This window comes from Fistularia commersonii, chromosome 20 (assembly GCF_037954325.1).
Source record: "Fistularia commersonii isolate RoL2024-O1a breed Wild chromosome 20, RoL_Fcom_v1.0, whole genome shotgun sequence".
Taxonomy (NCBI): domain Eukaryota; kingdom Metazoa; phylum Chordata; class Actinopteri; order Syngnathiformes; family Fistulariidae; genus Fistularia; species Fistularia commersonii.
In genome coordinates this window covers 10476228-10594995 of record NC_141303.1, presented here as the reverse complement: position 1 = coordinate 10594995, position 118768 = coordinate 10476228, and the positions used below count along the sequence as shown (strand labels likewise).

General features: G+C 39.5%; 8 protein-coding genes and 1 long non-coding RNA gene across 18 annotated transcripts; 5 read left to right on the top strand and 4 right to left on the bottom strand.

Annotated features, from left to right (window-relative positions):
- Positions 1–12109: 12109 nt before the first annotated feature.
- On the bottom strand, positions 12110–17128 carry LOC147222908 (cysteine-rich venom protein-like). The gene is made up of 8 exons (XM_086167603.1): positions 17001–17128; positions 16868–16871; positions 16659–16759; positions 16344–16434; positions 15490–15632; positions 15243–15337; positions 14400–14482; positions 12110–13132 (listed from the first exon to the last, which is right to left on the bottom strand). The coding sequence occupies exons 1-8, from the start codon at positions 17094–17096 to the stop codon at positions 13005–13007; spliced, it is 741 nt and encodes a 246-aa protein (XP_086023729.1). The 5' UTR covers positions 17097–17128; the 3' UTR covers positions 12110–13004.
- A 3792-nt stretch (positions 17129–20920) lies between these two features.
- LOC147222907 (macoilin) lies at positions 20921–31492 on the top strand. Its single transcript, XM_086167035.1, has 11 exons — positions 20921–21115; positions 22259–22400; positions 22510–22636; positions 22819–22942; positions 23172–23350; positions 24229–24694; positions 24807–24965; positions 25643–25813; positions 27313–27442; positions 28201–28375; positions 29406–31492. Exons 1-11 carry the CDS (start codon positions 21039–21041, stop codon positions 29594–29596), a joined length of 1941 nt encoding a protein of 646 aa, XP_086023161.1. The 5' UTR covers positions 20921–21038; the 3' UTR covers positions 29597–31492.
- Positions 31493–32046: 554 nt separating this feature from the next.
- Positions 32047–41102, bottom strand: nrbp1 (nuclear receptor binding protein 1). Of its 3 annotated transcripts, none has more exons than XM_086167036.1 (18): positions 40527–41102; positions 40004–40256; positions 39799–39921; positions 38673–38774; positions 38499–38588; positions 38314–38354; positions 37984–38078; positions 37395–37478; positions 37248–37306; positions 36276–36374; positions 36064–36196; positions 35846–35936; positions 35658–35708; positions 35159–35294; positions 34685–34738; positions 34505–34568; positions 33766–33839; positions 32047–33682 (listed from the first exon to the last, which is right to left on the bottom strand). In XM_086167036.1, exons 2-18 carry the CDS (start codon positions 40232–40234, stop codon positions 33587–33589), a joined length of 1623 nt encoding a protein of 540 aa, XP_086023162.1. In that variant the 5' UTR covers positions 40235–40256; positions 40527–41102; the 3' UTR covers positions 32047–33586. The 3 variants fall into 3 exon arrangements, with proteins under 3 accessions (XP_086023162.1, XP_086023165.1, XP_086023163.1); XM_086167039.1 differs by having other exon boundaries at positions 33766–33821; XM_086167037.1 differs by having other exon boundaries at positions 40004–40253.
- Positions 41103–42458: 1356 nt separating this feature from the next.
- capn3b (calpain 3b) lies at positions 42459–55390 on the top strand. Of its 4 annotated transcripts, XM_086167576.1 has the most exons (23): positions 42459–42996; positions 45704–45773; positions 46782–46900; positions 47139–47272; positions 47639–47807; positions 48375–48458; positions 48555–48646; positions 48893–48970; positions 49672–49832; positions 50573–50745; positions 50825–50836; positions 51143–51351; positions 51473–51509; positions 52325–52348; positions 52551–52637; positions 53108–53185; positions 53275–53332; positions 53401–53465; positions 53713–53781; positions 53870–53948; positions 54313–54429; positions 54627–54685; positions 55255–55390. In XM_086167576.1, the coding sequence occupies exons 1-23, from the start codon at positions 42634–42636 to the stop codon at positions 55279–55281; spliced, it is 2364 nt and encodes a 787-aa protein (XP_086023702.1). In that variant the 5' UTR covers positions 42459–42633; the 3' UTR covers positions 55282–55390. The 4 variants fall into 4 exon arrangements, with proteins under 4 accessions (XP_086023702.1, XP_086023704.1, XP_086023700.1 ...); XM_086167578.1 differs by lacking the exon at positions 52325–52348; XM_086167574.1 differs by lacking the exon at positions 55255–55390 and having other exon boundaries at positions 54627–54927.
- On the bottom strand, positions 48986–70380 carry znf106b (zinc finger protein 106b). Of its 4 annotated transcripts, none has more exons than XM_086167571.1 (23): positions 70279–70380; positions 69839–69966; positions 68698–68759; positions 67910–68113; positions 66563–67774; positions 65327–65666; positions 65159–65216; positions 63466–63620; positions 63304–63364; positions 63079–63201; positions 62527–62935; positions 62016–62056; positions 61780–61919; positions 61426–61560; positions 60905–61021; positions 60448–60639; positions 59779–59841; positions 59524–59643; positions 57175–57246; positions 56995–57066; positions 56715–56861; positions 56384–56455; positions 48986–49878 (listed from the first exon to the last, which is right to left on the bottom strand). In XM_086167571.1, exons 2-22 carry the CDS (start codon positions 69926–69928, stop codon positions 56399–56401), a joined length of 3870 nt encoding a protein of 1289 aa, XP_086023697.1. In that variant the 5' UTR covers positions 69929–69966; positions 70279–70380; the 3' UTR covers positions 48986–49878; positions 56384–56398. The 4 variants fall into 4 exon arrangements, with proteins under 4 accessions (XP_086023697.1, XP_086023699.1, XP_086023696.1 ...); XM_086167573.1 differs by having other exon boundaries at positions 56411–56455; XM_086167570.1 differs by lacking the exon at positions 48986–49878 and having other exon boundaries at positions 55240–56455.
- Positions 70381–70546: 166 nt separating this feature from the next.
- Positions 70547–72744, top strand: churc1 (churchill domain containing 1). The gene is made up of 4 exons (XM_086167569.1): positions 70547–70723; positions 70942–71077; positions 71361–71431; positions 71532–72744. Exons 1-4 carry the CDS (start codon positions 70685–70687, stop codon positions 71622–71624), a joined length of 339 nt encoding a protein of 112 aa, XP_086023695.1. The 5' UTR covers positions 70547–70684; the 3' UTR covers positions 71625–72744.
- ttbk2b (tau tubulin kinase 2b) lies at positions 72742–80090 on the bottom strand. The gene is made up of 15 exons (XM_086167568.1): positions 79779–80090; positions 79261–79383; positions 79012–79159; positions 78464–78537; positions 78245–78385; positions 78048–78152; positions 77310–77375; positions 77132–77224; positions 76916–77041; positions 76672–76829; positions 76286–76475; positions 75749–75963; positions 75197–75662; positions 74400–75100; positions 72742–73811 (listed from the first exon to the last, which is right to left on the bottom strand). Exons 2-15 carry the CDS (start codon positions 79327–79329, stop codon positions 73466–73468), a joined length of 2898 nt encoding a protein of 965 aa, XP_086023694.1. The 5' UTR covers positions 79330–79383; positions 79779–80090; the 3' UTR covers positions 72742–73465.
- On the top strand, positions 73623–77298 carry LOC147222902 (uncharacterized). Its single transcript, XR_015107714.1, has 2 exons — positions 73623–73748; positions 77154–77298. It is a non-coding gene; the product is annotated as an uncharacterized LOC147222902 (long non-coding RNA).
- Positions 80091–87175: 7085 nt separating the features above from the next.
- mideasa (mitotic deacetylase associated SANT domain protein a) lies at positions 87176–97579 on the top strand. 2 transcript variants are annotated; one of them, XM_086166784.1, is made up of 12 exons: positions 87176–88755; positions 89820–90035; positions 91551–91893; positions 92264–92330; positions 92437–92564; positions 92663–92766; positions 92926–93001; positions 93164–93252; positions 94126–94269; positions 94476–94595; positions 94824–94993; positions 96594–97579. In XM_086166784.1, the coding sequence occupies exons 1-12, from the start codon at positions 87316–87318 to the stop codon at positions 96850–96852; spliced, it is 3156 nt and encodes a 1051-aa protein (XP_086022910.1). In that variant the 5' UTR covers positions 87176–87315; the 3' UTR covers positions 96853–97579. The 2 variants fall into 2 exon arrangements, with proteins under 2 accessions (XP_086022910.1, XP_086022909.1); XM_086166783.1 differs by having other exon boundaries at positions 92437–92579.
- The last annotated feature ends 21189 nt before the right edge of the window (positions 97580–118768 follow it).

Below are 118768 nucleotides of genomic sequence, written 5' to 3'. Positions count from 1 at the left end.
AAGAGGACAAATATGAACCCTTTAATGACAGAAATTATTTATCAGCTGCTGAGGTGTGGTTCACTGACAGATGATTTACTTTTGTAGAGACATTTCTCCTTGTGCATGTTTTTCTCACGCAAAGGTCAACTCCACATTCTCTGTTACCGTGTGTGTTAATGTGGAGGTTCTCAGTCATCCAGATCATGGTTAATTCCTGTCGAGTCTTCTTGTTGTAGCAACTGGACTTGAATTTCTTCCCTCGAAGGCGTGTCACCTCTCATCCGAGAGGCTTCTTCTGTTCAGTGCGTGTTAACCCTTAACTCCTTATCGCTCCCACTGGGGAGCTGCGTGGCTTCGTTGGGAGTCTTCTGGATCAACATCACATTCCTTTGTGTTATGGAACCCTTCGTATGGAGATACGTATGGGCCTGATTAGAAACAGAGGCCAGTTGTTGTAACAAACATGATACAGATTTTTTTCACCTTATTAATCTGAGCTGCAAAGCAATACGTCTTTTGTTTGATAGGTTGTAACATCATGCACGGCTCTACAGAAATATGCACAAGCTCTGGGGAATATCTGCTGTAATCCATTCAGATTTATGAGGTTAAATGAGTAAATGGAGCACAATTTCTTGAGTGAGTGCTGAAGCGGCATGGAAATGAGTCGGTGGCGATACTTTGAAGCCCTCTACGAAACTGGTTTCTTCAGAGATGTACACAGTTTGACTTTTGAGCATCACTGAAAGTTTTTAAAAGCTCAGAGTAAAGCCTCAGCTCTGTCCTTCCCGGGGAACTCAAATGTTCACCATACAGAGAAAATTTCCCTTTATCGTTTGGGGTATACTACTAAAGTCAGTAGTATAAAAGCGAAGGTAATTTGGATCATATACCCAATCAAAACACTCACAGGTGAATGGATGCCCTTCATCAAAAAAGGGCTTGCTTTGTGAGAAGGAAAAGACCAGAAATGGCATGAGAGTTTATTGGCTCTTATGCGATGGTAAGGTTCAGTTCTTGAGCCACTTGTACCTTCCAGTCTCAGGTACAGTATGTTTCCCTGCTTATCCTCTTTGGAAGGTTGAAAAGTTTTTTTTCGGCAGGTAGAAGAAGAGCGTTGAAGACAAGCCAATTGTTTAAGCGAGTGGTACCAGATCACCCATGGCCCAGGACACTTGCCAGCTGCTGGAGAACAATGAGTATCTTTCCAGGTATGGCAGCCTCAGAGAAGCCCCATGTTGCAACTGCCAAAGCTCCCCAGAGTTATTAGTTCTTTACAGATTAATAACCATGATCTTTAAAAACGCTTTATTTACACTATTTGAGTGGGAGGCCAATTGTGGTGATGATAAAATTGATACATCTATTCAGTCTGTGATGCTCAGGCTTATTCTGTTGGCCCTTAGACCCCAAGACTGCCCTTGACTTGAAGTGGAACTCTTTTCTTGAGCACATTTACTATCCCAACAGACACGATTCATCCCTAAAACCAAGTCAAGCTGCCCTTGATTCATTCCTCCTTGGAGACTCAGAGAGGGTCAGTTATTCAAAGCTTTGAGCTTTTGTATTCTTCTGTCAGGCCACGACAAGGCATTTGTGAGGATATCTCAAACATAAATATCGAGAGACATGGGTTGACATTCAACAAGCTCCAATTCCTCAAATACGAAATTGTTTTTTTGTATTTGTCTCAATACCCGAGGAGTCCAAACTGCTTTTACTTTGTTTTTCTTTGAAGAAAAAGGGGTTTCAAAAATATATGGGTGACAGAAGGTTAATGAGAAGATCTTCAGTCATATAAACTTCTCCAAGGCGAACAATGATCAACTTTTTTTACAGGGCAGATATACATGTTGAGAAAGAGAAATAACAAGGCAAGCGTTATACAAATTACAGCACTTTAATGAGCGCAGTGGAGCACTGACATGATCATCGTGTTTTTGTATTTTATGTCACTCGACAGCTGTCTTCCCAGGAAAAAAAACAGAAAATCAGCAGAAAGACTTTCAAGTTGAAAAGACAAAAGCTAATTTATTACTACATCTCATTCAAAAAGTCTGTTTTGGCAAAAATCAGAACTGGTCAGACCTTAGCAATTCCAGCAGATGTTTAATTAGATGTCAAGCTATAATATTGTGGTTATAAAACAGCTTCTTCAGAACATTGAGTCATGACAGCAAGGGTTATCAGAGAGATGTTTGCTCACATTTACCGTATTCCACTTTTCATATGGAGAAATATCCAGCCCCAGAAACACATTGAATTTGGACAATATTGCAATGTAATGAGAAGGTTATCACAATATCTCAAGTTGCACTCTTTGAATCTACAGGTGCAGTTTTGGTGTAAAAAGATAATAGGGTTAGGGAATAAAAGAAAAAGTATTGATGGAATATAGAGGAAACAACGCAGATTTATTTTTCTTAACACATGAAGGTATCTTGTGAAAAATGTGGATGAGACTGGCTATTTGAAAAGCAGCCAACTGTTTGTTTTTGAGGCACAAGCACTCTAGAATGTGTGTTTTAATTAATTTTACACATGTTTTAAAAGAGCTGAGATGAGTTCTAACCGTTCTTCAACCTCAACTTTGCAAAACTTTAACCAGCTGTTTTTGAAATAGCAAAAAACCCCTTACATCATTTGACAGTTTGATCGAATGGGAGGAAGATGTGAGGAATTCCCTTTATCATGAAATAGAGAAGCCTCTTGGGGTGATGTCTGTTCACTTTCAACATGGAATTATGATCATTGCTTTCTGAGGTATCTTCTTGCGAGTCACAGAGCAGACACGACCTTATTCCCAACCGCATTTTCTTGTAAGCTTCTTGTTCAAATGACAAGGCTAAAGGGTTAAATGCTACCCACGCAACAATGGCGGTGTGAACTGGAATGCACTGGATGATTGCAAATAGACCCTCTTCCTTTCTGTTCTAGCTACATACTCACCACACGCCCCTTAACATAAACCACTCCATACTTCCTGTGGTGGGACCAGAGGGGAACTTGGCCTGAAAAACTTTCTCAGAGGAAAATGTATGCAAATGGACAATCAGGATGCAAACGGCCAGTTACCAAGCACAAGCTTAAACTCACTGCATGTCTCAACTGCTGTATATATCCATATTCCCATAGCTTATAGTTTGCATGTTTTTGTTGTTGTTTTTTTTGTTTTTTTGTGTGTGTTGGGGGGAGGGCGTCTGCCATGATGTCAGAATCACAATATGAAACACAGTGATCCTGGTGGAAATTGTGTAATACAATCATTTGGAAGCACATTTACCCACTTTAACTGAAATTCTGTATTTACAGATCAGAGTCCATCACAGCTGCTCGATCCCTTCTGTGTGTTCATCTCTGTCAGCTGTGCTCCCTTTTGCTGAACACATTTCAGGACTGTAGCCGCTGTGTTACAGGGACCTTGGAGAGAACACCGTAGGATAAATAATCTTCAGCTATTTATTCGGACGTTTAGGGTTGACTGACAGACCATGGTGACACTCCGTTCTGCTGATGTGGTGTAGTGGGCCACACCATCTAAAACTGCTTATTCAGCTCTAGGCCAGCTGATGGCGCTAAGGAAATTGCAGCCTTAACAGAATTGATAGTGGGAGATTGTATACCGAAGTGCCCCTAGCATTGAGTTGAACAGCACAGCCAGACAGTACAGTTAACACAACTCAAATGAGCACAGGTTGGCCTGCAGGCGCTTTCCTTAGTTGGTAAAAAACCTACAGCAGGTTGTGGACCACAGGTCAAGGACCGGTGATTTTATGAGCGTTGGTCAACTAATGAGTGGTACTGCAGTCCGACTGCGCTGAATTTAGACAGAAATTGGCTTTCACATAGGTGGGACGACAAGCTTGCCTTGGATGTAGTCAAACCTAAGGTTTCAAAAATCTCAAACTTTGATAGGTGATAGGTCTGTGTAAATAGCAGACAAGACTTTGAGTAAGGAATATATTCCGAGACAAGGTCCTGACGACAGAAATAGCATTCTGTCGGTCACATGTTTAAGCTCCGTAACATGAACATTCTCTCCTCCCACAACTGCCATGTGCCTTAAAGACTTTGCACGCATCTGCAGATGCTGGTCAGCCGCAATGTTTGAAGATGGCTGAGAGCATTTGAATTTTCAACAGGTGTACAGAGGATTTAGTGCCTTGGTTGAAAGGTAGTGCAGATAGAGGAACATACTATACCAAGGATACGAACACTGTGGGACCACACCATATGCGCAAAACACGTTACTGAGAAATAGTAGCAATGCATTTTTTCCCCATGCATAGCAAGAAAGGACACAGAGATGGAGTTGTGGTTACTAAATCAAATCCTGAGTACTTAAAGATGACCAAAATTAAATATCCTCTTTGTTTTCTTGAGAAGAAGTATATACAGAAGTTGAGAATTAATCAAGTTCAAAGGAATGTACTTTAAGGTGATTAGATTACATAATTCTTTGATGACATTAGTTATTTCCTAAGTGTTATGCCTCCAAATATTTCTAGCCCATGCCCTCTGTTTACAGCAGCAGAGCAGCCTACGTAAGGAAGTATCTGTGTGTAACAGGACAGCTGTAAAGAGGTTGAGGAGGGAAGGGGTCTGTTTGGCTAATCTGTGGTGCCGTGGGACTTCTTTTATTTGCTCACCGAAAGAGATAAGACTTTGCTTTACTTTTTAGTTTCCTCAATTACAAAGATAAAACAAGAAAGTTTTGGTTTCAGGTCACTGCAAGTACTAAATGTATGATAACATTCCACTATATTCTAATTCTGACATTTTTCTCGATTTGAATGGCAGAGAATATGACAGAGAACACATTTAAAGCAGAGTTTACAGCTGCTGTTTTAGGGTCAGAGGATAGACTTTAACTCTTGATGTAATTTCCTTATCGCATTTTACATTTAAATGTCAAAGCCAAACTAATTACATTCAGAGCGAAGAAACAGCATAAATGTTGCATTCATGGACATCTGGTTTTTTTTGTTTGTTTGTTTCTTTCATATCCAAAAAAAAACAGGGAGGAATTGCTTTCATATGATTGTTGGATGACAGCCTTTGATACCAGCACTTCACCTTCCTCTGCAGCACATCCTGATGTCATGCTGCCATTTAACAGAGCCTCCCTGCACTGACATGTAATTTCTTTATCTAGTATAGGCTTCTTTAAATGACGACTAATTGAGTGCCTTGGCCGCACCCTTTCCTCATGCGGCTCCATGCAGCAATCAATCTGCCGCGTTATCACCATATCTTAATAAAAACTAAAATGATTGGACCACAACCCAGGACTTCCCATTGAAATGGGAACACCAAGCAGAAAGGGGGTGGGGAGATAAAAGCTACCAAAAAAAAAACATCCTGGCTCAAACAACATGGTGTTTCAATGCACAGGATGTAGAGAGATTGTAAGTCTAGGCTGATCAGTCAACAAAAAAACAGGAGGAAAAGATAGAAAATGATTTGTCACGCAAACATCAAGAAAATTAGGGGGCAAAAATGTTTTTGCATTTTATTAATGACTGCAGGGAATTTGAATATTCTAAAAAGCTGCTGAAAATAATAATAACATAATATTTTGACTCAGTTTGTTAACTGGTATGCATATGCTACAATTTAAACATTCCTTACATGGTAGTTAATGAATTAGGGGCCAACAACCTGAGGGCCGTACAGCTGGAGAGCAGAGGCCCATCATATAGAGCACCGCATGCTTTTTCTCTCCCCTAAAAACATTTCTCATGACAGGTTTATGCCGTCTTACATTTCTGGAGGACATGGTTATTTTCGACTGTAGCACGCCATGGTAGGATCATGCAACTGTATATGATAATATTTGCGTTTTTCCTGGAAGGTTGTGTGTGAGTGAATGCTTTGAGTATGGATTTCTTTGGAGTGTATGGTTTTAGAAAAGACATATTATAAATTCAGTCCTCCGAATGTTCAGTAATGATATGTATGTGGCCTTTTGAGTGCAGTATAAACACATCCAGAACCATGTATAAACCTACAATTATTTAAAAAATAGTTTACATCAAGGTCTAAATCATTTTAGGTTGCTACTCCAAACATAACTGTTGCAGATCATGTTACATCAAGCGCAAGAAAAGAAAATGCACGCACATTGCTTCCTAGTTAGGGATGGTGGCTGGATCAAAATAAAATCAACTGAGTAGAGTTTTGAAAAATCTGCACACCAAATGTGCTCCAAAAAGAAAAGATGATTTATTTTACATATAACAAAACAAGTTATTCTCGAATGCGTGACGTTTCAAGCAAATATTAGGCTCTTCGTCGAATGCTTACCATAGATATGTGTTGTGTCTACACATATCTCCGGTAAGCATTGCTCGAAACGTCAAGCATGCAAGATTTTTTTTTCTGTAAATCATATTTTCTTTTTGAAGCATTTTTGGTGTGCACATGTTTTCAAAACTGCTAGCTCATGTTACAACCACCATCCCTGCATGAGAATTATGGAAAAATATCTATTTGTAGTTGTCTTCTCATATTTAGTAATTTTTCACATTTCCCAATTCGTAGTTAGTCCTTAAAACAGAAGGATACAAACAAGAATGAATGAGAATTTATTTTTAAATGCCAAGTTAGATGTCCAATAGGACACATTATATCAGTGAACATTCAAACTGTATGAGCCTAAAATACCATATATTGATCTTCCTCTTCTCCTTTCGGCTTTTCCCATCAGGGGTCACCACAGCAAATTAATTGTATGTAATGCCATCTGGGGACTAATTGAGCAAATGGCCATCAATTTTTAACCAAGCAATTAACATTTCAGAAACCTCAGTAAACATCTTTCTAGGAAGACCCACACTTTAAGGTTGTCTTCATAAATTCTGTACCTGACCGGTAAGACCACAGCTGGAATAATGAACCACAAGTGAGTGACCCTTGCATGACCAGGCCATTCTTGACTGTAGCTTATGGATTTGGTTCCTGCATCTGGCTGACACTGCTAATGACTAACAGACTTACCAGGATGAGAGAAAGGAATGTTGGGCCTTTCTTGTGTGTGAATGTCAAGCCTAGCAAACATCTGTGTATGATTACTGTGGCAGTAGCGATAAGCAGATGTTAAGACCCATTGGGCTTATTTATTATTTGGGGTGAAAGTAGCCGATGAAGTGCAGTGAGAGCAACGCTCCAGAGACACTCTTTTGTTGAATATTTGTAAGGTCATTAGGCCTTTCTCCTGGTATGAGATATACATTTCATGACTTTTCCCAGACATCTATTTTGAGGAATTGCATGGGGAAATAAATCTTCAGAGGTATACAATTTTCAGGATGGCATAAATGTTTTGACAACACACATATGCTACTCTAGAATATTAGAAAAAACTGTTTGCACAGAATTGGTTCACACTTCCAACATGACAAGACACTAAGCCTTAAATAGAATAGAATACAATACAATAGAATAGAATAGAATAGAACCGCCTCATGGTAGGGAAAGTTCAATTTGCGCTGCAGAAAGTGGACAGTGCAGTTGAGATAGTAGATACATCTTATAAGTTAAAAACAATAGTTTACATGAGTTTACTATTACAAGTAGTGGGCCATATGAAAGAAGACAATGGTATTTTTGAACAAATGCTGTTAATGTTGGGATCCAGGGTCATGTGTCTGTGTGCAGCACCGTCTTTCACCGGTGAGGCTGATTGAACAAGAGGCCTCGTCAGGCTGAGCTTAAGAGGAGCTCACTGCCAGTCCTTTGGAGCCAGATTGTTGTCTTGAGTGGGTACCGCCACATGGACTCCTCTCCTGGAATCCTGTTGTCCCTCCCTGGCGGACCAAACTCTCCACCATGCCATTCATCCCCAAAGTAAGATCCGTTTTCGTTCCCGAGTCCTGAATTTGCCGCCCGTCCATGACCGGCCTAATTCCCTTGTTGGTGTATCCTATCTGCCTGTCCCTTACCAGGCTTCCTAGTTCCAGAGGGTCGAAGCCTCTCCATCGCCCTCTTCCAGAGGGTCCTGCACAGCCCTCCATCCATCCCCCTTGTAAAATAAAACCCCTTAAAACACTTTACTCCATTCGGTACAATAGTATATGGCAATCCAATGCAAGTGTCCTCCCAAACTTTCTAATTTTACAAACCATATGTTCAAAGCCAATTTTCAGACATATCGCTAAATACAATGCAGTCCACAACCACCCACTCACTAAAGCCTTGATAATAACCATGTAATGAGTGAGTGATATCTTCAATACATCCCCAAGACACTCAGAATTGTTTGGATTTTCTTTTTTTTTTTAGATTAGTAGGTTTTCAACAATTCTCATGAAACATAATTACCTTGAAATACAGTTGATGATGTGATATCATTTAGTTTGTAACTTGAAATCCCTAGCAAATTATGTAACACGACAAACAGTCTAAATATCATCAAAATATCAATGGACTAATAATGATTGAATACAGTTTTTTTTTCTCAATACCTGTCCATCAACCAATGTCAAATGATATATTGGATTACATTTCAATTAAATTCTGATGCTGCTAACATTAAATATATCAGTTTATACCATCCATTAGAATATAACCAATCCAATCAATATGATCTACAGGGAAACAATGTGACAGATAAAAATGCATCATTGTTGCTTGCTAATATCAAAATGATATACTGCCACATTACACTTATTAGTCATTAGACATAACACATATTTACAATGAAAATGTTTATTGACTGGACTGCATTTTAACATGTATAGATGTATGGTAACTGGATACAGCTTCAAAACTGTTAGAAACTCTATCAAATGAGTTTTTGGTTTTCAAATTCTGGAATCTAATCTCATCGCGTGTGTGTGTGTATATATATGTATATGTGTGTGTGTGTGTGTGTGTGTGTGTGTGTGTGTGTGTGTGTGTGTGTGTGTGTGTGTGTGTGTGTGTGTGTGTGTGTGTGTGTGTGAATGTTTTGCCATACATTGTGTTTGGGATACGCCTGCACCACTTTAAGTATTTCCTCTGCATTAGTTGGGACCCCTCTCAAAATGTTTGTTTTATGTACATTTGCTGGAGGCCTTTTTTGGAGAGAATAGCCGTCAAAGAGGGCAGCAACTTACAGAAAAAACAACTCTAATTGGTGATGTGAAAGAAAGAGGCCACAGGTTGAACTTTTAACCATTATGCTTCCCCATAAAACAACAGTTGTAGTGACGCTATGGAGGACTTTTGGGAGCACTTGGCACAAAACAACCCCATACTGCTCTTCCAGCGCATAGATTATGACATTCCACAGGAAAATATGGAAGTATGTGGCTCCTATAGAATTCGCAACCATACACAGATTAGAAGTACAGTTTTCGCTATGCAGGGATTCTTTGGGAACTTTAGCGGTAAAAGCGATCCGTTACAGCTTAGACATATCACTGAGCACTTCTGTTGTCAGTAGGCTTTGCTTGTGTGATGAAAGCCTGTTTGCAAGATTGTTGTATGGCATCAGAAAGCACTCAGTGAAGGGAAGGAAGCTGTGCAGCCATCACCCTCTTCTTTCATCACAGGCATGTTAGAATATATCTATAACACTCACGCAGGTAATGCAGCATGCATTAGGACAAAGTTCCAACATGGACATGTTCAAAATTATAAACATTGAAAGAAAAATATGAAAGAGACTGTGAACACTGTGGTTGTAGGTTTCTTTGTTTATGGATCATAAAAAATGCATATCAGGTGATCATAACTTTGTATCTCATAGTGGGGACTCAGTTGTTGTTAATTTAATATAAGCATCTGAAGTAGAAGATGACTAACTTCCTTGTTCTGGAACCAGCACTGTCAGACAATAAACTTCAGAAAATTAAGGAGGGGAAATCCTAATTACGTTCTAATCTCAATTCATTTACTGCATGTTGCAGCTACATCACATTTAGGATAAAATGAAGACTTAGACTCATACATTGGGACAAGAAACTGAGGAAACAACATTTAGTTTCATGCTTTAAACTTTGATAACTTTGTGAAAGTGAACTGCATACTTTGTATATTAAAAAAAAGTCAGCAATGTTGATCATTTAATGAAAACAACTAGAAATATCCTCTTCAATCTTGTTTGTCCATCACACATTGTGTGCTGCATCAAGATAAGAATACAGGAGCAATATGTTTGACCACTCCCCATTTCATGACCATTTGTTGCCATCCTCAAACACATGGAGTACTCGAATAAATTAGCTCAGCACAAAGTTTTCCTGGATTCACACAATGCAAGAGCCAAACCCATAATGATTGTAGAAAATATAATATGATTTGGGTAAATGGCTATGCAATTATTATTATTTTGGGAAAAGACCAAGAATGCTAAAAACAGTAAAATGACAATAAAAACAAGCACTAATAAGGATGTTTTAACTCTTATTGGCTCCTTCAGACCTGTGCTGTTTAGTTTCACCCATATTTCCCTGTCTTAATGAACTCCATTGCTTGATAAGGAGCTGACCATTAAATGTAAAGTTTCATGAAAATGCATTTTGCATGGCACAAAAACTCCATGCTACAATCCTAAGTGAGAAATGCTGCATCTAGTGTGAATACACATGTAGTTATCTTTAGCACAACTAGCTGTATCACAAACATAGCACTCTGACTCATGATTTGAGCTATGGAAACTGTATATATGTATGCGATGGCTACTTTGGCTAGATAATACAGTTTTATACATTAACTTGTCAGAATATTCAGAATATTGTTAAATCTTCATTCTTCACTGCTATTTGAATTGAGAGTCAAATAAAGACAATGAATGGAATAGTAAAGGATTCGCGTATAACTTCAAAAACTCGCCTTCGAATAAGAACACAATCATTTTATTGAAAACATGGTGACATAACACCATTCAGAGCACATGATACCACATAATGTGTTGTAGCTGATGAACAAGCAGCCAAGACTTCTCTCTTGAAGCTGGCTGGTTGAGATAAAACTCACATTATTGACCTTCCCATAGGCTACTTTGGTTAGTGTTATAAGCCACCTCTGAATTTAACAGCTCATAAAGTTCTCATTTGACAGTTTGTTTTGATTTACAGTAATTATTAAATTGTTTTATTTAGAGAAAAAATATGACTGTAGAATAAGGCAAAACAAGCAACAATATGAAATATCTGACTTTTGCAAGTTTAACACATTCTCGGTACACACAGTAAAAGCCTCACAGACAAACATAAACATGATAATCACTCAAAAGGCCGGTTGAAATGTAGCTCCAGTATAATTTCCACAAGGAACAAGGTCCCGCATCCTGTTTCTTATCTGAGGGGATGACGATGTAGGGAGATAACGGCGCAGACTACATGAGCATGTCTTCAGTCTGCACGGGCTGATGTAACTATCTGTTTTGTTTTTTTTTACAGTAAAAATGTGCCTCTGTCTTTCTGCCTAATCGCTTCCGTTTTTTCTTTGTCTGTTGTGTTTTTAACACTCTTGACCCCTTCTGGTCTAATTCCATTTGTGCAGCAGAAAATAGAGGAAATTTTCCATTTCAATTAATTACTTCAACGCAAAATGTGGGTCCAAGTTAACAAGATTTATTTGATTGGATAACAGAAAGCATTTTAATGGACCATTTTAATAGACCAATAAACTAGACCAAGTAGAAGCAAGTAGAAGAAAAAAGAATTAAAAAAAGAGAGCACAAAACTATGGAAGCATCATTTTCTAGAACTATTGATTTGTTCTGAAACTAGTCTTTGTTAGAGGGTTATATTACACAGTACTACTCAGGAAGACAAACGGTACACCGACTCAGGAAGATATTCTGGCCTTGGGACCAACTGTTGAGGCTGTTGAGATTGATAAGCCCCACAGGATGACATGGCTGAGTTTGTCAGGCTCCACCAAGCTGGATGGGAGGAGCTCTGCTATCACTGGCAAGCAGTACTGGCTGGAAGAAAACCTGTCTCGATGGCTTTTGAAGACCATTGTCTGCTAAATTCTTCTCTCATCAGTTACCTGGTTTGACCTTGTTGGATTTGCATGAACAGAGAAGAAAAAAGAGGCTGCGTTTGATATTTCTTGAACAATCATGATTATAAGACGTGTAAAGCTGTTTTTGCATGCGTACCAAATTAATGAAATTCAGCACACTTGCTTGTTCAGATTACAAGCACTTTATTATCTCATGCACAGGAAGATAATTCTAACACACTGGCAGTTAAAATAATATTAACAGCAATAAACAGCAAGAGGAAATCTTAATCATGATCTGGGCAAATAATTGTATTGGCTATAATTAAAACAAACTCGACTGGAAAAGCAAGGTAAAATCATATGTAAATAATCACTTATCAGTCTCCTATAATATATTTGTGTTTCTCAATTGCAGATTTAGATAAAAAAATAGCCTTCTTTGAACAAAGTAACCAACTTAGCTTGGCATACATAATCATTTTTAGTTTTGGGACATTAATTTGCCAATAAAACTTATATTTTTCTCCACATAAAATCTAATGAGTCATATTGAACTAGTGTGCTGTTCCTTGAGGGAAGGCAATTTTTAAGGCAAGTGATATCACAGCAGCCTTTCATCCTCACCCACCACCCACGGCCAGCAGGTGTCAGCTCAAACGGTGGCTCTTGCTACACTCAAGTTTGGGTGAAAGACTGTTTTCCGGGCAACATCTGCCAAATCCAGCCTCTTAAAGGGTATCCTTCCTCTAAGCGACTTTATATCTTACATACTGTATTGTCAAAGTGCTGGCCTCTCTGCAGGTTGTATTGACTAGAGTACAGCGTGCCAAAATAAATTTCCTCTTTAATCTTGGCTGATTAGTTGACAGGTCAAACAACTGGAAAGATAACAGCAGAAGGAAGCACTTCTTTATTTCCTAACTGCACAAAGGGTTAGGTTTGTAGGTGATTGTTTATGATATGGTTATGTATATGTTTGGGAAATGCACAGCATGGATACAGAGCTTAATAATCAGTTTGTTTTTTGTTCTTTGCGTGATTGTTTTTATTTTAAATCTGTAGTCTGACTCTGAGCTCCTTTAGATAATCTCAGAGGTGCACTTGCAGGAGGCCGGACACCAGGAAGCCACGTCCTTGTTGTTGCATCCCCACTGTTCCTTCAGCTGGGGGCAGTTATTGTACTGATCAGTGTAGGGACACGGGTTGGCTAAGAAACAAAAAGATGGAGGTTTCAGATAAAAGCAAATTAAGAAACCTGTTCATTCACCATAATTTCATTGCATACCTTGAATGAATTTCAGCTCCTACAAAGGTTTTATTTGAAATAATTCTGGCTCAGTTGTTAACTTACTCTTCAACTGAAACAACAAACCTAATTGTGGGCAGCTATTAAATTCAGCCAAGTGTTTTCACAATTAAGTTGTTATTTGAGTCTTGCTTATCATAAAAAAAAATACCACTTTGTTATTTACATATGACCTATTGCACTCTGTTAACAGTAGAATCTTTGAGTGCTAGGACTTTTTTCCAAGGTAAAATAAAACATCTAGGTACATCACATTAAGCCTAGAGGAAAGAACACATAGAGTTATGTTTCAGGGGGGTGTATTGATTTCAACTGCGAAAAAGTGGGTGACAGAGTATATGCACCAGAATAACTTTGCCCTGTCTTTCTAGCCAAGTTACATATATTCTTCTTGTCTCACATGATGTCCTTTATATAAGAGTCTTGCTCTTCCATTCCTTCCCAGATGGTTTTAAGGGAGGCCTGTCTCTTGGTTCAAAAACAATTCTTTCAAGTGAAAGGAATAATCCCCATCTATCCATCCGTTATCTACTGCTTTCCTGCACTTGGGGTCACAGGGAAGCCAGAGCCTATCGCAGCTGTCAAACAAATCTTAGCAATTTTTCAAATTTTATTCCAATTGATCAACTGCATATTTTTTGATTGTGAGATGAAACTGGAGAAAGTCCCATGCAGACACGACGGAGAACATCCAAACTCAACATAGAAAGGCTCCCTGTACATAAATTTTTGTCAGGGGACAAAGCCTTTCTTTAGCAATTGATTAACACTAGAGGGAAGCTAATATCAAAAATATTAAGAGCTAGATGCAAAAAACATTGTAAACTCATCTGTTAAAATCCTATTAATTAGCTGATTAAAGTACAAATATAGAAAAAACAGACTTAAATGCAATGTTTTTGTATTCTATGTTAATGTATGATTTTAAGTTTGAAACATGGCAACTCTTCTGATAGACACTTGACTAACTATTTTAATCTGATGTGTCACCTGGGCCCCTACAATGTTACCCATGGTCTGCAACATTGATTTATTCTTTTCGCCTGTTTACCACAACTTTATTTTAGTAATATTAGCACTGTCCATGTTGCAGAAGCTCAGTGATATTCCTTTAAATAATAAAAGATTTTACTGGAAACCTTCCTCCAGCACTGTTTCTGATACTTACTGCACAGTTTGTTCTCGCAGGCATTGGGGCAGTCACCACAGGAGGGTCCGGATGTGTAAGGGCGGGCGTACTGGTAGTTTCCACTAAAATATAGGCCAGGGCATCAAATATTAATTGAACAAAGACTCAAACTGGCTTTTAGCCCAAACAGAAACACTCTGGATAACAAAGCATAAATGACTAATTGGTATTCTAAGAATTACTTGCATTGCAGTAACCCATGAATACAATTTTGTGAGAAAAACATTTATGTATTTTATAATCATTTATAATTTATTACTCATATAACATCAAATTTTCCAAAATATACTTTATCATCTAATCATACAGGCCTAGAGATCAGTCAGGATCAGATTATTCCTCTATAAAGTGGGTGAAAGTCTGGGTAGCCATCCCTGGAGTCTACAATGTCAACAGTATTTTTCATACTTAATATGAAAATATTTGTATGTTATTTCTTACACAGTTGGGGTTGAATCTACAGTGTGATTTCTGAGTCATGCCAGTTTGTCAAAACTCAGTGCTAGCAAGGAATTGTGATGATGTGTTTTAGAGAAAAGATTTACACCACTTGGGTGTGAAGAGAAACACCCAGTCAGGAGTGCATCATGTTGTGACCTGTCTTTGCAGACACTGTTGTAATGTTTGAAAATCCAGCAATGTCAAGAGGCAGCATCCGATGCAGGATGTACTGCCTGTTGAATTGTACTGGATAGACATTTGACCTTTTGCGTCTAAAATGGCTCATAATTTCAGTATTTTTAATATGATTATTTTCACAATGCAAAACTTGAGAGGGAAAGTTGAAATTTCATGCACAAAGTGAAAAATTTTTGAGCTTACGGTGGGCAGTAGTGGCAGACATAGAAGTACTTGTACTTGGAGTTGGGACAGTAAGCCATGGCACAGCCGATCTGGTTGGACCTGTACCATACAAGCTGAACAGGAGCAAGACGACAGAGTTGAAATCATAGCTGGTATCAAATTCAATACTGTTTTTATACCCAATTTCATTATTACTTTCTTGTTTACCTTTTTTGCATTGAAGAAGAAGTCATTAGTACTACAGTGTTCTGAAGTAAAACTATACCTGTGTGAAATGTCCAACCACTCCTCCATTGACTGAACCCACTCCATAGCGCCAGTCCTTCACCTCGTCATACCAGGACTGAATAGCGTTGCTCCAAGTATTCTGGAAGCTAGACATGTAAAGATTCTCGCCACAGTCACTCGCTGTAGTAAAATACAAGGAGAAACCAAGACCTGAGTTTAGATTCTGTACAGCACTGTATCCTCATGAAAAATAGCAAATTGAGTTGAATCCCTCATACCACTACCTCTCACCCCTCAGGATATATGACCACTTCCTCAAATAGATAAAATCTGTCCTTTTCTCCTTATTCTATAAAGAAAATAATCATATTTGAAGGATGCATAAAATTCGATTTTTGTGGCCCACATTTTCTGTAAAAAAAGGGTTTAGAATGATGAAGGCTCAAGTTATATTAAATACCAAGTTATTTGGGTTATGCATCTTTGATATGACAAAGGCTTCTATGGGAAGTACAACTGGTCAATTCATGCTCAATGGAGAGTTACCGTAATCGTTTTCTTCTCTAACATTTCCCTTCCTACCTTTGCATTTAACTGATATGTTTGATGCATTTTTATTAGTCTTCTTCTCCTTTCGTCTTTTCCCTTCAGGGGTCGCCAGCTTCTCCATCCAACCCTATTCTCTGTATCCTCCACTCTCACACCAACTACCATCATATCCTCAGTCTGTACATAGTTAAATAATAGAAATCATTTTTTTGTTAAGTTCATCCTCACCAGACTATGCTCATGGGAAGAAAAAAAAAGATGAAATCTGTAAAACAAAATGGATTATCTGCCTGCATTTCCACTGTTTTAGTTGTGAGAAGACAGAGAAAAAGTCAAACTAACTGCTGATCTTCCTGGAGCTGGGTGGGCTGTGGTTCATGGAGCAGGTGTTGGCCCACCTCTGAGCATTGGCTGCCGCCTCTCTGTTCCAGCTCTGCAGGGACCAGAGGATAGAATGTCTGTTAGATCAGCTCATGTAAATCATATTATACACCATATAATTTGTGCACTGGAAGATAATCTATCTTATTGATATGTTGCGTGACAATGCATGTGAATTACAAATTATGGAATAATGAAGAAAATTGATGCCTAGAACTAAAGCTTTCACCGATGCCCAATGATGTCAGTGATCCTCATCTTTAAGAGGAATTTTACCATTTTTAACATGTTGCTGGCAGTTGGTCGAACAGAGCTCCTCAGGGTATTATGCTTGTTCACGATCTCGCTTTGATCAGCAAATGAAGCCAGGATGCTTTCTAAAAAAAGACAAAAAGCAGTTAAGTAAATTAATTAATAACTAAAGACATGATCATGATTGAAGTTCATATGGGCCTAGTGAAAATGACAGATATTTGCAAACTCACCATCCTGGTGAGTTCAGAATGGTTCAATGATCAGAATGGAGAGAGGAAGCAAAATGCAATTATGAAGACATTTGTAAGATATGAATCATAAATATGTCACTTTTGGTCCACAGAGACATTTCATTCTACTTACTTCCTTTGGTTCGGCATCCTCAGCAAAAATGGTGGGCACCTGTAAGGCAGCAAAGATGCCAAAGGCACAAAGGACGGTTAAATTGTATTTAGCCATACTTTTAACCTGGGAATGTAAAGCCCCGAGTCCCACTGGCTAGAACTTATATATGCGGGACCACATGGCCACGTGAGATTAACATACTGTCGAATCTCAAGGTCACTCCAGATTTTCAAAGAGCAACCGCTACAAAGATAGCATTTTGCTCCTTTTGCACTTGCGAAATGTTCTTGATAATCTATGGAAGGTCGTAGTTCCATGTTAATAGAAAAGGGGACGAAGCATGCCATTTTTTCATTTATTTGTTGAGGAAAATACTTCACTCTTAAAAATTAAGCTTTCTTGGCTTTCAGAAGAGGATGGCAATCAGATTTGAGTGGCGGGGTTCTAAGTCTATTAAAAGAATAGAATTTTAAGTCTTCACACAGTCTGATCTAACTGACACAGAAATGTAAGATGTAAGTTTCATGGCTTATGCCAAAAAACATTTTGGAAGTCCTTAGAAAAAGAGTTTTTGATGCTCATCAGATTGAGGAGAGTTGGACAACACTTTTTAAAGGAGTTTGGGATCAGTGAAGTGTCATGTGTCAGACCATGTGCAAATAAAAAAAAAAACATTGGCTTCTTATGTTGCTCTGCCCAGGAGCTGTCAACCAACCAATATCACACCAAGAAAAACAAATCCATGACCTTGCTGACACTTGGTTCCAAAAATCATCTTACAAGTTGCATTGTAATTCAAACTATTGCTGAAATTCTCTGTTGGGTATTGAAAAATATCTTCTGCTAAGACATTCAAGGAAAAAATTATTGCTGGGACAAAGTTGTATTTTGGTGCTTTTACACTTATTCTGCTTTTTAGTTCTGCCACTTAGTACTCCTAGTACTGAGAACATCTGAATGAGATCTTGAAACATGATCTGTTGTTGATTTTTGTTGTTTTCTTAATTTGTTTAGTTTTCTTTGACTTTCAAAAGACATGTTTATGTTAAAACTCCATGTTTGGTCCTATGACTGTCAGCTGGATACATTTGGAGACATTTGATGGAAGCAAGGGCAACAGTTGTCCAGTTCAGATATGATCTAGGAATTCATGGCAGAATGAGAGGAATGAAGTATGACAACAACAATATGGCCCCCCTTTCTATACATACTTGGGCTTTTATTGCATCTTGCTGCTCAAATCCTTCAACAATTAAATAGTAAAAGTGTCGTTGTTCAAGTAAGACTGAGGAGCAGATTTATCCTGACAAAGGTATGGTGAGCATCCCTGTGTGAAAGTAATTCTATTGGTGAAAAACGGGCAAAAGATCCTTGAAATTCCTGCATGGCATGTTCTACCACCCTACACACTGACTGGTTGTTTCAAGGAAAAGTATTCAATCCATTTACTTCCCATTCCCATTCATCTGAATCTCATCTCAGAAAATTGGTTTAGTGTGTCCATGTTATTTGATTAATTGGGTTCCACTGATCTTGCTGTAGGACCTGGATGTAAGAACATCATATTTGTGTTGATTGAGAGGATTATTGTAAGTTTTCCCCTATTTTGATCATCACCCCTTGTGATTAGGCGGGGCTTTTCAATGTTTAATGTTCTCTTTCTGGGTGCAAGGTTATTAATATAGGCTTTGAGTGTGTGTGCTTGTGTGTGTGTGTGTGTGTGTGTGTGTGTGTGTGTGTGTGTGTGTGTATGTGTCCGTGCGTGCATGCGTGCGTGCGTGTGTGTGTGTCTGTATGTGTGTGTTTGTGAAAATGAACATACCAACTTTATCAGACCTCGATAATATCTAGAGCAAATAACATTAAAAAGTTAAGCTAATATTGGAAGCCCAGATAAGATACGTCCTTGACAGCTTGTGGAAAGTTTTGTTATGTTGGAGGGGTCAAACACTCCTTTGAGGAGCATTATTTTGAGGAGCACTATTTCAAAGTGGACTATAGAACAAAAAGACCATGGAGTAAACATCTGATAATGGCCAGCAATGCTCACCATGAGCATGTATATGTGTTGAGTGCAATCCTTGGGTAACTTTGCATCACGGGGAGAAAAAAGATCCTCATCATCTGCTGGCAAGCAGGCAAGCAGGAACTTTACATAACACACTTGACAACCCAAAGGAAAAGCTGATCAGATTATGGAATTGATGGAACTGAGGATGCAGTACAGGACTGTCTCAGAATATTGTGATGAAGTGCTATGTCTTCTGTAATGCAATTAAAAAAACAAAAATTACTTGTTCATGATATTCTAATATTTTGAGATAGGATTTTTGAGTTTTCTTAAGATGTAAGCCATAATCAGCAATATTAAAATAACTGAAGGCTTGCAAAATTTCAGTTGATTTGTAATGAATCCAGAATGTATGACATGTTTCTTTTTGTAATTGCATTACAGAAGATAAAGAGCTTTATCACAATATTCTAATTTTCTGAGACAGTCCTGAATGTGTAATTTATAATGAATGTCATTGGCAGATAAGCTGTTGAAACATTGAGCTGCCAAACATGATGCAAAGGTGCAAAGACTTGTCAACATCCTTGTCGAGTGCACCTTTTGGTGTGACTCTTATTTGTTATAGCTAAAGCAGAATGAAAAGTGTTATGTTCTGTTCTACAAATTGTGACTCACCTGAAAAATGAAAAACAGAATGCCAATTAAATCAATTGGAAGGTTCGTCTCTAAGAAGATTGCAAGATTTTAGGTAATGCTGATTCTGACACAGGATGCTGAAAGAACCAAACATTAAATTTGGTTATAATGTTGGACACAAATACTGAAGATTTTCAAATATCAATGACAAGATGAATGAAGAGAATATACATGACTGACACAAAATTCCCTACCATAATTAGTCAAATTACACTGTAATTAAGCTCACTTTATCATAGAGAGGACTCATGAAACACCTTCAAAAATAAAAACACCTTCAAAAAGTGACGAAGAACAAATCTGGAAATAAGTATTAATTGTAGAACAGAACAGATGCTTGACGTCAATGCACACCTTGATCACTGGAAATCAAACATCCTATCAACTAAGGTAACAACTTGGGACTAAAACAAAACAAAACACAGCAAAATAAAGTAAAACTCAAAAAAGACCATTTTGAAGATCTGAAATGATCTTCGTCCCAGACTCAATTGAGTCTGGCTGTGTTAAATAGAGAACGTCCTTATAAATATGACCTGGGTCAAGGACTAGATTTCATCTGTTTCTGGGACGTTAGCCCCATAAACTTCAATCTCAAAACTCAGCAGGGTTTCAGCTCAGCCATATGATATCATAATGTCATTTTGAACTTGTGTGTGACAATATTAATATTTGCACTCAATGCACTGAATGTTTGTGAGGAGACTTTTTTTATTTGAACAGCCTTTTTTAACAACTGTATTAACAGTGCAGATCTTGAAAATAAAAGACCCAACCGGTCAGCTTTTAAATCGCTTGTTCCTTTATTTTTCCCCTCTATTGCTACAGAAGAATTTAAAAAAAGCAAAATTAACTAGCATCATTACAGACTATACGTTGGGAAAAAATGTCCAGATGTGTGAATGGGAGAGTGAATGGTTGTTTGTCTAAGTGGCCCTTTGAGCGGTCGGCTCTCGTCCAACAATGACAGCTGGCTCCAGCATCCCCGCTTCCCTGATTGCAGGATAAGAGCTAGATGGATGTATGTATGTATGTATGGATGGATGGGTGGATGGATGAATGTATGGATGGATGGATGACAACAGGCTACTGAACGGTCTCTGTTTAAATTAAACACAGAAACAGGCCTGTATTTGAAACAGTGTATTATTGCAGCCGTCCACTTGTAGCCGCGCCACCTGGTGCGCATGCGCAGAACCACTGGTACCCTATTTGTGCCATCGTCACAAGCTGAATAGAACATCCTTTTTTCCTCAAGGACCTTCTATTTGTTTACTGCTGCCCGTATTTTGTTTGCCGCGTCGCTGCGGTGAGAAATAACAGCACGGGGGAGAAGAAGCCATAAGATGAAGAAACGTTATGTGGACGCGAGCAGGCTTCGGAAAATGAAAAAGCTGAAAATCACGGAGAAGCTGTCTGAAAGGTAGCTAGCAACGCGCGCCGCGTCGCCTGGCGGGGGCTGCTTTTGTTGTGGTGCCCGTCTTTGTGTGACTTCCAGCCGTCGTCAATCTCCGTTCACCTGTCGTGTCACCTCCCCCAGCGTGACTCATTTCATACCAGCCCGGAGCTTCAGCACGGTTCGGATACCGACGTATGCGCGTACGGGTAACGGAGTGAGTCACTCCTGCCTAATGTTTACAGAGTCAGAGAGCAGCCAGCTGCGCGGGGCACCGTGGGCCTGCGTCTCGCCACGGTGCTCCACACGCATTAACTGTCCTTTGTGTCCCCACGGCCAAATATAGTGCGCGATTTAAAAAAATAAAAATGTTTGAAATGTATGCCAATAACCAGCTTCCATCACGTGTTGTGCAGCCAAAGCGTCATTTTAACGAGTCTAGACAGTCCGGACGTCACTTGCCACAGAGGAGAGAAATTACTTTTTTTCTGTGCGCATTGTCTCGTTTAAAACGGTAAAGTATCGATAATAAGCAGAATGTGTTCCCCCTATTGATCTTACCCTCAAATGATCTCGTCTTTAAATCTCTCTAAACGACCGGTTTCAATAAAAAAAATAAAAAAATCAAGACAGCTGTTACATTGACACACCAAAAAAGAAATGCAGCATTTTGATGAAAATTTTACGAAGAGCAAGGAATAAATGAAACAAAAGCTATCCGGATTAAAATTCACTTTGTCAGGAACGGTAGAGCGGGCGATTAAACTACGTGTGGGATGATGCTGTGGTGCAGCCTCTGCGCTCCAGATGAAATATTGCCATGGTTACCAAACAAAGACGGGGATGTGATAGCAGCCTATGGTCGTGCAGAACAAAGGAGAGAACCACTTCTCCTGTTTGGCTCACGGTCGCCTAATAAAAGTACGAGGGGAAGAGTCGTTGTTCTTGGCAAAAGCGTTTTTAAAATGCTGCAGCTCCATTGTAAATTTCCCATCTCCAGTTATTTATTGTCTTGCGTGTGTATTGCCTTGTTTTACAGGATGCGCTTGATCGGAGAGCAGGGAAAGAAAGAATACATTAGTGTAGATAAGATGCATTTTTGTGCTAATCTGTTATTTATCGAGGCAATAATGACCCACTGTCTATAAATGCCATTATTTCTCTGTGCAGTGCGTACACTTTTCTCAAGTTCATGGTGATGTGGATGCTGGTGTTGCTGGCAGACTTTATCTTGGAATTTCGGTTGGAATATCTGTGGCCATGCTGGCTCTTCTTTGGGAGTGTGTACACGACTTTTCACTGTCACGGGCTGGTAAGAACTCCAAATACTGCAGATCATTAGTAATCAGAATCTGAGCACACAGGTTTTGTTTGCTTTTGCACATACGATCTAATGTGTGCTCCTCATATTGTTTTTGCAGGTTATCTGTGTTGTCTTTGTTTGTGCTGCCTTCACACTTGACATCTTCTGTTTAATTTTTGTTCCTTTGCACTGGCTGTTTTTTGTGGCAAGCACCTATGTCTTATTCAACTATATATGGCACACAGGTGAGCATACATATAATTTCTTTTTTGACTTAATGTTCTTACACAAAGGGACAGCTACTCCAAGTCATGTAATTTGTCGCCCTTTTTCAGAAAAACAGCATACATTGATAGCATGTGACAAAATATTTCTGCATTTGAGCCTTCTGACCCTCCATATTTGATTAATTCATGTTTCTCCACAGAGAAGGGCATCTGTATATCCACAGTGTCTCTGTGGATCCTGCTTGTGTACACCGAGGCTTCACTTCGAATCAAAGACCTTAAAACCTCTCATGCCAACCTGTCTCATCTTTTTGCTGCACACTGGTAGGTTGAGTCAAAAGAAAGTACACCGACATCTTTTATTCTCACAGCTTGGGCTGAAAAAAAGTGCAAACTTACTTTGGCCAATGTGCTTTGTTTGGTCTGTATGCCATGTACACTTTGGTTTTCACCTCACCTCTAACAAATAATGGTAGATGCGTGGTCATTTTGCTATGCCTATATCTTTACAAGAGGCAACTTTGTCTTTTTTCTTTGCATATCTCGAATTCAGCATTGGATATCCTGTTGTATATCTTGGTTTTGATGCCACCTGCTACTTCACCAACATCTTTAAGCTGCGCATACAGAAAGCAGTGCAGAGTGAGAATGACTTCCACATGCACCTCCTGCAGCATTCTCTTCCTCCAGGCCTGCAGGTTTACCCCAAGACGGGCATGGACAGCAGCAGTCGTAAGTCTATGCTCCTGTGCCATTGACAGGCAGCTGGTATTGTCATACCCTGCTTTTTCCTCTTTATTTGTCTTAACTGTCAAGGTCTTTTGTTGTGTTTGCAATATCAAATCTGAGTTCCTGATGTGACACAGATGTTGTTTCTTATTTTGGCATCTCAAGTCAGATTCAACATTTCTGCAGTTTCATCCAAGCAAACTGCAGACACAAGATGATCAATTCAGTTCATTGGAATAATGTATTTTTTGTACGTTCAATTGGGTTGTTGGCATGTGACATTAACTGTGGTGAAAGAAGAGGGATGAGATGTAAACATGTCTGGATGGAATGAATGGAATGGGAAAATAATATCCTTCCATTCAGGAAAAACATGTTTTATCCTAATATCAGCATAGAACGTTAGACTCGTTCCCAACACAAATCAATGATTTAGAACACACTTTTTGTCGACAAAGTTTTAAGCTGTTTGTGGAGTTTCAAAGTGATTTCTTAATTTATTTTGTGTAATTTCTAGGTCAGTTTTAGGTAATTTCTTACAGTTTGGTTATGGTTCAGTAAGATTCATAATTGAACACTAAATGAATGAAATCCCTTACATGACCCCAAAGTCTTATGTAGAAATAAGGTGAAATTGCTCAAACAGTAGGGAAATCTGTGTTTCTAAAAGATTCAGTGACACTGTACACCAGTAAGCTCGACATGTAATTCTTGCCTTTATTCATACCTGGGAGTATGAAGTCATTTACCTGTGCATGCTAAATAAATGCAGCAACTTTGACATACACTGTCTCACCAAACATTTTCAAGTTATGTTCGCCAAATTCGAATAGTAACACATTGATAGCTTTAACCTATTTGTCTGCCTCCAATCCCTGCAGACTCAAAATGGAAGCTGAAGTCTGAATCAAGTCAGTATCAGTGCCACAACGGAGCAGTTATCGCTCAAGACGAGTCACAGACTGTGGACTGCCTCCAGATTCTCAGCGAGGAGAGAGCATCAGAGAAGGGAGCACATGAGGGGAAGTCAGCTGATGTGAGCCGACAGTCTACGGCACTCAAACCTAGTTTGAGTGAGTCCAGAGAGCTCCCCCATAGCGGGGCAGTAGGATTAGAAGTCCGTACAACTCCAGAAAACCTACCTCAAGAGGAGCATGGCAGCAAAGCCACGCGGGCAGCAAAGAACTCTCCAAAAGCCCGCCGTGGCACAACAAACACTCCCTCACCCCCTGCTGGCAGAACTGAGAAGAAACAGAGGTCCAGCTCAAAAACAGTCAGTCCTATTCGAGATTCAGTGGACAAAAGCTCTGCCTCTGCTCAGAATAACCACACTGAACAGATGAACAAGTAAGTTGCAGCCTAGTTTGATTTAAAACTGCAGTTAGGTGTATGTTGGGCAGTCAGTGCTGAGAGTCGCTGTTTTCTCTCTGTGCAACTCACCATCTTCTTTATTCTTCAGGCTGGAACAGGAGGTGAGGAGGCTGAAGACTGAGCTGCAGGTGAGCCGACAGAGCGAGCAAGAGCTGCGGAGCCACATCTGCAATTTGACTAACAGCGAGAGAAGCCTGAGGCCCGAAGTCTCCCTGCTCAGACAGTCCAACATGCTGCTACAGAGCAAGTAAGAGCTCATCTTTGACTCATCTGTAGGGTCTTTCTCTGGCTACATCAGTCTAAACTTTAAAAGTGAAAGTACTGAAAAATAAGAAAAAAACATGCCTATATGAATGCTTTCCAGAAGATCTTTTAGTCCTCAAAAAAGTCAGATGAATCTCCATGCAGGACAAATTTCCTATCAAATTGAATCTTGCAGCTCTTATTCATAGTGCAGCTTGTTGAATCCTGTCAAAATCTTTCAATCATTTATCTCAAGTACTGTCCAGTACGTGAACGCAGCACAGGCTAGAGGTAGTTTCTCACACAGACGGCTGCAATCATGCAGAAGCTCAAAAGCTTCTGAATAGCGCTATTCGCCACAAATGCTCCATGATGTTGCCTGGGAGGTTGTTTGGAATCTGCCTGTTTGGATATGAGTTTGAGCATTACTATCCTACCAAATAATGTCTTGTTTTTATTTCAACATAGTTTTAGGAGTTTAGAGGACATGTCTCATGCAGTTTGAACATGAAAATCTGTTTTAATCAGGATCACCAAACGTCAAATCGCATTTTCCTCCAGTGACTTAAAATATGCAAGAATGACTTAAGACATTTAACATTATCTTACATGTGCTGATGTCAAATAAGTTTGGTCTCTTACTTTGTCCACATAATTCAGTCGGCACTGTCTTTCCTTCAGGATTTTGTGTCTGACCAAAACCAAGCAAAGGGACAAGCAGACCAGTGCCGTGCTGGAGAAGAAGACCAGAGCAGAGACTGAAGCAAGACTTTTGGCTGAGAAGCAGCTAGCTGAGCTTCAGGCTCAGAAACTGGACGAGGCAACCAGCTGTGCACGCATTCTGACAAACAGGTAAATCACTCATGTAACACGTTCAGACTCTTAGAGGAAGCTTAGATTTTGAAGTGGATACTGCTGTGAGAAGGGACTACAAAAAGCAAGGTTTTAAGCATGATTTTTCTTAATGGTTGTGTTTTCCAGTATCTAATGTTGTAACAATATTTTACCATATCCCTATATAGAATTCTAGATCAGGGGTTCTCAAACATTTCTAGATGTGGCTCCCATCATAAATGTGTAAATGTGTCCCCTCCCCTCATAAATGATGCTCAAACACAACTATTACCCCAATAACCTTACTATATATCCTTAGCCTCTGTTACAATTGTGATAACCATCTAATGTGGAACTGTTTCCCGTAAAATGTTTGGGTTTTCCAAAAATGTTGAAAGGGCTCAGAACACCTAAGCAGGGAGGCATCAAGGAGTTATTCTGACAGAAGCCTTTGCCATCACATCTGCCTCCTCTCGATGCACAGGGGCAGTGGCTCTACTCTGAGCTCCTCCCAGAAGACCAAGTTTCTCATCCTGTCTCTAAGCGAGGGCCCAGACACCCTCGCTGTGGGGGAAACTCATTTCATCCACTTGTATCTATGATCTGGTTCTTTCGGTCACTACCCACAGCTGATGACCATAGGGGAGGATGGGAACATAGATCAACCGGTAAATCGAGAGCTTCTCCTTTCGCGATGAACCGATCTGCCTGCAGATCTGCCCGTCAATCCCCCGCTCTGTTTTATCATCCCAGACCCAGAGAGGGTGCTCAATTTTTTTCTGTCTGATGGCCACGGCCTCAGATCGGGAGGTGATGATTTTCATCCAAGCCGCTTCACAAACAACTGCAAACCACTCCAGTGAGAGCTGGACATCAAGGTCGGATGAAGCCAGCAGAACCACATATGCAAGAAGCAGAGATCCAATCCGGATATCTAAATCTAAATCCCCTTAATGCCTTTACTGCGCCTGAAAATTCTGTCAATAAGGGTTAAGAACAGAATTGTTGACAAAGGGCAGTCCAACCCATCCGACCTAATGCAGGCACTGCAGACCAATCTCTGAGACCAATGTGAGGTCGTACCGGGGTCGAACAGCCCGTTCTCCCAGAGTTCCCCCAACAGGACTCCCAGAGGAACATGGTTGAATGCCCGCTCCAAATCTACAATACACACTTAAACTGGTTGGGTTAACTCCCATGCACCTTCTTGCACCCCCCTAGGGGGTAGGGCTGGTCCACTTTTCCATGACTGGGAAGAGAATTTGAGAATCCCTTTTCTAGCATAGTGTTGGCATCAGGAGACAGATATTTCAAATTTATGACATAGGGTTTTGTGAAGTCTTAGTCAAGTATTACTAAACAAGATGTCACAGGTTTGCAAACCTACATACCTTCTTCATATCTTCACATATGGCACATAAAAATTGAGTCACATTAAACTGCAGATGAACTGTTATATTCCTGTCTGTGTAAACTGGTTTTCTCTTCAAGTGAACCCTGTTCTCCATCTCCTACAGCAGGCAGGAACACAGTGAAACCCAAATGTTAAGGAAAAGAGTTAAAGATCTAGAGACAGAGTACAAACAACTACAGCTGGAGTGTCAAGTGAAAGAGAGTCGAGTGGTAGATCTAGAGAGTGATGTTGAGGTATTTTTCTTGAATCTATTTGGGAATGAGCTTGTGAGTTTCTGCCTGTGAGTCTCAAGTGGTCCAGTTCTTGGTTGTCCATAGTCTGGTGGTGTAGCTTTTCCTGTTTAGAGTTCTAATTTTATATCTGTATTTTTTTTTTTTTTTGTATAATTTTGTTTTTTGACAATCTGAATGGCTGTGATTGAGGATATCTTTTACTTTGGCCTGCAGTGAACATATTGTCATCATATCAGTCCTCTTCTTTGTGTTGTTGTTTGTGTTTCTTTTGCCTGACATTAGGTGTGCACATTGTTGTACCTGTGTGGTCTTTGGTTTCATTTTAGTTGTATACTGTCCATGAAGCATATGAAGCATGCCCACACAGAAGCCAGGTCTTTCAGAAAAACATCCCGCTGCTTTATTTTGTGTACAGGTGACCTTCCACAACTTGTTGAACTGTGCACTCGGCAATAGAAACCTCCCATCGGAATATTTCAGAAATAATAATGTGCAGCTTCCATGTTTTTTGAATGGCTGGCCACTTCACCATTTGCCTGTGACAACTGTTTTCTCTACCGTGCTTTTGTTTCCTAAGTGAATGAACCTTTCAAATCAAAGCATGGCAAAAAAAATAAGTGGAGCTCTGACTGCATTTTAAAAAAAAAACAAAAGATCTTAGGAAATCAAAAGCACTTACTCTCCAGGGTTATTGCTGTACAAAGTACAGTTTCTGTTTCAGTGTCTTACTTGTGCTCTCACTGTCTATTCCTCTCCAGGCCTTGGGAAAGTACCGCTGTGTGGAGAAAGAAACAGATATGCTGCTCTCCACTCTGTCAGCTATGCAGGAGAAAGCTCAGCATCTGGAGTACAACCTGAGTGCAGAGACTCGCATCAAGCTGGACCTGTTCTCTGCTCTGGGAGACGCACGTAGACAGCTGGAAATTGCTCAAGGTCTGTCTTACTCACTGTCCTCCGCATCTTCATTCAAACTACATCACGGTCATTCAACTGAGTGTCTTCGGTGAAGGAAACAATTTAATTTTGTTCATGTCTGTGTCGCTTATAACGTTGTGTTTGGAAAAAAAACTCACAAAAAATGATTCTGGTGAAGCATTGATGAGTAGAATTAGAAATTCGGTGTGACAGCACCTCCTAATGGTCATCAGGAGTTAATGTTTTAAAACGTTCATATAAAATTACATAGAATATATACATATATATATATATATATATATATATATATGATTGAGAGCTTATCTTTTCATGATATTTAATTTCCCTTTTCTATACTTAGCTAATATAATGTGTGATTCTTATACCTTATATATCATATCCAAACAGAATGGCTGCATTGCATGTTAGGAAGCATTTCAGTTACAAGTACTGTATGTCAGTGCTCTAGCTGAATGTTTGTATTAAGGAATTTTGGTGCTTGATTACAATAATCATCAGAATCCTTTATTTGGCAGAAGTGTCATAACATGAGTATGAATGAGATCACAGTCCAGATGGAGATTAGTTACTTGGAAATGGGCTGGGCAGTATATCACTTTTACTATTTCCAGTTATGCATTGGTTTGTGACCATTTTTAACAGAAATGTTTTTTCCCAATATGCTTTTATAATTCAGGTTTCTTTCAAAATTCTTCCTTTTTCCCAAACAAACAACATGAGTGAACTAGCACTTGTAATAGAAAATCACAGAAAAAAAACAAAGAAATCCAAAAAACCAAGACATCACCTAATTTACCTGTGAGTTTCAGTCATATGATGTATTTCATCTCTGAAAAAAGCGCCTCTGGTGGTGATTTATTTTTACTTTTTTAGCTTTTTAGTTGGAGGACGTTATTACATCACTGTCAGTTTCATAACAGATAATTCACAATCATCAAATGATGTCTCTGCAAGCTTTATTTTCCGCACTGTATAGGAGACTGTTGTAATTCTACTTTCCTCACATGCACCCTTGTTGTTCTGACAGATAAGCTGATGAAGCAGGACAGAGAGATCAGTGGAATGAAGCAGAAGATCGCCGAGGTGATGGCTGTCAGCCCCGGGGTGTCCTATGTGGCTCCACGGCCCCCTGTTCCCCAGTATCTCACCAAGCTGCTCAACTCTGAGCGCTACATGCTGAATCCACGAGCGCTGATGTACCAGTGCTTGAAGAAATGAAGGGGTACAGACACCTCGTTGTCAAGGCGGAGAGCAGGGGTTGCAGCCGATCATGTGACAGAGCTGAGTGCCAACTCTGCTTCCAGCCATGAGTGGAACAGAACAGAATCAACCACCGCAAGCCTTTTTTGCTGCACTGTTGGTGCTAAAGAAGTGTTCTGTAAATTTCCTGTTTCCTTCCACATGAAAGGTTCATGAGAACAGTTTCACTCCAAGATAAGAGTATCTTCTGAAGACAAGTATTTATTTTTATTTTATGTAAGAGGCACCCGTCTGTAAAGTATGAACAAGCTCGCTGCAATCCAATGGAAAAAAAAAGCTGTTCCGTATTTTACACACACAAGATTTTTCCAAGTGAAAACATGAAAAACAGAATTCCACTGCAGAAAAAAAAGTTTATAACAGCAGGCAGTCTCAGTCTAGTGCTGATTTAGAACATTGATCATTTTTGAGAATTAATTCTGTTCGGGAGTTTTGAATTTCTAAAAAACCTCCTGCTGTTTCCAGCTTTGTTTATCTTAGCACCACAAAAATAAGCCATTTAATATTGTGTTACACTAACTTGTAACCTACAGAGTACTATTAAGAATTTTACTATTTTCTCTGATGGTTTTTTTCTGATCGGCTGTGGAATTGACAGAAATATTTGATTGGAGAAAAAAGAACACTGATGCTTTATTGTAATGGAACTGTATCTCTTCATAGTCAGGCTGTTTTTCATCAGAACCCCAAAAACCAAAGTAGTGAAATGGAATCTGGCCATCATTGGCTTTTTACTGACGTGTGTGATTTTTCCCTCTGTGACATTTCAGAATATTATTCACAGATTTCATGATCCAACAGGTTTATCTGAAGCGATAAGACTGTTATTATAATATTAATATAATATTAGAATATTGGCACAAAATATGGCATAATTATCTCATTAGTTGTATTTATTGACAACCATTTATTGGTGTAAAAAAAAGGCTAAATGATTAGGTCAAATCAAAATTCTATTTAGAATTTAAAAATATAAATAGCGTTATTTACTGGCAACAATTCAACAGTTTAAATTTAAGACAAGTGTGCAACAATATAATCTTGTCTTTGTAAATAGCTGATTAAAATGTTTGGAGAGTTGGCCACATAGAACAGGAACCTCGTGGGTTCAGAAATTCCTCCTAATCCAGAATATTACGGTATTTTGGAAAGAGAATCTGCAGACATCATCACAGTCTGAGGACCGTGAATAAGCTGATAAGCTTTACTTCACGAAAGGCAGTTGTTTGTAATTATTGCCACTATTGATGAACAAGTACTTTGTGCTGTCTGTTCCACTTTTAGACTAAAGAACTAGACGGACCGCTACCGTTTGGCTGGCGGGCCTGAAACAGTTCAAATGAGTTGTGAATAGAAAGAATGGTGTTGACCAACCATGATCATGAATTTAATTACTGTGCCTATATACATTACTTTCAGACCGGAAAGTAAAACAGATTTAATGTGAAAGAGTACTTTTTTTGTAGTTCGTTTTTTGTTTTTATTTCACAATGTACAGAATTGAAAATGTCCACGCAGCTGCAAACACTCCTGATATGGATGTCGCCATTTTGGTAGCTTTTTATTTAAAGTGTGTTTCTAGGCTGTTTTATATCGAAACTATTTTTTAGTCTCGCTGTACTTTTATTATACTTCTGTAATTTTGTACGGCAGTGTGTTAGTCAGCATGAAATCGTATTCAATTGTTATTTGAGCACATATTGTGACTTTGTATGTACAGGAATATCCTTGTACAAGGGCTACAGTTTCATAAGACTTTGAACAAAACAGAATTGATAATACAAACAATGATGCTGAGGTTGAAGATCACACCTCTGACCTAAAAAGGATGAGGTTTTGTATAAATTATTGAATTTAGTTTTGTGTTTGTGTATTATTTCAGTCAATGACCACGGTTTTGTCATTAATTCTTCATAAAAACAAAACTCGTACCAACAGCTTTTAAATCCTTTTTCCTGGAGTGACTGAAACCCCTTTCTTGCCTTTGACGAATCAAACTTATCCCTTGTTCATTTACAACAGATAAATTCCACCCCCGCCGAAAAAAGGACGACATCATAGTTGTTTCTTATGAAGCGTTCTTGAGACATGTGAATTCATAGCTTAAATTGCCAAGGTATAAAAAGATATGTCACACTAGTTTGAAATATTTTGCTTTTCTTTGGGGAATTAGAGAGAACACCTGCTTTTACTAAAATACTTTGTCTTCTGTCAAAACAGCAAAACCTGATTCTTGGAATCATCTATTCAAGCTGTAATAAAGGCTCATTCTGATCAGTGTGAGCCTGAACAACAGCACTAGACGATTCTCAAACATTAGATTAACTCAAAGTTTGGACATATATCAAATATAAAATAACCTCCACATTCAACCATGAACACAAATAATCCCAGGTAACCGGAGGAGCTGATAGTGATTTTTTTTATTATTTCAGGAAGTGAAAAAAGGGGTAAATGCATTGCAGAAACAGAACAGTGTCTAGCATACAGTGTACAGATTACAAGCATGCCAGGCAGCTCATACTCGTATCTCCCAGTATCTACACAGACGGTAGTCACAGCGTAGACAAGACACGCTCTTCAACAACACATCACCTGATCATTTAAGCTCCTCCTGTCAGTATGGATAAGTTGGAGGCCATGAGACATTTCCAGCAAGAGTTAAATGATATAAAAGTGTACAGTAGTGCAAACTAGCTGAGAAATGTCAAATATATTAACAGACGAGTTTCGTTTAAGCCAATAACCTAATATCTAAGTGACAGGAGCGTGTTTTTAGCTCTGGTATGACGCAGAAACACTTTCAGCCATGAAAGAAACCAATTACTCACAGCCACAAAAGTCTAGAAATTTCACAGGCCTAAGCTCCCGGAAAGTCACTGCATGATAGATTACATCTGGTCAAAATGAGAACTGATTCCAGTCCGAAGAGATAAACAGAGGGTCACATGCACTCACCAAATCTGTTGATGGAAAAGAAAATGAGAAAAACAAGACGAAGTATCTTTTAAACCAGAGTCTCCTGTGAAATACCGTGTGAAAACGCCTTTTCACTGAACTAGCCTTAATCACTAAGGGCTGTAGTGGGCTACTGTTGAGATCAGCCTACAGTAGGAACTGGACAACAGCCAAGTGATGACACCCCTTTTCATAGAAAATTACAGCATGACTTAAAGAAAAAGAGCAAGTAAAAGCATACATTCAACCAACCACCGGCCTTAGTGCTGGAAGTGAAGTACATTACACTCAAGAAAAGATACACAAATAAATAGTTTCATATCTTATCTGTAGCTGTTACTCTTTATCTTGTGCTGCAGCCTTATGACTAATCTGTATAGCTACAGAGATTTTGAGAAAAAGTGACATTGCATCTGTTGCATTACCAGCCTGATTTGTCCAAAAGTCTGAAAACAGATACAAGATAGGAAGAGGCCTCTCGTAAAGCTCGAGAGAAATTGGACAGGACCAGACAACCAGACTCGACAACAATATGATACAGACACTTCAGTATGCCGGGACAAAGTTGTTGTTGTTGTTTTTTTGTTTTTTATACAGACAACTATTTAACAATTTTAAGTAAAAATGTTTAAAATACAGTTTTAATACTGACTTAAGGAAAATACTGCCGTCGCCAAGTTTTGGTTTTCTTACCTCTATATCTTCATCCCTACTGAAAAAATAAGCCAAAAAGTGAAAACATAGACAGCATTTTCCTTGAAGTTGCAACTAGGATTTCCTCCTTTAAAAGAGAAGCAGATGGCTGTATTGGGTGGGGGAAAAAAAATTAAAAGAAAGCAAAAACCACTTAGTGGCAGCTTTTTTCCCCACCAGAAGAAACGAGGAGAAGCTGGAGGATCTGCAGTCAGACCGAGGCTTCCTCCTCTGTCCTGGCAAAGAGAGTCCTGCAGAGGATGAGAAGGACCGGCAGAAGACCTGTTGGATCCTCCGCTACGAGGAGACTGTCACCGGGTTGAGAGAACCGTTCCGGCTGTAGAACTTGGAGAAGGCCTCTTCAAGAACGGATGCAAGTCGTGGCTGATCCCCCTGAGACGGAGAGACGGCAAGGTCAAAGAACCCCATTCACGTTTGGTTTCTGATCCTGTTGGACCCTGAGCGACCCCACTCACCTCGCTGATGAATCCGAGCTGAACTAGCTCCACGGCCAGCTCCTGCACGTTCTCATCTACACACAGGAGCATGGCTTTAATTTAGTTGGACAAATGGATTAGATACATGCCAGGAAGCCAGAATCCCTATCTGAGTTACACCTGCCGTGCGGGTTTGTGTTCTGCTGCATTAGCTCATTGAACAGAAATGAGCATTTTCTTCCAAAACAGATGCATATAACATTTCTTTCTTTCTCAAAAACTGCATTTCCCTAAAGAAAACATCACCACCACTGGTCAATAATCTGAGGCAAACAATCTTAAAGGGGAAAGTTTTCCCCCGTGAACATTCAGGGGATGTTGCGCAGGATTGATTTGATTTAATTTGTCCAAAACAGTATTTTTCAAGTGACAGGAATCACCATCAAGTCCAGCAATCTTGAATTTGGCTGCAACGACTCCTGCTTCGGGGACTTCACTACTAATGGCAGACTGCTAGACATTGCACGTCAGTCTGAGTGAGGAGGCAAATCTCCACAGCAAAGTGACCAAAAAAAAAAAAAAAACAGAACTGAAACACCCACACACCATGTCAAACTTGTGTTGGCATTCATTTTGTGATGGGTATAACTGCAGAAAGGAAAACTGAAAAATATACAGGCTAGCCTGAAATTTGAAAAAAAAAAAGAATAACTCCAGCTTTAAGATGATCACGAAGAGCAAATATCAATTGACAAAGGAATGCATAAAAAATACTTACTTGGTAACAGGTCACAGCTCAAATGTCTGTTCAACTTATCCTCGAGTTTCAACAGCAAGGTCAGCTATACAGAAAAGAGAAAACAGAGTCATCTCTAACATTTGAATCAATACAGCGGCACTGATGCATGAATTGCGAAAAAACAGCTACGGACTCAGAGGGACTTCAGTCAGAACTTACATGATGCTTCGTGCCCTCATCCACAGGCTCAATATTGCACTGCATCTGAAGAACCTGTGAAACGGGACCATGTCTGTATTAGATTCGTGAACGTGGTGAATGACGAGGAGGGATTCAACAAATAGAGCAAATAAAACTTTGAAAGCACATGCCTTGACATCGCATCGTAAATGTTCTCATTTAGTATTTGGTTTAAGATACGGAAAAAGTAATTCTGCATCCATTAGACAAAAACTTGAATATTCTCATGACTATTGAGAAGTATACATTAATTTAGATCACGTCAATAACAATGGGAGTACACAGTCTTCTTGTGCATAATAAAATTTATAGCAATATTTATTTTCATTATTAATCGTTACAGTAGCAGTTGCTACTTGCAGTGATTGTCTTCAACTGTAATAACAAAAATAAACAGTTTATATGATTTGAGGGGCTAGACATTTCTGACAACTTTAAAATGATAGTTCTTGCCTTCCTTGTCTCAAGTTCTGCAGGTTCAGGAGTTGGGGTCTTGACAGAGGGGGGTACAATTGGCGACTTCACTGCCTCCTGCTGAGGTTGTTGTGGACAGGGCATCCCAAAAGCAGTCAAAGGATAGATCCCATTCCTGAAGAATCCAAGAACTTCAGTTTAGAGAAAAATGAATGGCAGGGCACTCTTTTTAAATATCAGCACTGGAGATTATATATGTTATTCAGTTGAATCTTTGAATTATTTGTAAAGTTAGTGTTTTAATAAGTAAGTATATATAGTATGTATGTATGTATGTTTGTGTGAGATGTGCCTCACAAGCAATTCAAATATTCAATACGATAGCACTGCAGCATTGTTTTTTCATTCCCATCTAGAATCTTATAATTATGGAACTCTTACACCTGACTTTGAAGAACTGAAGACACTTGTGTTAACCAAACAGTTTTTTCTAATATCTAGACACATGTTTCTATTTAAGGCATAAAGGTTCTACTACCTGACATCCTCCAAGAACTTGTCCAACTCAAGGGCAGGAAACTGTGAAAGTCTGTAGAAGAGGAAAAAGTGCACTGATATTAAGAAAACATCTCCCTGACTTAATAAGTAGAGCTGGCAAACAACCAAAATCTTTTCTTGAAATCAAGCCACGATTGTAGAGATATTGGTAAAACTACACAGACATACTTCATCTGAACACCATTCTTTGCTTCCACAATCACCAAGTTCGGGTCCATGTTCTTTGTCATTTCTTCCAAAGCATTTTCTGGAATCATATCTACAAGTACACAGATGTTTATCAGGATTTGTGACAGTTTCATTCTTAAATGAACAGCACTCAAAGATGGTTCCTTTTGAGGAGGACTTTGTTGTGTTTTCACTGTGTGAGTCTCTCTCTCACTTACGTTGGTGGCTGACGATGCAGTGTGCAGCAAGCAGCTTCAGTAAGGGCACCTCAAACAAAGCCTGATGAAAAAGAAGCTCCTTTGCTGTGGGTCGCTTACTGGGATCGACCTCCAGACACTTCTGGATGAATTCCTGAGAGGATAGAAACCCCAGAGATTGATGATCTTTCTCCTAGACATCTTAGAAAGGCCTGATATGAATCCTCACTCACCCTTTGCAATGGGTCCTCTAAAGACTGAATGGCACTGTTTATGGCTTCTTGGGATACATATGACGAATCTCCATTACTCTGGATTTCCAGCACAGCCATCTATGAATGCAATGGAACAAATAAAAGTCTGAGTTACGACACTCCAATGTAAGCCAACAAATCCTGTAATCAGTTTGAGCTTAAACACCCAAAATACTGATTTCTAATAGTCACTTTTTCTTGAGCTGCTTAGGCTTGTACAGTGTGAACAACAAATTGTCATTTGGCAGAAAAGGAGAAGTGTTAATTTAAGTCATGCGAAAGAATGTGTCTGAAAATAAGACAGTTGACACTACAACAGCCATGAGCTCAGAATTGACTCTAGATATGATGCTACTGACTTTCACTATCCAGTGTAATAAATGACCCAAGTGAGAGTGGAACCTAAAAGCCACGGAATGTAAAACGAAACACACATCAGTGTAACAAAGTAAGATTAATTTGAGTTTAAATACCTTGTACCAAAAAACGTTCTTCAGTCGTATCAACTGAGTTTTGGTCCATTAAAACCTAATCACACAGAATCACTTCTGTGTCTTTCTGTTTAATCTCAGCCTGTCCCAAATGGTCTTTTGGTATTAAGGCTAAATCCAGCCAGTTCCTTGTTTTTCACAAATTCAAGTAACTGATTATCAGCAATATGTTGCCTTTAAAGTTTACTTTCTCCTCTTGTAAAAGAAACTAAAAAGCAAGAGACGGTTGTCATACACAATTTTGTTAACTGGTATGGACTAATCTAAACTTGATTGACATTTTTGTGAGGAACGCATGATGGTTTTGTTATACCACATATAGAAAGTACCAACAACAAAGCATGCTGTGATGCCAGCACTCAGCACACTGGGCACTCGCATTTTGTGAACACCCCAACTGAACAGATAAGTAATTATACTGCTGATTATGTGTTCAGAGCAGATCAAGGAAGTCTCTTACCTCTAAGGCGCACATTCCAAAGGAATAGATATCCACAGCGGTGGTGACATTGGCAACAGCTGATCAAGGAATAAGAAACATTAGGTGACCAAGACTGCAGTAACCAAGGAAAGTGTGAAAAAAAATAATACACAGGCGGACACATACCTCCATATTCAGGTGCGAAGAAATGAAGGCTCTTCTGTTCTTCCCGACACGTTTTTACATGGTTGTTAATGGTGTCTGGAGCGACTAGATATTTTGGTGGTGGTGTTTGGATAGTGTGGGGAGGGGGGAGCAATGACAAAATTATATTTATTACAACTCAAGGCTTGGCAATAACAGAAGAAGAAATATATATAATATAGAATTCAGAAGACCGTCATTCAGTTCTGCTACATATAATGATAATATATCATGTTTAAATATAAATAGAGATTTGGGTATTCATTTTGAGTTTTAATCGTCTTTTAGATTAGCTGTTGAAGATTTTTACTTAAAGACAAATTGTACTGCTGGATTTTACCAACAAAAAAAATCCAAAATTACTAAGGAGGAAAAGTGACCCATAATTAAACAGATGTAATTTACCACAAGAGAGAACATTTGCCAGAAAATACAGAGCAAATGTTTTCACCAGAGAAGTAAGTAGACAATGTCCTGTGTATCACAATTTATACATTCAAAAGGAATCCCTGGTTTAAAAAAAAAAAAATTGCTCCAGCATAATTCCCACAAGCTCTCTGTTGATTTTTACCTGAGCCAATTTTGATGAGGCCGTTGTGCTGAATGAAGATAGTGTCACATGTCAGATTGCCGTGAATGATGGGAGATTCACAGGAGTGCAAGTAACTGTTCCAAAGCATAACATTGTTAAGTTAGACCAGTACATTTTCCCCCTTTGTTCATCAGTAAGAAAAAATAATTGGTTTCACATTTTACATAGTCAAGCATAATTTCTATGTAATAACATCCCAATAAGTAGATAAATTGGGATCACCATAGAAAGATTTTGCTTTGTAACAATAAATAATGTTGCATTGCTAGATATTTTTAGCCAAGTTAGGTCATTTTTTAAAACACCAACCTGAGCGCTGACAGTATTTGTGTACACCAGCGCTTCCAGGCCTGAGAACAAAGTTTACAGAAATAAATAATGAAAATAATCAAGAAAATATTTTTTTTTTCCCATTATCATTAAAAAGACTTCTAAGTTTAATTCCCACATAATTACAGTTGAGACCAACTTCAGTTACAATGAGGCTTTCATACCTTTTCATTCATGGTCTTGTGATTTTTCTTTGTCTTTTTTAGAAACTGTTTGAGGCTGCCTGAGGACATGTACTCAGTGATGAAAATGACCTGCAGAAAGAGAAGCAATGCAAACTAGTAAGCAACCATTACATAAGTAGCGCTATGGGGGGGGCATTCGCTTGGAATTTCTACCCTTGCTCGGTTCTCTTTGACATCAGCCCAGTACTTGTGGAACTTCACAATGTTCAAATGCTCCAACTGGATCAAATTGTCAAAGACTGCTTTGACTTTTTCCTGCGGATTAAAAAAAAAATGCACAAAGTTAATACTTTATACAGCACACTTTGATAAGAATAATGTGTAGGTCTTTATGTGAATTGTTATGGAGACACCACGCAAAAGGATTTACACCCCTAATTAAAGCCCCCCCAAAAAAAATCCAATCTCATCTTGCTACAGATTTATTTAAAATTAATCTTGAGCTTACTACCGCCTTATTACCCCCTACCAACATCAATAACCCGCCATATCTTGACACTTTTATATAGTGTTAGATGTATCCTGGTGGGCAGGTTAAATACGAAGTTGTCAATAGCTGTTCAATGATTCTCGGTGTCGATTATTATGCCATCTGACATGAGACGTTCCTTTGAGGAAAAAAAAAATCTTGCAGACTCTGTCACGGGAACAGAAGACACTTTTTATCTCACACTAATTGATGTATTTACCCTAAAATGTTTCCCGCTGCAGGCAGTTGCTGACTTAATACAGAATAGCTCAAACCCCTGCATTTCAGAGTTACATGCTTAGCTCGAGGACCATCAGTTGGCAGACAGAATTACACTCTCATTTTTATTTCCAATCATTTGCCGAGTTCATAAACTAAATCTGCAAATAATTTCCTCACTGACACAGTCTTTTTGAAAAACGTTAAATAAAAAAAAAATGTAATATGTGGGAATAAGTCAATTACTAACACTAGTTTTTATCTTCTGCCAGTTTTTCTGACAAACAATTATGATGTACAATGCTCAAGCATTTCCTGCTTCAGAAATCACAACAAGTTCAACTACTTGATTAAGCAGCTTAAAAACAAGGGGGGAATGTAACCAAAGGGCTTCCACATTGTTGGCAAGATCACAGTGAGGGCACAACATCATGCAAAAACCATAACAACTGCCCCTTAAAACCTCATCTATGCATTTTTTACTTTCTATTCTATACTGTTCTGTTAAGATCATTTTCCTGATTGATTGTTAAATGATGCAGAATGAATGCACATATTTCCATATCTGACTTGGTCAAGTTAGGCACCCACCTCTTGAAGTTTGAAATTTTTCCTTTCTGAGAACATGACCTCATTCCACACCACCTCTACTCCCTCCTCCGTGTCCATGGCCAAATAAGCATTATCAATTCCTGGTACATTACGCTGATTCACCTTGATGGGGGGGAAAAAAACGCAAAATAAGTATCAAACAAAACGCACACCTGAGAGAACCTGGCTAGCCGACCATCTATACCTCTTCTCTGCGTTTCTGCCAGCGTCCACATGGACTTTCCTCCAAAATCTCTGACTCATCTTCACTCTCCTCTTCTTCATCCTCTGTGGCAGCTGCAGCAGGAGGCTGGGTTACCACAGACACAGGAGGTGACACCGATGATACTCCTTGACCTGTAGGTGCAGCAGCCATGGATTCGGGCTTCACTTCCTGGACAGTGTCTGTGGCCTGCTTGCTCTCTCCCTCAGACATCTTTGTCACGCCCAGTTGCCTGCTGTGTGGCACAGAAATGAGCATTTCTAACATCATTACACATGACTAAGTCTGACTGACACCAAAACTTAATACGGACATTGGCGTATATAGTTATCATCAAAAAGGGTTTAATTATGAGGACATCTGCTTGGACGCTAGCTAACACAACTCCCATCAACCAAGTAACCTTAGGGACAGCAAAAGTAGTTAGCTACATTAGCTATGCACAGCAAAGGCCACAACAAATTGGATGAAAATAAAGAGATGTATCAGAAATGGTTGACCATACGTGTTAAAGACGTGAAATGGGACGATGTCAGCTCCAGCTTCACCGACTCTTTCCGGGCCAAACCGACTCCAGCTTGTTGTTTAGCTCCGTTAGCTGGAAATCTTGGTTTCTCAGAGAAGTTGCTGCTAGCTTCGTGGGGCTGCTAGCACCTTGTCTACGACAGCTTCTCAACTCGCTGTAGCCCAACTACCGGCGAGTTTGTGGTAATGCTCAATGCCGTGGCTTCATTCACCGCCCTGATTGATAAATGTCGATTTGTCTGTCGCTTCTCCGCTAAGTGAGTTAAGAGACAGCCCTCAACACCTGCCCTCCTCTTCTTAGCTTTGCCGTTGCTTCTTAAGACTTCACCCCTGCTAATATGTGCTATGACAATTAGCCACTGCTAATGCAAGTAAACTATTCACAATCGCAGAAGTTCTACAAGCATTTACTGACACATATCATCACAACTGTTTATCGAACCCCGACACGGGAAACAAATAGATGTAAACAACACAGTTAACTTTGGAAGTTCAAAAGGCTGCGCCCAACTGACTACAGCTAGGTTAACATGTAGCCAGATATGATGGCGACAACTTCCAGACGCACACTGCACTACGAACACTGGCACGTCAAAGCGGACACTCGTTGCCAGATAGTGAGCGCATTATCCCCCTTCTGCGCACTTTCTTTCCGTTCACTGCTTTACATGAACGCAACAATTGAATAACAACTCTTCACGCAGATAATGCGGGGTTGCGTTTTAAGAGACTAAAAAAAGGGCCCAGACTCACAGAATGGGATCTTGGATTATTTCATTTACGTATTTCTAGACGGGATTTAGGAATTGGGGCCATCTTTGTAATTGACAAGTAAAATCGATTATACAAGAAAATTTAAAGAGAAAAAAAACGCAAGATCAACCCCACAGAACTGTTGAATGATGTTTAATTTTCTATTTATATTTTTATTCCCCTGCAAGGGAATTTAATGTTTGATCAAACGAGCAGCGGCGAGGTTCTGCTCTTCTCTCTTTGCCACGCTTAGAGCTCCCTCAGTTTGATATATATTTATCTAGTATTTTGATATATATTTTGATATATTATATATTGGATTGGAATTGAAATAAAAAGGTTTTTCACAAATCTGGCATCCAAGTTCTCAGCGTCCTCCCACTCCGCATTTGATATGGCCATAGAGTGACAGATGCTTAGGCCAACTGAAAACTGAATTATAATAAAAGAATAGTTGTGTCTGCTTTAACAAACCGCTGACAGGGCAGAAAATGAGGGGTTGTTTTACCACTAGGTGTCATTATAGTTAATGTTACAAATATTGAGATCACGAGTCCATCAGAAAAAGTCTATTCCAGACAGATTACTCATTGAAATTTTCGATTTTGCAGTGTGATCTTGCATTTCAAGTATTTAAAAACTGATTTTGCCATATGTAGAATTTCTATCTTGATTTTCACGTGGAAGAACACGACAATGAATGTTGTGCTATAGCAAAATCTTATCGATGAGATCTTGACAATGATTAACCATGACCTGTGTGACTGAGAGCCTATATAGACAACAAATGTGATTTATTCAAACACGACATTGGTGGCCTTAAACAGCCCCATTCCTGGTCAAAAGACTCACTTAACCGTGTGAAAAAATTACACAGTTAAGCGAATGTTGATTAAATCTAGATAAGAAGGATAATAATGAAATGAATTGTAAATAAAAAAGGATCGCGGGGAGCTCTACGTCTGGATCTGCTGAAATTAAAGAACGTGACCATCGATAGATTTCCTTACTGACCCATTTGTCATGTATGATGCTAATTTTGGAGAGCCTTGCCGTGGAACACCTGGCAAATGTTGGGGAAGTGTCAGGGTCCCACTTGGAGAAGCCTCCTCCCATTCCCAAAGCCCTATATTTAGGTCCAGTACCAGGGACACAGCACTGACAGCATGAGGGTTTACTTGGTCTCTGTTCCTCAGTAGTGAGCATTTTCTGTCAATAAAGGAACTAAACGTGTTCATTGGTGTTAGGGAGGACACCGGAAATCTCTCTGAGCTGTTTTGCAACTTCAAACTCATTTTCTGCAAAGGAAGGACTGCTTTGTTCTGTTTTTATCAATGTTTCACTCTCCTTATTCTGAAAGGAGAAAGTTGAAGTGGACTGAGAAAATGGGAGACCAAAAATGTAAAGTTACAGTTTTTGAAAATACTGAGGTGAAAGTTGTTTATGAAGCTGAAGCATCATTCGAGACAGAGGAAAAAACGGATTATCCTCCGGCTTCAACAAACTCTATCTACTCTGCAATCTTGAGCAGAAATGAGGCTGTAAAGGATGCCAAGCGTCTCAAGACCTTTTTGGAGCTGCGAGACAAATACGTGGGGAAGAACGTGTTGTTCGAAGATCCTCTGTTCCCTGCAAATGACTCGTCACTTTTCTATAGTCACAAACCTTCAATGAAGTTTGAGTGGAAGCGGCCCACGGTGAGTATAACCCTTTGGTCATCAAATCCCTCCATCAGTGATACATGTTTAGAAAAGCTCATGTCTGAAATTTTGGATGTCTCATCACTGCACTCACTGCACATGGTTGCGGTGTTAGACCTGCATATCCATGGGGTTGGTGGTGCATAGCTTTGGGTTATCACCTCCTCCTAACACAGACAGCTGACATGCAACCAGAGGACGCTCGCTGTCAGTGATGAGACTCACAAGTGCAACTCAAGTGTTGGAAACACAATTTCATATATTATCTTTCCCACATATACAACTTGAACATCTGTCTGCAACTCTCCCAGTTGTGTTGGTTGTAAACCAGTCAGACTGACAGGGAGAATGTTTGCCATTAGTCTGGTTTGGCACGAAGAGATGTGTTGTAAAAAGTAAGTACTTTAGAAATGCAAACACAAGTGGTACTAAATCGCTTCACCCGCAGCAGGAACAGTTGCTAAAAATAAGGCCCTGATGAAAAGTTATTCCCAACAGAGTATGCAGACTGGAAGAAATTTACTAACGCAAAGAAAAGTCCAAATGCTGAGGAGATATTTCAGTGTTCTTTTTTATTAGCTTCGTCGAAATCAAATTTTGCAGAAGCACATTAAGTGGCACGAAAAGCATTTTTTCAAGACATAAAACATACAACATTGTTAATATCATAGTAAAACACACCACATTGTGGTACTTGAAAGTGCTAACTGAGTTCTACCGCACTTAAAAACAAATTCCATATGTCTAATTACATTATCTAATGTGGCACACATTCACAGTGGGAGCTGTAGCCACTTGGATAATAACAGATGTAACTTGACATTTAGCTGAGATGAGTGACATATAATCCAATTCAGAGGTCAGCAGCAGAGTACGCTCTAATTTCAGAAAATGAGTCTGCATTTTATATTCCGGTCAATTATTTTCCAGACATATGTCATAACTCGATGTGCACATGTTTTTTTTTTTTTTACTTTTGTCGCAAAAATGATTCTATTTTTTTTTTTTTTTTTCAAATAAAATATCTGCTTTGAGTTGAGATGAATTCTGAATTCTCTTTGCGTTCATTTTTCCCATCACTGAGACTGGCCTCAGTACTGATTTCTTTTGCTGTGAAAATTGTCTTCTGTGTTCCTCTACTTCTTTTTCTTTTGCCCACATCTTTTCTAAGTTGAATTCTCCTTCAGTCTTCATTGAGGTCAAAATTGTCTTAACAGTCTGCTACTTTAAAGTTACACACACACACACACACACACACACACACACACACTAGTACAAAATTGGTACAAAAGTGGCTGGTACAAAATTTGCAAAATTTGCTTTGCCATGTGTTAAGATGATGAGACAGAATTGCAATAGATTACAGGTCACTGCTCCAGATTCCCTCCAGTGTGGTTCCCCTAAAATCCTAGAAATTGAAAAATTCATTCCCATATACCAGCACAGTTCCTGTAAACAGTGATATTGAAGGTGTGCTTCCCCTGTGTGACATCAATATCTCACTCCCCTTTGGCGGTGGGATGCTTTGTGACATATCAGGCCTTGTTACACACCCGGCTTTTTGAGTCAGCGCACGTCGCACCGCTTCCCACCCCCGTCATCATGGACAAACAAACACAAAAGAAGTTAATCTATTTCGATGAAGTTCGTGATCTCTTTTTTTTTCATTGTCACAGTACCTTCTGGCCCACATATTTCATGCAAAAACAACAAGCGACACATATATAGTCAAAGCCAACTCTATTGTCAATACTGCCATATGGAGAGGATTGTAGCCGTAAATATTATAAATATCACGTTATTTCAAAGGCAACCAGGTAATTGACAAAGCACAAATATTAGTATCTACAGGTATAAATACTCTATTCCTTCAATTATCCCTTTTTTTGACACTTTGTTAAAGGTGTCTGTTGCAAATCCTCATTTCTCTGTAATAACCACTTGACCTTGTTAGCTCCAAAAAGATCCTACCAGGCAGTTTCACAGCCAGTTGTTATGATGTGAGGTCTTCCCTGGCTTGAGCACATCTTCGTCACTTGACCGGACGACCTGTAGCAGCTGCTTTCTTGTAAATATGTTACAAATGCAGAGTTGGCTTCAGGGTCACAGCCACAGTCCAGCCTGAGAATCCCATCCGGGCAGGCTCACTTACGGGGCCGAGTTGTTCGTCACAGCAGATGTCAAATGGAGATGTTAAAATACATATTTTTAAACCAACATTCAGATTAGATTTTGAGTGTTCTGTATCACGTTAAGACAATAAAGATTGAGTTACCTTTACATAATTTGTTTGTTCATTTAGATCAGGGGTCTTAGACTTGCGGCCCTCGGAACAATATTTTGTGGCCTCCTGCCCGAAATCAAATCAAATCAAACACAAAAAAATGCACAGGGAACTGAGAAGACAGAACTGAAGCATACTGTTGTTGAAATTGTAATTACTTTTTTCATGAATCTCAGGTTGTTCGTCATGCAATTTTTTAAAGGAACAGTTCATCATATAAAATGATTTTCATAATTACCTGTTCTCTTTTACACTGAAACCTGATTTAGATTAAGCGTTTCTAGGAATCATTTGTCATGTTCTGCCACCTTAATAAGGTCACCGGTGCATAACTGTCTTTGTAATGCAATCCCGAAATACATTAAAGATTTATTGTCTTTCTAATTCTATTTTACATCTTAAATCTCTTCCAAATGGCAGGAAATATGTGAAAATCCTCACTTCATCATAGATGGAGCCAGAAGGACAGACATCTGTCAGGGAGAATTAGGTAATATTTAATTTGTTTTTTGCTCTAAGTAATTTTTGGGTGAGAGGGGTGATGTTTATCATTTTGTGTGAAAATATATGTAAATTGCTTTGGTTCATCATTTTTTTTCTCATCATTATGCAATGAGAGGGAAATGAAATGCACTGCAGTTGTTAGTGCTCCTGGCTCACAGCATGAAGAACCCTGGTTTGATTCCGACAAGGGGATCTTTCTGCATATTGTCTGCATGGGTTTCCTCCCATATTCCAAAAACATGCATCAGGTTAATTGGAAAAAATAGGGAAAATTGCCCTGAATGAGTGACTGAATGTTGTCTGTCTTTGTATGTGGCCCCGTGATTGACTGATGACAGCTGGGATAGGCTCCAGCATCCCCCCAGTGCAGGATAAGAGGCTAAATTTATTGGATGTTTTTAAATGTAAAAAAAATTATGGTAGGTATTTAATACTGCTTTTTAAAAAGGTCTAGAGTGGTAGCAATGGTCCTGTTAGCGGGGAAATAAAATCATTAGCAAAGAGATAAGAATCAAGTGTGGTGGGATAAGCTCAACAGGATCTGTTACACAGCTGGGAGGAAATATTAGAATTAGTTTGTTTGTTCAGTAAGGCTTTTGATCACTACTGATAATTGTGCTAAATATAAAAAAATGTGTAACAAAAAGCCCATGGTGGCCTGGGCTAAACCAGAGCCATATCTTTGAGCCAATTCAGTTGATCCCAATATAAACCAGTGACCCAAGGAGGCATTACTGTGTTGAAAGTAGGTGCCGTTCTCCACCCTCCTATAAGATATTGCGTTGCTCCATGATGACAAGAATGTCTAGGAGATTGTTGTCCTATCCCATATTGCCTTCTGTTATATTGATAAGATAAATAAAATCAGTTTACCCTTCCGTCTAATCTAGTCTGTCACCCTCCAATAATATGTGTCTTCATCCAAACCACTTTGCTTTATGAAGTGGAATGAACTGATAACTTGTGTAATAGCTCATAAATGTGCAATGAACAGGTGACTGCTGGCTACTTGCTGCCATCGCCTGCCTGACTCTGAATGAGAAGCTGCTGTACAGAGTAATTCCACCCGATCAGAGCTTCACTGAAAAATACGCGGGCATCTTCCATTTCCAGGTTTGCATAGACATTTGTGATATTCTGCAAAATTCAAATCAACCAGACACTTTTGTTTTAATAACGCCTAACGCAAAATGTAAGGCCCATATGTGAATTATCTGTCTTAAATGCTTTAACTTTAATTCAAATGTCCCAATGTCCTTTTTAAATGTCTGAAATATTTCAGGAAAACACTTTTGGCTATTCAATGATATTTTCTCTTTATAATACTTCCATCTGTTCTTCTTTAACTCAGTTCTGGCGTTACGGGGAATGGATCGATGTGGTTGTGGACGATCGCATCCCCACCTGCAATAACCAATTGGTGTTCACCAAATCTTTCCGCAAGAATGAATACTGGAGTGCTCTTTTGGAAAAAGCCTATGCAAAGTAAGCGGTAACTAATAACTTCAACAGGCCGGATTAGTCTGCCCACCAATCCGATGAAATAATTTGTCATTTAGGAGGGTTTCTCTTGTGAAGTCAATGGAAGGTTTGCTCTTTTCTCACATCTTTAATGAAAATGTTCCTGTATTTAACCTTGTTATGGTTATCCCTGCGCATATATCGAGGGAAAATATCGAGTTTCATGAGTGAAAAAGCCCACTTTGACGTGAATTTATCATGGATATATATAACATATATTTTTAGAGTGTAATGACGCTAACTGATCATTCCTCTCCATTATGAGTTTTCAAACTGTTAAGCCTAGATACACACATGTCAGCATACTGAATTTATGCACTGCTCTTGTAGGTTACATGGTTCTTATGAGGCCCTGAAAGGTGGTAACACTTTAGAGGCCATGGAAGATTTCACAGGAGGCGTGACAGAATTCTTTGAGCTGTCCGAGGCTCCCAAAGAGCTCTACAGCATCATGAGGAAGGCTCTGGCAAGAGGCTCTCTGATGGGATGCTCCATAGATGTAAGTTGTGATAGAAATAAAGAACAGAGAAAATTCAGTTAAGAGCCAATCTAACTTACTAGTGAACTTAAACAGGCCTTAGCTATATGCATTTCAGTAGAGATGACCTCTATTTAACCTTTTTGTTTGTTTTATTTTTTTTATAAAGAACCTTCATATCCACTGATCAAAATAGAAAGGCTTCTTGGACTGGGCCCAATTACTTAGCCATGTTTATAGGATATGTTGATATACGTTATTAGTTCTATATTAGAATTTACATATTTAGATCCGTCTATGGCCTTCAATTTTGCAATCACATACTTTTCAAATCATGTAGAATCATAACTCTTCTCTAATTCAGTGTTAAATATAAGGGGAAAAGTCAGATAAGAGTGGTATCAATAAAACCACCTCACAGGCATCAGAGGCTAAACTGTACTTTTGAAATAAGACAATTATTTTCACTTGTTTAAAGGAATTGCATTTCAACCACCAAATCCAACAGTTTATCAAAAGTATTCTTGTGCTTGTGTGAAGCCTTCACTCAAAACCCTGTTCCTTCCTGTCATTGCAAAACATTCTCAGGTTACTTCAGCCGATGCAATGGAGAGCCGCACTGAACTCGGGCTCATCCGTGGTCATGCCTACTCCATCATAGCCTTGGAGGAGGTATGGAGAAATGCCTAACGTTTGCCAATACATGTTTTGTTTTGACCTCATAAGACATTCAAGTCTATTCAAGTTTTGATAACAGTGTGTTTACAGTGCGATGAGCAAGCAACCAGCGGCAGAGTTCGTCTGATTCGCCTGCGAAATCCCTGGGGTCGGGTCCACTGGAAGGGACCTTGGAATGCAAAGTGAGATTTCACTCACATAAAATCGTTTGTGGTTCAGCCGAAATTGTGCAACGAATGCTCTGTTTCCTGTCTCTTTCGATCTATCAAAGTTTCTGCATCAACACAAGTGCTGACATGAGGAGAAGCGCTGATTGACAGTTGAAGAGATTTAGGATATTACCTAGCTTTAAGTTTAAATACACACTGTGATTTCTGCATGCGTTGTGCTCATGAGTATCTATCTAATTTTGCCTTGAATATTCACAGCTCCAAGGAATGGTCCAGTATTTCCATTGCAGACAAAGAAAACCTAAAAAAACAAACTGTAGAGACAAGTGAGTTCTGGTGAGTAAGAGATGTTTCATCTATGACCTACTGTGCAGGTCACATCTTTATTTTTTGGTAAAATTTGGACAGATACCTCTTTGCATCTGTATTACTACATTTCAGGCTCAATATGTTACTAATGGTAATTTAAACCACAAAAGATGACAAAATAGAGGCCAGGTTTTGTTGACTCAAGTTAGTAAGATAAACTTTTATGAAACTTGTCTTTATAGTTTTACAAAATTTCAATTTTCAACATTTAAGGTCACCCATGTATGAACACAGCTTGGTTCCCCAGGGTTACTTAAAAATTTACATTTTCTGAAGCTATAAAGTTTCAAAAAAGTTTAACTTAACATAAGGCTCAAGCCACATACAACAGCAATTTATAGTACAAGACCAAGGTAAAATACAAAGTCAGTTTTTCTATCATTTGTCAAGTGATAAGTTTGGATAACTGCACTTTTTCAGGTCATGTCACTTATTATTTGTCCCTCCATTTTCAGGTAGCTCTGGGTGCTCACCCAAATATATTCTTTATTATTAACTCTTTAAGACTAACATTTGAATTGTAGTGCACCTAAGTCAAAGCTGATCTACCAGTGTGATGTTCTGCAAGCAGCCAATGAGATGAAAGGTTTTTTCGTCTGTGGGACAAACACTTCTGTCTTCAATGAACTTGCATCCCATTCGCTTCCTCTTTTCCCATTCCCGTCCAGGATGTCCTTTGAGGATTTCGAACAGAACTTCACCAAGCTGGAGATGTGTAACCTGACCCCTGACACACTGCAGGGGGACGAGAGACACAGCTGGACTGTGTCAGTCAATGAGGGTCGCTGGGTGAGGGGCAGCTCTGCAGGCGGCTGCAGGAACTTCCCAGGTGCCTCACTGGCTCAACATCTTTCTTCATCATTCGTACATCATACCTTTTGGAGTGTAAACACATAGAAAAAGAGGTGAAAAAAGCGATGGTGCTAAATTAAAAACATATCCAGTAAATGCAGAATCTTACATTCACTCATCTGTCATTTACAAAAAAAATTGGAAATCAACCAGTCCATAGATTAATTGCTATTTGATTTTTGTATTGAAAACTAATTATTTTGCAAATATTATTTGTTTTTCAGGGTTCTTAATGAAATGGTCTGTAGTCATATTGAATCTCGGTCCCCTGATAAAGAAACCAACATGCTGAGAGCGCATCACAATGGCCATTAAACACATAATAGAATGATACAATAAAACCATGATGTGCCCAGATGAAATCAGCTGACTAATATGTTGCTTAACGCCAAACAATTTTATACTTTTTCTCTACATAAACAGTATACTCTACAAATGTGATATGATGACTGATGGATTTTTCAGAGAAAGGAAATAATCCACTGACTTTCATAAAAACTATTCTCTTAGTCCTTAATGGAGCGGCATTTATTGAGTCTGCATCCAAGACTGTGGGGACATTGGCTGTACTGTCAATGTACAACAGATATAAACAATTCTCGTCAGGAATTGAACTCTTCAGTTCCAAGTTCAGTCATTCCTTAAGTACATAGCTATTTTCTTTATCGAGGCTGATATCTGACTCATCGGTGAACATTGACATTTGATCTTTTGAAGACACATTTTGGACGAACCCTCAGTATCGGCTGCAGCTTTACGAGGAGGATGACAAGGACCCTGAGAACAAACAGCAAGGCTGCACCCTTGTTGTGGCTCTGATGCAAAAAGGCCGAAGAAAGCAACGGCGTGAAGGGGCTAAATTCCTTACAATTGGATTTTCTATCTATGAGGTACTGCCCGTTAGACCCTGAAGCAGTCAGCACTCTCTGCTTGGGTATAACGTCACATATCTCACTGTCGTTTCTACAGGTGCCGAAGGAGGTATGACTGCCTGGGATGATGTTAATGGAGTTTCGGAGAATTCACCTGTTCTCCAAAGACTTGTGAAGACATACAGTATAGGCACCTTAGAATGCAAGCCAAAGTACTTGCTGAAGGTGCAAAGAAGAATGCTGAAAAACATTAAACACTAATTTGCCAGTTACAATTAGACAAAAACCTGCACTGTCAGTTAAATAAAATGTTGAGCAGAAAACTATTACGTACTTCACTTTACATACTTATTTTATTTGAATTATATTTGAATATCATCTCCATTTCAAGCTTTGAATGTTTTTCTTTAACCAGATGTGTGGAGAGAATTTACATCTGCCAAAGGACTTCTTCCTTTATACGGCATCGAGGGCTAAATGCCAAACCTACATCAACTTGCGGGAGGTTACTGAGCGATTCTGTTTGCCACCAGGGGAGTTCGTCATCATCCCCACCACCTATGAACCCCATCTGGAGGGAGAGTTTATTCTCAGGGTCTTCTCTGAGAAACAGAGTAGCTCAGAGTAAGTGGGCCGATTGACATTTCGAGTGGCGCTGCTTTTAATTTAGCGGGTGGTTTGTAATGTTGAGAGATTTTTAAGTAACAATAAATGTTACTCATTCTAAAATGTTTCTCACCGACAGGGAAGCAGAGAACATCATTGGATCGGATGAAATGCAGGTTTGTGATGTGACTGCAGAGGTGTTTTTTTTACTGTTACACAATATAGTTCTGGCTAATATTACCAGGGGGGTTGAAAGTGCTAAATACAGTGTTGTGAACCCTGTCAGTGGTGTCAGTGTAGTTAATGAGTGTCTATTGTGTTTATAAGCCTTTCACAGATGTATCAGTTTATTTGTTGAGTGATCTTAAAATTTCATAGATTATTATATGCCTTTTTAAAAATCCTGATCAGATTGTTGACTATTAATTGCCAGCCAAATGTGGCATCAATGGCATTTAAAGCAAATGCCATCAAATGATCTGATGCTTGATCTTATTTTGGTAAAGTTGTGGCATTGTCAAATGGAAATGTCATATCATGTTGTCAAAAAAAAAGAATAACACCAACTGGCTTTTCATTCATTGAAACCAGCTCTCAGTGACAAAAATATCAACAAATTAATATCTTTATCATTATCTGCTCCAGAAATTCAGTCTCCACTCGGCTTCAATAGACATTTGCATTTCCATTCATCGTGCAACTTGCCTGATTGTCTGTTTCTTGTTGTAACCTTTTTCTATTGCCATTGCACTTGAAACACACCATCAAGCTGCAATATCAGTTTCCAAAATCTCCAGTTGCTTTACATCCCTACTATAACCTGCATTTTCTATCCATCCTGGTTTTCATCTCTATTGGTTATAGAAAGAGAACAAGAGTTTTCTCTCTTTTCTGCCCTGATACTTATTATATGTCGACTAATTCCTCAAGAGTAACTGACTAACATCATCTCATTTCACCCCTTTCACTCCCTTGTCTTATTGGTCACCAGAAAGACAAGAAAAAGAGAAACAAGGTAATGCATGCAGTGTTGCCTTATGGCTCTTACACCTTGCTTTCCCACTGCTCCTGTCCATCTGACACGTTTGTGAAGACAGCTCGTAGCATCATTAAATATGCAAAATTGTAATTGTTGGATTAACTCTGATATAACTCTCTCTTCTGTATTTCTTTTGCAATCATCTCTGGCCTCTACAATTTTTCTGCACATATCCCAGCCGATTATATTTGTGTCAGATCGAGCACGCGCCAATAAAGAAATTCAGCATGACGGCATACGGGGGGACATGAGAAAAAAAACAAAGGTAATTTTGATTTTTTTTTGTGTGTAGTCCAGAGTGTCTACAGACTTTTCTTGTTAAGCTTTTCGATCCAGCCCGCTGCATAGCCAATAGCTCACTGTGACCTGCACTGTCATCATTTCTAGAGACTGACATCTACCAAAAGACATTTTTACCAGGTCAGATAACATGACTGGAAATATAACAATTGAGTTTCACAGCCAAATGATCTCAAGTTCTACAGCTGCACCTGTTTGGCCGACAGACCACATTGGCCTGGTTCAAGTACTGCTCCCATCTGGTTCCAAAGGGAAAAGCATCCATCGGTTATCAGATGCATTATGAATTTATATCAAGTGCTTGCTTTCGGGGGAATACTCATAAAGATGCTGTCAAAATTGATAAACCTATCGAAATGTACATGTCTCTTGCGATTGAATCTGGCTTCAGAGGTCTTTATTTTTCCAATGGTCACCTGGAAATCTGTCTCTCAGAAAAAAACATTTGAACCAGAGGAGGAAACGGAGGAAGAAAAACAGTTCAGAGCCATTTATGCACAGATTGCGGGGGAGGTGAGTGCAGCAGGACATTGAACACATGGCTGCATATAATGTTTGATCTTAGCTATGTGTAATATGTTACGAATCCATCAATTCATCAGGATATGCAGATCTGCGCCAATGAGCTCATGATGATCATGAGGAATGTACTTGCAAGACGTGAGTACCTTGCAGAGAACTGACCTTTGTCATGCAATCGCACATACTGACCTTGGATTTTTCCACAGACAGTGAAATAAAGGCTGAGGGTTTCTGTCTGGAGACGTGTCGGAGTATGATTGCCTTGATGGATGTATCCTTGCACTGACACTGATGTTTGGATTCAGACCTGATCTCACAGATCACATGTCTGATTTCAGTATGTTATTTCACTTGTTGCTCAAGTACCACTATCACTTTAATTGAAATGAGGCATAATGTTTTATATGCACCAAAAATCCATATCCATACTGAATTGCCATCAGATAGGATTTATTTAAATGCCGTATTATTGAAAATTGAACATTGAATTAGTTTTTGCATAACTGAACCTTTTTCAGACTGATGGCACAGGAAAACTCAATCTTCAGGAGTTCAAGCATTTGTGGAAGAAGATAAAAGAATGGCAGGTTGGCAGAGTCTTTGCGCTGCATTACTTTTACTTCGCACTGCATATCTTTTTAAAAAAATAAAACATTTTGATTGAAATGTTTGCAGCTTATCTTCACACGCTACGACAAACACAAGTCCTGTTCTATCAGCAGTTTTGAAATGAGAAATGCCATTAAAGATGCAGGTGAGGGGAGTGGATATTTTCCTCAAAAAGTCATGTTCAGTAGTTTAGTAAATCTGAAAAGCTTTTCCAGCAGGACTTTAATTCCGGGACAAAGCTAACTATATTGGTAATACATAAGACCTGCGAAAAACATTGTGGATAATTCATTTACTATAGATTATTTGTCATAATAGAGATCGACTGTTGGATATCAGACTTTATCCTGTATATATCAAATTATAACAATGCCAAATAAGTATAAACTGTCTATTATAAAAGGACACAATTAAAAGGAGTAGAACCCAATTCAGATCATCTTTTGATATTCAATTGTTATCAAAGAAAACAGTGAGTCTGATTTCAATGTCATTTATCCCCCCCCAAGGATTTCATCTGAACAATCAGTTATTTGACATTATTGCCATGCGCTACGCAGACGAGCACCTCAACATCGATTTTGACAGTTACATCTGCTGCTTTGTGAGACTAGAGGGCATGTTCAGTAAGTACGAGAACTTCTGTGATTCACTGATGTTTCCTATGCTTCCTGGTAAAACAACATCCCATGACATTAAGTATAGAATTGTATACCATCAGTTTGAATCTGTAACAGATTTATACAAAAATCCTTATTACAGCTATGCCAAGATCAGTGAATCCAAGAGATACATATAGACATCTGTATGACATCTCTTGCAGGAGCGTTCCATGCCTTTGACAAAGATGGCGATGGATTAATCAAGCTCAATGTTCTGGAGGTATTCCCATTAAAGTATTTTTCTTCACTGCATACAATTTCCAGCTTTGTTAGCTTTTCAGAACATATCTATATGCAGGTGATTGTCTTTTTTGTACCTAAAGAGGCAAAACCTTGGAAGGTACCAGTATACGGTGTTTTAAAAAGGTACAGTTTACTTCACCTCCAATCAAGACACTGTTCCTCTTGGTTTGAGTATTCTCAGTGTCTGCTTTCTCTTGAATAAATTGAATTTGATAGCTTGAGATGCTGAAATTTAGATTTTTTTCTTTTAAATTGAGGGGGATGATGTCTTTTAATCCAGCCTTGCTCCAGTTCAAATTATCATCCATACAACTTAATAAATGATACTTATTCATCCATCAAGACTGCAATTACAGGATTTAAATCATTCACATGAGTAAACCAAACCATCCCAACAAATAAAAGTAATGCATCATCTGCCACAAACAAGATATTCCAAAAATCAATTTATGATAACATAGTTTTGTGATTCCTACTTCTCTTGTCAGTGATTCATTTTTGACACCTTTGGCCTCATTTTTTTTCTCTCTCTCCCTCTCTCTCCAGTGGCTCCAGTTGACCATGTATTCTTAGACCCATCTTCACCTGATTTCACAACTCCTGCTTCCAATAACCAGCTTCCCCGATTTCTATCTATCCTGCCATTGCACATTTTATTTTAGCAACATTAAAGTCCAATTGATGAACCTTTGAGTTTCTTGGTTTTCGGACATAAGATTTGACGGGTTTACCACCGTAGCAACAAAACACCAGAAAGCTTGAAAAGGCCAGAGTTATTCACTAAAAAATTGTATAACATTTTAACCTGACGAGGCAGTGGATTACATTTTCTACTACTTTTTTAATGTGAATTCAGAAATAAATCAAAACAAGGCAGTTTTTGATGAGGTTTCTGGTTGACTTCATTTGAAATCTCGAGTTTTTCTGCTTATTTGCATAAATTAATTTGATGAGTCATATGCAAGTACAACTTATCTATTTATATTTCTGCAAGTTGGCCCTCACTTGTGAACATGTGCCCTTACAGACATAAACTGTTGAACAAAACTGTCCTGGGACTTTTGTGATTCATTTAAGAATAAAGAAAAAAACACAACTAACACCTTTTTCCCTGTACAAGCTTCAAAAGGATTAGGGTCCCAGAATAAGCAAGCATAAAATCTAAAAAGTTCAAGCAATCATAATCAATAAATGTTAGCGTTCAGTTACCTCTGAAATTCTTCTTTGCCTGTTACTTAACAGTATATCACTTTACTGAGCAGCAGTTTGTTCACTTTAACATTTACTGCAATTCATTTCTTGACTTTTACCTGACCTCGATCATGAGCTTTGCCTGCCGGCAAGCTTTTGGTATCCCGCCTTATATCTGTTTTGCATTGGATGATATAGCAGCATAGATCTGTATGACTCATGATAATATTAATAATAAAAAAAATAATTAGCATTGAATTACATCCCTCTGTTACTGCTCTCCTTGTTGATTAACAAACACTGGATGACCAGCCATGTCGTTAATGTAATTGTATCGGTTAACCAGTTCGTAGGAATGTGCATGGCCAGCAGCAACACATGCAGTATTTTCAAGTCTACGGATGATCAAATCAGAAACTGCAAAGGTGGAATTGTCTTGTTGGAAATAAGCTAAGGCTGTGTTAATGAAACCAAAAAACTCCACTGTGTTGCTGTGCGGTCAGGGCTGCACCTTACTGTCGACCTCTACATGGATCTCCATGTGCTTTGGAAGGTCCTGTTAAACACAAACATCACCAGAATGAGGAACTATATATTACAAAATCGAACTCAACTGATTTAACTGACATGATACTCTGACTTAAGTAAACATGATCTGAAGGCTCTCGAATCTATCCTGATGTGAATGCTCTTGAATTTCAAGTTAGTATTAAAAAAAAAAAAAAATAGATATGGTATATATTGAGATACTAGCTTGACTAGAGAACATGTAATAAGCATTTTAATAATAATAAAAAAAAAAATCAGTATATTACCTCCTTGACTGACTGCTGTGAGGAAAAAAAAGTGTTGCAGCCTCTCCAGCGGCATTTGACTATCTGCAGATTAGAGTTGCAGTGATCTCTAACAAGGTGTTGAATAAGGTGCTCTGCCATACCAAAAATCAGAGAGCAGGTTTGCCACTGCAAAGACATCAGAGGGGACAGAGACCATTTTTAGGATGCACTTGCATTACATGCCTTAAATACAAAGACTTTGAGACACTGTTTTCCTTTAAAGAGTAATTTGACACCAAGTGGAAGACCTCTCCCTTACCCAGCAGCGGAAGTTCTGCATCAGATTGAGCTTCATTGCTTGAACACTTCCATCATAACAACCTGTGTAAATCTGTAAGGGACCAGTAATTGTATAAAAACTAGGGGATGACTTAGTTTTGTTTGATATAATGAAATGCCATCAAAAAAAAGTAAAAGAAAGCCAGTACAGGCCACCTACCACACTCTTGTGAACAGTCATGCACATCACCATGTCTGTGTGACCTCCATATACTTGCAGACGATCATGAGTCTACAAAGACAATTTAAAGAAAAAAAAAAAAAAAAGAAAGACTTTTACACAAGATACTTTCTATACATGCAGACCTGATAGAAGTCTTGATAGGGTTATTAAAGGTCCCACTCAAAATATTTTTAAGCAGTGACTAGATTTTAGGAGAAACCCACATTTTGAGCTTGCTAATACATAAAGGATACTGTCTCGTTAGGACAAGATTTTTTTCATTATTTGAAAATAGGATAATAATTTCACATGACTTCTTTCTGTCAGGTCTGATACAGGTGTGGCAGGCTGAAATGTCTTATCAATGACCAATTTCAGTCAGCTCCTCAGTCCATATGCTGAGTTTAACACCACCTTGCTTGTTTGACATCTCCCCACATATACTGTGAGGTTCAACAAATCAATATGAAGCCTCTGGGCCCAAATTGCTCCCCAAGTGTAGAAAGCACTGTGGAGATTTACAAGAGGAACACAAAGGAAGAAAATAAGAAAGAAAGACCTATTGTCACAGTTATGCATACAGAACAACATCAGCGAAATTTGACTACTGCATTTTGACTCATCATTGGATAGAGAATTAGTTAGGGGTTAAGAGTCTTGCTCATCAAAACTTCGACAGGCAAGGAGGGGTGCACAAATCAAACCAGGAATGTTCAGTTCCAAGGACGACCACTCTAACCCCCTGAGCCACGCCACCCCCCTGAAATACATTGCAGTGCCTCAGCATGCTCTCTGTGCATTTCTTCCCAGAGCTCAACTTCAAAATGATCAACCATTTCATGTTTTCATGTTACATGAGGAGGAAGATTTTGCCTATGGAACCAGAAATGAGATTGTCCAAGTTTGCTAGACAGCAAAATTCAAGGGTTTCTTCAAAAATATGAATCAATCTACATGTGTTTTTACCCAAACACAGTTTGGGTTTAGGGCTACCTTAGAAACTGCTTAAATATCATTGTAATGGATGGGTTACTAGGTATGTATCAAGGATCTCAAGCTAACAGCAAGGGGCTTCGAGAAGAGTCTTTCAGTAAACTCATTGCAAGGAAATGCTAAACTGCCTTGTTGAACTGATCATATGGGCGAGGAAGAAGATAAAGGTTACAATGTCAGATTAGTAATGTATCACAGAATCATATGTTTTGTTCTATTACCTTGTCCTCAAAGGACCACAGAACTCAATAACTAAAGACCTGTTTCCCTGACTTGTGTGGTTATGAAGTCATTTGAGTGCCTTGTGTTGTCCCACAATCCATCACAGACCTGGATCCCCTGCAATTCGCCTATGGAGCCAACAGGTCTGTAGACACTGCATAAAACCTGCCCCTCCAATCCTACAGCACCTGGACACAGCAGGAACCTACACTAAGATCCTGTTTGTTGATTTCAACTCTGCATTTAACACAATTATCCCAGCTCTCTTACAGGACAAGCCCTCCCATCTTGACATGCCAGACTCCACCAGCAGATGGATAACAGACATCCAGCCTGCCACGTGGTAGTGTGTGAAGCCGGGAAACACAGCTCTGACTCCAGGACCATCAGCACTGGATCCCCCCCAAGGCTGTGTTTTTTCCCTTCTGCTTCTCTCTCTCTATACCAACAGCTGCACCTCCAGTCAACAGCCTGTGAAGCTTCTGAAGTTCGCGGACAACACCACCCTCATTGGACTCATCTCTGATGGGGAAGAGTACGCCTACAGATGAGGGATCGATGACCTTGTGACCTGGTGCAGTTGTAACAACTTGGAGCCAAATGCTCTGAAAATTGGCTGCAATCCACATTCTCCACAGGACCTGCATGCTTCCAGGGCCCGCAGGCATGATCCTGGGTGACCCCTCTCACACAGGACATAGACTTTTCAAACCACTCCCCTCTGGCAGGGGGCTGCAGTCCATCAGGACCAAACCAACCTCCACAAAAAGTTTCTTCCCATCTGCAGCCTGCCTCATCTATAAGGTCCCAAACCCTTATTGACACTGTCCCAATTGTTATTTTTTTATTGCACTACTTTACACTGCTTTACACAATTTGCACCACAAACCACAATCACCCTGATTTCACTCTTAATTCAATGCTTGTTAAATGTTGTCTGTTTAACGATGTTAACCGAAGCAAATTCCTTGCCGATGAAAAATTACTTGGCGATTAAAGCAATTCTGATCCTGGATCCTGGAAAAGGCAGCTAAAGTTTCATGAGACTTCATTTAAGATGCTTAAAACAATGTATCATTGGTGAAGGTAAATTTAGTGAGTGAAAAGATACAAAAATTAAGTCACTCATACCTGTAGTTCATAAACCCGAATGAGCTTATCCAGGCAGGCTGTCACCATCACTTTACCCAGAATGACAATCGATGTGACAGCATGACCATGACCTTTGTAGATCCGCACTAACTCACCTGTCTGCAAATAAAGGCAGGTGTAAAATGAAATAGGACGAACATCAAAACAAAAAAAAAGTTAAAAAAAAAAAAAAAAAATCTGACCAAGCCATAACTGTTTAATGTAAAGAGCAAAAAAATAGAATTCTGTGCTTACGTGGATATTGTGGGCATGAACTGATGTATCGCTAGAGCCGCTGAAGACGAGATCATTCACCACCTGCCAGAGATGAGCATGGTTCAATCCATTTGAATAACCAGGTATTACTTTTGATGAAAATCACTAAATATTATTCGACTATGGTTTTTAATTATAGGTTTAAAATTTTCCAATGTATTTTAGGGCTTTTACCACCACCTACATTGCTTGATATGCCTTGTTATATCAAGGCATGGATGTCAAGGTGGTGTTCTGATAAGTTCTGCCGGAAATAAAAAAAATATGCAACTTTTAGGTAGATTTGCACTGTCTGCCAAGATTGTGATTTCACAATAATAACTAAAAAATTAAGTTAATGTCAAAGAAATGTAAACAGTACGCTGGACAGTAACTAGTATTGCTTGAACTCTTCCTGGAAAGTAGTCAGTTCAGTCCCTATTTCAAGATATGGTATATGTGAAAGTGGCGTTTTTGACGCAACTGTTTACAAACAATTTTGATGAGAAAATAGGAGTTTTATTAAAACATTTTCATGACAACAAAGCTTTTTTTTTTTACAACACCTCATTCTATCATCTTCTCTGTATTTCACACAACAGGGAAAACTGCAGGGTCTTATATCTACTAGAGCACACACAGGGATAAGACTTCTTTTTTTCTTCTCACCTTCATGCAGAGGACAGTCTTGGTATGACCTTCCAACGTGCGCAGCAGCAGACCACTCTTTGCGTCTCGCACACTGATAGTGCTATCGTAGGAGCCCACAAGTAGTACCCGGCGGGCACCCTCCTGCACTGTGGCTAAGCAGCTGACACCTCGGGGGCCATGGCAGTCAAAGACATCCTGTTGTGTCAGTGTCTAACAGAAAATATTGTGATATGGTTGATGAACATGTCAGACAATAGGAATTTAGATATTTTTCAAAATTTTCCAGCAGGTTAATTAATCTCATTATGGTGATACTTGGCTGAAGAGAAAGAAAAATAAACATATTTAGACACATTTCAAATACTGGCCACTAAAAATGTTGTTCAATTTTGAAATTAAAGTCACATTGGTTTGATAACTCAAATTAACTGAAGCTCTTCTTGTGTCAGTGTGTGTTTAGTATTCACTTACAAACCTTTAAATCTATTTTTGCCACTGATCCACTGGCAAGTCCAGCAAATACTATATTCCAGGCAATGTGCAAACAAAACACCCTGTCTGTTAGAGTGATCACCTCCAGACACTTCTTGGACTGGTGGGGAGAATAAAAGAAAATTATAATGGGAATTGTCTGACAAAATCATTTAGAAAATTAAAAATGAGAATAAATCTGCAGAAAGTAAAATCATAGAACAATTACAGTTTTGGAGGAAGAAAAACGCATTACGAATATCCCCACATCTGATGATACTTTATAGATAAATGTATGCCTATATACTGCCCGGCCGCAGTATGATCATTCTTATAGAACAAGCACAGAATTGGTCTGTCCTCAATCATAAAAATCCTTCTGCTCTACTAAATTCTTTCAACAAAACATAACATTTCTCTTAGAAAAAGTGTCTAATGACATTTGAATAGCAGAATAAGAATCACTGGACAAAAGTGTATGATACAAATACTAAAAGTATGTAGAGTGAAGCTGATAGTTTCTACCTTGATGCTATAACAGCGCATAGTCTGGTCGCTGGAGCCGGTGAAGAGGCGTACTGGCATGTTTGGGAGGGAGGACACAAGCAGACAGTTGATTTTGCTCGAGTGGCCTTCAAACACTGCTTGACACTCCCGGCTCTGGATACAATAAAATAGTGGATTAGGTTATTGCTGTTCATCTTACGTGCAAAGAATATACCTTGCTTGCATAACCATGATCGAAAACTTGTCTTTACAGCTCTGCATAAAGATGTTATTACAAATTCAGGTTACACAAGGCATAATCCAGTTATTACAAATTCAGGTTACACAAATTCTGCTCCAAACGATCAACACATTTTGCTGTGAGCTACATACGGTCAGACTATAGGCCCGTGCAGTGTTGTCCCCAGAACAAGTGTACAGGAGGCCCTCATGGACTTGCAAGTCATGAACAGGTCCTGTGTGATTTGAAAACGCTCCGAGGGCAGGCTCCGCAATCACCTCAGCGGCGTTTACTAGAAAAATTTAAAACAACTTCAGCAAAATTCCCTCCATTCTCCAATCATTTGGTTTCATGCTAGAACACCGACATGAAAAAAATTGATACTTACCTGCTGGAGTGCTCGTCTCATTCACCACCACAACACTTTCTCTAGGAGTGGATTGGAGAGTAAATTGCTCTAATTTAAGTCTGCAAATATAGTCTTAAACAAATGCTCAGGATTTTGACTGGAAGATGATCCCATTATGAGACAGACAGCTTTGGTTTAAAACAAAGAAAAAACTAGATTGGACATAATATGAAAAAATAATATGAAATAATAATATGAAAAAAAAATATCCCAAAAAACAGGAATTCACACAGATTAATGGAAAAGGGGATATATTGAAAATACAAATCAAGTTGCCTGAATTTGTGGCAAGCCTTTGTGTAAAAAGCCATCACACAAATGTGTTTGAGTAAAAAAAATGAATGTATTCCCTAACGTATAATCACAATACTTCTATTTTTTGGTCATTAATTACTTACACGGTTTTAGTAATTTTTTGTAGGGAAGATCTTGTTTTTCCCATTCAGCTATAATGACTCAAACACTCAAGCTTAAAAAGATGGTTTCTCACCTCTTAACAACGTTCTCCTGAGGAGATGCTGTTTGAGCTGTTTCACTTGAGACGATCTGAGGCGAATCTTCCTTATCCGAGTCTTCAAGATCAATGACCACCAGGCCAGAGGGCTCTATCACCTCAGTTAAGTTATTGCTTTTACTTGACTTGTCCTCTTTGGAAGATTCAGCAGATGTATTTCTCATTATCTCTTGTTTGCAAATTACGTCAGACCTTTGTTTAACTTCAACTTGCTCTTTCCCAACATCACAATCACTTTTGTCAGGCTGTTCTTCATGTCTTGCCAACAACTTGGTGTTAACCAAGTCTCTTAACCTCTGCTTTCCCTCTTCCCCCACCGTCTTTGGGGAAGACTCTTTAGAGGATGAGCACTCTGCTCTAGAAGCTACAGAGTTAGCAGTATTTGCTGTTGAGAGAGGTACAGCATTAAATTGCCGAAGTGCAGTTGTGTCGCTTGTACTTGCGCGATGACTCGGATACTTTGCTGTAAACAAATGATGGATATCTTGGATAGAAACTTTTGGCTGGAAAATGTTAGGTTTGTAGTACCTTGCTGCTGGATTGCAGAGTCAGCAAAGACAGTGGATGACATATTAGAAGGTGGTCTTGGCTGCAGTTTATCAGTAGCCCCAGTTGAAATTGTTGATGTGGTGGTGGCTCCTGAGAATCCTTCTTTAAAAAAAAAATAAAAAAAGGGTTATAGAATGCAAATATTTAACTTGTATTGTTCTCAAACCCATTCACAGAGCAGGATTTCCAATCCGCTCATATTACCTTGCAAACCCTGCAGGATCTCAATACGTTGGACTCTTAAACTGCTGATTTCAGCAATGACCTATAACAGCAGCAAAACAATTAAAACATATCCTTTGGTAAGTAAAATATGTACTTGTTGTACTTGAAGATGGGTTCTGAATTACTTATGAGTAAGGGTACCTGCTCTCTTAACACGGTGATTCTCTGGACGTCGGCAAGGGCATCCTGCAGGACCCTGCGAGCCTGCAGCAGAGACTTGTCCAAATCCTGCAGCGAGTGACTTACCTCCTCCTCCCGCAGAGACACTGCAAGCAACTGCTCCATCTGGTCAGGGTCTGAAAGAAAAAGAAGTTGTTTTTAGAAACACATTTGTTGTCCCCGCGTCTGCATGGGTTTCCTCCATTTTCCTCCCACAATTCAAAACCATGGAGAAAGGTACCGTATTTTCAGCACCTTCAATGAATGGCCTGTTTTTAAACTGCTTTCATATATAGGGCGCACCTCATTATAAGGGGCAAAGAATAGAAACTACTGTAGTGGCTGGGGTTGCATTATGCATCCACTAGATGAAGATGCGTTAAAGGGAATGTCAAAAAAACAGTCATATAAGTCAGTCGGTCAAACTTCGTTAATAGAATAAAAACCAACGTTCTGACAACTCCGTTCACTCCCAAAACAAGTTAACGCGTTCACGATAAGGTACTGGTAGCTCTTACCGGTATTTGCACTGACTTCGTTGTAAGAAATGTTTTTCCAACTCCATTTGTCAAAGTTCAAAGCTTTTCATAAAACGAAAGCACTAAGAAGGACCGCCTTTAAATTCATCGACGTTCATGTCGCTACCTAGTGCTGTTGCTTTCATTCGAATAGAGAAGCTTCTACTTGCTGCGCTCTGTTCAACAACCCACTGATCGAGTTTGTCCTCCAACTGTTGCCATCTCGCTTTGTTTCCTTGGAAAATCTGTTTAGTCTTCTTCATTTGGCGCAGGTCATCTAGTTGCTTTCTCCATTGCCGTACCATTGATTCATTAATGTTGAATTCTCTCACTGCTACTTTATTCCTGTGTTCTACTGTGTGACTGATCACCTTGAGTTTGAACTATGCGTGTCTCTTGAAAGCTGCCATTTTGGGGTCTTTATGCACAAACAAGTGGATATTGAGAGAATGAATATCAGATAGCCTTCAATATCAAATAGTGTCTTTTTTCATAAAAATATGTATATTAAATTGATTTTTTTTTCTGTCTGTCTGTCTTTCTGTGTGTGTCCAGATAATAATAATTTTCTCAATAGATCTTTTTGGTGCTGTATGTTTGTTTTTTTGCCATTTGGTGCAGATTGAGTTATTTCTGACAATGAGTTCATAACTTTTTTTCCACCAAGACTGAAGATACTGTGTCCAAAACAATGTGATCTTTGTGGGTACATCAGTCAAAAAAAAAAACAACCCAAAAGTCATATTGAAATTGCCAATATATTTGCAATGGATTTCATCTATAATGTCGTTTATGCACTGAGGTGTTTATTCCTAAACTCACACTGCGCCCCCCTACAGGAGCTTAGTTTGGGATTGGCTTTTTTCCCCTCTCCTTCTCCCTTGTTCTCCCCTCTTTCCTCTCATTTCTTACACAACATGGCAGCCTATGTGGCAGACGTGTTTGCTCGCAGTTGCATGCCAGCCAAATGCACTGCAGATAGCAAATTAAGTGTAAGGTGTACATATGACAATTAACACTTTGAATCTTGAATTGGAAATGTGATTATCTATCCCCAAGCAGGTGTTCTGATAGATTAGTACGGCCTCAAACTTTGGATATTTTCATTCGCAACTTTGGTCCTCATTCGCAACTTTGTGCATAAGTATGTAACTTACCCTTATTCGTCCCTTTCTTCTTTTTCTTACTTGATAACTTTGAAGAGTCATCATTATTCTATGGGAATATAACAAAGTAAGCAAAACACCACATGAGGAGAGAGGGTGTTTCAGCAGTGATAGTAATTCACCGCACTCTTAAATAAAACCCAAAACACTCATTCTCACCAGTTTCTGTTTCCTCTTTTTGGCACTCAAGTTTTGGCTCACAATTTCCAAGTCTGGTTCCACTTTCACAGAGGCTACAGAGTTTGTCTGACTGCTGCAATCCTCTGATGGCACTGTAGGTAGCTCAGTTTTCTTATCCTCCTTTACATATAACGCTACCTGTGTTTGAGAATCTTTGTCTGCTGTTTTCTGGGGTGAAGGAGGAGTGGACCGGGGTGGACTTGCAGGATCACATTGGAGCGACTCCCAGTGGAAGCCCTCAGAGAGGAGCACCTCATTGTTATCTTTGTCCACTGAGGCTTGCTGATCAGAAGCCGGTTTCACAAACTGAATTCCAAACCTATATACAAAAAGAATCATGACAGATGAGAAAATATATTTCTAATTCAAAACAGTCAGCAATTTGAAATGCACAAAACTATTTTCAAGAGAGGATTTTTGGCATCTGGATTCAAATTTCTTCCCTTGTAGATTTAAAGTGTGTATTGTCACATGCACAGTGTAGAAAGTGTGAAGAACTCCAAATATTTATTGAAGGTTTTTTTTGGATGCCTTTTTTCATGTAGAGTCTGTGTGTAAGCAACATGTCTTATAATATTCAGAGGTAGTTCTGCAAAAATGTCTCAGTTTGTTTCTATATTTCTGACTTCATGACAGCGGAGCAGCATTTAGGTGTTACAATTAGCTCTAGCAATTTAATGCCATAAAGATGTCAACTGTAATTAGAAGACCATAAAATTTTATTGATTGTCAAAATTTTAAAAGTCTTACTTGGTGGACATAAATAAACATTTATCATGTAGATTTTGTTTAATGCTTGTCAGCATTAATGATGTATCTACAAAAGGAAAATATTGCATGATAAAGCTGGATGACCACTGTGATAGAACACTACTGGGAACTCTGTGACAACCTTTAACCTCTCTCATTATACCTTGAGATAATTGTAAGTAACACTCAGTGTGGACAGTCAGTCCAAAATACATGTTACCAATATATTTTTGACATTTTGTCTGCCTATTGCCTCCTATCACAAAGCACCTGTGTCAAACTCTTAATTAAATACTCCTGGCAATTCCTAGGATTGCACGAGTCACTGTGTCTGATCCCTTCTGGGAAAATAAGTTGGACTTGATGAACTATACCAGCTTTGTCAGCTACAGATCCTCCAACATAACAAGATATTGTTTGGGATGTAAAGAGAAATATTACTTTGATCAATAGTTATTCCCTCACCTGGGTACGCCTTTTTTCTTCACCTCTTGTCTTCTTTTCGCATCTTTATACATGTCCCTCCAATTTAACTTTCTCGTGGCATCAGGTGGTGACAACAGTACTGGCGATGTCTGTTTAGGCGCCACCTCTTTCCCCTTCTGACGTGATTTGTGCGCAATTCGAACTTTGGTGGGGCCAGTCACGCTGGATTTTCTCTGAGAAGTAGTAAGGGGAGCCACGCTGTTTACTTCTGAGAAGGTATAGGTTTCCTCTGGTTCATTTGTATTGATGCTTTGTGAGGCACAACCCCCAATTTGTGACTCTTTTTGAGTTTGCCTAAATTTGGTGGTCTTTGTAGAATGAGAAGATGTAAAGTCACCAGATGTGCATGTGGAAAGAGCTGGTGAAACAGCTGGCTTCTGAGTCCCAGCTCCATTTCGACATGCGTTGCCACTGTCAGAAACCCCAAGACCCACTTCACTGCTCTGTCTCCGGGCTTCTCGATCTGCCCTGCAAGGCTCCCTCACGCCGAACGCCCTTCTGATTTGCCACAGCATTGAATCCACATCTTGTATTGGTGGTGCATTAACAGATGTGCCCACAGCAGCAGAGTTAGCAGAGGATTCACCTACTTCTGGTTCTGCCTGAGATTCTGGATAATCATGGCTGAAAATTAAACTTCCTTTCTGTGGAAGCTCATCACTGGTGAAGTAAGATGAACTATAATTCTGGTTAGACTGATTGTTATAAGCATAAGGGCCATATGAAGGACACTGGAATTGCTCTGAAGCGTTAGTGAAGCCCTGTGGTAAGCCTTTTGGTATATCATCATTTCTGACAGGTTGGAAATTTGTGTCATTGATCCTATGCTGATCAAAAAGAGCATTACTATCATCAAATCTGTGGTGATGCCACGAAGAGTGGTACCCAGTCCTACCAGGGAACCCTCTGGGGAAATCTTTGTTTTGATGGTGCACAAATGATCCTGTCTGATCATGGCTACTTTGAAGACGAACATGTTTATTTTCCTTATTTTGAACAACAGCATTATGACTTCCACCTGGGTAGATTCCCAGCTTCTGTTTAACTGTCCTTTGTAAGTTGAATCTTTTAATGTTGGCCAATTTAGACCCCCCCACATTTTTCTTGCTGGTGGATTCCAGTTGGGTTTGTGATTGTTTCCAACCAGCTATCTTCATTTGTTTCTGCTTTTTCTTTTTTGTCATTTTTTTCCTGTATTGAAAAAAGACAAATCATTCGGAATTATCACATAAAGTACAGCATAAATAACAACAAAATTCCGTGTCAAATCAGGGAGAATACAGTGCTGAATAAAATATTTTAACATATAACAGGTAAAACTCTTACTCCTCATCCTTGAAGTCCTTGTTTCTCTTATGAATTCTTTTTATGGTCTCTCTGCTCAGCATTTTTTGCAGTGCAATGGGCTTCACATTATTGAGTATCAGGTTCTTCAATTTAACTTTGTGTTGATTGGTTGAGATGTGCTCAGCATACTGTTTTAAATCCATGGAAGAAGCATTGCATGCCTGGCATCCATGATATGAGTGCCTTTTTACAAACAAAACATACAAAGTGATAGTTTTTGAGAATTCAATCTTGGATTGCACTTTTTATAAGTCGCTTTGAATAAAAGCATCCGCCAAATTACAGTAATGTAATGTAATGGATTCCCTCCCTTGGGTTCTTGTAGGTGATTTTAAAGTCTAAAAATAGGTGATTGGTGGTGTTTCAGAAAATTCACATTATTCCATCACAGCATTGCAAGAAATTGTGGTCAAAAAGAAAACTGCAATGTATGGTTAGTTTACCTGCTGCTCCAGTTTGCAAAAGTCTAAAGACAAGGCTATGACATTTGCAGAAAGAGACAAGGTTTGCGAATGTTGTGAGGAAAAAAAAAACAATTAAAGAGATTATGGTTTAACCAGGCACAACCACAGATGAGTATTTCATATTCAATAAATGAGTATTGTTAGTCTTTGTGTATTATGTAACAGCAGAAAACTGTTTTAGTTTTAAATCGGTTAAAGGGTTCTAACATTCTTTCCTACACATATTCCAAACATTTTAAAAGACAATTATAAGGGTGTGTTTGGAGAGGTACAATGAAACACTTAGTCATAAAGGCTGCTTACTTGCCAACCACTGTTTCCAGCTCTCTGTGATGCAGCATACTATGTACATGTTCTTGTGTTTCCTAGAGGGGACGAAGATTTTCTAGATTAAACATCAGGTGTACATAATTACCAAGTACTTTAAATATATCGATGGCTGGAATGCAAAACCTCATATCTGGGAAAAAACAAAAAACAAAAAAAAAAACACTTTTTTCAGGAAATGAAAAAAACATTTCATTTGATTATAGTATGGTCTTTGTAAAAGATATTCAATAATATTCTATTGTCCACAGACTATATTTATACATTGCTCAAAAAAATAAAGGGAACACTTAAAAAACACATCCTAGATCTAAATGAATGAAATATTCTTATGAAATACTTTGCTCTTTACACAGTTGAATGTGCTGACAACAAAATCACACAAAAATTATCAATGGAAATCAATTGTATCAACCATGGAGGTCTGGATTAGGAATCACACTCAAAATTAAAGTGTAAAAACAAACTCCAGGCTGATCCAACTTTGATGTAATGTCCTTAAAACAAGTCAAAATGAATCTGTGTTGCTTCCTGAGTGGACGCTATGATTTCACAGAAGTATGATTGACTTGGAGTTACATTGTGTTGTTCAAGTGTTCCCTTTATTTTTTTGAGCAGTATATGTTATAATTTAAAAATACTTAGCATGTATTTTTACCACTGACAATGCAGATAAGTGTCTTTTATCACTCCTTCACTCCTTCCTCACTTGTTACTAAGACACTTATAGTTTTTATCACTTGTTTACTAAGACACTTTATAGTTTCACTGAGACACTTTATAGTTTATAGTTTATTTTTATTTCTAATTCTGCCTTTTTCTTTTTATTATTTATTACGGTTATATTTTCTGTAACTCTGGCACAACAATTTCCTTCGGGATTAATAAAGTTGTTCTTATCTTATCTTTTCCTAATTTTTCCTGCATCATTGTGCACATAGCAGTTTTGTCATGTGACATTTATGTCAAAAGAAAGGGCGGGATTATCTTGCAGATAGACTGAAAATGTGGAGCCTTCCCATTTCCCACCATTCAATGCAAAAACCCCAAATCGTAATACATGCAGTCAGGAGGTTTTGCATTCACGCCATCGATGTGTAAGATATGAAATACTTACACGTTTTGGATGTCGCACACGGCACAAAATACAGAAGGCATTGGCGACGTTCTTTTTTGCGACAGAATTTGTACTATTCCCCGTCTTCATCTTGATTTTTCTCTTCTCTTATATTTGTTTGTTTCCGTCTGAAAAGTGAGTTCAAAAACAGTGTTCACTTGACGAGATCAAACATTTCGTTCTCAGTCTCATCACTGGCTTAATAGCATTATTTAGTTCCTCGTATCCAGTTACCAGTTATCCAAATCTTGCACCTCAAAAAAATTCAAGACTGGGAAAACAAACGGCTGCTAACATGAAGTGATTTTGGGATGAGCTTCTGTTAGCAAACGTTAAAGCACCGAGTTTTCCGACCAGTACACATTTACATACTTTGTTTGGAAATAAATGTGGTGCGGGTGTTAACAGTAGCAATTGTTTCGCCAAATACTTACACTTACCAAAGAGTTACATTACTGCCATCAAAAGAAAAGCAGACTTCCAAATATCACATGGCAACATTACCAAGCCATTGTATGTCCGCCATGTTCGTTGACGTAAGGTACGCCAACACGCCCGTGTCTGACGCTGACCAATCATAGCCTCAGGATGATACCGGAAGTTAATGACGCACGACTATCACAGATTTACAACCTATTAAACCCCTGCAGAACCATTGTTTTTCTACCTTGCCAGCGGTGGTGATGTTTTGTAGCTCTAATAAACAGCAGGGTTGGATGTTCCGTGCGGAAGGGAAGGGCCCTTTCTGCTAAAAACATTCCGCTGCCTGTGTTGAAAAATAACTTCGTAATATTTAAAAGTGTAGTATTTTAACAAGTACACGTTTGTCATTTTCTGTAAGTTAAAATGTGCAACGGCTGTGTGCGAAAGGAATACCCCGAGCGGGTAAGTAAATATGATGGAGAAGGATCCTCCCAGAAAAGAACGCTTTTACTTTAAACCAATATGTCAAACATATAGCGTAGTAACCGAATATCGATAAGCTGATTAGTGAATCTTAATTTACCTGGACAAGTTTCTCCTCATATCCTTTAAAGCAAAAAAAAAAAAAAAAACAATCTGCAATGAATGTGGTGAGAAGTTTTGATTCTTCTACTGCTTAGGGGAACACTTGCCTGGAGAACGGCTCCTTCTTGATGAACTACCTGGGCTGCGTCAGCTGTCAGCAGAGGGACTTCGTGTTGATCAGTAATAAATCCACGGAGGATGAAGACGGAGAGGAGATCGTCACATATGACCGTAAACACCTATTCGAAAACCCCTTTATGTTGCACTAACCAAATTATCAATCATTTAAAAGAACCCCTACATACCCCTGCTCCATAACTAGTGTCATCCATCTGACCCATTACCTGTTTTCCCTCACCAAAATTAATGTCTTCAGATTTCTTTTAAATCTGAACGTACATTCCAGAAACAGATAACTCTATAGACTTGATCAAATAATGTCTGGCAGTAAGCGACAGTGCTGGTATAAAAAAAATCATCCAAGATTTAAGAAATATGTCTCTTTGCCTTTCAGATGTTTGTAAAAACTGCAACCACGTCATTGCCAGGCATGAATATACTTTCTCTGTTGTGGATGAATACCAGGTAAGTGTATTATATATATTCTCGAACTTCTAAACAATTTAATCGAACAGTATCAGGAGTGGCATACCTGTGTACATTAGTCTTCTTGTGTATCGCTCAGGAGTACACAATGCTGTGCATGCTGTGTGGAAAGGCAGAAGACACCATCAGTGTCTTGCCAGATGACCCGAGACAGTCTGCCCCTCTTTTCTAGATGCCAGAATACATCAATCCTTCGTGGTTTTACTAAACACACACACACACACATACATGCTGTTGACTGGAGATGCATTTTTATAATCCGTTTTGGAATGAATGCATTTTAAATGTTTAAGATCTTGAAATATTTATCATTATTGTGCAGTGTTTAGTGTTTGAGCAGAAAGCATTGATTGAATACTACCATCAAAACTTTATATGTTAATGTTCACCTATAGTGCACAATATATGTTCCATTAGTTATTTGACAAAGTAAAGATTTCAGACATTTGTTTTATGCTTTGGCACATATGCATTACAGAACAGTTTAAGGCAGCCCAGTGCTGCTGAAGCTTGCTAAAAGAAGAGTCAAAACAAACATTTCAGGAAATAAAGGGGTTAATTTCTTTACTTTAGGCAATTTTGCATGTAGAACCATGAAATCACTGTTATCGGGGCATTTTGGGAGTTTAACCCCATTTTAGGTGTTTGGTTTTTTTTTTTTTTTTACAAATACATGCTATGCTGTAGCTAATCCCACAGGTTGTCTGCAGGGACTTTGGAAAGATAATTGTCATGACGGAGTGCAGAGAAATAATGATAAGCTTTACTTTTATTCAAAGCTCACAAGTTGCTGTTGTTGGGTATTTATACAATTTGACAAAATATTACAAATCTGTCAATTACTTGTTAAAGCAAATGTTTTCTCACACCAGAAATTGCAGTTTTTGTGTTAAAAAGCAGCCAGTGATATAGAGGAGCCATGATGTCTTTGTGACTGTCATTTACATGTCCTGATTCAGTCACTGGCTTTTCAGCAGGCTTTCTTGTGGTTACGACATCTCTGACAAAAAGCAGCTGCACTGACAGAAAGTGAGAAGTGATTGCGCTCAGGGGATGTGTCAATCTAACATGGTGTAATTTGTTATACTGCCTTTCTCTGTGGCTCTTCAACATGGTCAACCGACAACTTATTTCTTTAAGGACTAGAAAATATGGTTGTTTTTGACCTTAAGTGGACTAAGCTTTTAGCCAGAAAATTTTTTTTAGATATGAAATTTTGTTTTTTTTAAGCTGCCTACAACACACAATTAAACTTGTGTCTTGATGCAAGAAATAAAAATACATATTCATCAGCATTATGATGTGATTTTATGATTAGAAGCAGTTCATTAAAAATACAGAAGATGTACAATGAATAAAAAAACTTGCAATGATACTCATGCACTGGCGCAATACTTTGTTATGAGTGCACTTACATGTACATTGTAATACGCAGATGCAGTTTGCGTGACAAATATTTCCAAGCAAAGAAAAAGCCCTACTACACTGATATGCAAAGATGAAAAATTGCTGGTTACATACTATCATAACTCTTGCAGTTTTACAGGAGTGAAGTCAGCATAGGACTGCATGCTGGTTTTTGTTCATGAATGCTGATGTTGGTGTTCTGCTTGGTGTTATTTACTATGTGTTCCTACTGCAAATACTTGGTTGGATTTAGTGTATACCATTTTCCTAATGGTAACTATCTACATTTAACATCTCTTCTACGTCCCTTAATTATTTTGATTGTTTTTGGTCTCCTATTCGGCTTAAATTTAGTTTTAAAGAGGAGAATGAGAGGTAAGAGTTGGCAATCTCAAGGTTTCCCAGACCTTTTTGTTTCAGGTTTACAGGTAATAAGCCACATTGTATTTTGAGATACACGTCCAACAAATAAATAAATAAATAAATACAATTTATCATACATTTTACATTACATACAATACATTCCCTTGAGTAAATACCATATTTACACATGCTTGTCTGGGGCATATAGTTACACAATCTGACTTGATTATTTCTGTCGAACAGTCATCGGCTCACTTTGCCTGACCCTTGGCCCTCTTGAACCAGGCCCCTTCCCCTAGAGCCGTAGCCCCACTGAACTTGCTCAGAAGACCTTTCTTGCTGGAGTGGGTAGCGAGGTGGAGGAGACCCAGACAAGCTTGATGGAGAGCGACTTCGTCCATGGAGCGCCCTGCTTTCACGGAGCTCCTGGCGTGAAGGGGAGGAGCTTAAAGAGCGCTGTAGGGAGGAGGAAGAGCTGCGAGGGGGGGGGCTGAAGAGCAACCCATTGCGATCCTGCATCAGCTGGGTGAGACTGGCAAGAAAATCTGCATCGCTCGTGCTGCTGGCTCGTATTCTTAGACGCCGCCGTCTGGAGAAAATCATAGGAAATGACAATCGCGAATCTGACATCTCATTTAGTACTAGCTTCTCAAATAATGTGTCACTTTGCATATCATCCCATGTGTATATTGTGACTTAAGGATTTTAAGACCTACTATCATTGATTTTCTTAACATTATTTCTAATCCGACATTTCCAATGGTTTTATAATTTATGAAACTTATAGGGTTTTAATTACTAACCAATGAAAATAATTTTTATCTGGGATGCTATTGGAAACGACAAGAAAAATACTAGTTTTTTTTTTAAACAATGTCAGATTGAGTGAGAAGTCTATAAGTGGATCAAAACCAGTAAACATTAAGGATGTTGGACTAGTCAGATAGTGAAGGGCTGAAATTCCTTTTCTATACAACTGTCTTGCCTATTTTTCTGTCATTTAAGCAAACACAAAAGAGCCTCACTCAAAACAGCTACTCAAAGTGTTGTAATGTTTAACTTCACTTGTTCGACACCACTTAAATCCAGGTGGCACCAAATCAGCTGGGAAAATACTTCTCAAATTATCTTAAAAATACTGGCAAATGTTAATTGAAATGACAGCCACTGAACATACCTGTTGTCCACACACGGGCGGACGGGTGGCTTCCCAGGAGGTGGACGTGGCAGAAACCTGCTCGCCAGTTGTTCAGGTAAAAAGGAGGCACTCACAGGTCGTGGGATCTTACTTTTGCTACCTGACGATGAGGAAAGGGAAAGAGGGTCTTCCCCTCCACAGTCTGACCTGGAGCCTCGCTCTGAGGAGATCCTGTCACGAGGCAAAGCACCAGGGAGGTTGTCACAGGACAGAGATGGAGAGGGAGAGTGAGTGGGGGAGCCTGGTACAGGACTGCTCCAGCGATGACGTCGCTCCAGGTTAGGGTCTTTAATCGGGGAATCCAAGGGAGTGCTGGAGTCTCGTACTGGGATTTTGCTCAATCGTGTGGATGAGAGACATTCTCTTTGCTTGAGTGGAGCTGGAGTTGGAGAGGAGGTGACTGTGACTGTGCTTTCCACAGCTCCACCAGCTGTGTCAGCTTGGGGCTGCTGATTTGGCTCAGAGGAACGATCAGGAAGACCAGAATCACTCTCTGGATCTCTGTCATTTGTTAGATGAACAGCGGGGCCTTTGGCAGGGCTTGGCGATGGAGCCAACTCCACATTCTCTCCATCCTTTAAGAACTGCCCAAGGACTTCATCAGATTTACTGTGTGGGGCCTCCAGTGGTATTGCGTCACTCTTCTCCTGTATAGGAGACTGTGACATGCCACTGGAGGACTGAAAAGAGTAATATGATAAATGGAGTGTATAAAACTCTTACGAAGAAATAAAAAGGCAGGAATAGAAATTAAATCGCAATTTGATTGCTAATACCTGGTCCACTGGAGGTCTTCCCATAATGACTGATGGCATTTGGCCCAACATCCCTGGCAATCTCCGGTGGCCCAGTAACCATGTACCAGGCATGGACATTTGTGACAGAACAGGACTTGGTGGCATAGCAGATGACTGGCCATCCTGGGCTTCAGAGTGGCCCTCAGTCACACCAGCAGTGGGGATCCCTGTCTTTTCCTCATAAAGGGCTTCTGCTGGAGGCTTGGTGGCCCCAGAGCCACTCCCTTGCTCTAATTCTAGCATCACCCACTCCTGGGAGTCACCCTCTTGTGGTACAGGACTAAGATTTACTGCAACAAAACCACTGCTTGCTGCACCCTCCTCTGGGTCAGGGGTTGCTGTGCCAGAGTGTTCTTCATTGCAAGGGGTTGTCTTCTGCTGGTGTTCCCTCTCAGGAAAGGCTTTCTCCCCAAAATGAGAAAGGACAGGGCGCTGTTTGCCCAGGCTGAAACAAAGGTAATTGTGGAAAGGTGAGTTTAGGTCTATGTTTTCACAAGACGTAATAACTCAAGATACACAGAAAGTACTAACTAAGCCTCAAGGAAGCGCTCGATCGTAGGCTTGGGTTCAGGTGCGAGTCTTTTTTCAAATGCCAAGCTCTGACTGTGTCTCATTCTCCGGAGCAGTGGTGCGCCACGTTCCAAAAACATGGTTTCTGATCGCACACGCCGAGGAGAACTCTGCATTGAGCCAGTGTTGGGGCTCTGGTTCCCTTGGTTCTGACTGTTCTCATCCTCACTCAGCACCTGCACAATGTCAGTAATAATAACAATTATTTATATTTATACACACACACACACATATATAGACGCACATATAAATATATACACACACACGCACACGCGCACACACACACACACACAATATATATATTGTATGAAGTTATTTTAAAAACAGCCGGAAGTTGGGTGGATTTCCTCTTATTTCAATGAAAATAAGGGGAAGGTAGGATGTAGATTATTGCCAATTCACTACACTGCAACTTAATTAAACCATTCACATCATAGAAAGTTACAAAATCTTTGCAGCAGATAAGAAAAAACTGCATTAAAACTACAGTGCTCTGACCTTCCTGATCATTGGCTGAGCATGTTTATGGTTCTGGTTGCTGTCCATTGCTTCCCAAACATCTCCACAAGGAGTGGTTGGTGTGGGAATTTGGGGGAAGTTGTCAGCATCACTGAGGCGTTCCCCTTGCAGGACATCCTCAGTATTCTCCCTCTGCAGCTCACATGGCAGCACTGAGGCATTGGCCATCCTATGCAGGGGAGGAAAGTCACATTGCAGTTCATTTGCAAAGAACTTAGAGCAGCATTTTATGATAACTCATGGACAGAGAGGATTTCTGTTGTAACAAAACTGCTTGCTATATAAAATATGCATACTTATGAAAAACAAAACCTAAATTACAACAATCATCAGTCATTAGTAACCAAGCTTTAAAATGTAAATACCCCAGATATGCCGGTGTGAGGCGAGTGAGCTGCTGAGCAGTAGTGGCTGCTGCAGTGATGGTCAGCATGTCTCCAGAATCACATTTTTCCCAGTCATAAGGGTCATTCTGCAGTACATTGTGGCTTTTCATGGAACTGTCAAACAGTGACATCAGGAGCTGTCAAAGAAACAATACATGTCACCATCTGACTGTTGAAGAAAAACATTATCTATTGAATATACAATGTATGGTTGATGGCCAACCTGGTAATCGGGCTTTGTGAAGTAGTCCAAGGTTAAGATATGGTCCAGAAAAGTACCAAATTCTGAAGGAAGGTGCTTAAGCATTAACTGATGATCATAAGTCTCTTTTAGATTTCCTACTTGCTCCTGTGAGAGAACACGAACATGTAATTTTTTTAGTGGATACATATACAGTAAGCTGCAAATACAGTAAAGAGATATCAGAGAAACACTAACCTTGTCTTTAATTTTCCTCCAGGGAAGCTGACCAACCACAAATTCCACCAGCATGTAGAAGAGTGACCATAAGTCATCATGACGACCCATCTCCTGCAGACGCAGGCATCCACATTTTAAAGGGTGAAATACAGTAATTGGTATGACAAAATAAAAAAAACACTTGATTCAAGCTGACCTTATTCTTATGAGCGTTGACTGAAGCATATCGAACAGTTCCTCTAAAGCCTGCCACAGGACGTGGCTGGAAGACATTAATTACAGTATACTTAGATATAGTATACAAATAACAGGCCATTGTTCATTACACAATATTCATGGGTCCCAAATGCATCTGTGTATTTGTAAGGCAACAGGGTTAGCACTTTTAGTTAAAAGATAATTAATAGGATCAACAAGGCTTTCACATCCGTTTGGGATGTTCACAAACTAACATTGCATGAGGGTTCACATTACACAGCAGACATTTTAAGAGTTGGTAGAGGCCATTAACATGTATCTTGAGTGATCCACTTGATAACAGACAAATCTAAGCATATGACTTTGAGCCTGGAATTAGAAGGTGCCTCAAGGGATCATCTGCAATCTGATCTTCCAAACCAAATAGATGCAAGCATCGTTTTCATATTTCTAACTTGAGAAAGACTGTAATGCACATCCCGTAAATATTACAAAACAAAAGTAAATACGTTCAAAACTCCCCAAAAATGCATAGCTATAATTTTTGACATAAATTGATTCGGCCACAAAAAAGAGCCATGTGTGAACCTGTTATTTTGTTTCACAAATTTGTGTACATTTTCTCCCTAACTGAATGGTTCATCCATTGTAATGGATATGTGACACAAATGTGGACTGGTAACTTCCTCTGTCTGTTATCTTGATGGTTACATTTTACTCAGGAAAAAGAACTTACTGGACGGACTTCCTGGTTAGAGTTGGTAAACTGACGGGCCAAACCAAAATCAAGCATATAGCAGCATCTGCAGGTACTGGCTAGTCTTCCCATTGCAAAGTTGGACTGCAATTATACACGTACAAGCAAGTTTACATATAATCAAGGAATCATTCAAAATAATAAATCTGCATAATTCTGATCTACAGGCATCTTACTGGTTTAATGTCACGGTGCAGGAAGCCAACAGAATGGATGCTTTCAATGGCTTCTAATATCTGTTTCCCTAGTCTCAAAGTTGTGGAGAAAGAAAAGGTTCCCTGGGCCATGGTCCTGCGCAAGTCTGCCAGATTCCTCCCCTTCAGAGAAATACATTTATAAGTTAGTAAGACAAAACTTTTCAAAAAAGAAACAATCTTGAGAGGGAAAGAGCATACCTGGAGCTCCATAACTACGTAGTTAAAGCGATCATTTCGGCCACAGCCCACAAATCGACACACATGGTCTTTGCCTGCCAAAGAAATTTCAATATACCATTTGATTCTTATCATCATTAGATAAAGTAAAGTGTTGTCATTTTCAAAATTATCCTCCTGGGTTTATTTTGTAGACTCCTGAGTTTAAACATACATATTTTCAAAACTTGGGAAGATCAACTTGCATATGAATATGCATATCCAAATGAATTTCACCATGAATCACATGATCACAAAGTGCAACAGTCACTTTCTCGATTATTCGTTAATCCAACCACTAAGTCTTTAAGGATCTTTGGCTTGAATTTGGGTTATATATTCTTTGTTTATTTATTAATTTCAGAATAATTAATGTATTTATTTTAAACATTTATTTATTCTTTTAAGAATAAATAAACCAAATTCAAGCTACTGCTGTCGAAGAAAGAAAAAGAACATGTTGACTTTTCTGTTCGCCTAATCAACAAAGTTCAAACTCCATTATCAATGAGAGCAACACAGTTACTCACCCTGCAGCTTCTTCAGCACAGCTACCTCCATCTTCAGCACCTGCTTGGGTTGCTGCGCTGACTCCACCTTCAGGGCAACGGTGGCCTGGCTCAACTGATCCAAAACCTCGTAGATCTCCCCAAACCCACCACCACCTATCTTTCTTAACTGCATAAGAGAACAATTTCAGATCGCTTAGAGGTCACACGTGCATTACAGTTAAATATAAAAAAGTTACATGGAATTTTGTTAATTCAGCGACACCTTACCACTTTCCATCTGTCTCTGACAACGTCAGCCACTGACAGGATGTCTGCGTGCTCTCCAGCCGCACTCATCCTGAGTGCCCTCAGCTGCAGCCTGAACCTGGCATCAGAGATGTAACACCCTCACTGCAACCGGGGAAAACATTTGTGTAGTCAGTGCATTATCCTTTTTGTCCTCGCCGTAATGCATAACGCCTGCTAATAAGGCGAAACGAGTCAAAAACCCTTACGGGTACCATGCTTAAATGATCAATGTGTGTATTCTCGTCTCAATGAAACGGACAGCAGTGATCACAGCTGACTCAGTGCCAAAAGCAACAATGTTCGGCGCAATGGTAGTCGTGTGTGAATGTAGACGATAAAAGGCTCCTTTAGGAACATTCATTTAGTCAACAGGGAACTAATGTCTTAGCTAAACAGCTGATTTTAAACGCGGCGGCTAGAGCGATTTGGCAAACAAGCTAACTAGCTTGTTGATGATGATGATAACCGTTAGGCAACAAACCACCCTGACCTCTTACCTTGCTTCGTTGCATCACGGGTATTAAAGGTCTGTGAAAACGAAACCGTTTCCACGTAGCCGGTTTTTTCTGGGTTCATTGTAACTGGTTCTTCATTTTTGGAATAAAATCGTGATGGAGTTCCACTTCTGGCGTTAGCTGCTAACTCACTAGCCTGCTAATAGACGGGGACTGGTGCCCGGCGCATTCTCTCACAGCAGTAATTGTGACGTCACAAGAATGACGGCGTCTGATTGATCCGGAAAAACCCGCATCGCAATCAACCCCCCCCCCCCCCCCCCCCCAAAAAAAAAAACAAAAAAAAAAAAAAAACGCTTTTCTTCTTTGCCTTTATTTTGGACCTTTAAAATCACGTTTAGAAGTGTATATCGCCATCCCCTGGAGAAAAACAGAAAACGTATGGTTTTAACATTTAAACCTCGTCTTACAGGCTCTAAAGTTTAGAGAAAACGTGCCTTTGTTGAGAGTCTAAACGAAGGCACGTTTAAATACGGAGCGCATTTAGCTACACTGAGCAGATCGATGTGCATAACGGGGCACTTCACAGCTTGTGAGCATAGTAGTTTTGTAAACTGTGATAGTACTGTTTCACAGTTTGTCTATATGACATCACTAACATCAATGGTACAGATGTTTAAATTAAAAATGACAGATTGACATGCTCCTCAGGGAAATGTTATGGTGGCCACATAATAATGTGGATTTAGGAAAGGGTAGATGACTATGGTGTGCTCGGAAGCAGAGAGAAAAGAGGAAAGGCAAGAGTCTGGGACTCAGTGTAGGGACTATGAATATTGGGATGATGACAGGAAAAGGTAGAGAGTTGGTTTACATGACGCAAAGAAGGAAGGTGGATATCCCCAGAGATGAGAGTGGTAGACTTCAATGGGCATGTTGGTGCAGGCAATGGAGGCGATGAAGAAGTGATGGGCAGATTTGGTACCCAGGATAGGAACACAGAGGGACAGAAGGTGGTAGGCTTTGCAAAAAGGATGGAAATGGCTGTCGTGAATACTTTTTTCCAGAAAAGACAGGAACATAGGGTAGCTTACAAGACGGAAGTGGGAGCGTGCAGGTAGACTAAAACTTGTACAGGTGAGGTAATCTGAAAGAGATCAGTGACTGCAAAGTAGTGGTAGGTGAGTGTAGCCAAACAGCATGGAATGGTGGCTTGTAGGATGACTCTGGTGTCAAGGAAGATCAAAAGGACAAAGTGGTGGAAGCTGAAAAGGGAGGAGTGCTGTATGGTTTTCAGGGAGGAGTTGAGAAAGGCTCTGGGTGGTCAGGGAGAGCTTCCAGATGACTGGACAACTACAGCTGATGTGATAAACGAGACAGGTAGGAGAGTACTTAGTGTGTGGTCTGGAAGGAAAGGAAAGGACTGAAGAGAACAGACAGTAGTACAGGGAGATACAACACAAGGTAAAGATAGAGGTAGCAAAGGCAAAACAAAGGGCGTACGATGACTTGTATGCTCAGTTGGACAGTAAGGAGGGAGAGAATGATGTATACAGGTTGGCAAAACAGAGTGCTAGACATGGAAAGTATGTACAGCAGGTCATTAAGGATAGAGAAGGAAATGTATTGACAGATGCTAGAAGACTGATGGGAAGATGGAAAGAGCACTTTGAAGAGCTGATTAATGAAGAAAATGAAAGAGAGGGAAGGGTGGAAGAGATGACTATTGTAGACCGCAAAGTAGCAGAGATCAGTAAAAATGAGCAAGGCATTGAAGAGGATGAAGAGTAGAAAGGCAGTTGGTCCTGATGATGTACCTGTGGAAGTGTGGAAGTGTCTAGGAGAGGCAGCGGTAGAGTTTCTGACTAGATTATTCAACAGAGTGTGAGAAGATGCCTGAGGAATGAAGAAGTGTGATGATGCCCATTTTTAAGAATAAGAGGGATGTGCAGAATTGCAGTAACTACAGAGGGATAAAGTTGATGTGCCATACAACTAAGTTATGGGAAAGAGTAGTGGAAACTAGACTGAGCAGAAGTCAGCATTTGTGAGCAGCAGTATGGCTTCATGCCAAGAAAGAGTACTACAGTTGCAGTATTCGCTTTGAGAATGCTAATAGAGAAGTATAAAGAAGGTCAGAGGGAGCTGCATTGCACTTTTGTAGACCTAAAAAAAGCATATGACAGGGTGCCCAGAGAGGAACTCTGGTATCGTATGAGGAAGTCTGGAGTGATAGAAAAGTATGTTAGACTGGTGCAGGACATGAGTGCTAGCTATGAGACAGTGGTAAGGTGTGTTGTAGGTGTGACAGTGAAGTTCAAGGTGGAGGTGGGACTCCATCAGGGATCAGTTCTGAGTCACCACTTGTTTGCAGTGGTGATGGACAGGCTGAAAGAGGAGGTTAGAAAGGAATCTCCATGGACCATGACGTTTGCAGACAACATTGTAATGGGAGAGCCAGGAACAGGTTGAGGAAAATCTTGAGAGGTCGCGTTATGCTCTGGAAAAGAGAGGAGTGAAGGTTAGTCGGGGCAAGACAGACTATGTGACTGTGACTGAGAAGAACGCAGGTGGAACAGTGAGGCTACAGGGAGTGGAGATCAAGGAGTTGGAGGATTTCAAGTTCTTTGGGTCAGCAGTCCAGAGCAAGGAGACGTGTGGAGAAGAGTTAAAGAAACAGGTCCAAGCAGGTTGGAATGGGTGGAGAAAAGTGTCAGTGGTTCTATGCGATAGAAAACTATCAGCCTGAATGAAAGGAAAGCTGTACAAGACAGTGGTGAGACCAGCGATGCAGTATGGTCTAGAGACAGTTACAATGACGGGAAGACAGGAGGCAGCGCTCGAGGTCGCAGAGATGAAGATGTTGAGGTTCTCTTTGGGAGTGACGAGGATGTGTAGGATCAGGAATGAGTCAGTCAGAGGGACAACACATGTTAGATGTTTTGGAGAGATGGTTCAGTCATGTGCAGAGGAGGGATAGTGCATACATTGGGAGACAGATGTGGAATTGGAGCTGCCAGGCCGGATGTCTAGAGGAAGACCAAAGATAAGATTTATGGTCATGGTGAAAGAGGATATGAAATTAGTTTGTGTGAAAGAGGAGGATATAGACAATAGGGTTGGATGGAGAAGGTTGATTCGCTGTGGCGACCCCTGAAGGGAAAAGCCGAAAGGTAAAGAAGAAGATGACTATGGCTCCAGTGATGTGTCTAGAGGATGAAATCAGACTCCACTCCTTTCCCGTTTGGTAAGACCGGAGTGGAGCTCATATTGCCATTTTAAAATAAATCAATCTCTTTGTTCTTAATCTGATTACAGATTGACTGTTGTCAGATACCGTTGTGGCTCATATTCAGTCTTTGAGAATGTACTGAAGAGTAGCTTTTAAGACTGCATGAAGACAGCCATCTACCCAAGAAATTACCGTTGCCAGTTTTACTTGTAGACTAATCACACTGACAAAAATTTAGGTGTGTTAAGAGTTGTGGCTTGTGCACCATGTCTGGGTTTAATATCATCTGTCTGTATAGTAAATATTACATAAAAAAAAAACAACAGCTATGCATGTATATGGAGTTTCTAAAAGACTAATAGACTTGAAAGACAAAACTGATATGAAGGCAGTGAGTTATGAGATAAAACATGAGGGTTTTATCATCCTGCAGTTAGTTGTGGCTGAGACTGTAGCTGTAAGTAAAAAGTTGAAAAACAAAAAGATGAAGAGGAGCAAAATTTATAATGTGTCTCCTATGTCATCTGCAATTATTTTGCTGAGGAGGACCTTCCAAGAGAGCAACTCCCATGTTTCAATTTCAACTTGGTTTTATAGTTACCAAGTAATATCACACTTTTCCTGGATCACAATAAATTGTGTTTTTCAATCTCAGCTACTATTAAGTTTGTTTTTTTAAGCTTCAAATCTTCTTCTTCTATTGTGGATGGTATCCAGACTCTTGTATTGATGCCATCCTTTTTCCTTATTCAGTACACCACTCTTTCAAAAACTCCCAAGTTTTTCCCTTCCTGTCATCCTGTCACCCTCACCTCCCCCCAGCTCTAAAAGGTCCCAGGAGTCTTTCTCAATCTGGATCAGAAACTGTTTCTGTTGTCTTTCATTTTACCTTCGCCTCAGCAGTACAGTTACTATATGTCTCTGCATTTTAATCTTACTTTAACAAGATTAATAGTCATTATCCATTTTATCTACTGTCCCTTTCTCTTTAAAATTGCTATCTTCCTATTGACTCTTTCTAATGTATTCTCTTGGACAATATTCTCATGACTCCTTGTCCTTTATCTTTTGCCCATTTGTTTTGTGCGTCTCGTCATTCTTCTCAGCTGATTACTCTTTGTTTATATTTCACCAATTCTCCTGCTACAGATATTCCTTGCATATACCATCCAAATATTTGTACTCATTACATAACTGTGTCTTAATACTTTCATCTGGAATGAAAACTTCTGGAAATGAGCAGCCTCTCAAATGCAGGATTCTAATGAAAATGCAACAGAATTGGCTTTGTTTGTGCCTTTCCCCATGTCTCATCTTGCTAATTCTATAACGATCTAATACTCAGTTATAATAAGTAATATGTTTGTTGTGTCCTTAGCACTACTTTAGATTCTTTCATTTTCTAGTTCAATGCATACTTTTCAGAGAGATCCTTTGAAATCGATCAGTGGGGATCTGTTGCATGGATTATCCACCTGGGTACCCCAAAGATCAGTACTAGGTCCTCTTTTCTTTTCAAGTAACTCTTCTCAAGTAACATCATCTCAGCCTCAATTGTATTCCTTCCCTGTTAACATGTTATTGCTGTGCTGACAAAATTATTCTCTTTTTATCATCAACAGCAGATGACCAGTTTTGTCTCAGATCTAATCCCTTCCTCAAATCTTTACATGGATGAAAAAAGCAGCCTTCACCTTAATGTTCAACCAAGATCCTCATCATATAATCCAGTCCCTCTATTGAACAGATCAATATCACATGTGATCTTTTATCTGGTGTATCTGGTGTCCCTCAATCCTGCTGGGGTGTGTAACATCATGACTGTATAATGGACCCACTGTGGTACGTGTCTCACCTCCCTCAAGGTGATTTTCATCCCGTTCAATTTTATTTTGTCTGCTAAGACTTCTTGTCTCTATGCATATATACCAGAATTGTGGTTTACACAGTAAACACAGAGACACTCTTCAAAACAAGGCTTTCCTCCACACTGTCTGTTAGTACTTGGATCTGCCTTGGTTTTTGTCTTCCAAATTAAATACATTGTGTACATGACAAACATACAAATGACTCCAATTTGTCACATTACTCAGATTATGATTATTACTGACATTTTTGAGAAGACTGATTGTTCTTAAATACCCAGGCTAAATAACCCCCATTCCAATTGCTTTTCTTTTTATCTTTACATGCAATTAACCTAGTTAAGGATAGTATTGTTGTCTATCAATAATGCAATTCCTTCTGCTTCAAAATGTAGACCATTTTAACTGCTATTGTCATGATTAAAGATTTGGCTGTCCATGTATTTTAACATTATTTGACACTATTCTTTTGTGATTCTGCCTGTTTATTTATAGACGAAAGGACAAAAGTGGTGCAAAAATGCCATTAATAAAATAAATATAAATTCTGTGTAGCCTGGGTTACTTAAATTGAAGGAAAGATTATGATGCCTCAAGGTACGATCAGATATTAACAGTGTTCAACTTTTGCCACATGCAACTACATGTAACTACTTTCCAGATTTTCATTTTCTCTGTAGCGATGACAAAAGAAATTGACATCACAATTTTAGGATTCACAGTTGAGTGGATGGTAAAGTTTTTTTTTTTTTTGTAATGCAAAATGCACAATAGGTAAAGTCTGGTAAATCAACTCATCTGGATCATTTTGAATTGGGAATGGATGTAGTTCACCAAGTGTCACTGACCTCACCGCATTCTCAGTGCTTGTGCGGATTAAGTACAATGTCTTGCATCACACCTATTTCATAATTCACGTCAGTACTCGAAGTTCGAAGTGTGTCATTTGTTCATTTCAGTTCAAGAAGTGTTTTATGACATGACTACCAACGGAAAAATAGCGAAACGGGGTTCTTATACTCTCGACATTTGTCAGAAGTAAAACGTGCAGGGAGGAAAAAAAACCGAGTTGGAGCTCCGATGTTAATCCAGCACAAACTTTCCAAAAAAAAACCATAATTATGTTGGAAAAAGAATCCAAAAATTAGAGGAATTTCCCAGGTTCTGGTCGGTTGCAAGGGTTTGGGGGTCTATTTGGACGACGCGTCCACGTGATAACGAACCTCCGCCTTCCGGGTCAACCGTGACACCAAAACAAACGTACACGGATGCAGCAATGGGCGTGGCCAGGCAAGCAGGTTGGAAAACAGGATAAGCTTTGAGCTGTTTCGGGGTGAGGCAATATTTACAGTCGATGTTAAGGAGGTGCATTCGTGGCCGCACAGCTTTCCGTGTGTTTGCGCAATTTCGCAGCGTTTCTCGCTGCGCCAATGTGCCGAAATTACAACTCGATCGGCGCACTTCGACAACGTAACAGCTCCAACTTACGGAAATACCAGCGCAGGGGATCGCTGCGCGGCGGAGTTTTCACACCCGTCCGCTCATGTGCGCGGTTCGATGCGGGAAGAAAGTTGTGGACATGTTTTCCTGGCAGTGCAAGAGCTGACGAATACAATGCGTAACATTGTAACTACCGCGTAAACTGGACTTCTCAGTCGGTCGCGACTGCTCCCCCCCCCTCTCACAGGATTGTAGAGTCTCTTGATCGCCATATTGTGCGCTGCGAAAGTCGAAGGAAAAGTTGTCAAGAGTTATGACATTTGTTGCGCACAATCCCTTCATGGATCTGCACGCAGTCGACTTCGATCGCACCCGAAGGGACACCGTGGAGCTGCTCATTGATCGCTCTGCGCAACGTTTGTAAGGTTTGTTTACTGTTTACCCAAGACTCGCTGATCTCTCGTGTTGCAACTGTCCCGGCGCTTCCTTATTACTGGTTTCCATAAACATCACTGGCTATCGGTCTGCTTGTTGCACGATCTCCTTCGTTTCCTGTATTTCTTGTTATACCAAATGGCAGCCATTGTGCCAAAGTGCCTCCCTCTGTCTCTGCACGTCCAACTTGACAGGGCTGCGCCTTCGCAGCGCACCTGGACGTGCATATCTGGAAAGTTCTATGTCTACTTGGCGCCCAACTGAACAGATTATTCGTATGTTTAGGCCTCGATTTCGTCTTTGCCCCAGATGACAAAAGGCAGAGAAAAGGGCTCTGTCTAACCTTCTCTTTTTCTCTTAAGGTCCGGCACCGTAAAGCGGATAAGAAGAATGGGCAGCGAGCCTCAGATTTGATCGTGGAAGGAAGATTACGCGCCCCCCACCCAGCATTTCCTTTGGGATTTATATTTCCTCCCATTTACCCCTGCATACACAATAAAACCTTTGCAGCCACATGCAGTAATAACACACTGCGTAGGCTGTCTTCACACCCCAAGATCAAGTTTGAGAGGCCTGCCCTTAAAATTTTGCGGATTATAGTATTAGTATGAGTCTTCCTCCTCCAGTTAATACTGACAAAAGTAGCAAACATCGGGCTGCAGCCATGAAAGAGCCTGTGCAGCATTCAGGGGAGGTTTATTATGGCATGGGACCTCCAGCTTTGGAGTCAACTCACAGTGACTCTTCCAGCAGTTCTGGTGTGTATAACCCAGAGAAAGGTCCCCAGAATGTAGCGCAATATCAACAAACTGCTCCGGGAAAGTGGATACACCAGGACTCCCTGCAGGCCCCCGGATGGTCCCAGGAAGCTTCAGTGCAACCATGGGGCCAGAACTTTGGGACTTACATGGCTGGAGTGAATGTCAGGGGTCAGGTGCCCTTCCATAAAGGAGCACATGACAGTGTAAGTTTGGCGATGGCAGGTGAGAATCAGCTCCAGCGACCTGTTGAGGTTTACAGAGATGCCACTCGGACTCATACTCAGGGGAGGGGGCTTGAGTGGGAGCAGCATGCTGCAGCTGCGATGCATCAGGCTCAGCTACAAGCATATCAACATGGCCACAAAGGTGCAGATTTTCAGGTGCAGCCCCATGCTCCAGCTCCCAGTGTGCAGGCGTCCATGCTACAGCCCTTCCAGACGACATTCAGGCCCAACAAACAACAGTTTTCGTCAGGATATTACTTCCCAGGGAACAAGGGAATGCAGAGCCTGGCTTACAATGAACAGCCTAAAAGTCAACAGCAGTTGTTGCACCAGATGCAGCAGCAACAAATGCACCATCAGCAGCAGCAGCAACAACAGTTGCAACAGCAGCATCAACTTCAGCTGCAGCAGCAGCACTTACAGCAGCAGCAACACCAAATCCAGCAGCACCAAATTCAACAGCAACAAATGCAGCAAATGCAACAGTTTCACCAGCAGCAACTTCAGAAAATGCAACAGCAGCAACTGCAGCAGCAAAACGTCGCCCAAGAAGAAACGGCGCAACTTCAGGTGCAGTCGAAGCTGCCACAAACTCAGAACTTTGTGTCTTACCAGCCTCCTGAAGCGAATCCTCCTGGCAGTGCGTCAAAAAATGAAGCGGTCCAATCCGTTGAGTTGCAACAGGAAGCTGAAGTCAAAAGTGAAGAGTCTTCTGTCATGGTCAGTGCCTATCCTGAAAAGGTCATCAGCAACCCCTCAGAACCATTAGATGCACAGCCAGGTGTACCTCGACGCTCACGCCGTCTTTCCAGAGAAGGACAGTCTCCCCAGGCACCCCCTTCCACTAACATTTGGGGTCAGGCCTCCAAAGAGCCTCTTATGTCCCAGAATGGAGTGGCAGTTCAAGCCGTAAGAGGGGAAAGCCAAGGAGCTTCAGGGGGCGTGATCCAGAGCACTCGTAGGAAGAGGAGAGCATCTAAGGAGATCAACTTGGAGACTCTTGCCCAGAAGGCCTCAGAAATGCCTTCCCTGCCCGAATCCCTGCCTGCTAAGAAAAATGAGGTTAAGAAATCACCTACATTTTTTTCGGTAGCAAAGTCTTATTTTCATGACAATCTCGGCGTGAAATGGCTGTTCAGTGTTTGCTTAAGGGAAATGTAGCAGAGCAAGAATTGCAAGTGCTGCTAATTCACAAATGTGAGCTCAAATTTTGTCATCTGTCAACGCTGGGTAGCTGCTGGACAAAGAGGAAGAATCCTGTTTCAATGCAAAGGTTCCCTGTGGTTACAAAATCAGTTTCTTGGGTCTGGTTGCTTGCCTGAGTTTGTAAAAAAGTGGATGTAGCTTCTCTGTGTGGAAAGTGAAGGCACTGCAGAACATACACTGTTGATCTGTGATAGGAAGCTCTTGCAAGCAAGAAGTCTGTTCTGTAGCAATTGTTCAGATAATGACTCAGCCTCTTACATTATTTCCTTCGTAAATATTTAAAGATGTAATCAACCGGATCACACGTTTCAGGCCTTTTTACGCCACAGCCCGGGCTTTCCCTTTTTTAGATTTCAATAAGAGTTCTAATTTTATTGCTGCAAGAAAGCTAATTATGGCAAGGTAATTTGAAGTTTGCACTGCCAAAGAAAGCAACAGTTTCACTAAACCGATATTTAAGACAAAAATGAATTGAAATCGTGTTTTGTCACTTTCATTGGGTCAGCCCAGGAATATTTAGCTCTCTGTCCCCAAGGATTGCGGCTTTCTTTCGCAGAGTGTGCAGACTGGATTTACAGTTGAGCAGCTGCATGTCTGCACACCTCCACATTCCTCAGGCCTGTTCTCAGTCATTCAGCAGTACATGGGAGGGGCAGAGGTGTCAGCCAGCATGGTTTAACACTCCCCCCTGGTCCATAACACACATCAGATGAGTTTAATATCTGCATACGCACCTCAGAGATGGTGTCATGTTGTGGTTGATAGTAACACACAGACACACACACATACAGTATATATGTAATTAATCACTGTAAAAAGCTTCAAAATCATGTAAATTCATGCACATGCACTTTCATTACCTATTTTCCTTACTGTGTTCTAATTTTCTCTCTACTTAACTCAATGCTTTGCCTCAACAGGGAGAAGGTCCTCTCGGCAGGCAGGCCACCATGGTCCCGCTAGTTATCCCTGTGTCTGTGCCGGTGCACAGGGGTCCGATGGAACCTCAGGGGGTTTGGTCTCAGGGACGACTTGGCCAAGGCGAGAGGGCCGAGGAACAGTCTGACCATAAACCCTCTGTCATTGTGGCTCGGCGGAGGTCCCGCAGAACCTCACTGACTGAGAATAATGATCAGGTTGGTCCACTTAAAACATCTTTGGATCATTGAGATGTTCTGATTGTTGTCAATTCTGTTTGTGACCTAAAGGATGGCTTTTAAGGGTGACCTTAAATAGGTTTTGCATTGTGACTATGACTTTTCTGTTTTGTTTTTAATGAACTTTTCAAGCCTTTAACACAAATGTAGGGGACCTTAAAAGTCTCAAATAGACACAAAGTTTTCTTTTAATGGAGTCAAAGATCAGTCTCTGGTTTGTGTAGCTTCCAGATATCTATTCCATGTCTTTCTTTTCCTTACATCTGTCATTGTCTGACTTGCTCTTTTGAGATGTTTTACTGGAGATGGAGTTGTGAGTTGACTTACACGACCAGAAGAAGCCAATATGTGCTCAGTTTAAATTCTAAGAACATCTTAATGAAAGCAGCAAAAAAGACATATTGATCTGCAGTATTGAGTCTGCATTATGGCAAATAGGTAGCACTTCTACTTCTTATCGAATACAGCCAATCACACTGGAGATTAAGGCTTTGTTGAAGACGATCGGTTGTGATTTTTAAAGAGAATGGGGAAAATTGAGACCACAAGGCCTCCAATAACCCCATCCTATTCCATGCGTACAGATACCATGTTCATGAAGCACGGTTAGTTAAATTAGTTAGCTCTATACTGCTGCTGTTATTGTGAAAGTACTTCATGCTAAGGCTGCATCTTTGGACTTATGAAATTCTGGTCCGTGTTATAATTGAATAGAATATAGAAAGCTGAGTTTTTTGTCTGTAAGCCTTTATTTGCACAGCAGCGAAAACAAGAGCACTTATTTTTTGCGATTGGCCTACAAATGTTTGTTTCCCACATCAGACAGATGCTTGAGTTTCATCTGCACACAGACAGCCTTCTCAGGTTGCTGCGGAAACTCTGATCAAACTTTCTACAAAGTCTGAGGTGTGCATTTAAAAACAGTGAGATGCTCCAAAATCCTGAATACATGTCGCTACAGCTGCACAATCTCTTCTACCATCGGCGCGAATCTTAGACAATCAACCTTTATTGCTTTGGAGGAGATTTGTTAATAGAGAGTAAAACTAAAAAAAAGGATGATGACGTGCTCAATGTTGTTTATCTATGTTATGTAACCTTTTTTTAAAGTGCGGATTTAAAAACATCAGGTTTCTCAACTCTTAAGTTTGATCAATTAGAATTTTTATAATTTTATACCATTCCCTCTAAACTGCATGTTTAACAAAATTGCAGTTTCATTCAATGCGATACTATATATTTATGAGGAGCCCTAGTAGCCCTATTTTGAAGGTATGTGTCTGAAACTATTCACTACCAGTCTGGAAAAAGTTTGCATCCCACAAAAATGTGATCAATTGGTACTAATTTGTATGGCTTTAAGGTAAAAGTAATATATTCTGTATGTTTCTTTGAGGAAATGTGAGAGAAGCATGACGTTGGTGATGATGATTGTTGTAAACAGGATTTAGAGATCAAACCACAAAATACAAATTAGTCGTTTCATTGATCCAGGACGGAGATACTGATCCAGGACTTGATGAGGATGGAAAATCCAAATTCAAGCGCCGGCCTCGCCCCGAGCCCCTGATCATCCCCCCTCCGAAACCAGCAACTTTTATTCCCCCATCCGTTTACTCCAGCATCACATCCTACCAGAGCAACCTGCGTTCCCCTGTTCGCCTTCCAGACAATCCCCTCACCTTGCCCCCCTACACACCTCCACCCATTCTGTCTCCTGTTCGGGAGGGCTCAGGACTCTACTTCTCCACTTTTCTTACCAACATTGCCGTAAGCAACCAAATCCTTCCACCGCCTGCCACGCCAAAGTCTGCAGCAAGAAGTCTCCTGCGCTCCAGTAAGTCAAGGCTCTTGCAATGTACGGTTACTGTCACAGATTAAATAGACTCAAACACTTACTTAACTTTAACTCCCAACCCTACAATCGACCGTATTTGAAGACTTTCCGATATTTAGTTGATGCCCGGTGCAGCTGGTATTGTTTTAAGCTTGCGTGATCATGATAACAGTTAAATGCTGCACGAATACTTTTAATGTCCTCTTTTTACTGTACTTATGCTGTGAATAGAAATTGAAAATATCAGGCATTGTATCCATACCAGAATTTTTTTCCCTTCCCAGTTGTCAGTACGGTCAGGCTATATTTGTCGGGGGTCTTAATTGTACTGGTGAATCCTTATCAAATGATATGATGCACTTCTTTACAGCAAGTTCAGAAATCACCCCTCCGATCCTGCCCATGATCACTGATGCCACACCTGTCAGCCTTGAACCGTAAGTTCCAGTCTGCTCAACAAGCCTGTGACTCATTAAAACCTGCCGGACACTGGTTATCTCAAACATTGTCTGTGTCCTGTTTTTTTTTTTTTTTTTTACCTAGGCGTATTAACATCGGGCTTCAATACCAGGCAGAAATTCCCGAGTTGCAAGATCAACTTTCGTCACAGTTGGACGAGCACAAGGCTGACTTAGTTTGGGTCCCTTTGGATGACTTCCAGCTTAAACATGGTGACCAAAAGAGCTGTTAGTATCATGTCATAAATTGCCTCTTGTGAGCTTTCTTGAGTCTGTCCAACTTAAACAGCTTCCTCATATTGTCCTTCTAGTGGAGTATTTGATGAACATGGCTTGTTCAAGTGTCCTCATCGGTGGAGGGACAAACCAGGAGCTGGTGTTACACTGTTTACATGAAAGCGGCGGCGATTTCCTTGTGAGTATAGTAATTGCCATTGAATGGGAAAGTAACGAACAAAAGACCCGCTGAGTCTGGAGTAAATCGTTTGACGTGTGTTTTTCAACTTCATTTACACTTCATAAATGTTTATATAAGAGGTAATCATAAAATAACTTCAAATCATTGGTATTACAGGAGACACTTGGGCGTTTGATGTATCAGGATCCAATCTTCCCCAAAGGCCACCAGCTGGCAGGTTATCACTACTCAGGTAGGCTTCCATAAGTCATTTCTATAAACATTTTTTTTTGCTTGCTCATTTAAAAAAAGAGAGAAAAGTAATTCATAAATGTTTCCACATTTTACTGTAAATCCTGTTTCCTTGTTTGCACATTAATTTGAAAAGGCTGTCCTTGCTGTCATTTGCCGACAGGCTCTGACAACTGGACGGCTGAAGAGAAGCACTACTTCAACAAAGGGATCTCTGCCTACAGGAAGGACTTCTTTCTTGTTCAGAAACTGGTACAAGTGTTCTTTTTACTATCACTATTGTCTCAGAATTTACTCTCGGATGACTCAAAATCAATCATAAAAACAGGTCATTTCAATTAATTTTGACTTGAATAAATCAGTTCCACATTGATTGTCAGTAAAGGGAGCCAAACAAATGAATGCCACAGTTATAGTGGTTATTTTTTCTAAGCTGCATTTTAAAAAGTCTGTTTGTAAACGATAGAGCATATAATAATCTATACTTTCTTAATCCCCTGTGGGGAAATTCCAAACATTTTAATGCCACATTTATAGTGTTTTTTTTTTTTCCTAAGCTGCATTTTGACAAGTCTGTTTGTAAACGATAAAGCATATAATAATTTATACTTTATTAATCCCCTGTGGGGAAATTCCTTCTCTGCATTTAACCCATCATGGAAGAACCATGAGCAGTTTGGCTGCTGTTTATCAGCTCCAGGGGAGCAGTTAGTGGTTCAGTGTCTTGCTCAACAACTCTTCAACACGCTAAGAGGAGCCGGGAATCGAACCAGAAATGTTTGGGCCCAAGGACTATTGCTCTGCCTCCTGCGCCACGACGCCCCCCCATATCTTCTATAGCCTGTTCATCATTATATTTATATCTTGTTTGATTTGGTATTTGTTAACATAATGTTCTGCTCTTATCAGTTTTGAGTTAAATTCACATTAGCTCATGTCTATTAAACTGACACAATATGGCCTTTTTTGGAGTTCCTGAAGGCTTTTAGGAATGCATTAATTAAAGTAACAAATACTGACAAAAAGCATTTTTCAGATGAAGCACAAATGTGTTACATGCACATTTTATCATTTATATCTGAATTCTACGAACCTCATGGTTGACCCCCCACCCCCCCACCCAAGGTGCGGACTAAGACTGTGGCTCAGTGTGTGGAATTCTACTACACATACAAGAAGCAGGTTAAGATCGCACGCAATGGGATTTCAATCTACGGCCCTCCAGCTTCACCACTGGATAAATACTCGGAGGCTGTGGTGGACATTAAGGTAAACTTGACTTGTCTTTTGTGACAATGTGATACAGTTTTCCAGATTCTCTGAATCTGTTTTTTAGTTGTATTTTTCTGTGTTAAACCAACTTGCTAATTTTCACTTGAAGTTTCGTGTCTGTCATGAAAAAGTATTTTCTTTATAGCCAGGGGCGACAAAATCTGAACCTGCCAAGTAAATGTTATTGTTTTGGGATTCACTAGAGTTCACAGCACACAAAACCGTCTCAAGCACAGGATGTGGACAACAAGATGAGTGTATCCAGTGGCCAAGAGAGCAGCCACCAGGCCAGGGTTGCTCAGTCACTTCAGGTTCATGACTATGTAGGTGTTTCATTTCACACATCACCACTTGATCATAGTCAAAGCTCATGTAATATTACTTATATTTTCTAATATATGATAATATCATTGATTATAATATATGATGATATAATTATCCAATTTTAGTGATCATCTCCTGAAGTTAGCCATTCATCAATTGTGTTTCTTTGTTTCAGTATCAAGGTATCTGGTCAACTTGATCTCACCCAGATATATTGTACCTTTCAGGCGGGAACATTGCTGGTGCTAAAAGAGCCAGGAGCCATCAAAAAGGAGGTTAATCAACCAACTGCACCCCACAAGTTGCGGGGTGAGCCGGTGGCAAAGAAGGGCAAGGTGCCGACTAAGCCCGCGCCACAGGATCCGGATATGGTATTTCCATGCAAGAAATGCAACAGGTAAAGACAATTGATAATTCTGTTATGACTTTGGTCTTGTGGGTATGTTATGACCTGTATCCATGGAGTATGGTGATCTGGTGTGTACTGTATAAAGTGATCCTATTTTTGCATTGAGGTATTTTGCCTCATGGAGACAGTGAGAAGTGTACAGATTATTCACTGTCTCTAAAGTAGCATGCATCTACCTAAGACTGTACACCATACCGATGTACCGGTACTTAATCTCATATATTGTGTAAAATATTTTGGTTATTGAGGATGTCTATTAACTCCTAAAAACCAAATCAGTCAGATTTTTGTCGATGCTTAAGTTCACCATTAAGAAGGCCATCTGACCTCACAGCTTTACACTCTGGTAATGAAATGTAGCGATGGATTCACAGGCCTTTATGTTTAGAAACAAAGTAAATGATTCACTTGAGAGACTCACCCTATCAGGTCATGGTTTGGCAGCCAGTCATCAGGTGGAGGCCAGGTGAATCTCAGGACAAGGGGGTGCAGTTTGGCAAGAGAAGATAAATGGTCTGAAAGAGGAGAGAGAGAAGCCATCTACATCAGACAGGAACAGGACCATTAACGGAAGGAGATCTACAACCGCCATATGTCAGCCATCTAAGACACATTTACACCTTACTCAGGCGACAAGTGACTCTCTAGATAAGTTTAAACCCAGCTGGACCAAAATGAACTTTGTACCCAAACACCTTTCTCAAACCTCAGGCTTTCATTTAATGTGGAGGTATAGCTGTACTGCATAAAGTTTCTGTGGTTGTTTTCTTAATCTACAAATTTCTCAGTTTACATGCACACATTTTTAGTTCATATCTTATTATGTATTATAAGCTTTACCAAAATGGATGAAAGAAGACAATGAGATAATCACACAAAGATCCAATGGCAGTTAGCAGTTATTGTTACCACTATTACTAAAGTACCCCGTCACATACCCAGCGTCGTCCTCTACTACGGAAGAGTCCTCCAGTGCGGCTGCAGCCTTTCACACATACCAATCTGTCTGAGCCAAACACTCCTAAAGCATGCTCTCAATTTTTAGGATCCAGAGTTTGATTTGAGTGACGGGGTTTGTTTATTTCAATCTTTGTCTGTAAGCGTGGTACAGAAAGAAAGAGATGTGGTCCAAAGTGGGTGTTGTCCTGTATGGAACACATATGTCACTCCAGTCATGATTCAGTGTGTTCTTATCACAGGTGGGAATGTTCACATGTTAATGGTATGTGGGTAGTACAGTCCCTAAGTTGCGTTGGATAAAATCACCATCGGCATTCACAGCATCAGGACGATCCACTGTATTGTCTTTCTGTTATGGCCACAAATTAAAGAAAAAAGTATACTAATTCAATTGGTACAAAAAGAGAAGGAATTTTTTTATACATTTTGGCTTGGTTATACTGCATGGAAGTATACTTTTTCAGAGGATACACAAAAACCGTAGAGGTTATCATTACATCCAGTGAAATTCATTATTTCCTTTTAAATTCCCTTTGTCAAAGTTCACATTCCAATCAGTAGTGTTAAAACATGTTTGCAGGGTTGTTCTGCTGTCTGTGTGTGAGTTGAATAACTTTCTCTGTTTTAGGGTCTTTAATAAAGTGAAGAGTCGAAGTGCCCACATGAAGAGCCACGCCGAGCAGGAGAAGAAGGCTGCAGCGCTGCGCTTGAGGGAGGAGGAAGAGCAGGCAGCGGCTGCAGCGCGTGCCAGGAAGGCTGCGGCGGCGTCCGCAGCAATGGGGGCATACCAGAGTGGTAATGGGATTGGAGCGACTGATCATGGAGAGATCAGCAGCCAGGAAGACTCATCCGTGGGAGAGGATGACAATGATGAAGACTGGCACTGAGGAACTAAACACGGGTGGAAAAAATTAATTGAAAAAGAGAGGAATGGGTAAAATGAGGGAAAGGATGGAAAAAAAAAATGCCACGTGAACTAAACAAGCACAATAGAATGTCTTCCTGTTTTGCTTTCATACTCCTGGCTGATGTCTCTGTGTGACTGTTAAACAGCTTTACACTCATTAACCAGGGAGTCTCACTCCACATTTTCACACATTTGTACCTTTTTATATTTTAAATATTCAGAGTAAGTTTATTTTTTTGTAAATGCACTTATAAATACTATATGCCTCTGCTTTTGCCGATATTGCCTTTTATATCCTTTATTTAATTGAGTATATGTCAAATTAGTATGCCTTTTCAGTGTGTGGACTTGTAATGGTTATTGAGGTGCTCCGTTCAGCATTAATAATAACACATTGAGATCAAGCTATCCTGATGGTAGAAACCCTTTTATTAAAAATATAGTTAAACCTTGTATTTAAAGTCTTTTTGGGTGGAAAATATTGTCTTCAATGTCGCCAATTTACAGTATGCTTTTTTAGGTTGGTTGGAACCTTATTTTTACAACTAAGGGACCTTTTGAAATTGTGTACAAAAAAGTATATGTAAAATTGCCATATATTTATGATGCTTCATTTCCCAATGATTTTGGTTACAGAAAACTAATCAATTGAGCTGTAATATGTGAAATGAAAAGTTTAAAACTTTATTAAAATATATTAAATAAGACTTTGTTGCAGTACAGTGGAAAATGTGATTGCGAAGAGGTGGGAAAAAATACTAAATGCATATATTTCATACAAAGAGTCAGTAAGAAGCAAAAATTGTCTCCTCTCAGGCCGTTGACTATATTACTTTGTGGCCACCAGATGGAGACACTCATCCATGTCATTTGAATGCTTCCCTCTGTCGAATTTGAGGATGGACAGATAAATTGTTGTTGGAGTAGAAATTGTGCTGAGGCCACTCTGATCACAGGGATTGAATAGCAAACAATGACCGACTTTGTCTCCCGCTTTTATTTAATCTATTTTTGCAACAAAATACTTCCCATCAGTCTTTTGATCCGTGCTGATTGCAGTCAATGTGCCAGAAAGGCGGTGGCATATTGTTTTGAAGTTGATTTATTGTCTGCCCTGGGTGTGGTGACATCTGGCAGTAATCCACAGATTGGATAGGAAGTCGAAAAGTCAAAGGGAGAGGCGACAGTTCTTATGTGTCTTAACCTTACATGACCAGCAGGGGACTCACTAGATGACCATAAATAAGAGTCAAAATGTCCAGATGTTTTTTTTTTATTATTTTAAATTGCCATATTCATACTTACTTTGAAGTAAATAACTTACTGATATCATTTATATTCTGCAGCTTTAGGGCAAAACATCTGTCACAGTCGTATGTATTTCATCAGGACTCGGATGCTCCATCCTGTTTATATCCCGTTACTCCCAGTTTTAAGAAAGAAAAGAGTGCAAGATGTTAGTGCACAAAGCAGGGGTTACTGTCACAAGCTCTCTTGGCACAATTCATGCATTGATCTGCGGTGACATAACTCAACCTTTTAAGAGCTTACTCAGCAGAGGATAGAGTTACCTGATGTTCCCAGGGGATGAAATCCACATCATCCACATCCTCTCCATACAATACACAGATATCTCTGAGTCTTCAAAACGCATCACTAGTACAACACTCTACTTAATATTTACACTTTCCCTGCTATTAAAACAAACAACTGAGATGGAGAAATAATTATGATAGTTGAGTGATAAGATTTCATCTTGCGCCTATTATTTTTTTTCCTGAAGACTCAGGAAGACTCATGATTTACTTAGACTGTATCCAGTTTTAGGTGAAATCAACACAACCAACTATCTGAACTAGTTTCATGACTGATAAGGCTGTGTGTTTTATGCACTGTGAATACCAACCACAGGCATCTAGCAGACAGAGGCAAATCTGTGGCGCCTCATCTGCCCTTGAGATGAATTTGGGGACTGCAAGCACAATAATATATTTTGAAATGCGCTAAAAATAAGCTTAACGGCATGGTATCTATGGCAAAATATATTTTAAAGTCAACCTTCAGCTAATTCCTGGTCAGGTTCCAACTCCAAAGAAGCTGACAGAAATTGAATTATGGTTAAGTAGCTGGTTTGATAGAACAGCTACCTGTGAGGATTCTTTGTCCCTCTATTCCTCAAGGGCCTCCCTTGTTATTACAAATAAATATTTATCCACTTTTTGTTGCGTATAAGAGAAAACCCACCGGCCCACCAGTGACAGATTGGAAAGTGAAGACTGTGAACCCAATCACTCAGGAAACTTTCTCTTCTGCAGAGCCTTTTCTTTGAATCACTACAAGTCAATTCATGAATAATTATATTCATAAATAATGATACTGTGCAAAAATTAACAGCTTGATGAAAGGTGTTGGGAGATCTATATGTGCCTGTGTTCTCACTTAAAATGTTAAAACGAATAAACATCTTCTCCTTTGCAGATATATTTTTCATAAGGCTCCTGTTTCAATTTAAAAAATCAACTTGACTCCCTTTATTTAGGTACATCAGAGCACAAGTTGAGGATTACAAGACCCTCAAGAAAAGTTTGATCTTCTTTGATCATGAGGGGTGGATTCACTGTGTTGTGATTCAAACCTGTGGAATATTTTTTTAGATTTTCAATCATGCAATTTCTGTTCTGCCCTTCACCTCACATGGGAAGATTCAAAACATTTGTCCAAAGTAAGCAATCCAAAAATGAGTTAACCTTAGTGTCAACCTTAAACAGCAGAAATTCAACACCTGTGTTTTCCCTGGCTTCTTCCCACAGAAGCAAAACTATTCAAATATACACAGTGTAAATCACTACTGTTAATGGCTAAAATAAAACATATTGAAACAGGCTTCAAATAATAAACTGCAGACAACGTTATTGGGTATGATGTATATATGACGTCAAATCGTAACTTTAAAAGATCAGGGTTCAAACATTCCACATACTCTCAGCTTAAATGCCAAATTTTTGTAGCAGTATGGTATGTAATTATAATCCGCGTGTCTTAAATCAAACAGCCGACCCAGATATAATCTTTTGGAGAGTATGGGCCCTTTGCTGGGGAGGTCTCAGTGTTTGCACTGCGGCGGAAGTCTTTGACGAAGGTCAGAGGAACATTGGATGTACGGGTGCTGGCAAGATTTGCTCAGAGTTTCGGCTATTCAGGGGGATGATGATGAGTCTGTGGTGGTTTATGGTTGAAATCAGGATTTGTCCCTGGTCTTTGGACCTGGGAATGAGGACAGAGAAAGCAGCTAGACAGTCACAGTAAATAAGGTTAGAGATGGAGGAGTGGATGCAGACGTTACAAGGCCAAATGATGTGTTGCTGAAGAGACAAGAGCAAAGATGGGATCAATGTCACTAAATGTCTGGAAGATGAATGTGAAGTTCTTGTTAGCAGGGTCAAGGTTGATTGGATGTTGAGCTGAACTGAACATTAAGATTATTTATGTTCAGCAATTCAGTGATAAAACTTTATTTTCTGGGCGGGACTTTTGGTCCTGCATGTATCAGTGCGGATTTACTGTAAAAAAGCTGCATAGCACAAAGGTGAGATTTTGAACTGAAAGAGTGAATTATCAGATCAATTTCTCTCTTCTCAACAAATGTTTTTCTTAGACTTAATTTTATATTGTTTAAATTTTTGAAAAAATAAAACAAAACTAAACAACCATTTTTTTCAGTTTTCCACAGCAGTCTTTATTCACATTCTTATGATGTGGCAACAGATTTGTTATGATTTGGATAAATTTGTCCTCCTGCAATTGTGTCTGGTCCATTTATTCTGCAGCTTGTCTGTGCGATTTTGCCCAGCTGGTAGAGTGGGCATCGCCAAAGGTTAGTCGTTCAATTTGTATGCCGAAGTGTCCTTGGTCAAGACACTGAACGCCCACTTTCTCCAGATAGTCTGGATAGCAACTTGAATGTTAGCTCTGCCGCAATTGGTGTGTGTAAATACAGTCTAAAACAAGGTAATGAAAGCACTATTTAACTAGAGACCATTAATTCGTTCCTGTTTTTCTGCCTGGATTCCTTCTGTCCTGACTTTATCCCTCATTAATTGCTTATTTCTGCTCCAGTAAGCTCCATATGTTACCAATCCAGTTAAATTCGGCAATAAATTACTTTCGAATATACCTAAATTCAGTCTCAAGTCTCTGAATATACACCTGGGTTCACCGGGTCGGCTTTGACAGCGTGTTCTGTAGTAGACACTTTTTTGGAAAAATAGACAAACAAACTGGCACAGAAAGAGGCATAATCTGCTTGGCTGATGTAATATATTCATTGATGCATTCATTTTAATATCATTTGTGCGGTTAATGACAACATGTGTTTGATGTAAATTTACCTTTTTAATCTTATATTTGTTTTTCATATATTTTTTTGCAAGTTTTATTTTCCAGTTCGTTACTTGGATGGTCTGCTGTCTTTTGACAGGATTTTGATGTAATCCGCCATTTTTTAAAATCAGCATTCCCTCATTTTACATTAAAGATCCTCCTGACCTTTCTTACTGGCCATCTTCCTCCTGTGAACTTCTATTGTACTGAACATCATCACTCTAGCCTTGTCTGAACCCAGCTGTCCTTGATGTCCGACCAAAATCACTCCCGGTAATTAGGATAGTGGCTATATAACTGACAAACCACTCTGCTCAATTTCAATGTGTGGTCCGTTGCCTTGAGCCATTAAATTTGCTCAGCTGACCTCCAGACCCGGGACACCTCCCGCTTTGATTGGTTACATGTGAGTCACCTTCATCATACATTTCACCGCATTTTATTCACAGCCAGTCACAACACCACATTGTTCCGCAGTGTGCCGGCATTGCTCCATCCTTGCTCCATCCTTGCTCCATCCTTGCTAACTAGCCTGATGGAATTAAACCCATCTGTCAGTTTTTTAGCTAGAGTCAGCAGCGTTACTCCCTCATGGTTATTCAAATGGCCTCCTGACTACCCTATTAATCTCCTGAGCAGCGGGCTTGTGATGCTGCTGAAACACAAGGCGCTGGTGACTGGCGCTGACAGGTTACGTCAGAGTTGCTTCTCTGCTTATTTTAATGGAACATATCGATCGATCTCGGGACCACAACGTGGCCTGCTTTCGAGTAAAGGGGCTGTTTCTCAAGCTGTCAGCAGCAACAAGACTAGATTTATTATTTCTAGGTAGTCTTAAGTCCTCCCTCCAGAATGAAATGGTTTTAGCGGTTTAAATATGGCACAATTCAGCTGGGGGGGTACTTGACATTTAAATCACATATGGCCACTAGCGAGTGTCGGGGAAGAGGTAATACTAGCAGGGAGATTTAGATAACTTCAGCAAGCACATGAGGGAACTATTTACCTAATACAGAATTACCACTGTGAAAAAAGCAGATCAGGGGGGCCACGTTGTTGAAAATTTGAAGGAGATTGGTGGCTCCGTTTCCTGCCAAGTGCACCCTCTCGACTTAAGTGCACTCAATGGTGTCCTCATTACCTGACTCCTACCAATTTCTCATAAAACACCATGGACTCTTGGCCTTCCCACTTAAACAAAGATAATACATTTAAAAGGGTGTCATTAGCTGTTTGGGAAGCTATAACAGCGATGTACAATACAACATCAGAAAAAAAAAATACTGGTAATTCACATTAAGTACTGTTCATTTCATGCATAAATAGATGACTAGGTATGTTCTTCTGGTGATTGAGGGCAGGACCATGTATATAGAAACACACACACACGATATCATATATTTCGGACATTTCATTTCTTGTACTGTTTTGTGAAATTTAAGTGTGGAAGAGTATAAAATACAAGGTCAAATTGGGTGTTTGTTAACCGTACAATCAAGTGGTTTCCGAGCCCCGATATTTTCTAGACCGATAAAATATCTTAGTATTGGCAAGATGGAGTGACCCTAAGCACCAAGCATTCATGGCTATATAGATGATGAGTTTACAAAGCTTTGGTGTTCTATTCTCAAAAGACTTTTAACTTTCATCACAGGTTCCTAACAAAAAAAATCTCAACATCCATTCACTTCATTGCTGTTAAATATCACACACTCATTCATGTCCTCCTAAGGATGAGCTGAACTGATCTGACAGACTGAAATAAATATCTACAATAGGTAATCAAATAGACAAGGACCTTGAAGATAAATGTCTTTTTTCATTTTTAATGATACTGTGCGCATGGGAAAATTATTTGTTAGCACAAGCAATATATTACCTGCTTGTAACAATGCAGTTATTGAGAACAGGTTAAAGTTCTTCTGAGCACAAAATATATCTAATAACTCCTTTACAAACTTTTTTTCCACAAGTTATTAATGATCTTCTCTTTGAAATTACAGGACACTGAACAAATACTCACAATACCATCAGGACGAGTTGGTATTTCTTGCTAACAGCCCGTTTCAAGACGCTCAGCAGCCAAATCTCTGAATGTTGGCATCACACATTTGTTAGTGTATAAGTATACACTATAAGCCATTTTTTATTTAGCTTAAAGCCCCTATGTGCATATACCAAGCGCACCATCACTCTGGTTCTCCAATGTGTTTAATACATTATGTAAAGCACTTTAAATTAGTGAATGAAATATGGCAGTAATGTAAAAGTGTCTTGCTCTGACTATCCTTCCAACAGATTATCACCGTGAGAGTTCCAGCAAACCGTAACTTTATCTTCCATACTTTCATTTAACGCTATCTTTAAAAGTACTCAGAAGTTTGATGTTATTTCCCAGATATTATTCAGTTAAAATAACATTGTTTCATATAATATGATACAATACAAATAAAGCCTCCTATGGATCTTCATGAATCAGTAAATAAGGATTATAAACATCTTAGTAAACAATCTCCAAGATGCCTTTATATTTATGTTTCCTGATTGAAAGATATTTCTTGAGCAGGAGTATGATAAATCACTCAAATCAAACTAATGCGCCACTTGACTTGCAGCTGATTTATATAAAAAACGTCAGCATGTTTGTTTCTGCATGTGCACGTTTCTCCTGAGCCAACAGTTTTGAGCTTATTCTGAGTCCTTTACCATCTGAATATGATCTATCATCAGATCGGTTGGCTTCTGAGTCCCCCATCCATCACAAAGTCATCAACGTGCAGCCTTCTCCTCTCAACTGCGGGTGAGTATGTTTGTGTGTTGCAGGGGCTCTGATTTATCTCCCCATTTTGCTGGTCGCTTGCATTTCCCACCTCCTTCTGTTCTCACCTGCACTTGCTCTCCAGTCCCCCTGCCTTTCTTTTTAATGGAGTGTCTGCCCTCAGCAGCCAAAAGGGGAACTGCGGGATCAAACCAGATTTGTAGACATCAGGAACATTTGAGCAATATGGCCATTATGGCTTGGTGATCTAAGCACACCAGCTAACAGGGGCATGTTGGGAATTTGATCAGGAGACAGCCACGACCACCCAGAGAGGAAAACCCCTCGGTTTGCCTCTCGAACAGGAATCCCATCACATAATTGAAGTTGTATTGGTCATAAGTGACAGAAAAAAAAACGCAAATGAGCGAATTACTGTAAATGAAAAGAGCAACGTCTTCGGTATACTTTCATCTTGAAAAAAAATCACTCATCCTCAATATTCTACTGTTCTTCAAAAAAATATCTCATACTTCATATGAGTTTCTGAGCAACTCTTGACAGCTTAAGACATGATAAACCCATTATTATCTTGCTTGGAAAGCCTTTTGAGTGGTGATCAGTTATGGAGCTAAGCAACTTCTGGGCTCTAAACATTTTATATTCTTGTACACCTTAAGCTCCAGGCATATTTTGAACAAGTCTGTCAAGTGTCACGGTGTTTGATCTTACAGTGGCATTCGGGGATTAATGCAGTGGTTGAGAAGAACAAAAGAAAGAATTGTTACTTGATTCTAAAGACTTTTGCTAATGTTTTCTCAACATAAATAAAGGTGACTGTGTTAGAAGTTTTGTGGGATTGCATTAAAAAAATTAATTGTAAAAGATTTGTTAATATTCATGTTCCTCTTGATCAAGGAACACCCTGTTTTAAAACAATGTAGAAAATAAATTAATTCTATCCCCACTTCATCACTGTAGTTTTGATCTTATAAGGCAGAGTGGACAAACAGTGTTTATTCTAAATTGTAAAATTATGCCACCTCTCTCTTTCAACTTAATCATCATGGATTCAACTATACTACATTAAACCTGTGCTTGTAATATGTATATAGTCAAGCTATCTTACTAAATAATCCCCTTTTGAAGCATATTTCTTCCTTCAGCTTGGCTTGCTGTGTAGATGGGTCAGTCTATGGTTGGAGTTGCTGATGAGGCAGCAGTTTCCTTTTCTCACATTCCCTGAAGGTTTCATCTTTCCTCCTTTGTCCTTGTTGTACCTGGAGGGGCCTCAATTCATTACATGTTATATACTTATTGAACATGAAAGCAGGATCCCGTTACCTCACATTGGAATTTGGAGTTCTGCAAGTTCAGAACTTTTAAACACAACTTACTCAGTCCCCCCCCCCCCCAGTAATGCAGTATGTAGTGGAAAAAACAATTGCACAGAGCCAAAGTCAATAAAGTAGACTTAAATAGCAGTCATTATTGTGACATTAGTGACTTTATGACATAAAAATCAGCATACCGATGCTGCCAATTATTCATCGTTCTGGGTTTTAACAATTGTGCATGCAGAAATGGAGACAAACCCACATAAATCCAGTGTGTTAATGCACGTTCAATCAATACGAACATTTTTTCTGGTGCCTTGGAACACTCTAAATCACAATAATTGTCTCTCTATTAACCACACAGAAAGCTGTTATTTCTGCTGGCTGCATGTCACACATTGTGTGTTATTAGTCAGGACAATTGCTTCACCCAAGAGTGCTTTCTCTGTTTACATATTCAGGTAAATACACAGATAGATGTTACTCCTTGTCTGTATAACAGACAATCAGTAATATCCATATCTGGAGTTTACCATAAACAGTCAACTCATTCTGTACAGACTTAGAATGTTCTATTTGTGCCAGTATATGGATTTTGGAAACACTTTACATAATACACAACCAAGGCCATATAAATAAAGTAGCGATTATTCTGTGCAATCTATCCTCAACCCAGCAGTCTTGCAGGAATAGTCCCCTGTAAATATTGATAAGCTACTGCTTTAGACTTGAGCACAAGACAAAATACTGAAAACTCTCCTGTGCCAAATGATTGAGTTTGGTATTTTCCAATGAGACGGACATCTGGTTTGGTTGCTTTATTTGCATCCCAGCTTTTACTAACGGAACATAAAATAAGAATGTTGCTGTGGAAACACAGTAAAGTAATGAAGATGGTCCGCTAGCAAGTCCTTTAAATTTCGAAAATAGTATGTTATTTTTAGACTTCCATTTTTAATTTCGCATCATAATCAGAGTGGGATTTTTCAAAAACAACAAAAAACTAATATGTTCTGACCTCTTTGCCATTGCAAGGGACTATCTTCAAATGTCAAATACATTAACTTTTTGGTTATCTCAGATCAGGTCCACAAGTGGTTAAATAACTACCTCCCTGACAGATACCACAGTGTTCTGTTTGGCAACACCCTCACTGAGCCCTCTCCTATGAGGAAGTTGTTTCCACAGGGTTTGATTCTGGGTCCACCGCTATTTTCTCTCTATATGGCACCATTTGAACAGATTTTGTGTTCATTTGAAATCAACTGTCACTGCTATTCAGATGATCTGCAGCTGTAAAAGCCATTTAACATAGATGGATTGGATTCACATAAACATGGTGGCTGTTTGGCTGTTGTTAAGAGCTGGGTATCTGCAATTCTTTTGCTCCTGTACTGAAGATCACACTTGCTTTGAAATTGTAACCTATGCATTTGTGACATTGCAATTGGATGATCGAAATGCCCTTTAAAACAGCTTGTTCAAGAATAATATCCATGGGCTGCAAATTGTCCAGTCTGCAGCAGCCTTTGTTCTGACCACAGCAAGTAATTTGAATATATTACTCTATAATCTATTACAAGAGTATGCTCCACTGACTTCCTGTCCGGGCAAGAGCAGAGTTTAAGATGTTGCTCCTCACCTATGAAATAGCCATTGGCATTGAACCAACTCATTAATCGGACTTGGTGAGGTCATACGTTTCCTGGACACCCGTTATGCTCCCAGTGTTCTAGCCTGTTGTGTCCCCCCAAGGTCTGGAAAAAGACTGTTGGCACGAGAGCCCTTTCTTTTCATTCACCAACACTATGTTGATTCAATCTGCCTCTTTACATCTTGGCATAATAGGCATAATAACAACAATTATAACGTGTCGATCAAAAGTAACTTTTAGGAGTTTCATTTGGTGGAAACTCTTACATGAAAGTGCAGCTTAAATAAAATGAAACAATACATAGAAGTTGGAGGAAGAGGAACAGTGGTGATGAGAGGGTGAGCGTTTACAGGAAGAAGATGGGGGGTCAGAGTGGGACGAGACTGGATTGGTGTTGGGCAAGGACAGATTTATCATCAAAAATAATCATCTACTGTCTTTCTAGAGATGACAAGATTGGGTAAGGAGGAATTTCAACAACCAGATACAGTGAGGTAAAAAGACGATAAAAGATTTGTGAAATTGTGGCTTTTGTTGCCAATAAACTGGTGTTTATTTTTATGACGAATCAATTTATCAGATCCAACAAACAACAACAAAGACGGACTGATGAAATTAAATGGATATTCAGAGGAGAGTGCCAGGCACATTTTGATAAAATAATTGTATGATTAACCTCTGTGTCAGACTCCTGTTTAAATAATGATGATAATATCAGAATAATCAAAGCGGAACAGGAGGCCAAGATAGTGCAGTAGCTGAATTAATCTGTCGATCCCCCTTGGTTTGAAGGCGGGCAAACACTAATAGAAAACATCCTATTAAAAGTAAATAAAGACTTTTAAAAATGCTCTTTTTTTTTATTAAGCAAATCCCTCTGCTCAGCTAATAAGATCTTAAGCATCATTAATCTTTTAGGAAGAGAAAACGTGTGAATCAATGAGCCACAAGGTCATTGAATGCAATCACTGGGCCACAATAATGCTTAGCAATGCAGCAGGCGATTACTCACTGAAAAATGTCTTTAACAATGTCACTGACAACTCAGCATAGATGTTAGCCTTTCTAATAACTCAAAGCAATGCAGTCAGTGATTCTGACAAACATAACCTGGAATGAGCAGAGCAACCTTGAAAGCCCCTTTGCCATAACCATCAGGGAATGACAGGAGAAAGAGACATTAGCATAATATTCTCAGAGGGAGAGACAGAAAGATAAAGAAAGGGGTATTAGACCAACCCCACTAAAAATGCTGATGTGAAAGAATTATCATTGAGAAAGCATTTATCTATTTCGGGAATAGATGTGCAACAGATGTACCGGGCAGTTTGTCACCATAAGACTTGTCAGCTTGATTCAATTTCACATTGCTCAGATTGTCTTCATAGCAGCTCATTAACAACTCAGTGACAAAACCTGGGACACCTCCCTTCAGACTTCACACCGCTAATACAGTTTTCAAAGATTGATGGGTTGAGAAGGAGGTATTGTCCCCTGTTAATGTTTCTGATTCCTCAATAACTCCAAGGTCATGATATCATCATCATCCATTAACTTTATGAACTGGAATGTAATGAAGTAAGTTTAAATACATGCATGCCCCAGTAAAGGTGTGTTAGAAAGTCACGCTGTTGCAAAAACAGATGCACAAGAGGCTCTGATCAAATCACCACTAGGAGAGAGATTTAAGCAGCTTGTATAAATCAAACGAAGGCAGCACTAAAGAGAAGAACTTCAGAGATTCGATAAAGCTGTAGCTTCACATCGATTTTTAATTACAGGTTTTTATTGATGCTTTGAAAGGCTGAGTGGTCAGCTGACGTCACATGACTATAAATCACGCCGTCTAGGAAAAATAAAACACATGGAAAAGCTTTGGTGCTCAACAGTCCGATAGTTTATAGACGTTTAGATTACGGTAAGTCAAGCAGTTTATTATGATGGAATAATTAATCTGTGTTCTCATCATGCACAGCAGATTCTGTGGAAACCTGGGGAACAGAATGAACTTTAATGTTTTCAACTGCACAGCTTTGTTTTTACTTTCAGGGTTGTTGGAAGTGTGAGCCATGTCTTTTCAAGAGATGGTCATATTCTAAGGTTTAAATGTGTTTAGAAAAGCAATCGAATAATATGTCTGGTTGCCATGGAGTTATGAAGTCATCTATATAGACACTTTAAGACAAAAATGAGTACAATCATTCAGCAAGCATGCAGGGCAGTGAGTGACAAGTCAAGTATCAGAGAGCAGTTTTTTAGCGTGTTACAAACAGATGCTTCTTTGGTATCAGTTATTAAGAAATTAGTAAAAGACATAAAATAAGGTTTGCAGAAAAACACAAGACAAAAAAAATGACCTGTATGAGATGAGGTTTTTTTGTTCTGGGTAGAAAAAAAACACAATGATTTCATGAAAGATGTTGAAGGGGAGATTGTTTACAAAAACCTAAATGTTTGATGCTGGAAAATAAGTCTGGGAATCCTACTGGAGATGTAAACACCAACCTTAAAAGCCCGACGACAGCAACTACTTAAAGGCTATAAGTTAAAGCTATTTCAATGAAAATCACCCAGCCAAATAATTTCTAGCTCCTTGTGACTTAAATATGTTTGCTCAAGAAATAATTTTCATGCCCAAAATTCATGATGATGCTTTGACTTTTCACCTTTAAATGTAACTGTTGGCTGTATTTATTTGTTTTCTAACCTTAATGTTTCTAACAGCTATGCGAAAGCTGTCCAGCAACAACAATGTGTTTGATTTACAATGCTTAGTGACAGTTTTGTGTAGACACTGGTTATTTTAGTTTCAGTACCACATCCACCCCTTGGACTCAGAACAATCAATCTCAAATTTGTTGTATGCGTTACATGAGCAGGGACTGAAACATGATAAATAACAAATCAATATAATTATATAGTTGGAACCCAACGCACCCAATAATACCATCACTCTAGAAACTGCAAACTATAGAAATAACAAAACATCAAAAAGATCAATATTATGGTCAATCAAAGCATAATATTTAGTGCAACGGAATCCATGTCTTTCTGCTGACAATGTTTTGTCCTTGTATCTTGCACTTACCCAACCCTCTTCTATCCAGTGTCTCTCCTCCTTTCGAACTCTCCCTGCCCGCTTTAACTGCCTCCATTAAGTCCTTGCTATCTTCACTGCGACTCCCCATGGGGTAGAGAATGTCTCAGTTCACCGTCTGAGCTAAGCGCCGCAGTCGTGTCCTAAACATTTTTCATTGTATCCCTTTAATCCTTACTTGGGTCCTACTCAGCTACGGTGTAACTCTAGAACATGGAAATGAAATTTGATCCATTGTGAGGTGCCAGCCACTGAGAGCCAAAGAGACAGGGCAGATGGAATGAGTGTCAAGGGATAGAAAAATGTAATTATTTCAAAAATCTTTGGATTAAAAATCTGGTTCTGTAACTAACATATTAAAGAGAAAACAAGCGGAGGGTATCTGAAGCAAATCACATTCATCAAAGAGAGATGAAGTGGTTTGGATCCCCAAACCCTAGATAAACACCCAGAAACACCATGTGTTACTGAAAATCATGTTTATTGAGTTAGTTCTGTTTATTCCTTTTTTGGATCATATTTTCAGGCACTGCTTAGTATTTAAGGCTGACACAACAAACTTATATATCTCAAGATTTAACTCACTCTGCTGTGAAATTAAAAAAAACCTATTACTACAGATCTGACTACATTAGACCCTATAGTTCAAATATTCATTAAGCCTAGGGAAGCTTGGACATCTTCTTCTTCGCATTTTGGCTTTTCCCTTCAGGGATTGCCACAGCGAACCAACCTTCTGCATCAAACCCTATTACCTGTATCCTCCTCTCTCACCAACTACCTTTATATCTTCTCTTCACCACTATCTCACAGCTAGCATACATGTCCTGCCTGCACACATCTAACATACTTCTCTGCCACTCCAGATTTCCTCCTACAATTCCAGAACTCCTCTCTTGGCGCCCGATCATATGCTTTTTTTTTTAGGTCCACAAAAACACAGCTCCCTCTGGCCTTCTCTGCACAACTCTATTAGCAATCTCAAAGCAAATACCGCATGTGTCGTACTCTTTCTCGGCATGAAGCCATATTGCTGTTCACAAACGCTGACTTCGGCTCTCAGTCTACTTTCCACTTCTCTTTCCCATAACTTCATTGTATGGCTCATCAATTTTATCCCTCTATAGTCGCCACAATTCTGTACACCCCCTTATTCTTAAAAATGGGCACCATCATATTTCGTCTCCATTCTTCAGGCATCTTCTCACTATCAAAGATCCTGTTGAATAATCCAGTCAGAAACTCCACCGCTGCCTTTCCGACACACTTCCACACCTCCAAAGGTATATCATCAGGACCAACTGCCTTTCCACTCTTCATCTTCTTCATTGCCTTCCTCACTTCACTTTAACTAATCTCTGCTACTTTGTGGTCTACAAAAGTCACCTCTTTTACCCTTGCCTCTTTCATTTCCACATTCATCAGCTCTTCAAAGCACTCTTTCCATCTTCCCATCACGCTTCTTGCATCTGTCAATACTTTTCCCTCTCTATCCTTAATCACCCGGACATGCTGCACATCACCCTCTTGTTCTTCCTTGTCACCAGATCCATCCGACAAACCTCCATTCAATGCTCTCTGGCTCAGTGACGTCAGCTGAGGTTCATGGCTGGTGAGGCACTGACGTCATCACAGTCAGATTTACAATCATATTAGCCCTACAGAGTAGCTTATTCACCATTTTATTGGGAGCAATTAACGTGTTTTGTTTAAAATATCATATCAACATTCTTTATATATAAAAACTGTAGCATTAAAAAAAACGTTATAATCTCTTACCTTTACTTTTAATGAAGTCCATGCGCCGCTCCTTCTGAAGAAAAGCATCGATAACTTGCTTGGAGAAGTCTGCCTTATCTTCCTTCAGTTTTAAAAGTCTCTCTGTCTCAGTGGAAATTACTACCAGGGAAGACAGTCGTCCTTGGTCGGTCGTGTTCTGACTGTATGTTTTGAGTCTTTTCAGTGCTGAGAATGAGCGCTCCACCGATGCTGTAGTAGCCGGAAAAGTGACCACCGGCCGGAGCAACTTGGTCGCCTCAGGAACAGTTAGAATGATCCTTCTGGGCCAAAAAGTTGAGAAGCTGCCATGGATATTTACATTCATCCCTCACCGTTTGCGAGCTATACAGCCCGATGAGATCGGGGAAAATTTAACTGGGTGGCTGCACTTGACTTGCTAACTGTTTACTGTAGCTCGCTATTGCTAATTCTATTATTCTGTATCCGAGTAGTAAGAAGGATCCCTGGGATCACCAGTGCCCCCTACCAGGAGGCACCGTTACTGCTTGCCTCACTTAATGTCTCTTCGCAGTTGTTTTATGATCACAAGAAACAAGTTACAGTTGTTGACGAAAAACAGTATACACATCAGCTAAACTATGGGACTTTAGTCCATATATTATGTGTTTGAAAATTTTAATAGTGACATACACAGAGACTGCAATATGGTCTGCCAGCACAGTTAGCATAATCGTTGTGCACGCCCTAGTGGGCTCAGATGGTTGCTGTGTCTCTTCTTTATATTTGAACAGTAAATGGGATTTTTTTTCGGCGATTTTGAAAAAAAAAAAAAAAAACTAAAAATGGTGCAGTTCGGTGGAAAATAACCTTATAGTACAAATCACTGAATAAATGTAACCATTTAATTTCCTTTGGCATTTTACATTTTCTTCTTTCCATGATGACAGGTGAGGCCCGGCCTCCCCTGCCTCTACTGACTGCAGCTACAACTACTTTACAGTCACTGATCCCTTTCAGGTTATCTCGTCGATACAAGATAGAGTCTGCCTGGGTGCTCCTACTGTCACTCATAAGTTACCATATGTTCCTGTCTTTTCTGGAAAAAAGGCTTCACTATAGCCATTCCCATCCTTTTTTTGCAAACTCTACCACAATCTTTCCCTCTGTGCTCCTATCCTGTATACCAAATATGCCCATCACTTCTTCATCACCTCTATTGCCTTCACTAACATGCCCATTGTAGTCTGCACCAATCACCACTCTCCTCTCTGGGAATATTCTGCACCACTTCATTGAACTCATTCCAGAACTTCTCCTTCTCCTCGAACTCATATCGCACCTGTGGGGCATAACCACTGACAACACTGAGCATCACACCTTCAATTTCCAGTTTCAGACTCATAAGTCTATCTGACATTCTTTTCACCTCCAGAACAATCCTAACAAACTACTCCTTCAAGATAACCCCTACTCTATTTCTCTTGTCATTCCTGTCAGTACAATGATGATACAACTTAAAACCTGCTCCTAAGCTTCCAGCCTTACTACCTTTCCGCTTGGTGTCCTGGACATGTTGACCAACTCTCCTTTTCCTGTCATAGTCCCAATATTCAGAGTTACAGCTCTCAGTCTCAGCAAAGCAAGTGGTTTAAACAGCACATCTAACTCAAAGTCACATTTAGCATCAAGCAGGTGTTGGCTGACACAATCAGCACTACTGATAGCCTTCCATTTGATGAAGGGGTATCCACGATATTAACTCACTTACAATGTTTGGAGCATAAACAGAGGTTATTGTGTCTTTTCAATTTTCCTAACATTTTCCTTGACAGACTGAATCCACGTGGAGCCGAGGCTGCTGAGGACAGCCAAACAAGAACATCCAATTCCAGCAGGGGCAACGGATTATCTGTCCATCACTGCTTCCGTAATCACTGGTGGATGGTTTGCAAATGAGTGTAATCGTGGCCTCCAGCGACGGGCAAAGACACTCATTGGAATGCAGCTGATCACCCTTGTTGCTAATAGGATAAGACTGTGGAATCCAAGGAGAGGTGAAGGTGAACTCAGCTGCAGATCGCTTATCTCTATTGTAGTGGCCACAGCTGGACCACAAACACTCCAGATGTAAATCTTTATTGATGTCATTGAGACAGAAATGTGAGATCATAGTCTGACTAGCACAGTGATGTTTATCATTCATTTTCATACTCCAGTGGCTTTTATATGCATTTATGTTCCTGACAACTTTTTCTTCCTTTCATGGTGCAGCATTGAGACTCATAAGACTATACTAAGCTATAATACTGGCTATTAAGCCCTTGGCCTTGTAACGTCTTCACTTACATGTAATGATCTCTACTATGATGAATTTAAACAGCTGATCGTACTGAGCTTCCACTTCCACTCCATTACGAGTAGAAAAGGAACAATAACTTTAATTCTCTCTCCAGTGGTCTGTGTTTGCCAAGTAGAACAAACTTCATTGTAAAATGACACATCAGGAACAATTTTACAAATTCAGCATGTCATAACAAATGAGAAGAATCAATAATAAGAGGGAAACTGAGTCAATTCTTAATCACAATTTCTTTCAATTGAAGAACAGTGCTATTTTTAATTTTGAACCTAGTGTTTCATTTTTGGAGAGAGCAAGTTTAGGTACCTCTTCAGAGCCATGTTACACAGCTGTTAAGAGGCATATGGTTCAGGACTACATACTCATTCATGCAGGAGGGGGATGCATGGTGGTAGTGGCTAGACTGATGAAGATAACAGGCGGATGATGATGACACAGACTATAAAATGAGAATCTTACAAAGATTAATCAAATAAGACACTGAGAACAAGCCACTCAAGATCTTTATGCTGTAAAAGTGCTGTACGCTGACCCAGAGTGAATGAAGTGACAACTGATAAGTTCACTGGTGAATTGCTAAATGAACCTCTTACTTACAGTAAGTTGATTTCTTGACAATGTTGACCATTTTTGGAGCTCTTTCCACATCTGGCTCCACTGAGAAATAAAATGAGTGACTCATTATAAAATTGCATTTTTCTATCAGGTGGAGAAGTCTAAATAATAAAAAAAAAAAAACAACCCAAGAGCAATTAAAAGCCTTCTTGTAAAACTATCTGTTTTTTAACCAATAAAAATGAAAATCCAAGAAAATTAATTCAGTTGTCATGATTAATAAAGACAATTTGTTACTGCATTTGTGCCTTGAATATTAGAGATCAGATTTGCTAAAAGCCTTATCCAGATCACATTCAAATTAATTGCCATTTTATAAAAGATAGACATTTTCTTTATTACTTTTGGAAACGGATATATATGTGACTAAATTAGTCACATTTTGACTGGCACCATCATGCATTGAAAGCAACGCTGGGAGGTAGTAGCTTTACACAGAAACAAAAAAAAGACCTCAGAGGAGGAATAAAAGTGCAAAAGTTATGGAAGCATCAAAAAGCTGTTAATGCTGCAGTGCGTTGCTTTAATTTCTTGGCCCCTGAATATTTAAAATTGTCTTTAGGTACCACAAGATGGATCAGCTACAATTTGAAATATACAACTTACTGCTTACACAGAGGACTGCAATAATCCTTAATCACAGCGAGGTGTAAGCAAATTGTGACATTAAAAGTTACAGGCATGGCTAAATAGCTTAGCCATTTGTCTAAGAAAAAAGATGCTGATGTTTTTTTAAACTTGCTTGTAAAAGCAGATTTTCCTATACCTTTAAAGGCTAAATGACAAATTGTTATTCCTAAGCCATTTGGTGATACAACGCAATGTAATTTTTTTTTTCTGGTATATTCATCAGTCAGTGACCTTTTCTTTTTGTGTGAGTTGAGGGACTAACGCCTCACAGACCCCCAGGCTTTATGCTCAAACTCTGACCTGGAAAGAAACGTTCAGTGCATTTCAGATGTATAATGTATGTTTTCATTTTCACACACTACCGAATCTGGAGCGATGCCATGAAGTCTCTCTTCATCATCCTCCCCCCTTATCTGGGTTTTACATTAATGTCCATCCTACTCTGCAGGAGTGTCTCTCTGACACTGCAAAATGCAGTCATCAAACTACCTCTGTCTATGTTCTGCAAAAACATCAATCTCAGAAGGGCTTAACTAGCACATATGAATTTCTCACGCGATCATTATCAAACCAGGGATTTTCTGACCAGAAGTGAATTGTTCAGGTTACACCTTTCAAGGTTCAGTTAGACATCTTTTGACAGTAACTTCTCAGCCTTACTGTGATCAAGTTTGTTGTTTCAATCATAGAAAGAAAATCTGGAGGGAAGTTTGAAGCACCAGTCTCAGTGTAGAGTGGAAATACAGGTTATTTCTGAAAGGGTGACATTTGTGCAGACATGTTAACAGCGACCTTTACTGGTAATTGGATCAGTCTTATCAGCCTTTACAATACCAGTCATGTCTTGCACGTATGTGAAAGGCCACTACAGTTTGTTTGCTTAATGCCAATCCAACCTTTTTTAACACCAAATGTCTTCTAGGTGTACCGTGAAATAAGTTGTGACCTTCAGAAGTTGAGTGGAGAAAAAAAATAATAAAAAATCGGAACTTTTGTTTAACAGCAACAGAATCTGTATTGCAACTTTGACTTTACAACTAACACAGATAACCATCAGAAAATTTGGAATATGTTGTTAATACAAATATTACGGCATGTTCCCATCTTGAAGTTTGAAGTATTTGATATCTTAATCTATTAAACTTTTGAATTAGCTGTTGGCTGTCTCATGCTCCTTTTTGGAGATATTACCTCCTGCTACCATCGCAAATTTCCAAGTTTCACTTCTAGAAATAAAAAAAAATTAACAGTTTGTGCATCTTGCTGGACAAATGACTAGAAGGGTAATTTTAAAGTTACAATACATCATCTAATATTGCCGTCATAGAGCTGAACGTAATCCTGTTGATTAAAAAAAAAAAATCAAACAGCCTGAAGTAAGGCAAAGGCACAGTACAACCAATTACTAGATTTAAACTCATATATATGTGATTCCAGCCTTTCAGTGTTATGTGACACCAAGAACATACTCTATTAAATGTCACTGCTTGCTCCCCCACACAAAATGGATTACTCTTAATGTGCATAAAGTCATAAGTGGCTTTCCGAAGCCACAGAGTGGCTATGGCAGCTTTAAGTCCAGAAAAAAAGGCTGCTAACCAAGGAAGACAGATTATTACCAATGTCACTGTGTCCCTTTTGAAAAATTACAAACCACTGGATCAGTGTGTATACTTCCTGGACCGAAAGCAGTCAAACACACACAGAGTAACGACAGGAGACTGCAGGTTTGAAAGGTTAAGTGGCAATAAGACAGATGCTGCCTGGGATCTGAAGGTCCACCAGGCAGGAGTAAACACCGGGCAATAGAGTGAGGCTAAAATCTTTACAGGTCCAACCACACAATATACTTTTCATTTTCAATATTAAGCGTAACTATGTTAAGCATTATAAGCAACTGCTTTATGCTTTTACAAGAGTTTGAACGTGTCTAGAGCTAAGAATACAGTATGGATCAAATTAAAGTATTTCACAGACAGGCCGCAGCACTTTAAAAGCTTTACTGATATTTTTTCATCTTTGTATTTTTATGTTAAATAGGTAAATGACACAGGCCTTCAGAGGTCCACTTCCCTCAATGTCTAAATCTAACAATTTAAACTAAATTGAAATGTAGATGAAAAAAAATAGGTCTTGTTAAAAACAGGCATCTAAAATTAAGTAGATACAACAGATACAAAATCTAGTGGATTTAATTGGTTTACAGTCAAGTATTACTTCCATTTATCTCTTGTCATAATTTCAAAACCTCACTTAACAAGAAAACTATTTTAAAAAAAAATTAAGTGTGTATGGGAGTAACAAGAAGATTTTTGAACTTTCATATTAGGGGAGGATATATTTTCATAAAACATGATAGTTTACTATTTGTTCATTTTAGGTTTGACCATAGAAATTTGCTTTCATCATTTCCCCACAAATGTTTCAGGAATCAATTTTAAAAGACAGCAGCTGCTTTAGTTCAAGATGTGATCCATTTTTGTGATATATGAAATATAATATTAAATAAATAAATAGATAAATAAAACTGAATCTCCTTCAATGGAAACCAGACACTCAGCCTGAAGCCGCAGCACAAGCAATAGTGCACCTCCACATCCTACCATGGAATCAACAACACTGTTCAGACAAAAGAGAATAAAGATCAAAGATGTGCCCCCAGAGTCTTTAACCGTACAGCAGTTAAGTAAAAAACAATTCTCCTTCTTTTCACCCAATATTGATTTCCTTTTACTGTCTTTACCTTCTACAGGGTAACCCCTAAATGAACACTTAACACAGTTATACAAGTTTTAGACCTTGTCTTACAGTGTAATTTAATCTGAGAACATGCATCTACCATTGATCTTTTTCCTAGTATTTACAAATGAGTATCAATAATTCAGCAATGCCTCGAGTCTGGGGGGCATAACGTGACGCCTCTTCACTCTAATTGTCTATTTCACTTACTCCAAAGCCTTTTGGCTTACGTTCTTAAAATGCCGCTAAAAATTTGTCCCTCATCAAGGGCTCTGCCCAATGCCTTGAGAAATATTAATATATGAAAGAAAGATTTTGTGATATCTGAAAATTGGAAATTTTGAAATTTCCAGCAATTCTAACTTATCTGGCACATTAACTAGAAAACAGGGTGATAAATTTGCCTGCAATGTATATCTAATTACCTTTTTGCAGCATCATTTACCAAGCTACCTTTAGAGATATAATCAGTGCTTGTCAATGTCTGCTAATACTGCCGGATTTTAATTACATTTACCCGACCACCAGCAAATGAGAACTGCTTATTTATCTCCGGTGGATTGCCCGTTATCAAAACTCAATTGTTT

Coding starts and splice junctions, on each gene's coding strand:
- LOC147222908 (XM_086167603.1), bottom strand. CDS start 17,096: ATGGCTAAATACAATTTAACCGTCCTTTGTGCCTTTGGCATCTTTGCT. Junction 15,338..15,489: donor TGGTTGGACATTTCACACAG/GTATAGTTTTAC, acceptor GCTCCTGTTCAG/CTTGTATGGTACAGGTCCAA. Junction 14,483..15,242: donor GTCTGCCACTACTGCCCACC/GTAAGCTCAAAA, acceptor CCTATATTTTAG/TGGAAACTACCAGTACGCCC.
- LOC147222907 (XM_086167035.1), top strand. CDS start 21,039: ATGAAGAAACGTTATGTGGACGCGAGCAGGCTTCGGAAAATGAAAAAG. Junction 24,695..24,806: donor CACACTGAACAGATGAACAA/GTAAGTTGCAGC, acceptor TTTATTCTTCAG/GCTGGAACAGGAGGTGAGGA. Junction 28,376..29,405: donor ACAGCTGGAAATTGCTCAAG/GTCTGTCTTACT, acceptor TTGTTCTGACAG/ATAAGCTGATGAAGCAGGAC.
- nrbp1 (XM_086167036.1), bottom strand. CDS start 40,234: ATGTCTGAGGGAGAGAGCAAGCAGGCCACAGACACTGTCCAGGAAGTG. Junction 38,079..38,313: donor CAAATACTGTCAGCGCTCAG/GTTGGTGTTTTA, acceptor GCTTTGGAACAG/TTACTTGCACTCCTGTGAAT. Junction 36,375..37,247: donor TTGGAATGTGCGCCTTAGAG/GTAAGAGACTTC, acceptor TTGCATTCATAG/ATGGCTGTGCTGGAAATCCA.
- capn3b (XM_086167574.1), top strand. CDS start 42,634: ATGTTTCACTCTCCTTATTCTGAAAGGAGAAAGTTGAAGTGGACTGAG. Junction 42,997..45,703: donor TTGAGTGGAAGCGGCCCACG/GTGAGTATAACC, acceptor TCCAAATGGCAG/GAAATATGTGAAAATCCTCA. Junction 51,352..51,472: donor GAGAAACAGAGTAGCTCAGA/GTAAGTGGGCCG, acceptor TCTCACCGACAG/GGAAGCAGAGAACATCATTG.
- znf106b (XM_086167571.1), bottom strand. CDS start 69,928: ATGAAGACGGGGAATAGTACAAATTCTGTCGCAAAAAAGAACGTCGCC. Junction 57,067..57,174: donor TGACTGTTCACAAGAGTGTG/GTAGGTGGCCTG, acceptor GGTCCCTTACAG/ATTTACACAGGTTGTTATGA. Junction 56,456..56,714: donor CACAGCAGTCAGTCAAGGAG/GTAATATACTGA, acceptor TGTGTTTAACAG/GACCTTCCAAAGCACATGGA.
- churc1 (XM_086167569.1), top strand. CDS start 70,685: ATGTGCAACGGCTGTGTGCGAAAGGAATACCCCGAGCGG. Junction 70,724..70,941: donor GAAAGGAATACCCCGAGCGG/GTAAGTAAATAT, acceptor TCTACTGCTTAG/GGGAACACTTGCCTGGAGAA. Junction 71,432..71,531: donor CTGTTGTGGATGAATACCAG/GTAAGTGTATTA, acceptor TGTATCGCTCAG/GAGTACACAATGCTGTGCAT.
- ttbk2b (XM_086167568.1), bottom strand. CDS start 79,329: ATGAGTGCGGCTGGAGAGCACGCAGACATCCTGTCAGTGGCTGACGTT. Junction 78,386..78,463: donor ACGTAGTTATGGAGCTCCAG/GTATGCTCTTTC, acceptor ATTTCTCTGAAG/GGGAGGAATCTGGCAGACTT. Junction 78,153..78,244: donor TGCACCGTGACATTAAACCA/GTAAGATGCCTG, acceptor GTATAATTGCAG/TCCAACTTTGCAATGGGAAG.
- mideasa (XM_086166783.1), top strand. CDS start 87,316: ATGAGTCTTCCTCCTCCAGTTAATACTGACAAAAGTAGCAAACATCGG. Junction 92,767..92,925: donor AAAGCGGCGGCGATTTCCTT/GTGAGTATAGTA, acceptor TTGGTATTACAG/GAGACACTTGGGCGTTTGAT. Junction 94,270..94,475: donor AGGCTGTGGTGGACATTAAG/GTAAACTTGACT, acceptor GGGATTCACTAG/AGTTCACAGCACACAAAACC.